The sequence below is a fragment of the Somniosus microcephalus genome, chromosome 22, assembly GCF_052327205.1.
Source record: "Somniosus microcephalus isolate GS21.2 chromosome 22, FLI_Smic_1.0, whole genome shotgun sequence".
NCBI lineage: Eukaryota > Metazoa > Chordata > Chondrichthyes > Squaliformes > Somniosidae > Somniosus > Somniosus microcephalus.
The window spans coordinates 19,407,594-19,551,772 of NC_141008.1; the positions used below are offsets into that span (position 1 = coordinate 19,407,594).

Genomic DNA, 144,179 nt, shown 5'->3' on the forward strand with positions numbered 1-144,179 from the left:
TTTTTAATGTTGAAGTGTGGGATTCCCGACAGCTCCAAACCACGCCAAGTTAGAGGAGGCGGGACGTCGGGTTGAAGGACTTGGAGAGGTCGAGATGTCGGTGTTCAGGTGAGTGATGTGTGCATACACAATATATATTAATGATCTGGATGAGGGAATTGGATGTAATATCTCCACATTTGCAGACGACACAAAGCTGGGTGGGAGGGTAAGCTGTGAGGAGGATGTCATGAAACTCCAGTACGATTTGGACAGGTTGGGTGATTGGGCAGAAACATGGCAAATGCACTATAATGTGGATAAATGTGAGGTTATCCACTTTGGTGGCAAAAACAGGAAGGCAGATTATTATTTGAATGGCAATAGATTGAGAGAAGGGGAAGTGCAAAGAGACCTGGGTGTTATTGTGCACCAGTCGCTGAAGGTAAGCATGCAGGTGCAGCAGGCGGTTAAGAAGGCAAATGGTATGTTGGCCTTCGTAGCAAGAGGGTTCGAGTACAGGAACAAGGATGTCTTGCTACAGTTGTACAGGGCCTTGGTGAGACCGCACCTTGAGTATAGTGTGCAGTTTTGGTCGCCTTACCTGAGGAAGGACGTTCTTGCCATGGAGGGAGTGCAGCGAAGATTCACCAGGCTGATACCTGGGATGGCAGGAATGACGTATGAGGAGAGATTGTGTCGATTGGGCTTATACTCACTGGAGTTTAGAAGATTGAGAGGGGATCTCATCGAAACCTTTAAAATTCTGTCAGGTCTGGACAGACTAGATGCAGGAAGGATGTTTCTGATGGCCGGGGAGTCCAGAACCAGGGGTCATAGTCTAAGGATAAGGGGTAAGCCATTTAGGACTGAAATGAGGAGGAATTTCTTCACCCAGAGAGTGGTGAACCTGTGGAATTCTCTGCCACAGAGGGCGGTGGAGGCCAGTTCATTAAATATATTCAAGAAAGAGTTGGATATATTTCTTGAGGCTAAAGGGATCAAGGGATATGGGGAGAAGGCAGGGACAGGGTACTGAAATTGGATGATCAGCCATGATCTCATTGAATGGCGGAGCAGGCTCAAAGGGCCGAATGGCCTACTCCTGCTCCTATCTTCTATGTTTCTATGTAAATATGTTTGGTGTGTCTAAAGTGATTAAAGAAGTGTGATGTAATAAAAAGACTCACACATCAAGGAACTTTAAAGTAAGCTTTAAGCAACTTATAATTAAACTATATACAAGAGCGGTCTTCACCATGCCTCTAGGTGAAGCCCTTTTACAATACTGAGCAGTTCAGTATTTATACTAGTCCAAACACAGGAAGTGACGTATGCACAGGAAGTGACGTATGCACAGAGTTCACAGTTCACAGTTCACAGGAAGTGATTTGCACATAACTTCCCGGAAGTTATTATTATTATCACATTCTTCCCTCCTGCGAGATTGGAAGGCTGTGGTCTTCCTTTTGTTCCGCAGCCGCCGAACGAGGAAGAGTCGCACCCATTTGGGTTCCCGTCGTAGAGGGTCGCTGGTCCGCTTACACGCTGTTGGCCATTGGTCAGAGTCTGTGTGGCCTGGATTACCCTGTGAAGGGTCGGGGAGATCATGGCTTCGTGTACGAGTCCCAATAGGTGCAGAGTCGGTCTGTCTCTGTTCAGAGGGAGGTGCAGAGCTGGTCTGTGGCGGATCAGTACTTTGGTGCGCGGTACTGGGAGGGTCGCAACTTTGAGTACGGGGTTCTACCGGTACCAAGCTAGTTGGTGTCAGATCAGGATCCTGGAGAGGGGTACCTGGTAGGTTCCAAGAGGCTCCTGGTAAAATACCATCACTCGATGCCCCACTAGGTCCTGGTGGGCAGGGTGCCAGATCCCGTAATGATACGGTAGATTCTCGGCTGTCGGGATATCGTATGTATGCATAGGTGGGGTTGGCATCGGTTAGTTCGACCTCGTCTACGTGAGGGTCATTTTTAGATGTCCGAACGTATCTTCGGAGTAGTACAGGTCCAGGAGTAGTTAGCCATGACGGGAGGGATGTCCCATAAGATGAGCGACGCTGGAATCCAAAGAACCGCTCATGAGGTGTAGTATTTGTGGCTGTAGAAAGAAGGGACCGTATAGAGTGCAATGCATCCGGAAGCACTGTTTCCCATTGCTGGTTTGGTAGGCCCCGAGATCTTAAAGCAAGATGTACGGAATTCCAGATGATACCGTTATACCTCTCTACCTGCCCATTTCCGATGGGATGATATGGCGTCGTTTTGCTTGTAGCAATTCCCCGTTCTGAGAGGTAGTCCTTGAGTTCCCTTGACATAAAGGATGGACCCCGATCCGAGTGAATGTAAGCCGGCATGCCACAGAGAGAAAATACCTGCTCAAGGCAGCAGATTACTGTGGACACCAGCATATTGGAGCAGGGGAAGGCAAACGGAAAACGTGAATATTCATCAATCATGGTGAGCAAATATGTGTTCCGAGTTGAAGAGGGCACTGGGCCCTTAAAATCGATGCTAAGTCGTTGCATCGGTTGGGTTGCGTGTATGAGCATACCATCTGAGGGGCGGAAGAACTGAGGTTTTAATTCTGCACAAAGCCGGCATTCTGAGCACATTTTCTTTACATCTCCAGTAGAAAAAGGGAGATTCCGTGATCGTACGAAATGTAGCATGCGCGTAACGCCAGGATGACACAATCCATTATGGACATCTATGAGATTAGAGGACGACATAGTGGAGCAGAATGCTCGTGTGAGGGTATCCGGGGCCACATTCTCCTTGCTAGGTCGATAGTGAATGGTGTAACCAAAAGAGGCCAGTTCCATCCTCCAAAGCTGTATTTTATTATTCTTAATTTTGGTTCGTTTTCGATTATCGAGCATGAAGGCGACTGATCGCTGGTCCATGATTAATGTAAAGTGCTGGCGAGCTAGGAAATGGTTCCACTTCCGTACCGCCTCTATGATGGCTGTGGCTTCCTTCTCAACCGGAGGATAATGTAGCTCGGCACCTTGTAAGGTCCTGGACATAAATGCTACAGGACAACCTTCCTGATTTAGAGTAGCCGAGATCGCCACCTCCGAGGCATCACATTCGACTATGAAAGGGAGAGTCTCATCGATGGAGTGAAGAGCCGCTTTCTCCAACTGTTTTTTGAGAAGGTTAAAGGCTGCAACAGCTGCTGTTTCCAATGGAAATCATCTAGCATGCAGCAAGGGTTGGATTTTGTCTGAAAAATGAGGAATCCATTTAGCGTAGTATGCAAACAGACTGAGAGCCCGACGTAAAGAAGCCGGATTCTTAGGTGACGGGAGCTCTTGGAGCGGGCGAAGTCTTTCTGGGTCTGGCTTAATGATACCATTGCCTACGCAGTAGCCAAGGATGTTGATGGTCGGTTGCGACTCAACAGATTTAGATTCATTCAAAGTTAAGTTATGGTGATGGAGAGCATCCCAAAATTTTTGGAGGTTGCCGTCGTGTTCCTGTTGATCGTGACCTGCAATAGTAATGTTATCAAGATAGGGAAAAGCGTCCCTTAAGTTTTCCTGCTTAACCAGGCCATCCATTGCCCGTTGGAAGACAGCCACTCCATTAGTAACCCCGAATGGAAGGCGACGAAATTGGTACAGCCGTCCATTAGCCTCAAAGGCCGTGTACTGCTTATCTGAGACCTTCAAGGGTACCTGATGATAGGCACTTTTCAAATCGTAAGTTGAGAACACTTTGTATTCGGCCAGTTTATTAACCATATCATCAATGCGTGGCAATGGGTAGGCGTCCAAGTCAGTATATTGATTGATGGTTTGCGAATAATCAATGCATAGTCGTTGTTTGTGAGGTTTGAGGGTTCTTGACGATGACGATTTGAGCCCGCCAGGGCGACGAACATGGTTCGATGATATCCTCTGCTAAAAGTCGAGAGATTTCAGCCTCAATAAAAGATTGGTCTTCCTGACTAAAGCGCCGTGATTTCGTTATTATTGGTTTGCATCGAGGAGGAATACTGGCAAATAATGAGGGTTCATCAAGTGAAGCTGCTGATAATGCACAAAACGGTAATTTAGACAGTATATTAGAAATAGTAAGTCCAGGTTTGGATCCGCCGAACTCAATGGTGAGTTTCTTATGCTGTTTTTGAAAATCCAGCCCTAAGATGAGATCACTACATAAGTCCTTGAGCACCGAAAGTCGGGTGGAGGGATACATACGACCATTAAGTGTCATATCAATAATACAAAAGCCGGAGATTCTGGTATTAAGTGATGACTGAGCCATCGCAATTGCCTGGTCCGATGGGAAGATATGTAGTTTCAATTTCGCAACAATCTGTTCTCTAATGAAACTATCAGTACTTCCTGAGTCAATTAAGGCATCTAAGGTATGCCCATTAATTGAAACGTTTGTAGCTGCGTGAAACAGGTTCTGTGGGCAAGCAGCTGTAATTGATGTGGTTGCACAGAGAGTGGCTGAAACTCTAGGTGTGCTTCTTTGGGAGAGAGCTCGAGAAGAAGCTTGATAGGTCCTAGCCGGAGCATCTTGATAGGCCCTAATTGGGGCAGTTCGGTAGGCCTTAGCTGGATAGGCCCTCGTAGAGGCTCTTGGTTGGCAAACTTTTGCAAAGTGTCCCTTTTTATCGCAATGACTGCAGATCGCATTGCGAGCAGGGCAGAATTTCCTAGGGTGAAAAGAATCTCCACAAAAGAAGCATTCCTTCCTAGATTGCCAAGAGGCTGCTAAAGTGGGGTCATCCTCCTCTTCTTCATCAGAATTATCATCAGGATTAGATTCCTCCATGATAGAGTTCACCTGAGGCCACTTGAATCGTCTGGTTGCAGTTACAGCAGCAGATCGCGATCTGGGCAGCTGATAGAGGTCTGCATTTTTCTTTGCCAAATCCAGAGAACAAGCCAGGTCAAAAGCCTTTTGTAGCTCAAGTGTTTTACTTTCTAGCAGACGCTGGCGTATAAATGGAGAGGCAATCCCGCAGATGAAAGCATCACGAATCATTTCTTCGCGGTACAGCTCAGCCGAGGATGCCTGAAAGTTACAATCTACGCTGAGCCTGCGAAGTTCCTGGAGGAATTCGTTAATCGATTCCCCTGGCCCTTGTCGGGCTGTGGCCAGTAGATGTCTAGCATAGACCTCATTTGCGGTCTTGGCATATAGTTTTTTAAGTGCCCGGATCACCTCATCGTAATTATCCCATTCATCAACATATTCAAACACTGTTGGGGTCACATAGTTGATAAGTATCCTCAGTTTAGTAGGAGCATCCGCTTTACATTCATCAAGAAAATTCTCAAAAGTACGGTACCAATGCTTCCATACCCTGCCAGCTGCTGGTGCGTTTGGGTCCAAGTCCAGACGAGTAGGTTTAAGGATGTTTTCCATGATGGGTGGTTCCCTGGATCCTTAACTCCGAGTTTGTCCGAAGGTCTAGTATTTGTGAGTGTAAATACTAAGTTGCTTAAATTGATGTAATAAAAAGACTCACACATCAAGGAACTTTAAAGTAAGCTTTAAGCAACTTATAATTAAACTATATACAAGAGCGGTCTTCACCATGCCTCTAGGTGAAGCCCTTTTACAATTCTGAGCAGTTCAGTATTTATACTAGTCCAAACACAGGAAGTGACGTATGCACAGGAAGTGACGTATGCACAGAGTTCACAGTTCACAGGAAGTGATGTGCACATAACTTCCCGGAAGTTATTATTATTATCACAAAGTGTAAATGACCTTTTCTTACCTTTTCAGCCTTCCTTCCTTTAGGTCCCGGGAGTCCCTCATATCACCGGCACAGAAAGCAGAATGGCTGTGAACTGTCAAAAGTGACAGCCTGCAGCTTTCTGTGCAGTAGAGATTTCTAACTGAGTCTGTGGAGAAGGACTCGGGTTAGAAGTAAGACTGTCAGTGTTTGACAGCTTCAAACAGCTGTGAAACACTGATATTTCATCTGTCAAAACCTCTTGACAGATGAAATTTCAGTCTGCGACGTCACCTGTTGCCGGGTGGCCCTTAATTGGCCTGCTGAGCCCACTGGGTGGGCTCAACAAGATCAATCAAGTTAAAATCGCGTGGATTGGCCACATCTCGATGGAGGCGGGACTACAACCCTGAAAGTTGTAGTCCCGCCTCCTACCCGACTCCTGAGTTAAATTCCTGCCCAAAACAAAAGGAAACTTATAAAACTAAATCATAATACTGTTGTCTGTGCCTATTAGACACGCCATTCCTTGGAGTGCCCACCAGTTGCAGAAGGGCAATTCGGTGTATGTGACGCACTTAGGGATGTTTCTTCAAATATGCGATAAGGTATATAAACACAAGTTCTTTGTTTCTAACTAAATTCATAATATTATACTAAAATATGAATATGACACTTATTCAATGGGCACAACCAATATCTTGCAGAAGAGTGAATAAATACCATTTGTGAAGTCATCTCCCATTGAACATTTTACATAGCAATGATGTCACAATTCAGAATAGTCAGGCAGCAATTTTGAATTAAAAAAAGAAGCAAAGCCATTCAAAAATCTACAGATCTACTTTGTTCTCATTCAAAATTAAAATGTTACCAACCTTTATAATTTAAATTACTAACCTTATCTGTGGTATAAAGTCAATGAGGAGCTGTGGGATCTGAACTGGACCTGACTTTGAGAACTTTTTTCACCCAGAGGGTGGTGGGTGGGGGTGTGGAACTCACTGCCTGAAAGGGTGGTAGGAGAAACCCTCATCGCATTTTAAAAGTATTTGGTATGCACTTGAAGTGCCGTAACCTACAAGACCACTGACCAAGAGTTGGAAAGTGGGATTAGGCTGGATAGCTCTTTTTCGGCTGGCACAGACACGATGGACTGAATGGCCTCCTTCTGTGTCATAAATATCTATGATTCTACGACTTACTTTGGTATTAGTTTTGTCATAATTTGGAACTTATTGTTTGTGCCCCTATAAAAGGGAGGCACTTATGGTTTAAGGGTTTAAGTGTTCCCGGTTTGATGATTTAATCATCATTTTGATTAAACCAAAAGAGTAGACCTGTCTTAGGATGAGGATACAAATTGTATCCCTAGTTCCTTCATCATGTATCTATCATCTTTAGCCAAAACTTCCCAACTCGCAAACATATAAAAAATATGTATACATATACTGTTGCATTACAAGGAAATGAAATGTTTTCAGGATTGTAGGTGAAGGGCCAAGGCCCCAGGGTGGGACAGCAGCAAGGTAGAAAATAGTCCAACACCGCCTTCAGTGTGCCAGTGCAGCCTTCGGTCGCCTGAGGAAGAGAGTGTTTGAAGACCAGGACCTCAAACCCGGCACTAAGCTCATGGTCTGCAGGGCAGCAGTGATACCTGCCCTGCTGTATGCCTCAGAGACATGGACCATGTACAGCAGGCACCTCAAAGCACTGGAGAGGTAACACCAACGCTGCCTCCGCAAGATCCTGCAAATCCATTGGCAGGATAGGCGCACCAACGTCAGTGTTCTTGCTCAGGCCAACATCCCCAGCATCGAAGCTTTGACCACGCTCAATCAGCTCCGATGGACGGGTCACATTGTCCGCATGCCCGATACGAGACTCCCAAAATAAGCGCTCTATTCAGAGCTCCGGCACAGCAAGAGAGCCCCAGGTGGGCAGAGGAAACGCTTCAAGGCCACCCTCAAAGCCTCCTTGAAAAAGTGTAACATCCCCACCGACATCTGGGAATCCCTGGCCCAAGACCGCACAAAGTGGAGGAGAAGCATCCGGGAAGGCACCGAACACCTCGAGTCTCTTCGCCGGGAGCAAGCGGAAGCCAAGCGCAGGCAGCGAAAGGAGTGCACGTCAACCCAAGCACCCCACCCACTGTCTGCCCCACCTGTGACAGAGACTGTAGGTCCTGCATTGGACTCATCAGTCACCTGAGAACTCATTTTTAATGTGGAAGCAAGTCATCCTCGGTTCCGAGGGACTGCCTAAGAAGAAGAGGAGGAGAAAATAGCAAGAAAAGAAAATATACATTAGAAAGTGATAACATTGTATTGATAAAAGAGAAATGAAAGAAGTGCAATGAACTGATGCAGTGGAAAGAGGAACAATATTTGAAAACTTGCGGTGGGGGGAAGTGAAGTTGCTGGTTGCCATGGCGACGGGCTGTGCAGTGGTCGGGCGCGCAGGCACTTTGCGGCTGGTGCGTCACTTTGGGGCCGTGAAACGGGAAGAAAGTTTCAGCCTGACTGCAGCTGCTCGCCGAGAAATTCGCGGCAAAGCGCGCCAGCTTGGCCGGAGGGAGTGAGAGAGAAGCCGCGGTCCCCCTGCTTGCACCGAAGTCTGAGGGACTAGGCTCCTGCCGACGGCCAGTTCCGCCGCTCCCGCCCGGGGCCCCGCCATGGCGGTGAGGAGGGACCAGCCGGCCCCCAACCAACAGAACAGCCCGCCGCCCAGCCTGGTGCAGTTGGTGAAGTCGATGATCCCTATCCTGCCCTGTGCCACCGTCTCCACCGCCCTGCTCGGGTGGATCATCTTCTACCTCAGTTGCAGGTACAAGGTGCTGGACCCACACACCTTCACACTCGGCAACTTCCAGAGCCGCTTTCAAGGTAAGGGAGAAGGTCCTGGGCACCAGGGTAAGTGAGATACTAGGGGAAGGTCCTGGGCACCAGGGTAAGTGAGATACTAGGGGAAGGTCCTGGGCACCAGGGTAAGTGAGATACTAGGGGAAGGTCCTGGGCACCAGGGTAAGTGAGATACTAGGGGAAGGTCCTGGGCACCAGGGTAAGTGAGATACTAGGGGAAGGTCCTGGGCACCAGGGTAAGTGAGATACTAGGGGAAGGTCCTGGGCACCAGGGTAAGTGAGATACTAGGGGAAGGTCCTGGGCACCAGGGTAAGTGAGATACTAGGGGAAGGTCCTGGGCACCAGGGTAAGTGAGATACTAGGGGAAGGCCCTGGGCACCAGGGTAAGTGAGATACTAGGGGAAGGTCCTGGGCACCAGGGTAAGTGAGATACTAGGGGAAGGTCCTGGGCACCAGGGTAAGTGAGATACTAGGGGAAGGCCCTGGGCACCAGGGTAAGTGAGATACTAGGGGAAGGCCCTGGGCACCAGGGTAAGTGAGATACTAGGGGAAGGCCCTGGGCACCAGGGTAAGTGAGATACTAGGGGAAGGCCCTGGGCACCAGGGTAAGTGAAATACTAGGGGAAGGCCCTGGGCACCAGGGTAAGTGAGATACTAGGGGAAGGCCCTGGGCACCAGGGTAAGTGAGATACTAGGGGAAGGCCCTGGGCACCAGGGTAAGTGAGATACTAGGGGAAGGTCCTGGGCACCAGGGTAAGTGAGATACTAGGGGAAGGCCCTGGGCACCAGGGTAAGTGAGATACTAGGGGAAGGCCCTGGGCACCAGGGTAAGTGAGATACTAGGGGAAGGCCCTGGGCACCAGGGTAAGTGAGATACTAGGGGAAGGCCCTGGGCACCAGGGTAAGTGAGATACTAGGGGAAGGCCCTGGGCACCAGGGTAAGTGAGATACTAGGGGAAGGCCCTGGGCACCAGGGTAAGTGAGATACTAGGGGAAGGCCCTGGGCACCAGGGTAAGTGAGACACTAAGGTAAGGGGAGAGGTCCTGGGCACCAGGATAAGTGAGATACTAAGGTAAGGGGAGAGGTCCTGGGCACCAGGGTAAGTGAGATACTAAGGTAAGGGGAGAGGTCCTGGGCACCAGGGTAAGTGAGATACTAAGGTAAGGGGAGAGGTCCTGGGCACCAGGGTAAGTGAGACACTAAGGTAAGGGGAGAGGTCCTGGGCACCAGGGTAAGTGAGACACTAAGGTAAGGGGAGAGGTCCTGGGCACCAGGGTAAGTGAGACACTAAGGTAAGGGGAGAGGTCCTGGGCACCAGGGTAAGTGAGACACTAAGGTAAGGGGAGAGGTCCTGGGCACCAGGGTAAGTGAGACACTAAGGTAAGGGGAGAGGTCCTGGGCACCAGGGTAAGTGAGATACTAAGGTAAGGGGAGAGGTCCTGGGCACCAGGGTAAGTGAGATACTAAGGTAAGGGGAGAGGTCCTGGGCACCAGGGTAAGTGAGATACTAAGGTAAGGGGAGAGGTCCTGGGCACCAGGGTAAGTGAGATACTAAGGTAAGGGGAGAGGTCCTGGGCACCAGGGTAAGTGAGATACTAAGGTAAGGGGAGAGGTCCTGGGCACCAGGGTAAGTGAGATACTAAGGTAAGGGGAGAGGTCCTGGGCACCAGGGTAAGTGAGATACTAAGGTAAGGGGAGAGGTCCTGGGCACCAGGGTAAGTGAGATACTAAGGTAAGGGGAGAGGTCCTGGGCACCAGGGTAAGTGAGATACTAAGGTAAGGGGAGAGGTCCTGGGCACCAGGGTAAGTGAGATACTAAGGTAAGGGGAGAGGTCCTGGGCACCAGGGTAAGTGAGATACTAAGGTAAGGGGAGAGGTCCTGGGCACCAGGGTAAGTGAGATACTAAGGTAAGGGGAGAGGTCCTGGGCACCAGGGTAAGTGAGATACTAAGGTAAGGGGAGAGGTCCTGGGCACCAGGGTAAGTGAGAATACCAAGGTAAGGGGAGGTCCTGGGAATCAGGATAGTGAGATACTAAGGTAAGGGGAGAGGTCCTAGACAGAAGGCTAGTGAGACCAAGGTAAAGGGAGGTCCTGGGAACCAGGATATTTAGCCTCTCTTATTCCAGCCACTTGAACTGTGTAAAATACCCAGCAGTGCAATGACACATCTTACCTTCCAAACCTCAGGGAGCATTTGGATGATGGATGTAGGTCTGTCTATGGGAGTGGGGGGTATGTTACATTAGAATTACATAGAAATTGCATTAGAATTACAACATGGTAACAGACTATTCAGTCTACCCAGTCTGTGTTGGTGTAGTCTAATCCCAATGTGCCTGCTCAGTTTCCATATCCTTTCCTACATTACAACAGTGACTACTCTTCAAAATTACTTAATTGGCTTTAAAGCGCTTTGGGATGTCCTGAGGTTGTGAAAAGCACTTTATAAATGTGCATTGTTTTCTTTATTCCTTCAACCTATCTCATTTATTCTTAAATATTGTGGTCTCTGCTTCAATTGCATTCTAATGCACTGTAGAAAGTATGTTACAGCTTCACTGATTTCAGTTGATGAATTAATCCCTTTTTCACCTTGATGGAGTGCTGAAATGTGTGTTTCCAGGCATTGTGGGTGCTCCTTAACATAAGTGACCCACTCCCTGGAGAACTGACTTGAATGCAAATGTGGGCCATGCAATCTACTGTCAGGAGGTTGAGAGTTCAAGCCCCACTCCAGAGACTGAGACATAGAAGCTGTGCTGGCATTTCGGTGTACTACTGAGGGAATGCTACACTTTTTGAGGAGCCTTTCGACTGAGGTGTTAAATCGAGGCCCTGTCTGCCCTTTCAGGAGGATATAAAAGCTTCTATGGCACTACATACTGAAGAACAGGGGCGTTCTCCTGGTGTGTTGGCTAAAATTTATCCCTCAACCAACATCGCCAAAAAATAGTTTAACTAGACATTTATCTCATTGCTGTCTGTGGGCCCTTGCTGGGTGCAAATTGACAGTCACAATTGCCTACAAAACAATAGCGACTACACTTCAAAAGTACTTCATTGGCTCTGAAGTGCTTTAGGAAATCCTGAGGTTGTGAAAGGCGTTATATAAATGCAACTTTCTTTTACATTACTACTCCTTTTGGCCCACTAAATGTGCCAACCTGGTTCGGTGTGCTTACAAAATGGGTAATGATGCATGGTTTTATTTTGTTGATGTTTCCCAGGCCTGCTGCATGTGCCAGAATGTCTGCACGAATAGACATTGCAGAACAGTGACACCCCATGCATGTACTCCTGGCTGGATATTCATCAACTGGTCTGTTATAATTTGATCTCTCTCTCTCATTTCCCTCTCTTTTCCTTCCTTCCATATTTGCTGCACAATGCAGGTTTTTGTAGGCAGACCCGCACTTCCTGTAATCAGAAACTTCTACCCTTGTACAGGCTGTGTACAGGAGGAACATGCCACAGGATTAATGATTATCATTTTGCTGAAGGTTTTGCACTGGAGGTTGACTGGGATGCCTAAAAAGGAAAGAGAAGACTTGCATTTATATAGCATCTTTCACAACCTCAAGATGACCCAAAGTGCTTTACAGCCATTGAAGTACTTTTGAAGTATAGTTGCTGTTGTAATGTAAGAAACGCGGCAGTCAATTTTCGCACAGCAAGGCCGCACAAACAGCAATGAGATACTGACCAGGAAATCTGTTTATGATGTTGGTTGAGGGATAAATATTGGCCAAGACACCAGGGAGAAAGAACTCCTGCTATTCTTCGAAATAGTGCCATGGGATCTTTTCCGTCCACCTGAGAGAGCAGATGGGGCCTGGGTTTAATCCTTCGACAGTGCAGCACTCCCTCAGTACTGTGCTGGATTGTCAGCGTGCTACCACTGAACTATGGCTAACATGCTGTGCAGTCTCCTCTGAAAGGTAGAAAACACTATGCAGTCATTTGAGGCTGGTAGTCAGACTCCTTTGCAAGATTTATAATTGCATTGAAGCTAAAGTGCAATAATCAGCAGTACAAATACTAATTTATACATTATAGTCTTTCTTGGAAATTAAAAATGCCTGCATTCTTGCAATCTTTACCAGACACTTAACAGCCTTTGGAGATCGGAATATGGGTGCCTCTGCCCCCACAACATTTTGGCTCCCCACTGCTATGTGGAAATTGAGAGGAATTAATGAAATGGGGAAAAACTCCACCCATTCCCATTCCTTTGAGACTTCAAGGAAGAAAGAACGTGCATCTATATAGTGCTTTTCACAACCTCTGATTGCCCCATAGCGCTTTATAGTCAATTAAATACTTTTGAACAGTTATATCTAACTGTTGTTTGTAGGTCACACAAACAGCAATGAATTAAATGACCAATTAATGTTTTGGTGGTGCAGAATGATGGCCAACACACCAAGAGAAATCCCCATCTCCTTGTTGAATACTGTCATGGGATCTTTTACACCCACCTGGGCAGGCAAGACCTCTAAAGTGTCAGCTCTCTGACAATGCAGTGCTCTCACTCCTGCATTGAAGTAGCAAGCTAGACTATGTGCTCAAGTCCTGGTGTAGGGATTGAACCCATGATCGTCTGTATGCATCATTGCACTGCTGAGTGACTGATTTGGTGTATATCCCCTGATGTGGCTTTGAATGATCTGGAGGCATAAAAGTAAAGGACTGGGGTCACCTTCACCACCACTTTAGGAAGGACGTGAAGACTTTGGAGAGGGTACAGAAGAGATTTACTAGAATGGTTCCAGGTATGAGGGAGTTATACGTGGATAAACTCTGTTCTCCTTGGAGCAGAGAAGGCTGAAGGAGATTTGATTGAGATGTTTAAAATCCTGAAGGGTTTAGATAGAGTAAATAAAGAGAAACTGTTTCTAATGGCTGAAGGGTCGATAATGAGAGGCACAGAGTTAAGGTGATTGGCAAAAGGACCAGAGGCAAAATGAGGAAAAACGGCGGGGGAGTCCAGAACCAGGGGTCACAGTCTAAGGAGAAGGGGTAAGCCATTTAGGACAGAGATGAGGAGGAATTTCTTCACCCAGAGAGTGGTGAACCTGTGGAATTCTCTACCACAGAAGGCCGTTGTGGCCAATTCATGAAATATATTCAAGAAGGAGTTAGATATATTTCTTAAAGCTAAAGGGATCAAGGGATATGGGGAGAAAGCAGGGACAGGGTACTGAATTTGGATGATCAGCCATGATCTCATTAAATGGCGGAGCAGGCTCGAGGGGCAGAATGGCCTACTCCTGCTCCTATCTTCTCTGTTTCTACGTTTACACAACGAGTGGTTAGGATTTGGAATGCACTGTCTTGTAGGGTGGTGGATACAGATTCAATAGTAGCCTTCAAAAGGGAATTGGATAAATACTTGAAAGAGAAAAAATTGCAGAGATATGGGGCAAGAGTGGGGGAGTGGGACTAACTGGGTTGTTCTTCGAAAGAGCAGGCAATGACTCGATGGGCCGAATGGCCTCCTGTGCCGTACTATTCTATAACTGGCAGAGCTGTCCCTGACTTTGATCTTGTCTGAAAGTTAGGCTGGAGGATGAGACTGCCTCCCTTGTAAAGTGGAGCCAGTAAAGGCAGATTTCATTTTGGATATATCTAGGTAGTTATTCTATTGGGCAATTGCAGCCCACCTCTGGCCTCAATGCATCTGCCTCCCATTCCTCATCAGATCCTCCCCTTGCTCCAAAACAAGCATGGAGAGGAATTTTCATGGTCTGAATGTTGGTAGAAGCAACAAAAACTGCAGCTCCCAGAATCTAGATATGCGAGATGCAAGCAAACAAGACACACAATATAGGCCCAGGCATAACAAAAGTAGGGAAAATGATTGCAGAAAGCACAATCTTAAGAAACAAAACTGCAACAAAAGAACACTCCAACACACATTTAAGATCACAAGCTCTCAAGCCAGAACGTTCCTTCCTAGCATTGCCCATGTTATGTGGGCTTAGTCATACCGCTCATTCCCAGCAAGACATTTGAGAAATTAAGGAAAGTTCTAAAAGTTTGAGATCCTTAGTGAAGTTCTTTCATGTTTTGTGAGAACACTGGAATTTGACCAGTTGGATAATAGCTTTTAGCACACATCGAACAAGAAATGAGCAAAATGTCGTCTTGTTTTATTTCCTGGCCTTTGTTTGCCCATTCTGCACCTGCACCACTACCTAGCCATGCAGACTAGAAAATTGACTTTTTTTTACGTGCGCACCCAAAAGTATCACCTTAAACCTGAAATTCCACTTTGCTGCAAGACTGGATAAGAACAGTGTGTAACTGAAGGCCAGTTGCCTTGCCTTGCATTTTATAAATATGTTCTACAAATTATTAATTCTTTCATGTCACTTAGCATTGGCCATTAAGCAGCTCACTAGTGAAAGCAGCACTACATACCAGCAGAAAATACCAATACTAGTCAAGGATGTGGTTATAAAGAAGCCATTCAAGGATACTTTGTGAGGGACATACTAGAACTGGCTTTATAGGAGAGGACATCAACTGATGCTAATCCTCTGCAAAATCCTAAACTGCTTCCAATACTGGGATAGATCCAAGTTTCTTCCTCCTTGCTCTCCCGAGGGTGTAGAATCCTGTGGGTATAGTTCCATAAGCTCCGACAGGCCCCTAGCATCTCATCCAAGTGGCCATTCTTCACGTGACCCGAAGCAGCTCTTTGACCATGTGGCTATTGCAGACAAACCCCAATTCTGCCCTCGCCTGATGTCCACGTGACAGCGGGTCAAACTGGACTCTGCCGTGTGTTTATTAACCTGGATGGCAGCAAGAATCGTCAGGCTGGTGACGTTGATCTGTCTACCACCTGGGGATTGAGCTGGGATAATAAATAAGGCCAGAACGGTATGATTTGCTTTCGTGCCCTAGTAATGGAACATCTGGGTACGTGTTTTATTTTTTCTTTCCAGAAATTTGGGAGAGGAAAAATAATACAGGCACTGCTTTTCTGTTCTGATGGCGGATGTTATGTTGCATTTTTGTTAATTCTATGGTTTGTGGCAATTAAAGTTCCATTTAACAGTGACACTTGCATTTTGCAGATTTCTTGCACCTTTTCTTTTGCCTCTTGGGAGGACTTGAGTTGGATGTGTGACTTGTATATAGGGGGATCCTACTAACAGAGTGCTACACTGTCCCTTGTGTGATGGGATACTTTAGTGGACCGGGCTGAACATCCTGTTCTTGTGTGTTCTGTACTAGGTTCCTTGGTCATAAGTGTCCTACTTTGGAATACTGATGCTTTGTGTAAGTGTTCTGTTAGTCAGCTTGGTTTTAAACACAATCCAGAGTGCCGCCATTGTTTCCTTCAGGCAGCTCGATGGTTCAGTGGGTAAATTCGCCACTTGATGTGGTACTGAGCCACACCGCTCCTGAAGTTATAAATTCAATCCCGGGCCTGTGGTGCGATTTCAGTCAGGACGGTGATGGATGTACGACAGTTGACCTCAGTGCCCTGAGGGTAGGAAGAGGATAATCCATTATGGTTTCAGTTCCTGATAGCTATCCAGTGCCCTCTGCTGAAAAACAGGTGTGTGTGCGAGTGATGGAGAACTGGAATAGGCTCAGCCGTCATGCTTCCATAGTTGAATAGCCCGCCAATGCACCCAAATTAAAGGTGCCCACTTGCATGAGATGCAGTTTGGAGTCACCGTTATCTAGGAATGGAGGGGGTTAATTGTTCCCTTCAGCATCAGTCACTGTTGTATAAACTATATTCTTATGCATGTACCACTAACATATGTTTTTTTTAACTACAGTGTACAAGTTGCTTAGTTATGTGTTCATCCATAAAAGTATGAGTGCACTGGTGTGCAACGTTCTTATGCTGTGGTATTTCGGTGGTGCTATGGAGAAGGACATCGGAACAGTAAAGTACGCGTACCTCACACTCCTGTTTGCTGTTCTTTCTGGAATCATCTATACTTTGATCAGCTCGATATTTTTCGAACTGCAAAAACTAAAAGAAATTCAGGGATTTACGATAGTCGTGTTTGCTTATGTGGGGATGACCGTAATCTTGTCCCCTTTGAAGAACATTGTGTTTATAACAACTATCAAAATGGCCTATCTCCCACTCATTTTACTCGTCCTTGCACTTTTTATACCGGAATCATCGGTCTTCGGCAACATTTGTGGAATCGGAGCAGGAATTGCTTGTATCCTTCATTTCCCCCCCCCCCCCAAAACATTGCTAAATAAATCTTTAAAAATTGTGCTAATTTTGAATTTAGCCAAAATCTATCCCTCTAGCTGTTTGAACGTCTAGCCATAACCTGCTTTGCATAGCTGCCATCAAAATCTTAGCTGTCATGTGTACACAGCATAAAACTGCACTCCAATCTGATTTTGATGAATCAAGATTAATGGGTACCTGAGCTAGAGAAAGATTTCTTCAGCCAAGAGCGCAACGTTTGAGCCATTTATAACCCATCATAAGACAGTAAGAAACTGTGTGTGTGATGCAGTAAGATTTAGCCCGTGCTGTACCTGATGCACTCAGTGTTGTCATTGTATATGGAATCGGAAAATGTTCCATGTTATTTACATACCAACTCGAGTTTACCTGAATGCTCCTTCCACATTTGGACTTGTTTTTCTAATACCTCTGAGACTCTTGGATAGGAGATAAACTTTGTCATCTCTTGGGCAATCCTTCTTGCTTCTAGCCTCCAACTGCTCTTTCAACCTGTATCATAAGAACATAAGAAATAGGAGCAGGAGTAGGCCATTCGGCCCCTCAAGCCTGCTCTGCCATTCAATAAGATCATGACTGATCTTCTACCTCAACTCCACCTTCCTGCTTTCTGGTGTCTTGATTTTTAAAAAATATTTTCACTTTAATTCATGTTACTGAATTTCCCTCTCTTCCTTCTAAACTGTAAATAAGCTGATCTACAGAGTCTTCCTGCTCCCTAGATCCTCACTGTGACAAAATCAAGACTCGTCGTACGATTTCTTACTCGGATTCATTCTTTGCCAGGACTTTAGTGAAATTCCATGTGTCGTTAGTCTTCCTCTTGCAATTTTCAGGCTTTTATAATCCAAGTTTGACACCATCTAATCAGTGCTTGCTTGATCATCTGTTATTATTTTCAGCCTTGGCGATGTTCTTCACTTTGGGCCTTTCACCTTAGATTTCTCTAAAAATGGTTAACTATATGATCTGAGTCATTATATCTAATGAGAACAGAGAACAATTGTATTTGTCCTTAATGATGCCCCCTGTGCTAGATGCTTATGGCCGGGAGTACTTTCCTTATCTGGATCTGCATGAGCTGACTGCTGCTTCTCTGGAGAGGTATTTTCCATTCAACCGTCTGAAGCATATACCAGGGATCACATTTTATGCAGCTTTATGGGAGGTGCGAAATATCGAGGTGACCAACAGGTAAGCACGCTGTTCCAAAATCATTTCATTTACTTATTAAAAATCCAAGTTTCTTCCTCCTTGTTGCCCCGAGGGTGTGGACTCCTCCGGGTACAGTTCCACAAGCTTCGACACGCCTCCAGTACCTCGCCAAGTGATCGTTCTACATGTGACCCTAAGCAGTGAGTGTCGGCTCTTCGACCGAATGGCTAATGTAGGCAAACCCAATTCTGTCCTCGCCTGATGTTCACATGCACGCAGTAGGGGGTGGCTACACAGCGATCAGGCGTGGCAATGTTGGCGAATTTTCCCCCCCAGCCATGAGCCAATTGTAGCACTGCTGCCTTTGCTGCTATCAGATGATGCAGCACAAACCAGCAGTTGAATCGTGGCCTTTCTGCTCTGTATGGTTCAGTACCGCACCATGTGGTTGATGTACTGGTACAGGCATTAGAGGAGCGTGTTTTATATGGTTTTTTTAAAGTTTTAAATGGGGAGTTATACTTCACACTATAGCTGGCTTTTTATTGGTTATAAAAAATACTTATTTCCTTTAAAAGATATCTCTTCATACAGTGTTAAATGTTATACTAATTTAAAGTTTATTTTTGTGTTCACATTTAAAATGTTCTTCATTTTGCTGTCAAATGCTGCAATTACATGACCTTCTAATACTCACTGTCTCCTACTCTCCAGTAGCCTCCCACTCTCCAGTAGCCTCCCACATGAGCTGTAAAATGATGTGACAAAAGGGATATTGCGATCTTCCTCTGCCTTTTGCGGCAGAGCTGTAAATTACTGAGGAATTGTTTCTGGGACGATGCCACAGTCCCTCCTCGGGAGTGCATGCAGACATGGTGACAAAACTTGACTTGCAAACATTGCCTTAGAGGGTAGGATTTAGAGCAATGTCATTATGCAGTGGGCAAAAAAGGTCTGAGATCAAGGTCTGTGTATATTCTGCAAATGTGTTTATACAGTTGGAAATGTTACTAAATGGAGCATTGCAGCATTAAGTTCTGTATAAATATCCAAAATAACTGATTAGGCTACGTTCCACAGGGAGTCTCATCAGTATCACCTTTTTTAATTTAAAAAAAAAAAAAGCTGTTGCAAAAAGTTATGATTTAACACATTTTTACTTCTAATTTTTTTGTTATGTTAACTATTTTTTGTTTAAGGTATGAATTCTGTTGACATCATGGGGTAGCTGATCCACACAATGTGTGGGAGCTGAATTAACCACATCAGGCATCTAATTATCCCAAGTGTTTGTACAGTGTTCTCAACCTGTCAACTTCATATTCTGGTGAAGCCAACTTAAATCCACATCATTTTTATTGGCTAAGAATTTGCACTCATTCACAGAATCACAGAAACCCCACAGTGCAGATAGAGGCCATTTCGGCCCATCGAGCCTGCACCGACGCATATCCCACCCGATCCCTGTAACCCCTACACCAACACATATCCCACCCTATCCCCGTAACCCCACGTATTTAATCCCCCTAACACTAAGGGTCAATTTATCATAGCCAATCAACCTAACCCGCACATCTTTGGACTGATATGGTTTGTGCATTTCAGATATGGTTTGTGCATTTAACTGATTTTTATTTGACTGGAATATTTGTGTTGCTCCTGTATAGTTGATCTTTTTCCCTCCTAATCTCTCTCTTTGTAGTGTATTAAATGATTATCATGTTTTATGGTGTTGGAGAAAAAATAACAGTGCTGGTAAGTGAAGTATGAATTGGCTGTACAAAGCCAGCTATTATCGCATTCCACAACATGCCCCAACTCCTATTGAAAACCAGAGTTCTGAATATTGAAAATGCTGGTGAGCGGACTGGGTTATTCAATGTACAGGAAACTTTGTGCTATCCGGCACCGACGGGACCGAGCTGTTGCCGTCCCATCAAAACTGCTGGACAAACCAGCGCTAATGTTGAAACATACGGAGATTTTGAGCTCCGTATCTGGCAACAAACCCTGTTGCTTTAACAGCTTCTAAACAGTCGGCCGTACCTTGCAAGCATCTCTGTAGCTTAGCAACAGCTTCAGCGAGACCTTGCAGAGCCTGACTGGTGAAAAAAAAGCAACGAAAAGAAAAAACAACTAATGAAACGGCTCCTGATTTTTGCCGGTGGCTCGAGCATTCTGGACAGTTAACCTCCTGGATAAACCAAAGTTTCCTGTAACACCAACTGGTTACTGTACGTTTAACAACATACTCCACTTACCAGATGCCATAGCACCGAATTCCCGGAGAAATGGTAAACAGAAGATTACAAATTACATCTTCAAATTCTCATTCAAGTCAAACATTCTTTGCTACAGTCTGTATTCTGATAGGGGAGGTATTACAGAGGACGCTTTTACACTGGCACTGAGCCTGCTCCCTGAGTTTAGACTAAATCTAACTCCCTTTATCCTGGTTATAGACCCACTAGTTGGAACCAGTTCTATGTACCCATTGTAGAACCAGTTTTATTTCTGTGTGGATCTTAAGATTCTGTCGCAGGTATAATGGAGGCAGATTTAGTGGTGTAAACTTGAGGCAACTCCCAGATGTCAGTCTCTCGGGATGCCAACTAAAATGTGCCAGTGTAAATGTGACTAGAATGTAGCTGGCTGCACAGCCAGAGCATTACCCTAAAGGTGTTTAAATGGGAAATCTGTTGCCATTAGTCAGGTGAGACAGTTAAGTGTTAAGCGGCGCATATAAATATGACGTCTATAATAGAAGGTGTTGGAAATGGAAGAAAGGTCTCTAGTTCAGTACGAGTTGTAGTTCTGATGAGACAGATTAGAGGGCGTTTTATGCACATTTTAACTGTGCAAATTTTTACGTGTTTGTTTGATGCAGGCATTGAATACCCATCTCTATTATCACTCACCTTGAGAACAAAATTCATTAAAAAAAAAAAAATTTAAATCAGAATATGATGGTCTATAAAAGTTACTAGCAAAATGTCCCAATTTCTAGCTTTCTGCCTCAACTGAAATTAGTGGTTATAACACCAATTATATTTAAGAATTACTGTGGGGCCCTCCTTCCATTGAGGAACAAAATGATTTTTTTTCCAAATGCTTAGTTTTTTCAAACTCTGCCTAACAGAAATATTTTGTTTCCAGGTGGTTTGCCAGGTGGGAGTGACTGTTGCATAAGTTCAGGGAGAGGATTTCCCATTAATGAATTTGCTGTCCTTTTGTCTTGGAATCGGATGCACTTTAGATAGCTGTGAACCATGTCAAATTTATGCAGGCCAGATGTTAATCAGTGAAGCAAGGTGATGAGAACCGTCTGTACAACATTCTCTCTAAGAAGGAAAATTAAAGAGTTAGAAAATCTCTATAGTTTTGTTATTTTTAGGCTCTTTTTATAAAAAAAAAAAAAAAGTTATTTTTTTCCCCACCTCCCCATACTGTGCACCTTGCCCAGGAGAGTGGGCTTTGCAGCCTGTTCCCTCTATGCCTCTGTCAATGTTGCCCTATAACTGACCTTTTTAAGCTGTACAAGAACAACCAGTAACTACAGGAAACTCACGATTTACCGGCACCTAAATAACCGGAAATCTCTGTTAACCGGCAAAATTCAGGAGTAGGTTCAGGTAACTTTTACTTCATATTAGTGGCCGTTCCTGGATCTGTGGCTGTGTAACCGAGATTCCTGCACCTGTTGCTAAGCAACAGGGACGCCTGGATCTTGTGGCCGGGGTTCCTGCACATGTTGCTAAGCAACAGGGAAGCCTGGATTTGTTGCTGTGTACGGAGCTCTCGTACCTTTTAACTATACCACTCTGTAATCCGGACTTTTTGATAAACCGGCACCACGCCGGTCCCGTCGGTGCTGGATAATAAAGAGTTTCCTGTAATAGTTAACTTTTTTTCCCCTTCCTTATATTGTTTAAGGTCCCAAGTTTCCATTCAACACCCATTCCATCCTTCCTTGTTTTTTAATCTCCTGCTAGTTCTCATTTGCCCTATTGTTTTCACTCTCTCTGCCCTCCCTTTCCCGCTTCTCTTTTCTCCCTTTCTGCTGCCCCTGGAAGAAATCAAGAATTCACTTTATAGGAACTGACTGTGTAAACTCACACTGGTACAACAGACTGTGCCACCAGGCAGCTCAATTGCAATTTTAGCAATGCATTATAGTTAACCAACCTCTCTTTATAGGGAGGAATCAAAGTTCCATCTGGAGTGGGGCATGCTTTGTAGGGATAGGCGTTCCAAAGAAATTTTAGTTAAGAAAGTCGTATCAAATTGAGCTCAAATATCAACATCTGCTGAACAATATAATTTTATAAGGGGAAAAATGGTTCCTGCTGAGTGGAGCAGTTAATGGGTTTCTTCCTGGGTGATGTTAGACCTCCATCATGTGACACCATAGAGTGGTAGAATTGAGATTGATGAGTTTTTTGATCGCCGTGGTATTCTGTGGAAGCACCAAACTCAGCCCAGCCGTAAGCCCACCGGGAGGGAAAGTCTGAGAACCTGGCACATCGGGCTGCTCTCGTGCACCTTCTAGCAGCTAGTAATAGAACAACATTGACAGAGGGCTGAGGGTAGGTCTCCATTCTGTCCTCTTGGTGTGGTAGGGTGCGATGTTGAGGGAGAGGAGAGAAAAACTATATTAAATGGGCTGTCAAGCGATTAAAAAAATAAAAAAATAATTGTGATTAATTTTTAAAAATCTGCTGATCTTGGTTTTATTGCATATTTAATTGATACAATTACTGCATCTCTCATTCAAGTTACTTTTATTCCTTTTGCTATTATTATTCAAAAAACAACCAAAGGACAATCCCTGTTCCTAATTCTTGATTCACGATTCATATTGTTGACCACCCTTTTATAGTTTCAATATTTACAATAAATTTTACATTGAGATCTGTATTTATACTGTCAATTAGTCAGTTAGCTTTTGTGATTTAACTGATTAATTTTTAACACTTGTTAGTTGCAGAAGCTATGTGGAGAGAACTGTTTTATTCATAATCTTTTAATGTAAAATCAAACCCTTCATCTAGGCTGAGCAACCCCAAATTAATTCAGAATTGTACAATGTTGGCAAATGAAAACACTATCTACCTCTTGCAGTATTGTCTCTTGCACTATCACTGCTCAGCAATAGACATTTATGCTCTCCAATCCAGTTATCTTGAATTTACAAAAAAAGACTCGACACCAGCTTCTGTGAAAAGCCCTTAATTCAAAAGGGGTTGATATGAATTGCACCCTTTATTCTAGGATGGTTGCAGCATACAGGAAACTTTGTGCTATCCGACACCGACGGGACCGAGCTGTTGCCGTCCCATCAAAACTGCCGGACAAACCAGCGCTAATGTTGAAACATATGGAGCTTTTGCTCCGTATCTGGCAACAAACCCTGTGCTTCTAAACAGTCGGCCGTACCTTGCAAGCGTCTCTGTAGCTTAGCAACAGCTTCAGCGAGACCTTGCAGAGCCTGACTGGTGGGAGAAAAAAAAGCAACGAAAAGAAAAAAAACCTAACGAAACGGCTCCTGATTTTTGCCGGTGGCTCGAGCATTCCGGACCGTTAACCTCTGGATAAACCAAAGTTTCCTGTACTTTGGAACCTAATAATTGTTTCTTCTATGCTTATCATACTATTGCTTTTGCAAGAAATGAATCCAACCTAAAAACTTTTTGCCTTGACGTGTTATTTTACAATATTGGCATCCTTTTTTTTTTTAAAAGGTTAGATTGAACCAAAGAACAAGAATACAGTTACCATTATTAATCAATCTAACACACAAGCAGGGTATTCATCAGTCTAACACACAAGCAGGGTATTCAAGTGGGAGATTGAGATTTTTAGCATTAAATAGTTATTAGTGGGTCAAATACTTGTGGGTCAAAGTCTTGTGTCGAAGAGAACCCATGCAGTTTCCAATCTCGGCTATGCTACTGGGGGAGGTGCCACTCAGAGGCCAGAAGGCTCCCTCGAAGGAGAAAAGAAACAAAGGGAAAACATTTAGGGCACACTGACAAAAACATATTGTGCTGTTGAATGCAAGATAATAGTTTTAGTACAGTACAAGCGCTGTCTAATTTAATGCAAGGGATTTGTCTGAAAGTCATGTTAAGGTCAGCGTATTTTGGGCTTTGCCTTTTCCAGATCTAATGTTTTCTGCTGATTGGCTGCTTTATTGCAATCTCTGTCTTGCTCTTTCACGTCCAGGTGCTTTCTTTTGTTCTTTCTCCAGTGGCTCTATTGATAAACACTCAGGAAATGAATCATTTAAGCAGCTGTCAAATTGTGGTTTTTCTTTTTAAAAATTATAAATGCATTGGTGCAATGTGACTTAAGATTGTATTGATTAAAATACCAAATTCTCACAAAGTATTTGTAATCTAAAATAATAGAAAGATTTTACAGCACCATTAAAGTTGCTCTATTCAAAACCTCAATTAATATAAAGTTATTTACAGCTTGATAGAATTATCAACTTAAGAGAAAGTTTCAACATCAACCATTTATTAAAGATCAGTTAAGGAATATGGATCAGTATAATGTTTTGTTTTGCTCATTGTCCAGTTAAGTGAGAACTGCTGCAATTCTGGAGAAGAGAAGCTGCCTTAGAATGACTAATCAACCCAACTGTGGGAATAAAGGTTCTAAATTGGGGGAAGGCTGATTTTAATATGATAAGGCCGGATCTGGCCAAAGTGGATTGGGATAAGCTACTTGTAGGAAAATCCACATCAGAGCAGTGGAAGTCTTTCAGAAAGGAAATCGAGAGAGTACAACACCAACATGTTCCCGTAAAGGTCAAGGGTGGGACCAACAAGCCCAGGGAACCCTGGATGTCAAGGGATATACAAGAATGGATTAGGGGAAAAAAAGGGAGGCTTTTGGCAGATACAAAGGACTAAAAACAGTGGAAGCCCTAGAGGAGTATAGAATGTGCAGGGGGGTACTTAAAAAAAGAAATTAGAAGAGCGAAGAGGGGGCATGAAAAAACACTGGCGGGCAAAATAAAGGAAAATCCCAAGGTGTTCTATAAGTATATTAAGGGCAAGAGGATAACCAGGGAAAGAGTAGGGCCCATTAGGGACCAAAGTGGCAATCTGTGTGTAGAGCCGGAAGATGTGGGTGAGGTTTTAAATGAATATTTTGCATCTGTGTTCACTATGGAGAAGGACGATGTAGGCATAGAAATCAGGCAGGGGGATTGTGATGTACTTGAATAAATTCGTATTGAGAGGGAGGAGGTACTAGCCTTTTTAGCGGGCTTAAAAGTGGATAAATCCCCAGGCCAGATGAGATGTATCCCAGGCTGCTGTGTGAGGCAAGGGAGGAGATTGCAGGGGCTCTGACACACATTTCCAGAACACCTCTGGCCACAGGGGAGGTGCCAGAGGACTGGAGAACAGCTAATGTACCATTGTTCAAGAAGGGTAGTAGGGATAAATCGGGGAGTTACAGGCCAGTGAGCCTAACGTCTGGTAGGGAAATTATTGGAAAAAATTCTGAGGGACAGAATTAGTCTCCACTTGGAGAAGCAAGGATTAATCAAGGACAGTCAGCATGGCTTTGTCGGGGAGATCATGTCTAACCAATTCGATTGAATTTTTTGAGGGGGTGACTAGGTGTGTGGATGAGGGTAGTGCAGTTGATGTAGTCGACATGGACTTCAGTAAGGCTTTTGACAAAGTCCCACATGGGAGACTGGTCAAGAAGGTAAGAGCCCATGATATCCAGGGCAATTTGGCACATTGGCTCCAACATTGGCTTAGTGGCAGGAGGCAGAGGGTGATGGTCGAAGGTTGTTTTTGTGACTGGAAGCCTGTGTCCTGTGGTGTGCCGCAGGGATCGGTGCTGGGTTCTTTGCTGTTTGTAGTGTACATTAATGAATTAGATATGAATGTAGGAGGTATGATCAGTAAGTTCGCAGATGACACGAAAATTGGTGGAGTGGTAAATAGCGAGGAGGGAAGCCTCAGGCTACAGGACGATATAGACGGGTTGGTCAGATGGGCAGAACAGTGGCAAATGGAAATTAACCCTGAAAAGTATGAGGTGATGCATTTTGGGAGAACTAACAAGGCAAGGGAATACACAATGAATGGTAGGATCCTAGGGAAGACAGAGGATCAGATGGACCTTGGTGTGTGTGTACATAGATCCCTGAAGGCAGCAGGACAGGTAGATAAGGTGGTTAAAAAGGCATATGGGATACTTGCCTTCATTAGCTGAGGCATAGAATATAAGAGCAGGGAGGTTATGATGGAGCTGTACAAAACGCTAGTTAGGCCACAGCTGGAATACTGTGTGCAGTTCTGGTCGCCACACTATAGGAGGGATGTGATTGCATTGGAGAGGGTGCAGAGGAGATTCACCAGGATGTACCTGGGCTGGAGTGCTTCAGCTATGAAGAGAGACTGGACAGGCTGGGGTTGTTTTCCTTAGAGCACAGAAGGCTGAGGGGGGACCTGATTGAGGTGTACAAAATTATGAGGGGCATAGATAGGGTAGATAGGAACTTTTCCCCTTTAGTAGAGGGGTCAATAACCAGGTGGCATAGTTTCAAGGTAAGGGGCAGGAGGTTTAGAAGGAATTTGAGGGAAAACATTTTCACCCAGAGGGTGGTTGGAATCTGGAACTCACTGTCTGAAAGGGTGGTGGAGGCAGGAACCCTCACAACATTCAAGAAGCATTTAGATAAGCACTTGAAATGCCATAGCATACAAGGCTATGGACCAAGTGCTAGAAAATGGGATTAGAATAGATAGGGCTTGATAGAAACATAGAAGATAGGAGCAGGAGTAGGCCATTCTGCCCCTCGAGCCTGCTCCGCCATTTAATGAGATAATGGCTGATCATCCAAATTCAGTACCCTGTCCCTGCCTTCTCCCCGTATCCCTTGATCCCTTTAGCCTTAAGAAATATATCTAACTCCTTCTTGAATATATTTAATGAATTGGCCTCAACTGCCTTCTGTGGTAGACAATTTCACAGGTTCACCACTCTCTGGGTGAAGAAATTCCTCCTCATCTCAGTCCTAAATGGCTTACTCCTTATCCGTAGACTGTGACCCCTGGTTCTGGACTCACCTGCCATCGGGAACATCCTTCCTGCATCTAGTCTGCCTAGTCCTGTTAGAATTTTATAACTTTCAATGAGATCCCCTCTCATTCTTCGAGCGAATATAAGTCTAATCGACCCAATCTCTCTTCTTACGTCATTCCTGCCACCCCAGGTATCAGTCTGGTGAATCTTTGCTGCACTCCCTCCGTGGCAAGAACATCCTTCTTCAGATAAGACGACCAAAACTGCACACAATACTCAAGGTGTGGTCTCACCAAGGCCCTGTACAACTGCAGCAAGACATTCTTGCTCCTGTACTCTAATCCTCTCGCTATGAAGGCCAACATACCATTTGCCTTCTTAACCGCCTGCTGCACCTGCATGCTTACCTTCAGCGACTGGTGCACAAGGACACCCAGGTCTTGTTGCACTTTCCTTTTTCCCAATCTATTGCCGTTCAAATAATCTGCCTTCCTGTTTTTGCCACCAAAGTGGATAACCTCGCATTTATCCACATTATACTGCACCTGCAATGCATCTGCCCAATCACCCAACCTGTCCAAATCATACTGGAGTTTCTCTGAATCCTCCTCACAGCACACTCGCCCACCCAGCTTTGTGTCATCTGTAAGCTTGGAGATATTACATCTAGTTCCCTCGTCTAGATCATTAATATATATTGTGAATAGCTGGGTCGTAGCACCGATCCCTGCGGTACCCCACTAGTCACTGCCTGCCACTTGGAAAAAGACCCATTTATTCCAACTCTTTGCTTCCTGTCTGCCAACCAGATCTCTATCCAAGTCAGTACCTTACCCCCAATCCCATGTGCTTTAACTTTGCACGCTAATCTCTTATGCGGGACCTTATCGAAAGCCTTCTGAAAGTCGAAATACACCACATCCACTGGCTCTCCCTTATCTATTCTACCAGTTACATCCGCAAAAAAAATTCCAGTAGATTAGTCAAGCGTGATTTACCTTTTGTAAATCCATGTTGACTTTGTCTGATCCTGTGACTGTTTTCCAAGTGCTCTGCTATTACATCTTTTATAATGGACTCTAGCATTTTCCCCACTACCGATGTCAGGCTTACCAGTCTAATTCCCCGTTTTCTCTTTACCACCTTTTTTAAATAGTTGGGTTACATTAGCTACCCTCCTATCCATGGGAACTGTTCCAGAGTCTATAGAATTTTGGAAGATGCCCAGCAATGCATCTACTATTTCTAGGGCCACTTCCTTAATTACCCTAGGATGTAGATTATCAGGCTCTGGGGATTTATCGGCCTACAATCCCATCAATTTCCCTAACACCATTTCCCTACAAATACTGATTTCATTCAGTTCCTCCCTCTCATTAGACCCTATGCTCCCTGACATCTCTGGGAGGTTATTTGTGTCCTCGTTTGTGAAGACAGAACCAAAGTATGTATTTAACTGGTCTGCCATTTCTTTGTTCCCCATTATAAATTCCCCTGATTCTGACTGCAAGGGACCTACACTTGACTTCACCAATCTTTTTCTCTTCACATATCTATAGAAGCTTTTACACTCAGTTTTTTTATGTTCCCTGCAAGCTTACTCTCATCATCTATTTTCCCCCTCTTAATTAATCCCTTTGCCCTCCTTTGCTGAATCCTAAACTGCTCCCAATCCTCAGGTTTGCTGCTTTTTCTGGCCAATTTATATGTCCTCTCCTTGGATCTTATGCTATCCCTAATTTCTTTTGTTAGCCACGGTTGAGCCACCTTTTTTGTTTTATTTTTATGCCAGAGAGGGATGAACAAATTCTGTAGTTCATCCATACGATCTTTAAATGTTTGCCATTGCCTATCCACCGTCAACCCTTTAAGTAATGTTCCCCAATCCAGCCTAGCCAACTCGCGCCTCAGACCATCGTAGTTTCCTTTATTTAAATTCAGGACCCTAGTCTCTGAGTCAGCTACTTCACTCTCCATCTTAATGAAGAATTCGATCATATTATGATCGCTCCTCCCCAAGGGGCCTCTCACATCAGGATTGCTAATTAATCCTTTCTCATTACATAATACCCTGTCTAAGATGGCCTGATCTCTAGTTGGTTCCTCGACATATTGGTCCAGGAAACCATCCCGTATACACTCTAGTAATTCCTCCTCCACAGTATTGTTACTAATTTGGTTAGCCCAATCTATATGTAGATTAAAGTCACCCATGATAACTGTTGTGCCCTTGCATGCGTCTCTACTTTCCCATTTAATGCCATCCCCAACCTCAGCATTACTGTTTGTGGGTCTGTATACAACTCCCGCTAACGTTTTCTGCCCCTCGGTATTTCTCAGCTCTACAGATTCCACATCATCAGAGCTAATATCCTTCCTTACTATTGTATTAATCTTCTCTCTAACCAGCAATGCTACCCCACCTCCTTTTCCTTTTTGCCTGTCCTTCCTGAATATTGAATACCCCTGGATGTTGAATTCCCAGCCTTGGTCCCCCTGGAGCCATGTCTCCGTGATCCCAATTATATCATATCCGTTTACATTTATTTGCGCAGCTAATTCATCCACCTTATTACGAATGCTCCTCGCATTAAGACACAAAGCCTTCAGGCTTGTTTTTTTAACACTCTTAGTCCTTTTAGAATTATTATTTACTGTGGCCCTGTTTGATTTACTCCCTTGATTTCTCTGCCTTCCACTTTTGCTTTTCTCCTTCCTGTCTTTTGCTTCTATCTTTGCTTCCCTTTCCTCTGTCTCCCTGCACAGGTTCCCAACCCCCTGCCATTTTAGTTGATGGCTGGCAGGGACACGATGGGCTGAAGGGCCTCTTTCTGTGCTGTATAAATCTATGACTCTGACTATGTGAAGGCGATGGAATTCATCTATCTATTTGACTCCAAATTATTCCTGGATTTAATACTTTGTGCTGTAATGGTAATTCAGGTTCCTAACAGTCTGACTCAGCAATTTAAAATATTAAACAAAGAAAAAAACAAGGAAATACCCAGCAGGCCAGGCAGCATCTGTGGAGAGAGAAACAGAGTTAATGTTTCAGGTCGATGACCCTTTGTCAGAACTCAATGTAGTGTCCCGTTGGTGAGAATGCCTCATGGCCCAGTGGACCATTCAAATTGCAGTAAAGACATTGGCCAGTCAGCCAACTCTGCTTGTGCTCCTGCTCCAGCTGGAGCTATTCACTCTAATCCATTCCCGTATCATTTTATATTCTTTCTTTTCCAAATACTTATCCAATTTTTAGTGATGTTAGAATCTGCTTCAATAGCCACTTGTGAAACTTTCCAAGTTCTAATAATTGTGGGGATGGGGGGGAAACTTTTCTACAGTCTCTGCCTCTTATCCAACCAGTGCAAACAATCCTTCGTTATTTAATATCCCAAAATGTTTCATAATTTTGAAAACTACTGTTAGGTTCCCAATAACCCTCTCTGTTAAGGTTTTTTAAAAAAGCCCCAATGTTCCAAGTCTTTCTTCATATCTATGGCCTCTAATTCTTGGCATCATTCTAGAGTCTGCTTTGTAGCCTTGCCATGGCTTTAATATCCTCCTTATAACGGGGTGCCACGAACTGCACAGTGATCCAGCAGTGGTTTAACCAGTTTCATGTACAAATTCAATGGCAATCCCTGTTATTCAATGTTCTTATGTATAAAGTCCAGAATCTTATTTCCCTTTTATATGGTCTTTTCTACCTGCACTCTCGCCCTTTAAAGATCTATATATCTACACCCCTAGATCCTGATCTCCCTCACCTATTCAGGGTATATTTCCTTTCACTGTGTTTGTTTTCCCAAATCTGCTACTTCACATTTCTCTGCATTGAGGTCTACCTTCTGCCAATCTGCTTACTTATCTAACCTGCCTGTTGTCTTGCATTCTTCCTCACAGTTTGTCATGCCCTCTAATTTGGTATCGTCAGCATACTTCTAGCTCATTCCTCATTTGCCTGTGTCCAAATCATTACATAAATGGAAAACAAAGGGCACAGCGCAGACCCCTGGGGCAGCCCATATCCTGCCAATCTGAAAACTTGCATTTACTCCATTTTGCTTTCTATCCCTTGGTCATCTCTCTATCCATACAGTTCCATTCCCTTTAATTCCATGTGCTTTAACTTTTTCAAAGTACTTTATGTAGCAGCTCATAAAATGACTTATTAAAATCCATATATATGACATCCATTGTGTTCCCTTTATCTATACACCTAAAAAAAAAATCAATTACTAGTTGAGCAAGACCTGCCCTTTACAAATCCAGACTGACTGTCCCCAATTAGCATTAGCCTAGGACTTTCTAAGTGTTCAGTAACCTTATCCCTTATTATGGGCTCTAGAAATTTACCCAAAACAAAGGTACAACTAACTAGCGTATGATTTTTTTGGGGTTAATTATGAGTTGGCTGCCTCTGCTGTCTCCGTCCCAACCTCCTTCAATATTCTGGTGCACATACCATCTGGGCCTGGTGACTTTTCTGCTTTTTGTCCCATTGACTTTTAATGCACTGTCCCTTTGAATCCAGTAGCGACTCTTTCACATCCTCCTCCAGGTACTTCTACGCTCGCATTTTCACCTTTGCTTTAAAAAAAAAAATTGTTCTTGATATGTGGGTAACGTTAACAAGGCTAGCATTTGTTGTCCATCGCTAGTTGCCTGAGAAGGTGCTGGTGCTGAGAAGGTGCTGAGAAGGCCTTCTCCTTGAACTGCAATCCTTGCAAATTCTGCCATACATTTTGTTGACTGACTATAAACCGATTAACACCCCATGGGTTTCCTGTGTGGTGAAATCACGTGACACACGGAGAACAATAATCGCACAGTGACTGCTGTAACTGTGAGTTATATAATGGTACAGGTAAATACTCTCCAAAAGTTTTCTGATTCACTCCCCCAGTTTATCAATCTAGCAGTTGCAGCCACAGTCAGCAGTGTCTGTTCTGGGTAGTGAAAGTACTGCACTGTGAAAATCGGACATGTTTAAAACTGACATTTCTGATGTTTGGACTTCTAATTAAAAATACTTTAACAGAGGTTTGAAAAAATATTGGTATTTGACATAAAAACTGAAGAAATATTGCAACATATGCACAGTTGAATTACCGAGCATCCTTGTCTGCTACAAGATGCAGTACACAGTTATATTTTACTTTGTTTGCTAATGTTTGTGGAAATTAATTATTTAATAAAAACACTTCCCAAAATATCTTCAGAAATGCTTTATTATAAATAGAATTCGGTACTGGTGTTAGAAGATTTAAACCTGTTGCATTAAGTGGCAAGACACTGCAGGGATGAGTTGTTATACCATGGTATGTAGTCTAGCATTGAACATAAATGCTACAGAGGACTGAAAATCAGACTAGGAAGGAGAAAATGCAGGCACCATTTGCACAGTTGTGAGCATTTTGGAGACTAAAACAAACTTGATTTATATTTGAATGTGATTTTTTTTTTAATGTTACAAAAAAGCAACAAAATCCTGAATTTTGGAACACAGAAGTTTCCTGGAGAATTCCCTGATTTAAGCTGCGTTTTTATTTTCGCCTACTGTATTTTCGCCCTTTCCCGGTCCTAGCCGAGAGGTCAGGCTCCCAGGCCGGCCACCTTTGGTACAAAAAATGTAGCTGTTAGGAGGCGTGCAACAGTTTAGGGATAACTGCCCCTGACAAACACATTGGAGTGTGTCAGGTGTGGCAACAGCCAGACACTGAGAGGTTTGTTCAGGTCACCCATTGGTCAGTCAGATAGTCCAGTGCCAGCTGGAGTGGTATTTGGGTGGAGCACATTAGTATACAAGTGATAAGTTGGTATATAAAGTTTAAAAAGAGCAAATAGACAATCGTTCCTGGTTCGAGGAGCTGCTGGGTGAATTTGTTCTGTTTGAAAGCCGTTCTGTTGCTTGTGGTTTACAAAATCCAGGAAACTATGCCCTCTAAAGGGCAAATGTGTCCCATTCGTGCTTGTCTCGCTTTTTAATAAAGGAACTGAATGCTGGGGTTAAAAATAATTGTGAATAGCATCTGATTGTCAATCTTTGAATATTCTTATCTTTACAGTTTGGAGCTCAAATATTAGACATTGATATCTTGCTATGGGTGAAAAGTGAATTCTCAAGTCTTAATTCTAAATTATACAGATGCAAACACAACTTAAAATTAATTAAATCAAATTTACTAGTAAGATTACACTACAGAATATTTGCAAACAAAAGTAAAATAACCCAAGGCACACATTGAATGTAGTGAGTAGGAGCAGGTTAATAATTCTGGACAAGGATTTCAAGCAACCAACAATGTTCCACAGTAAATTTATTTCCGCTGTTTTTGACAGCTAAATTAACTCCACTTTTTCTAATCTGCCATAAGTGCCTCATCTGTTTTAGTGATCTTGTATCAATCAGATCGGAGCTAAAAATAGAGAATTACAAGACTAGTTCATTTTCCCAGGCTCTGACTCCTTACTATTAATCCCATAGAGAAATTGTTCATTCAGTACCTTGTGTAGGACTTCCTCACTAATTATTTAGGATTGGCATTTAAAAAAAAAAAATAGAATTAGGCAAAATTATCAAGGGAGTGATTTGGTATTGTAATGGAAAAGTTCCTGAAATACTAACTTCTTAAAAAAAAAAAAATATTCAGGAGGGTGACATTGTATACTATAGTTTTTTTTTGGAGTGTTTTGGCTAGCAGTCTGGCTGGAATTAATTTTCGAAGATGTTTGGTGTTTGTCATTGCAGTGTTCCATTGGCCTGTAACGTTCTCTGCTCTAACACTGAAAATGGTGTGGAGGCGTAGGCTATGCTTCCCTGGTGGGAGAAATCAAGAACAAGGGGACATCATCTTAAAATTACAGCTAGGCCATTTAGGAGGCAAAGCAAGAATCACTTTTCTACACACAGGGTAGTAGAAATCTGGAATTCTCTGCTCCCCCAAAAAGGCTGTGGATGTTTGGAGCTTCCAAGACTGATCGATAGATTTTTGTTGGGTATGTGTATCCAGGGATTATGGATCTAAAGCCAACAAATGGAGCCATGGTATAGATCAGCCATGATCTAATTGAATGGCAGAGCAGGCTCGAGGGGCTGAATGGCCTACTCCCATTCCTGTGTTCCCCAATTCCCCACTGCCCAGCGGCATATTGACCAGGAAAATCACAGGTTTGATTCTTGGTCTCTGCTGTGTTAGCTGATCTCAGCCTGGGTAGCGGTCTCACGGCTACAATTGGCCTCAGCACCCCCTGGGCGAGAGAGGGGAAAATAATCTAGACAGGATTTCCACTCCTGATTGTTAATCCATCACCCCCCTACTGGAAAATGAGACATTGACCCGGAATTTGCAGTCGGCGGCAAAGCGGCGCCCACAAAGATCGCGTGATCTCTCTGGCGACAACCTTGGGTTTCTTGACATTAAATTAATTGTAGTGCTGTCAAAGGGTATCCCCAGCTCAGAGCAGCAGTGATGTCATCAAGCTGTCTAAGCAGCTAATCAATGTTCTCAAACCAGGAAATAAAAAGCACTGATTCAATTAAGGTAGAAGCTGAAAATCCTAAACAAACTTTTTATAATTAAATTTTTTTAAGTTATTTTAAAAATCGTCATTTTTCTCATGAGAAATTTGACATTCCATAAATATAAAATTTGTCTTTCATTGCCAGAATGGTGGTTGAGTAGTGAATATGCTATTAAAACCCCAGTTACACTTATTCCAACAATGTTCAACTTTTAATGGGATGTTTAACAGCATAATTAGATCGGAAAAGCTTAAGTTTTCATCGGTTCAACTGATTGCCGACTATGGGGAGTTCCACAGCACAGCATGTGGCGGAACAGGGAATGACTGACCGCAACTTCAGGATTTCTGCGTTTATCTGCGCACGCGCTAAATCCTGAAGTTAGTGTCCATTTCAGAGGGGTAATGACCGCGGACGCTGACCGTTCGCCATCATTACCATCACAAAATCCGGGTCGTCGGATGAAACAGACCGATGAACATTTCTAGTCTAGGCTCACCTATGAAGAATGGCCACTCGGGTGAGGTTATAAGAAGTCCTGTCCAACTGTACTCCAGCAGGAGTCAGTGAATTCAATAAAATGGGGCGAAGATTGACATAATATCTGTTAATACAATAAAACAAAGCACGTTCTCAGCATCTACCAACTCTCTGGCTCAACAGCAACTTCCTCACCAAAATCTCTTCCATTCTCCCCTCACTTAGCCTATGCACTGAGTGACGACTCATCCTTAGTGACTTCACACTGCATCCAAAGTCCCTGTGTCCCTTCTTCACCCTGCACACTGCATGCACACCATACCCACCCATCTGACATCACATGAGATCTTGCCACCTCTGAGGTCTTCATCAGCAAGGCTATCTTTTTTTTTAAATTGTTCACAGGATATGGGCACCACTAGCAAGGCTGCACTTCATGCCCATCCCAAGTTGCCACAAGTAGGTGGTGGGTTGCTGCCTTGAGCTGCTGTAGTCCTTGTGACCCCCACAATGGTGGTAGGTAGGGAATTCCAGGGCTTTGACCCAATAATCATGAAGGAATGATGAGATACTCCCAAGTCAGACTGGTGTGTGACTTAGAGGTGATGGCAATCACTGCCTCCTCTCCCTCACTATCCACATCTACCTCACGACCCCTGTCCTCCCAACTTTCAATCACCGTACCATCACTATTTCTGTCATCCTGCTCACAGCTGCTTTGCTTCATCTTTCATTACTTGTATCTGCGTTAGATCACTCAAGGTCTCCCTTTTCCTGCTAATGTAGGATCCATCTCTGTGACCCCAAATCTGAGAGCCAGGGGCTTAAGGACCCATAATCATGACTATACCTCAAAAAGTAATTCATTGGATGTGAAATGCTTTGGGGTATCTAAGATACAATAAATATAAGTTCATTCTTTCACGTGGCCTGGTTGTCCACTGCCAGATTGGAGCTTGACCACTCGAGTATTATGCCAAAGTCCTTTACTACTCCAGGATTATCCATGAAGTTCAGGGCAACTACAAACTCACCACCACACACTGCCTCTTTCATCCTCATCTCCTGATGTCAGGTGCAAAGTGTATGTGGATTTCTTTGTCTTCAAAATTGACATTTACCTCAACATCCTGTTGAACACCATGGAGCCCCTGTAGGCCTCCCTTGACCCCAGAATACTCCAGCTTCTCCCTTGCCTTGCCCCCACTTCCCCTATTTTCGATGAGACTCCTCATCTGTTCTTCTAACAGGTGCCGACCGCTCAACTTCTCTTTAGCGCAGTGCTTGCAGACATCACCAACTGCTTCTCCCTGGTATGGTCTCCTGCTTTCAAAACTGCTTCATCGTAGCTTCTTCAAAACGCTCACTCCCAACCCCTCCGCAACCTCTTCCAATTAGCGCATCCGTCTCAATTTTCAATACATTGATTTCAAAATGCTTGTCTTGTCTACAAATCTCTCAATGGCCATGTGTCACCCGATCTCCTCCATGTACCCCATCCCTTTAACATAGCTGGCACCCTCTGCTCTTTGATTGAGACTACCGTGCGCCGCCAAGCTTCTGCTCTGCCATCAATAGCCGAGCCTTCAGCTGTCTCTCTACTACATTTAAAAAATAAAAAAAAATTCTCTCCAGACTTCTCTGCTTTGCTTCATCTCTCCTCAGCTTCAAAATGAATGATGCTGCAAATCTGAAACAAAGCCAGAAAACACTGGAGACTGTCAACAGGTCAGGCAGCATCTGTTGAACACAAATCAGTTATCGTTTTGGGTATAAAGGTATAATTTATATCTGAAGCATCAAATGATTTGTGTTCTCTCGACAGATGCTGCACGACCCGCTGACTGTCTCCAGCATTTTTATTTTCGTTCTTCCTCAAAACCTACCCCATTTGACCTTTCTTTCAATCACTCCTCCCCCAACCTCTGTTGCAGCTCAGTATCTGAGTTTCCCCTCTTGTGAAATGCTTGGGATGATTTGCTACACCAAATGTGTTTTTGACGGGTGAGTTGCAGCACTGTGGGTGGCAGTTAAACCTATTCAGCAACATAAGAAACACCAAGTGTCGAGCTTTTCCCGTTGGCTGAAATAAACAACACAACCATACTGATTCGCTTTTGAAAGCTGGAATTTCAGTCAGTCACGCTGCCGAGTTCATTTTTCTTTTTCAGAGTACAGGAAACTTTGGTTTATCCGGAGGTTGTATGTCCGGAAACCTCGATCTACCGGCAGAAATCAGGAGCTGTTTTGTTAGGTTTTTTTTCTTCTCGTGGCTTTTTTTCAAGTCAGGCTCTGCAAAGTCTCTCTGAAGCTGTTGCTAAGCTACAGAGACGCTTCCAAGGTACGGCTAACTGTTTAGAAGCTGTTGCTAAGCAACAGTGTTGCCAGATACAGAGCTGCAAATCTCCGTATGCTTCAACATTAACTTTGTATGTCCAGCAGTTTTGATAGATCGGCAACAGCTCAGTCCCGTCGGTGCCGGATATCTCAGTTTCCTGTAGTTCTTCCTACATTACAACAGTGACTAAATACTTCATTGGTTTTAAAGCACTTTGTGACGTCCTTTGGGAGGTTGTGAAAGGCACTATATAAATGCAAGTTCTTTCTGATGCAGCTTAATGTATAGCTGTATAAATAAGAGTAAGATGAGCGGAAAAAAACACGTAATCCTCTCTGACATTAAACTTACCCATATAATTCCACATTCCTACACTACCATTTCTTTCCCGAGCCCTACTTGTGCCTTTGGGCTTCCCCTTCCTGCAGCTTCCAATTTATTTCCTTTACAGATTGGGCCAATTGCATGAGTGGGCTAAGGCCCTTACACTCTGCCTATCTTTCAGAGCTTATGCCTAGTCACATTTTGCTGGTTGCCTCCCCACATTCCCCAATCTGCTTCTTCTCTCCCAGCTGCCCAGTGTCAAATTAGAAACATAGAAGATAGGAGCAGGAGTGGGCCATTCGGCCCCTCGAGCCTGCTCCGCCATTCAAATGATCATCCAAATTCAGTACCCAGTCCCTGCTTTCTCCCCATACCCCTTGATCCCTTTAGCCTTGAGAAATATATCCAACTCCTTCTTGAATATAGTTAATGAATTGGCCTCTACTGCCTTCTGTGGTAGAGAATTCCACAGGTTCACCACTCTCTGGGTGAAGAAATTCCTCCTCAATGGCCTACCCCTTATCCTTAGACTGTGACCCCTGGTTCTGGACTCCCTGACCATCGGGAACATCCTTCCAGCATCTAGTCTGTCTAGTCCTGTTAGAATTTTATAAGTTTCGATGAGATCCCTTCTCATTCTTCTAAACTCCAGCGAGTACAAGCCCAATCGATCCAACCTCTCCTCATACGTCATTCCTGCCATCCCAGGTATCAGCCTGGTGAATGTTCGCTGAACTCCTTCCATGGCAAGAACATCCTTCCTCAGATAAGGTGACCAAAACTGCATACAGTACTCAAGATGTGGCCTCACCAAGGCCCTGTACAACTGCAGCAAGAGATCCTTGCTCCTGTACTCAAACCCTCTCGCTACGAAGGCCAACATACCATTTGCCTTCTTAACCGCCTGCTGCACCTGCATGCTTACCTTCAGCGACTGGTGCACAAGGACACCCAGGTCTCGTTGCACTTCCCCTTCTCCCAATCTATTGCCATTCAGATAATCTGCCTTCCTGTTTTTGACACCAAAGTGGATAACCTCACATTTATCCACGTTATCTTACATCTGCCATGCTTCTGCCCAATCTGTCCAAATCATCCTGGAGTTTCTCGGCATCCTCCTCACAGCACACACGCCCACCCAGCTTTGTGTTGTCTGCAAACTTGGAGATATTACATCTAGTTCCCTCGTCCAGATCATTAATATATATTGTGAATAGCTGGGGTCCAAGGACCGATCCCTGCGGTACCCCACTAGTCACTGCCTGCCACCAATTGCTGCTCTCCTGCTCGCCCGAACGAGATGAAACCCTCTGCTCCCCTGAACCCACCCTCTCCCGCCCCGCCACTGGTTGCAGCTCTTGCTTGGCTCCTCTCCAGTTCATCCTTTTCATATTTTCCTCTTTGTTTGCTACACCTTCTGTTCTCAACAACCCGCTGGCCAGCTTCATGGCTGGCACTATATCTAAGCTAGCAGAAATGAGTGGGAGATATTGTAAAGGTTATTTCCACGACGAGCCACTTTGTTACTTCAAAGATGTAAAATTTTATTATGGAACTGTCAGGATCTGCTAAATATTGGGAGATAAGTTAATACCAGTTAATTATATTGCCCTAGCAGAGTTCCCATAGGAATTATTCAGTCTACCTACACTTTCCTCCGCCTTACATATTCATACTAATTTCATCTGAAAAGTTTAGTGAGTGCCAGATTACAATAACAGTAATCAGAAACATTATTGGATGTTGTGGGTCATAAATTATAACGCTCCTATCATTTTATGTCTACTGTCTCTTAAGTAACACCAGGGGGGGAACCACTAGTGTATACTAAATATTAAGGAACGATTCTGTTGGATGGATCCTGGATTTGTGCCCCTCAGTTTCTCATATGAGAAGCTACTAATCTCCGTGCATGCTGTGGTACGATGGGGGCCAAATGAAGTTCAGCCACTTTTTTAGTGGGAGGGAGAATTGAAGAACTAGTCACTGAGTTTGTGTGCACCATCTTGTGGGTTAGCTTGTGAGCAGGAAGCCTGGTCTCTTAAACGGGGGTGTTTGTTCTGTTGGGAGAACATCAAAAGGAAAGAGGAGTTTCATTTTATATGTAGGTAGATGTAGATATATACATATAGAGAGAATTAGAGGTCTCGTGCCATTGCACACAGGAAGGTTGAGACTCTTAAGTAGTCTTCAGGTTGAGGGATAATTGTGCAGTCATAATTCATTCCCCATTGTGAAACCATACACTCTGTCCTTATTTTTATATTTCCATTATAAATTCCCATGTCCACATTTATGATGGAAACTTCCTATAAAAATGTGTCTCTCTGTAATTACACCCTCCTGCCAATAGTGGTGCTGCTCCTCCTCCACTGGTGGGAGGGTGCAATTACAGCGTGACCTGTTTACATGGGCAGTTTCTGTTAAGTCTGTCTGTTATAGTGATAATTACTACACAGACTACAAGAGTAAATTCAACAGGTCTTTACTGGTTGGAGGTAGGGACTATACTGAATACAATATTACTACACAGTGCCACCACCAGTATTACGTATACAGCAGCCAGAGAAAGTAGTACATCTCTTAAGGTGGAACAGGCTTAAGTTCTCTTAAGGTGGAACAGGTTACATACACCACAATCCTCCCTTTTTAGCTTAACAGTCATATCCCCATTTAACATAACATAACATATATAACTTCAGGTATAACAGTTCAAAGGTTCAGTCTCTCAGGAGGCTTTCTGATGCGGCTTGGATAACGCCTCTCAGTAGTCTCTGATTCTTGTTGTTGAGGTGCCTCCTCTATTTGGTTTCCAATGTATTGGGTGTCATCATCATCAAGTACATTCCCTGCCGAGGTAGATGCTTCAGGTTCATTAACGTCTTCCACAGTTGTCTCTGTCACAACCATGGGTTCGACCCTTGCTCTCGACTCTACCAGTTGATCCGCATGACACCTTATCACATTATGACCAATATCTACTGTGTACATCAGAGGTCCTTGTCTGGCCCGAATTGTTCCGGACTGCCATTTTTCGTTTCCATAGCCCCTTGCCAACACTGGTTGTCCTACGTCGAAAGTTCGAGTGGTCTTGTTGTTAATATGCCGAAACTGTTTGTTTTCCACTTCCCTCCGCACATTTGGTTTTAACAAGTCCAACTTGGACCGCAACCTCCTGTTATAAAACATCATGGCAGGACTTTGGTTAGTCACTGCATGATCGGCGTTTCGATAGGACATCAGGAACTTGTCGACCTTGTGTTGCAGCGGAATCTGATCATCGTTCATGGCCTTAATTGCCTTTTTGAATGTCTGAACAAATCTTTCAGCCAACCCGTTTGTCGCCGGATGATATGGGGCAGAGGTATAATGTTTTACTCCATTCTTCTTTAAGAATTGTCGGAATTCTTCCGATACAAACTGTGGTCCGTTGTCCGAACAGATCTGTTCTGGCAATCCGTTCCTTGCGAATATTGTTCTTAACACCGCAATTGTCTTTTCTGAAGTAGTGGTATTCATCTTGATGACTTCTGGCCATTTGGAATGTGCGTCCACCGCGATTAGGAACATGGAGTCCATGAATGGACCAGCAAAGTCAATGTGTACGCGTTGCCATGGGGCTGAAGGCCATTCCCATGGGTGTAGCGGTGCTATCGGAGGTGCATTTTGCACTTTTTGGCACCTAGCGCAGCTTTTCATTAACTCCTCAATCTGTTGGTCAATACCCGGCCACCATACATAAGCCCTAGCAAGACTTTTCATTTTAACTCCCCCCAGATGACCTTCATGCAGTTCGTTTAAAACTCTTTCCCTTAGCTTGGGAGGAATAATCACTCTTGTCCCGTACATCAAGGTACCATGGCAGACGGACAGCTGGTCTCGCCTTGCCGAAAATGCCGGTAACAGAGGATCACCCCGTGTTGGCCATCCTTTCACTGTCACCTCGTAGACTCTGGACAGTGTCGGGTCGTTCCTGGTTTCTCTTTCAATACTTGCATTGGTGACTGGTAAACACTCGATGATGGTCGAATGAAATAACTCAACAGGGTCAACTTTCGTCGTGTCTTCTTCTTCAGGTAGTGGCAGGCGCGACAGCCCATCAGCATTGCCATGCTGTTTCGTACCTTTGAATTCTATTTGATATTGATGTGCCCCTAGGAAAAGAGACCATCTCTGGAGACGCTGCGCTGTCATCACCGAAACACCCTTCTTAGGGTTAAAAATGGATACCAACGGTTGATGGTCTGTCAGAAGTGTGAATTTTTGGCCCTGCAGGTAATGATTAAACTTCTTCACTCCCCATACAAGGCTAAGAGCCTCCCTATCGATCTGCGCATAGTTGCGCTCAGCAGAGGTCAATGATCTGGATGCAAACGCGACTGGCCTTTCCGTGCCATTTGGCAACTTGTGTGAGAGTACTGCCCCAATACCATATGGAGAAGCATCACAAGCCAACCGAATAGGCAGTGTTGGGTTGAAGTGAGCCAACACTTCCTCTGAGGTGATCAATTCTTTGCTTTTGCAAAATGCCTTCTTACAGTTTTCGCCCCATTCCCATGGTACCCCTTTCTGTAAAAGAGCGTTTAACGGGTGCAGTACCGTGGATAGATTTGGCAGAAATTTATGGTAATAGTTAATTAATCCTAGAAACGACCTCAACTGAGAGACATTCTCTGGAGCGGGAGCCTTTACAACTGCCTCAATCTTGTCAGGAGACTTATGAAGCCCCTCCCGGTCAATGACATGGCCACAGTACGAGATCCGCTTCTGGAAGAACTCACATTTCTGCCGATTTACTCTAAGTCCATACTCTTTCAGTCTGTTGAGCACCAGTTCCAAGTTTGTGAGATGTTGTTCATCACCATCGATCAGAATATCGTCCAGGTAACATTGTGTGCCTGGAATTCCCTGTAATACCTGCTCCATGGCCCTCTGCCAAATTGCTGGAGCCGATGCCACTCCAAAAACCAGCCTATTGTACCGGTACAACCCTCGATGCGTGTTGATCGTGAGGTATTGGCGTGACTCTTCCTCAACCTCCATCTGCAAGTACGCCTGCGCCAGGTCTATCTTGGTGAAGTGTTTCCCGCCAGACAATGAAGCGAAAATATCCTCAATCCGTGGAAGCGGATACTGCACCGTGTGAAGCACCGGATTAACGGTGATTTTGAAATCTCCACAGATGCGAACCTTCCCTGGATCTCCTGGCTTGTTGCTCGCAGGACGTTTCATAACGGGAACAATGGGCGTAGCCCACTCACTCCAATCTACCTTAGACAGTACACCTGAACGTTCTAGTGCTTCCAGTTCCGCTTCAACAGTAGGTCGTATTGCATAGGGTACCGGTCTGGCTTTAAAAAATTTTGGTTGTGCATGTTCATCAATCTTGATGTTTGCCGTAATTCCTCTCAGTGTTCCCAGTCCCTGCTGGAACACCTCTTTAGCATCATCCAATATTCTGGACAATCGTTTAGGTTTGACATCTGTTTCCACGGAATCTACCGTTAGTGCCTTCAAGGAGTGCCAGTCCATATTCATTTTCCTAATCCACTCCCGTCCTAGTAGTGGTGGACCTCCTTCAGGTAGCACATATAAGTCCATTACTTGGCTTTCTTCGCCCTTGTGGACCACTTCTACCTCTATTTTTCCGATGGGGTACACTCTTTGCCCAGTGTATGTTTTCAATATAATCTCCGTATCCTGTAGGGGAATATGTTGGAATAACCTTCTGTAATCTTTCTTATTCATGACCGTCAATGCCGATCCAGTGTCCAATTCCATTTTTACTTGGACTCCTGCTATCTGAAGAGTGACCCAAATTGTCTGGAGATCTGCATCCTTACCAACGTTGTGTACTCTTAAGCTATCCAGTTCATTACTGCTAGCGTCTGAATCTGACTTCTGTTCGGTCAAACTGTTCTTTGTCACCTTGTGTACCTTTGCGTATTTTCCTTGCGGTGACTTTTTGTTGCTGGTCTTCTTTCCTGACCGGCATACTTTAGCTATGTGGCCAAGCCTGCCACACGTTCTGCATTCTTGGTTTTTAAACCAACACTGGTTCTGATCGTGCGTTGTCTTTCCACAACGATAACATTTGACAGAACTCAAACCCAATTTGTTTGTACCGAGTTCCGGTGACCGTAGCTGCATTACTGCCGTGCCTCTCGCTGCGGCTTCGTGTGCTGCTGCCATAGTGACTGTCTTCTCAAGCGTCAGCTCATTCTCCTCGAGCAGTCGCTTTTGTGTATCCTGTTTAAATAAACCACACACAAATTTATCTCGTAGCGCCTCTGTCAGTCCCGTTCCAAACTGACAATATTTTGCTAGCTTACGTAATTCCATCAAATATTCAGCATTGCTTTCATTCTGCAGCTGCCTTCTGTCGTAAAATTTAAATCGTTCCGCTAGCATCAGCGGCGTGGGGTTTAGATGATTTTTCAGGACAGTAACAATCTCATCGAACGTCTTATCCGCCGGTTCATCTGGTGATAACAGGTGTTTCAATTGCCCGTATGTCTTCGCACCCATTAAATTTAATAATGTTAGTGCTTTATCTGCATCAGGAATTTTATTTGCCTTACAATAATTTTGTATGCGTTCTACATACATGGCCCAATCTTCGATGTCACTATCAAAGGTATTAATGTTCCCATGTTTAGGCATCGTTACAATTTATTGTATTTTTATGTTATCCAAGATGGCAGCTTCCCGCTCTTGTCGTCGTCCTCCGCCCACAAAATGGCGGTTTTCCCGCGCTTGGCGGTCTTCAACCGTCCCCCGACGCTGTCTCTGCTTCACCGCGGCTCTCGCGCCTTCAGTTTCCCCAGACGCTGCGCCTTTTAGCCCGAATGCAGCCCTTATCTCCGGTCGCGATCGATGTCCCCGCGCTGCGCCTCTCGCTCGAAAGCGGCCCGGCCCTTATCTCCGGTCGCGATCGATCTCACCGCCCTTATTCCTCCGTCTTCCCAGCCCCGTCTGTACAGCCAACGCGGTTGACTTTCTGTCGCGTCGCTGCCCGGCTTACCCACCACCGAGGTAGAAAGAAGAAAGCTGACAGTCGCTGATGGAGGCTTCGAGGTCAGGATGTCTTCTGCACTCTGGTTTCTCGATGCCTGCCGCTCGACGTGTCTTCCAGTAGGGTGATGAGGGTGGAAACCTCTCTTCGACGTCCTGCTTGTGGACGAAGCTGCCGTGGAAATAACTGCCGCAGGGTAAGAATCGGACTCGTCGCCACTGTTAAGTCTGTGTGTTATAGTGATAATTACTACACAGACTACAAGAGTAAATTCAACAGGTCTTTACTGGTTGGAGGTAGGGACTATACTGAATACAATATTACTACACAGTGCTTATATACCGGTGTGGTCACCACCGGTATTACGTATACAGCAGCCAGAGAAAGTAGTACATCTCTTAAGGTGGAACAGGCTTAAGTTCTCTTAAGGTGGAACAGGTTACATACACCACAGTTTCCATTACGAATGAGAATTTATAATGGGGGGGAGGGAAATGAACAGGAAGTGCATGCAGATGTAAGATGTTTAATGTGTTGGAGAAACACACACATACACATCTATAAGGTTTCTAAATCTACACTTCGAGTTATACAAGTGGATCTGTCACGTAAAGCATTTGCCAAACAACTTAAGTACCCACATTTTGTAACATCTGCAAACCATTTATTTTTAGATTCTAAAATTGAATATCATGACATTAATACATTCCATGCGAAACACTATGCTAACTTTGTATATTTTTTAATTGTTTGACTGTCTCCTGCTTAAGATGAGGAAATCCCTATAGCCCTAGGGAGAAAGCAGCCTGCTGGAGAGCTGCCATTTTGGGTCTCCAAGTTGGAACAGATCTAGCTGAGAGGCATAAGCAACCAGTCTGTTTTCGGCTGGTGCGTGTATATTTCGCAGGGATCAGCATCCTTGGTGGTCTTGGAAGCCATTCACAATGCTACAATGTATGTAGGTTCAATTTCAGTGAAGGAATCCAAACTAGTACTGTAGCTTTAAATTCTATTTTAAAAACAAAACCCTCCCTTTCTCACTAAGGTATGGTTTCATGGGCACCTGGCAATACTGCACCCAAGTGGGCATCACTGATGCTGTTGAATTGATATTGAGTGTTGGTAGGCTATTCAGCTGCAGCAGCATCAGAGGCTATTAAGCGAAGCAAAAGAGGAAATAGCAGAGGCCCTGACCATCCTTTTTCAATCCTCTCTGGCTTCAGGCGTGGTGCCGGAGAACTGCTAATGTGGTGCCCTTGTTTAAAAAGGGAGAAAAGGATAACCGAGTAATTACAGGCTAGTCAGCCTAATCTCAGTGGCGGGAAAATTATTGGAAAGAATTCTGAAGGACAGGATAAATCTTCATTTAGAAAGACATGGATAAATCAAGGATAGCCAGCACGGATTTGTTAAGGGAAGGTTGTGTCTGACAAACTTGATTGTATTTTTTGAGGAGGTAACAAGGGGGGTAGATAAGGGTAGTGTGTTTGATGTAGTGTATATGGACTTTAGCAAGGCTTTTGACAAGGTTCCACATGGCAGACTGGTCACGAAGTTAAAAGCCCATGGGCTCCAGGGCAAAGTGTCAAGTTGGATTCAAAACTGGCTCGGAGGCAGGAAGCAGAGGGTAATGGTTGATGGGTGTTTTTGTGACTGGAAGGCTGTTTCCAGTGGGGTTCCACAAAGCTCAGTACTAGGTCCCTTGCTTTTTGTGGTATATATCAATGATCTAGACTTGAATATAGGGGGTATGATTAAGAAGTTTGCAGATGATACTAAAATCGGCTGTGTGGTTGATACTGAAGAAGGAAGCTGTAGACTGCAGGAAGATATCAATAAATTGGTCAGGTGGGCAGAACAGTAGCAAATGGAATTCAATCCAGAGAAGTGTGAGGTAATGCATTTGGGGAGGGCTAACAAGAAAAGGGAATACACATTAAATGGTAGGACACTCAGTAGTGTAGAGGAATAAAGGGACCTTGGAGTGCATGTCCGGAGATCCATAAAGGTAGCAGGCCAGGTAGATAAGGTGGTTAAGAAGGCATATGGAATGCTTGCCTTTATTAGCTGTGGCATAGAATACAAGAGCAGGGGGGGTTATGCTTCAACTGTATAAAACTAGTTAGGCCTCAGCTAGACTACTGTGTGCAGTCCTGGTCACCACGTTACAGGAAAGATGTGATTGCACTAGAGAAGCTACAGAGGAGATTTACAAGGATGTTGCTGGGAGTAGAGAATCTTAGCTATGAGAAAAGACTGGATAGGCTGGGTTTGTTTTCCTTGGAACAGAGGAGGCTGAGGGGAGACCTTATTGAGGTGTATAAAATTATGAGGGGCAAAGATAAAGTGGATGCAGAGGACCTATTTCCCTTAGCAGAGGGGTCAAAAACCAGGGGGCACAGATTTAAAGTAATTGGTGGAAGGTTTAGAGGGGATTTGAGGGAAAATTTCTTCACCCAGAGGGTTGTGGGGGTCTGGAACTCACTGCCTGAAAGGGTGGTAGAGGCAGGAACCCTAACCACATTTTAAAAAGTACTTGGATGTGCACTTGGGATGCTCTAACCTGCAGGGCTACGGACCAAGAGCTGGGAAGTGGGATTAGGCTGGATAGCTCTTTGTTGGCCGGCGCGGACACGATGGGCCGAAATGGCCTCCTTCCGTGCTGTAACTTTCTATGATTCTATGAGAGCGGGATCCACTCGTGTCCCCACTTGACATCCAAGTGGCTGCAATTTCAGCCGGGGTGGGAACTTTGCCAATGTTGCATGTTTGTTTATTCTAAGTCCATTCTTTGTGGTGAATGCCTTGTACATTTTTGAAATAATTTACAATTTGTTTGGCTATTCTCGATCTCTTGATTGAGCTACTGCTCTGGGCTGAGCTTCTTCTCTTCCTTTTCACGCTCATAAACTGGCCTTTTAAAATATTTCCATTGTGCTTCCATTGTTTTATTTTCAAGTGCCACCTCCCATGTAGAGAGATATTCCCTAGTACCTTTTTAACCCAAGCCCAAGTTCATTCTTCTAAAATCTTGTAGATCTGTATTGTTCTTGGCTTTAAACTTAATTGCCACATCAAATCCAGCTATAAAAATTGAAGCTAAGTAGAAGCAGACCTCTCCAAACCTAAATCAACAAAAAGTAAAATGGAAATAATAATGAAAAGGACACCAGGCAAACGTTAAGCTCCTGGCAAACCTTTTGTGAATGTGGTCATTGGTAATTAGTGTTTTGCCTGAAAGTAATGGTCCAATGCACAGGTTTGTACTGAGAGAAAAAATATTGCATCCAAAGTATAAGCAGACCAGGCATGCTGTTGGCATGGTACTGGTGTGTATCTTATTTTTTTCTTCTTTGCACACTGTTCATGATATCAACTTTCTGCCCAATTATCAGAAGAAACATTTGCAGGCCCTTCTTGCGGGCAGACATGTCACCGGTGTCTATGCTGTCAGTCTTCACAGAATCACAGAAACCCCACAGTGCAGATAGAGGCCATTTCGGCCCATCGAGCCTGCACCGACACATATCCCAACCGATCCCCGTAACCCCTACACCAACACATATCCCACCCTATCCCCGTAATCCCACGTATTTAATCCCCCTAACACTAAGGGTCAATTTATCATAGCCAATCAACCTAACCCGCACATCTTTGGACTGTGGGAGGAAACCGGAGCACCCGGAGGAAACCCACGCAAACACGGGGAGAATGTGCAAACTCCACACAGACAGTCACCTGAGGCCGGATTCGAACCCGGGTCCCTGGTGCTGTGAGGCAACAGTGCTAACCACTATGCCACCGTGCTTCTGCAAGATGGGAAAAGTTGGAGACAGTTCATATACTCTGCAGAGCAATTTCCAGTTCATTACTGTAAATGTTTGCAGGGCAGAGCGGTAAGTGCAGGTCAGTCAGGGTAATTGTGCAGTTGTTGCCCTATGATTATGAGCAACATTTGGAGGGCGCGCGTGTGTTTAAACGACGGGGAACTTTCAAATGTTTGGTGGTATAGTGAGCAATGCTCCCTCTAAGCTGCGTGGCCACACAGATCTCTACCAGTCTCGCGTAGCCCGGGACCGGCTTTTTCAATATTAAATTTTGCGCAAGCGCGAAACTGCGAATGGGCTGCGCACCCAAAATAAAATTAGGGGTAACATTGATAGTGAGATGCTGTTTATTATCCAAACTGCTGAGGAAATGATGCTGTTTGGATAACCGTATAAATCAGACAATTATTAATTCAGCTGTATTAAATTATATTAATTCAGCACACAAACTGGCATGCACTGTGAATACTCATATACGTGGTTTGTGGTTTAGATAACTGGGCACTTTAAACAAGTGATGTTTGGATAAAGAGGTCCCCACTATCATGTGAAACAGTCCTACTGGATTCTAAGTAAATCTATTTGGATTAAAAAAATAAATAAAAATATATATTTATGTCCAGCGGTGATGAAATGAAACAGGATAAAACAGAAGTTGAAAATATAATGGTTTATCAGTGGGGGAAACTAGTACAAGCCTCACTTAACTTGATTCTACTTAAGCTAAAACACTAGCTTATGTACAAAATCAGTAAGACAACACATGTGGTCAAAAGATCACATGAAAAGAAGTGTGAAGAACAAGTATATTGGGTCCATCAAGCCTGCCTCGTCTGGACATCATTGACCTACCCCCTAACTCTTCTGGGAGATGTTCAAAAAAAATAAAAACCTGCAGCCCATTCAGGACAAACATTGGGAAATTCCTCTCTGACTTCCCAAGGCAATCGAACAAGGCTTCAGAAGACTGCGGTACCTATAATTCTTAATAATTGCAATTAACTACTTGCCCCTATGTTGGAGATTTCCTTTTCATTCAGGAACTTTTTAAGCGCCTCTTAAAGAACTGCAGCAAATTCATACCGACTGCATGTGTCACAGTCTATTCCAGAGAGTGGTGACTCTGTGAAAAGAAATACTTCTTGGCATATACCCTAACTTTGCCAATGGATTTTATATTCATGCCTTCTAGTCCTAGCAGCCCTATCCATCTCAAATAAGTTATCCAGCTGGATGAAGTCCAATCCTTCCATCACTTAAACACCTCAATCATATCCTTTCTAAGCCTGTTTTTCTTAAATATTTAACTGAAGGAGTTATATTCATAACTAAGAGCCCTTGCATCAGGTATCATTCTAGTCGCATTCTATTGGACCTCCTTCAGAACCTCAATATCCTTTACCCACATGCAGGACACCGTGGTCCAAGTGCAGACAAACCAAATCCTTACAAGGCCTAATTATAGTGCTTCTGTCACTGCTGCTTCAGACTTGCCTGGGGAGCTGGGAGTTGGCTGACATGCAAACTCACTGTGAAAGAATTAGCCATATAACCTATTCAGAAAAATAAACTATCTTATGAAAGAATTCTGGGCTTATTAAGACATGACAAACTGGGTTTGGAAATTTAGAAACCTAACGATGAAATAGCTGTGAAAGCATTCTGGCTATTGAGATAAGATAGTTGTTGGCCCTGAATAAATAACCTTATTGAAACAGAAGGTGAAGGGCTCTGACAGGCCGACCTTTTGGGGGGAAAAAAAACAATGGTTCACCCTGGATAAGGTGTTCTAATTTAAACTTCGTAAAGATAGCACATAAGATAAGGAACATCTGCCCTCGTAAAGATGACAAAGTAAGGAACACCTGCCATCACACCATTTTTATATGGTAAACTTGGAACACCTAGAGATGAGACAAGATTCTGGCTGAGGTGGCAGTAAGAGTTGTAGAGGTCGGCAAAAAAATGACTAGGGATAATTAACTTGCATCAGCAGAAAACCTTAAAGGAGATACCACTGGAAAAGGGTATAAATATTGAACTCTCAAATGAGATAGTAGACTCGCTTTAATCGGGCAAAGTGATTCTCTGCTTCAGAGGCAGTTCCGTAGTCTACCATTCTTTGTACCTCGGGGATCAAAGGTATTTGATATTGATGGATATCCTGTATAGAGAATTTACGAACTGTAATATTGTAGCGAAGTTGAGATTTAAAAGTAAGATTCTCTTAATAAGATAGCATTTTTTTTCTTTTTAGAACGGTTAATGTTGCAATTGACTGATTCACCAACTGTAAATTGCATGTCGGTTCTTTAATAATAAATTTATATATTTTAGAATTGTCTCAAGACTTCTGTATCAAAAACTTGTGAACTCAATCTCTGTACACTCTTTGGTGAGGAGTTGCAGAATTCTGAGGGAGTTTTCCGGACCCTCATAATATCCGGGACGTTACAGTCTAGCTAAACTTATTAAAAGCGCTATCTGGAGGACGGTAACATTCTCGGGTTGTTCCTTTCCTTTAGGGAGAGATAGCCCGGACCTTTAGACCCAATTAAGTCTTTAGGATTCGGCTACCTCACACTTTAGTTGAAAGTGAACGTCTAAGAAATACGCCTGATCTGGGGTAGCCCTAAAGGGGCTAGGACTTGTAATAATCCCTTCACCAAAAGCAGCAGCTCTGTTGTCAAATGGACGGCAAAGACTCCAGGCCTTTCCCGAACCAGAATAAAGACTTTGGCTAAGACACAGCTGTTAATCAAACCTCTTACTTCAGGAAGATTTGCAAGATGTTAATTACATCAGCTTTTTGCCCCAGTCACTCTGAATTATCTATGATTGCAGGAACCTAACACTTTAACTAGACCATATCAGGGACACTACTGGACAGAATGACACTCAATTTGTTTTTTTATATTCATTCATGGGATGTGGGCATCGCCGGCAAGGCCAGCATTTATGCCCATCCTTAATTGCCCTTGAGAAGGTGGTGGTGAGCTGCCTTCTTGAACCATAGCACACCCTGTGGTGAAAGTACTCCCACAGTGCTGTTAGGGAGGGAGTTCCAGGATTTTGACCCAGCGACGATGAAGGATCGGCGGTATACTTCCAAGTCAGGATGGTGTGTGACTTGGAGGTGGTGGTGTTCCCATGCGCCTTGTCCTTCTAGGTGGTAGAGGTCGCGGGTTTGGGAGGTGCTGCCGAAGAAGCCTTGATGAGTTGTTGCAGTGCATCTTGTAGACAGTACACACTGCAGCCACGGTACGCCAGTGGTGGAGGAAGTGAATGTTTAAGGTGGTGGATGGGGTGCCAATCAAGTGGGCTGCTTTGTCTTGGATGGTGTCGAGCTTCTTGTGTGTTGTTGGAGTTGTACTCATCCAGGCAAGTGGAGAGTATTCCATCACACTCCTGACTTGTGCCTTGTAGATGCTGGAAAGGCTTTGGGGGGTCGTGAGGTGAGACACTCGCCGCAGAATACCTAGCCTCTCACCTGCTCTTGTTGCCACAGTATTTATGTGGCTGGTCCAGTTAAGTTTCTGGTCAATGGTGACCCCCCAGTATATTGATGGTGGTGAATTTGGCAATGGTAATGTCATTGAATGTCAAGGGGCGGTGGTTAGATGCTCGCTTGTTGGAGATAGTCATTGCCTGGCACTTGTGTGGCGCGAATGTTACCTGCCACTTAGCCCAAGCCTGAATGTTGTCCAGGTCTTGCTGCATGTGGGCATGGACTGCTTCATTATCTGAGGAGTTGCAAATGGCACTGAACACTGCAGTCATCAGCGAATATCCCCACTTCTGACCTTGTGATGGAGGGAAGGTCATTGATGAAGTAGCTGAAGATGGTTGGGACTAGGACACTGCCCTGAAGAACTCCGGCAGCAATGTCTTGGGGTTGTGATGATTGACCTCCAACCACCACAACCATCTTCCTTTGTGCTAGGTATGACTCTAGCCAGTGGAGAGTTTTCCCCCCGATTCCCATTGACTTCAGTTTTACTAGGGCTCCTTGATGCCACACTCGGTCAAATGCTGCCTTAATGTCAAGGGCAGTCACTCTCACCTCACCTCTGGAATTTAGCTCTTTTGTCCATGTTTGGACCAAGGCTGTAATGAGGCGTGGAACCCAAACTGAGCATCAGTGAGCAGGTTATTGGTGAGTAAGTACTGCTTGATAGCACTGTCGATGACACCTTCCATCACTTTGCTGATGATTGAGAGTAGACTGATGGGGCGGTAATTGGCTGGATCGGATTTGTCCTGCTTTTTGTGGACAGGACATACCTGGGCAGTTTTCCACATTGTTGGATAGATGCCAGTGTTATTGCTGTACTGGAACAGCTTGGCGAGAGGCACGGTGAGTTCTGGAGCACAAGCACTCAGCAGGCATTAGCATATTAAATCACCTTTTTTTTGACAGGAGCAAACGACAGATGCAGATTAATGTCTTTATTATTATTTTAGGTGTCAGCTGTAGCTCAGTGGTAGCACACTCGCCACTGAGTCAGGAAGTTGTGGGTTCAAGTTCCACTCCAGAGATTTGTACTCCAGTGTCATACTGAGGGAGTGCTGCACTGTCGGTGGTGCCGTCTTTCAGATGAGAAGTTAAACTGAGGCCCAATCTGCCCCCTCAGGTGGACGAATAGCAGAATTGATAGCAAGCTGACTATAAAATAGAAAACCTAGAGTAGGGGTTAAAAATATGTGCTCAGGCTGGCAGAAGGTGGGAAGTGGTGTTCCACAAGGATCGATGCTGGGACCATCATTTCACCATTGTTCACCATTTACATAAATGATTTGGACTCGAATCAGAATTACAATTTCAAAATTTGCCGATGACACCAAATTGGGGGTTATAGTTAATACAGAGGAGGACTGTGACAAAATGTAAAAAGAATTAATAAACTTACAGAATGGGTGTGTAATTGGTAAATTAACTTCAGTATAGACAACTGTGAGGAGGTACGTTTCGGTAGGAAGGAAAAGGAGGCCACACACTCCTTGGAAAATAAGTGTCTGGGGTAGAGGAGCAGAGGGATATGGAGGTGCAAATACAGAAATCACTAAATAATGATGCTATGAGGCCATAAAAAAGCAGACAGGGCACTGGGGTTCATTTCTAGAGGGATAGAATTGAAAAGCAGAGAAGTTATGTTAAACTTGTATCAAACCTTGGTCAGACAACACTTCGAGTACTGTGTACAGTTCTGGTCTCCATATAAAAAGGGTATAGAGGCCCTGGAGACGGTACAAAAAAAATAGCTAGGATGTTACTAGAACTGAGAGGTTATACCTATCGGGAAGGATTGAAGAGGCTGCGGGTCTTTGCTCTAGAAACGAGAAGACTGAGGGGTGACCCGACAGAGGTCTTTAAGATTATGAAAGGGTTTGATAGGTTAGACGTATAGATGTTTCCACTGCAGGGGAGACCAGAACTAGGGGCCATAAATATAAGCTAGTCACTAATCAATCCAAAAGGGGATTCAGGAGAAACTTCTTTGCCCAGAGAGTGGTGAGAATGTGGAACTCGCTATGACCAGGAGTAGTTGAGGCGAATAGCACGGATGCATTTAACGGGGAGCTAGATAAAACCTGAAGGGAAAAAGAATAGAAGGATATGTTGGTGGGGTTAGATGAAGAGAGTGGGAGGAGGCTTGTGTGGAGCATAAACAGCATCATGGACCTGTTGGGCTGAATGGCCTTTTCTGTGCTGTAAATACTATGTAAAAGAACCCATGACACTATTTCGAAGAAGAGCAGGGGAGTTCTCCCCAGTGTCGTGGCCAATATTTATCCCTCAAACATGATTAAAGCAGATGATCTGGTCATTATTGCATTGCTATTTGTGGGACCTTGATGTGCACAAATTGGTTGCTACGTTTCCTACCTTGCAATAGTGACTACACTTTAAAAGTACTTAATTTGCTATAAGGTGCTTTGGGACGTCCTGCGGTCATTAGAGGTGCTATATAAATGCAAGTTCTTTCTTTTCATTGTCATACCAGACATAATATACGATCCTTGAGGCATTGATGGATCAACAGCAACTTGCATTTATATAACATCGAAAATGACCGAAGATGCTTTACGGGGATGGGGGTTGGAGTAGACGAGGGAAATGAGGTGTGACCAGAGGATTGGTTGAAAATGGTTTGGAAAAAGCTTTAAAAGGTGAGGAGAGGATGAGCTAACAGCAGCTACCATTAACTCTAAATATTCTCAACAACATGAAAGAATTCAAGAAATAATACATTATAGGCAAAAAATTATTCATTTTTGTCACGCACAGATCATGAAATTAACCTGGTGAAAGGAAAGTTGGTTTAGATATCAAGTAGAACCTGTTTACTGAAAGGGTCATAGCATACTGGGCAGGGTCGTACAGCAAGACATTAGGAGGTAGTTTTGGCTTTGGGCAAAGTGTAAAACGAGCGCTATCGGACCAGTTGTCTGTTCTAGATATCTCCCGGTTTTCAATTCTGTTATGGCAATGAATATCAGCAGAGATGGATAAAGGGTGGCAGAGCCAATATTGACCGCTTTACACTGTCACCCAAAGTCAAAATGCCCCCTAGGAATGTACAAATACAGTTGGCTGCAAGGACAGAAGAGTTAGGACAAATGGCCTTTTTTAAAATCCTTGTCTTGTGTTCAAAAGTATAACGTCCTCTAACCAACACTGCAAGAGTCAATGTTTGCAATGCAGTGTCTGTAAATTTTTTGTTCAAACTATTCACAGATAGGTCAAAGGCAGAGGAGTGGAAAGATGAAGTGAAACATAAATAACAAATGTAGTGTAGTTTCCTCTCCATCTGGTTCTCATTTTTTTGATTAAGGCTAATTTTTCTCATACTGCCATAGAATGGAAGCAGGTTTTTCTATTCCCATTCCACCATGGTTTCTTCCTTTGCTCCAGATAATGTAGCTTTCTATAATAAAGGCACTCTATAAATGCAGATTGGCGTTACTACCTATTGCTGAGTTCATACCTGCAGGGTCTCAATTTTTGAGTTTTTGAAAGTATACAGTACCTTCCACGACCTCAGGACGTCCCAATTGAACATAATTGAAGTACTTTTGAAGTGGTTACTGTTGTCATGTAGGAAGATACTCTCTTGGATTCTGTGTCACTCTAGTAAGGACCAAGTGCTCCCTGTGACCTGCCGTCCACCTTTAACTGCCTAATAGCTAATTGAATAATAGCAACACCCAGAGATCGTAAGAGAACCCTTTCTCTGTTCTCTGGCTACTGAAATATTGCACATACTGCCTCGTGCATTCTTTCTTTACAGAAGATGGACAGAAAAGCACTCTGTCAAGATGAGGTTCAACTTCAAGCCAAGAACTGTTTATTTTACACAAAATGAGTGAAAAGCTTAAGTTTTCAAAGTAAGGACCATCGATTTCCCTATGTCCCTCCAGTTATGAAAAATAACAAAGATGCAGCTTGCTAACTGTACAAACATAGGCTCACTTCTCTATCACTGAGACATGGTTGAGGGAGGGGCAGGACTGGCAGCTCAATATTCCAGGGTATAGAATCTTCAGGCGAGACAGAAGGGGGTGTAAAAGAGGAGGGGGTGTTGCAATATTAATCAAGGAGTCAATTACTGCTGTAAGGAGGGATGATATCTTAGCAGGTTCCTCTAATGAGGCCATATGGGTAGAACTAAAAAACAAAAAGGGGGCAAGCACTTTGCTGGGAGTGTACTATAGGCCCCCAAACAGTCAGTGGGAGATGGAGGAACAGATATGTAGGCAAATCTCAGAAGTGTAGAAATAATAGGGTAATAATAGTAGGGGATTTCAACTTCCCCAATATTAACTGGGATAGTCAGTGTGTGAAAGGCTTAGAGGGTGCGGAATTCTTAAAGTGCATCCAGGAGAGCTTTTTGAGCCAGCATGTAGAAAGTCCTACAAGAGAGGGGGCGTAACTGGACCTGATTCTAGGGAATGTAGCGGGGCAAGTGGTAGAAGTGTCAGTAGGAGAGCATTTTGGTGACCGTGACCATAATTCGGTGAGATTTAAGGTAGTCATGGAAAAGGACAAAGATGGACCGGAAATAAAGGTTCTAAATTGGGGGAAGGCTGATTTTAATATGATAAGGCAGTATCTGGCCAAAGTGGACTGGGATCAGCTACTTGTAGGAAAATCCATGTCAGAGCAATGGAAGTCTTTCAGAAAGGAAATAGAGAGAGTACAACGCCAACATGTTCCCGTAAAGGTCAAAGGTGGGACCAACAAGCCCAGGGAACCCTGGATGTCAAGGGATATAGAAGAATGGATTAGGAAAAAAAGGGAGGCTTTTGGCAGATACAAAGGACTAAAAACAGTGGAAGCCCTAGAGGAGTATAGAATGTGCAGGGGAGTACTTAAAAAAAAAAAAAAAAAAAAAAGAAATTAGGAGAGCAAAGAGGGGGCATGAAAAAACACTGGCAGGCAAAATAAAGGAAAATCCCAAGGTGTTTTATAAGTATATTAAGGACGAGGATAACCAGGGAAAGAGTAGAGCCCATTAGGGACCAAGTGGCAATCTGTGTAGAGCCGGAAGATGTGGGTGAGGTTTTAAACGAATATTTTGCACCAGTGTTCACGATGGAGAAGGGTGATGTAGGCATAGAAATCAGGCAGGGGGATTGTGATATACTTGAACAAATTCGTATTGAGAGGGAGGAGGTACTAGCGGTTTTAGCGGGCTTACAAGTGGATAAATCCCCAGGCCCTGACGGGATGTATCCCAGGCTGCTGTGTGAGGTAAGGGAGGAGATTGCAGGGGCTCTGACACACATTTCAGAACCTCTCTGGCCACAGGGGAGGTGCCAGAGGACTGGAGAACAGCTAACGTAGTACCATTGTTCAAGAAGGGTAGTAGGGATAAACCAGGGAATTACAGGCCAGTGAGCCTAACCTTAGTGGTAGGGAAATTATTGGAAAAAATTCTGAGGGACAGAAGTGGTTTCCACTTGGAGAGGCAGGGATAGTCAGTATGGCTTTGTCAGGGGGAGATCATGTCTGACCAATTTAATTGAATTTTTCGAGGGGGTGACTAGGTGTGTGGATGAGGGTAGTGCAGTTGATGTAGTCTACATGGACTTCAGTAAGGCTTTTGACAGAGTCCCACATTGGAGACTGGTCAAGAAGGTAAGAGCCCGTGGTATCCAGGGCAGTTTGGCACATTGGATCCAAAATTGGCTTAGTGGCAGGAGGCAGAGGGTGATGGTCGAAGGTTGTTTTTGTGACTGGAAGCCTGTGTCCAGTGGTGTACTGCAGGGATCGGTGCTGGGTCCTTTGCTGTTTGTAGTGTACATTAATGATTTAGATATGAATGTAGGAGGTATGATCAGTAAGTTCGCAGATGACACGAAAATTGGTGGAGTGGTAAATAGCGAGGACGGAAGCCTCAGGCTACAGGACGATATAGACGGGATGGTTAGATGGGTAGTACAGTGGCAAAAGGAATTTAACCCTGAAAAGTGTGAGGTGATGCATTTTGGGAGGACAAACTAGGCAAGGGAATACACAATGAATGGTAGGATCTTAGGAAGGACAGAGGATCAGAGGAACCTTGGTGTGCATGTACATAGATCCCTGAAGGCAGCAGGACAGGTAGATAAGGGGGTTAAAAAGGCATATGGGATACTTGCCTTCATTAGCCGAGGCATAGAATATAAGAGCAGGGAGGTTATGATGGAGCTGTACAAAACGTTAGTTAGGCCACAGCTGGAATACTGTGTGCAGTTCTGGTCGCCACACTATAGGAGGGATGTGATTGCATTGGAGAGGGTGCAGAGGAGATTCACCAGGATGTCACCTGGGCTGGAGTGCTTCAGCTATGAAGAGAGACTGGACGGGCTGGGGTTGTTTTCCTTAGAGCAGAGAAGGCTGAGGGGGGACCTGATTGAGGTGTACAAAATTATGAGGGGCATAGATAGGGTAGATAGAAAGGAACTTTTCCCCTTAGTAGAGGGGTCAATAACCAGGGGGTATAGTTTCAAGGTAAGGGGCAGGAGGTTTAGAAGGAATTTGAGGGAAAACATTTTCACCCAGAGGGTGGTTGGAATCTGGAACTCACTGTCTGAAAGGGTGGTAGAGGCAGGAACCCTCACAGCATTCAAGAAGCATTTAGATGAGCAGTTGAAACGCCATAGCATACAAGTGCTGGAAAATGGGATTAGAGTAGACGGGGCTTGATGGTTGGCGTGGACATGATGGGCCGAAGGGCCTCTTTCTGTGCTGTATGACTATGACTCTCTAGCTACTTTAAAAATGCAGACTTTTAAAATGCAGAACAGTTGCTGCTGTTACATGCTAACCTTACACCTCGCTCTATGTCTGAGAAAGAAGGAGAAAGATACTTCTCTGTCAGTTTGTGAGGTGGTAGTTTGGGCCACTGACCTGAGAAGTTCAACACATAAATGTTATAAATGATAAATGTATTATATTTTGGTAGGAAGAATAGGGAGGTCACTCATCACTTGGAGGGTGCGAGTCTAGGTGGGGCAGAGGAACAAAGGGATGTAGGAGTACAAATACACAAATCACTAAAAGTTGCGTCACAGGTTAATAAGGCCATAAAAAAAAAAAAAACCAAGCACTAGGGTTTATTTCTAGAGGGATGGAATTGAAAACTAGGGAAGTTATGCTAAACCTGCATCGAACCTTGGTTATACCACACTTAGAGTACGGCGTGCAGTTCTGGTCGCCATATTATACAAACGATATAGAGGCACTGGAGAAGGTGCAGAGAAGATTTACAAGGATGATACCAGTAATGCGAGGGTATACATATCAGGAAAGGATGAACAGGCTGGGTCTCTCTTGAAAAAAGAAGGCCGAGGGGGTGACCTGATAGAGGTCTTTAAAATTATGAAAGGTTTTGATCGAGTGAATACAGAGAGAATGTTTCCACTTGTGGGGAAGAGCATAACTAGAGGCCATCAATATAAGATAGTCACCAAGAAATCCAATAGGGAATTCAGAAGAAACTTCTTTACCCAAAGAGTGGTGAGAATGTGGAACTCGCTACCACAGGGAGTGGTTGAAGTGAATAGTATAGATGCATTTAAGGGGAGGCTGGACAAGCATATGAGGGAGAAGGGAATAGAGGATTATGCTGATAGATTTAGATGAGGAAAGACAGGAGGAGGCTCGTGTGAAGTGTAAACGCCGGCATGGACTGGTTGGGCCGAACGGCCTGTTTCTGTGCCGTATATCCCATGTAATCAAAGTTACTGCCCTTTGGTGTGCGAGCACAAGGCTCCCGAGCAGCGGTCTTTACCACGCCTTCCATGGGGCAAATGGAATGGAAGACACCGCGACCCTCGGGTGTGACAAAGGAGACATCTTCTCACAATGACATGAAAAGCTTCATATTGTACATCACAACCTTCTACCAATTCAGACTCCAAATCACTGGCCTAAGGTTTAGAAAGAAATGCAGTGTGCTGCCTTAGGAGTTAATCCTTTATAAGTTGAATCTAGCAATTAAAAAAGAGACTTGCATTTATATAGTGCCTTTCATGACCTCAGGACATCCCAAAGCGCTTTACAGACCACTTTTAAAGTGTAGTAGTCACTGTTGTAATGTAATTATAGAATTTTTTTTTTTAATCCAACTCTGGCACAACAGCAAAATCCAAATGGCTCTGAACATCAATTTTGTACCATTGGGTCTTTGTTTTGATTTTGATTGATAGTTTCCAAATGTGATGTTGTCACAGACCAGCTGGTAGTCTCTGGACACAGGGTAGAACAATGTTTGTTTAATGACGAGGCCATGAGTCCCATAATCCAAACTGAATGAGGTTCACGTGAAAATGAGCCACAACTTTGGTTTTTGATTGACCATCCTGATATTTTGACATACTCAAAACTGGACTGTCTAGTTGCGAAGTCAGACCAGTTACCAAGCTACAAGTGACCTATTTCCACATAAGAGTTCCTCTATGTGGCTTTTGTGCATTGGTCCAGCAGACTAATGCCACCTGCCCACTTCAGCAGAGCATGTTTTGATAACCAAATAGTTCTCTTAAATGAGATGGCCGTATGAGAATACTTTTCTAAAATTCACAGAACCTCTTTCAACAGGATACATATGTTTGCCATGACTGTGATGATTTATTAGACATATAGTGCTTTCAACAACATGATGTGGAACCTTTAGATTGTTTATTTTTGTTAAATGGGTTGCAGAGGGTAGGACTTGTTCTGTATTTACTTTACTTAATTATTATAATTATATTTCAGATGAAAAATGTGAGCTTCTTGTAATAAAGCATGGTATTGCCCAGAACAAGGAGTTCCACACATGTTGATTTGATTATAAAATGCCCTTTTGTGGTTCAGTGGCACTGTAAAGGAGCAAATTGTAGAAAATCTGCATATCATCTTGTTTCTGACTTTAAATGTATTAGACAATAACAAAAATAACTTGGATTTATATAATGCCTTTACTATAGGAAAATGTTCCAAGGCACTTCAGAGAAAAAATAAGAAAAGAAAGACTTGCATTTATATAGCGCCTTTCATGACCACCGGCTGTCTCAAAGTGCTTTACAGCCAATGAAGTACTTTGTGAAGTGTAGTCACTGTTGTAATGTGGGAAACACGGCAGCCAATTTGCACACAGTAAGCTCCCACAAACAGCAATGTGATAATGACCAGATAATCTGTTTTTGTTATGTTGATTGAGGGATAAATATTGGCCAGGGCAGGGGATAACGCCCCTGCTCGTCTTCGACATAGTGCCATGGGATCCTGAGAGAGCAGACGGGGCCTCGGTTTAACGTCTCATCCGAAAGACAACACCTCTGACTGTGCAGCACTCCCTGGAGCGTAATCGGACAAAAATTGCCACTGAGTCAAACTATTAGGACGGGTGATTAAAAGTTTAAGCAAAGAGGTAGGTTTTAAGGAACATCTTGGAAGCGGAGAGGCTTGGGGAGGAAATTCCAGAGATTAGGGCCTAGACAGCTGAAGGCATAGCTGCCAATGGTGGGACAAATGGAGGGGGGAAATGTAGATCAGGCCAGAGTTAGAGGAACATCGAGTTCTTGGAGGATTGTAGGGCTGGAGGAGGTTACAGAGATAGGGAAGGGCGAAGCCATGAAGAAACTTGAACACGAAGGTCAGAATTTTAAAATCTAGATGTTAGTGGACTGAGAGCCAAGGTAGGTCAGCGAGCACAGGATAATGGGTAAACAGGACTTGGTGCGAGTTTGATAATGGGCAGCAGAGTTTTGGAGGAGCTCAAGTTTATAGATGATGGAAGATGGGCAGCCAGGAGAGCAGTGGAATAGTAGAGTCTGAAGGTAACAAAAGCATGGCTGAGGTTTTCAGCAGCAGATGAGCTGAGGCCGTAGAAATGGGTGATGATATGGAGGCAGAAGTAGGTGATTTCTGTGATGGAGTGGGTATGGGATCGGAAGCTCAGCTTGGAGTCAAATCGGACACCAAGATTGGGAACAGTCTGGTTCAGCCTGTGACAGTAACCAGAGAGGGGGATAGAATCGGTGGTGACAGAACTGATTTTGTGGTGCGGGCTAATGACTGGCTTTGGTCTTCCTAATGTTTAATTGGAGGAATTTACAGCTTATCCAGTACTGGTATTGGACAAGCAGTCTGATGATAAAAGGCAGTGGAGGGGTTAAGTGGTGGTGGTGGTGAGGTAGAGCTGGGAGTCTTCAGTGGAATCATGTCTTTAGATTATGTCACGGAGGGGCAACATGTAGATAAGAAATAAAGGGGGGTGCCAGGGATAGATCCTTGGGGGGACTTCAGAGGTAATCGTTTGAGGATGGGAAGAGAAGCCATTGCAGGAGATTCTCTGGCTACGACTGGCTAGGTAACAGTGGAACCAGGTGAGTGCAGCCCCACTCAGCTGGATAACAGAGGAGAGGCGTTGGAGAAGGATGGTGTGGTCAACCATGTCAAAGGCTACAGAGAGGTCGAAAGGATGTGGAAGGGTAGTGAACACAGTCACAGAGGATGTCATTTGTAGCTTTGATTAGGGCCATTTCAGTGCTGTGGCAGGGTTAGAAACCTGATTGGAGAGGTTCAAACAAGTTGTGTGAAAGATGGGCACGGATTTATGAGGTGACAACACCTTCAAGGACTTTGGAGAGGAAAGGAATGTTGGAGATGGGGTGGTAGTTTGCAAGGACAGCGGGTTTAAGGGTGGCTTTTTTGAAGAGGGGCTTGATGGCAGATTTGAAAGAGAGGGGAGCAGAATCTGAGGAGAAGGAAGCATTTACAATATCAGCTAGCATGGAGGTCAGGAAGGGAAGGTGGGTGGTCATCAGTTTAGTGGGAATAGGGCTGAGAGAGCAGCGGTGGCCAAGATGAGCCTGGCGATGGCATGAGGGGAGATAGGAGAGAAAGTTGCAGGTTCAGGGCATACTATGATGGTTTTTGAGCTAGTTGGGTTAAAAATGGAAACTGCCTGTCCTCCAAAGAACGCCAGCTTAGAATGGGGTAAAGCCGTCTGAGAAAGCAGGCCAGATTGTTTGCTCTGATAATTAATCAAAAAGGGCAGGCTGTGTATGAAGGAAGAGGTTGGTGTATTTTTGTGGCATAAGCATTTCCTGAATAAGATGGTAGCTAAGTGTTATTGGTAACCATCTCTGACCATTTTGACTCTCTTCTGATTGACAGTTCTGTCTCCAGATACAGCTTAGATTTAAATATGACAGCTGCTGGCAATGGCTTTAGTTCAGCCATATGATTCAACCATTTAGCTCCATATTGCAGTGTTGAGCTGGAACTCTATGGTATTGAGGCAATGTATGCTGTATAATCTCAGTTAAAGAACTAATAAGACAACTCTTAGGATATTGAAATAGTTGGTAATGCTGGAGAGGGAACAGATGAGTGTACTTGTGAAAGTTAATTAAAATATTACTATTTAATCTATTGATTTATCTAACTTCTGTATAATCTTACCTGAAATAAATAAATCTGAATTGTTTTAGTTTAGCCTGAACCACCACTCTGGTGCTTTAATGGCAACTCCATTGATGGCACATTCAAAAGGGCATGGGTTCAAGCCCCACTTCAAGACTTGAGTGCATAATCTGGGCTGACAACTCTGTGCGATATTGAAGGCGTGCTGCATTGTTGGAGCTATCTTTCCAATGAGAGGGGTTTGCCTGTGTGCGTCAAGATCCCACAGCCCTATTAGAAATAGCAGGATGTCCTCTTGGTGGACTGGCCATCATTCCTCAATCAACACCAACAAAGGCAAATTAACTGGTCATTCATCTAATTTGCTGTTTGAGGGCAATTAGCTGCCACTTTTGCCTACACAAGAACAGTGAATGCACTTGAGGGAAATAATTCACAAAGCACTTGGATGTTGTGAGGATGTGATAAGATGCTACACAAATCAAGTTCTTTCTCCTTTCTAATTTGGGGTAGATGGTGGTACCGTGTCTTATTTCCAGTACATACTCCAATGGTATATGGATTCATTCACCCTGCACCTCATTATTCCAGACATTTCATGCATAAGATCAAGTTTGGTTCATAGAAATTGCAGGCTTGCTTATAGAAGCTAGCCTTTAGAAATTAGAGCTGGGCCATTCATGGGTATAGTTACTTTCTTCACGGAAAGGGTAGTGGAAATCTATTCCTCCCAACAAGCTGTTGAGGCTAGGTCAATAGAAAATTTTAAAACCAAGAGTGATAGATTTTTGTTAGGCAAGGGTATTAACAGATATGGAACCAAGAAGGGTAAATGGAGTTAAGATACAGATCAGCCATGATCTAATTGAATGGCAGAACAGGCTCAAGGGCTGAATGGCCTCCTCCTGTTTCTATATTCATAGAAGCTGACTTTTGCAGAGAACACAAAACAAGGAGTATTGGGGAACAAAAAAGCAAAATACTGCAGTGCCGGAAACGCTCGGCAGGTCAGGCAGAGTTTGTGGGGAGAGAAACAGGGTTAACGTTTCAGGTCGATGATCTTTCATTGGTGTTCTCATTCCACAGATACCTTGCTGAATATTTCCAGCATTTTCTGTTTTTATTATGAGGAATATTGGAAAGTGGCCTGACTTATAATGTGCACATCAGCCACCTTCTGTCATCATGTGTTAGCCAAACAATCGTGGAAAGTAGACTCATTCTGTAGCTACTTCCTTCTTCCAGAATTCACTCCACTTTTTAAAAATAATACTCTTTTCACTACTTTCATTGTTTAACATTTTTAAAATTCATGTTTGGCAGATATATTTTCCTCTGCAGATGGACCCCTATTTATTCAGCCTGTCAGACTTATCTCCTTGATTTATTGAGTTGGTAATTTAGTTGAGGGGTCTGTGGCACACTTTCCTGTGTTATTTCACATCATCGACTGTGTATTACCATTAATTAATTTTCTGCAATCACTTCATGGTCATTACTCCTTCAGTGTAACACAGGAGTGTGCTGTTCAGCCAAGCACTGCCAGGGAAACATTGGAGAGTCAAAGTTAAATAAAATCCTTTCATGAATACTCGCTGTATTTATTAAAAAACGAATGAACAATTCCTTGGAGTGACTTCAAGACCATAACCTCCTCTCCAGATTCAGCAGACTTTCCTAAACTCACTTGACCATCACCCTTGTGGTTGAGATCCTGTCGGACTAGAGCTCTGATAGCATTGTCCATCTTAACCACTCGATTAGATTATTGTCTTGTTATCACTTCTTGGTATTCATTGCTCTTTATGTAAACTATCTGACTCCTTCAATTATGTCATTGCCTTGTAATCACTAATAGATTTGAAGATGCAGTGCGATCCTGTAATATGCCAATTTATTGGATGTATACAATACCTGAAACGCAGCAGTTTATTAGGTGGACAAAAACATCAATTCATTCTTTCTCTTCTGCATTGCTTTTCCCGTGGTTTACTTCGCATTTTCTGTAACATCTTAAAAATATTCCACTTTCCTCCAATTTTGCTACCTTTTTTAAGAATGTCTTCCGAATCAGCCCCCTTTAGTTCTCTCCTCAGCCCCTCAAAATCTATCTTCTAAAAAAGTTGAGATTCTCTGCTGTATTCCCTCACCTCCATTCCAAACCTGGCTATAAATTCAACCACAGTAGGGCCGCTGCATCTGATTTTCTGCCTTCCTATAGCCTCTTCCAGCCGTCCCCTTTTTAAACCTCCGGTGCAGTTGGAGTGCATTCTGCTGATGCTAGGCATTCAGGCTCCAACTAACACCTTCAGCAAGAGGAGAAACTCCGTTTAATAAACTCTACACTGGGGCATCATTTTATTTTTAATTCAGAAGATTTAAAATTCTGTTTATATGAAAAAGTGAAACTTAGGTAATTAAATATATTACGGTTCTGACTGACTTATTTTAATAACATCCATAAAAATAAAGTGTTCTTCTGAAATTTGTAGACAAATTTGTCTGCATACTATATTTTTTTGGATTTTTTTGCTTTTTATTTTTCTGTCATCTCCTTTGCTCCTGAAGGTGTTGACTTCTTGCATGGGGTCGTTCCACAGACACTGGGCAACCTTGGGTACCTTGTCCAACTTCCATGTATGAACCTGGTCAGTGAGTGTCAGCAAGCGACTCAACCATTTACGAACATATGATATGATGGGTAGGGAAAGACCAGCTGGTTCATCAAGACCGTCCCACACTCCTGGTGGCTGGAGCATCAAGACTGGACACTTCCTACCCCCCAGTCACCATGTCTTCTCCTGGGAGTGGCGAAAAAACGCAGGGCCAATAAGGGAACAAAAAACAAGAAAATTCCTCTCCAACCCCCTCAGGCGATCAAAACTAGTCCAGGAGATCGTATTGTCATTGGGCTGTATATTCTGATCCCTACGGGTGGGTACGGGCTGTGTACCCACCCGTAGGGACATCGGAAATGCCAGTTTCAGGCATGCCAAGCGCACGCGCTGAAAACCGGCATTTCCCATTTGTCAAGAATGCTCTTGACAGATCGAACGCCTGCCCTAGAGAAGGGCCTCTGCGGGGGGAAGAGTTCTGCTTTCTGCAGAACCTCCGCCCGCAGAAAACCCTTAGAAATCTTAATGCTGGTAAAAGCGTAAGGCCTGCTTTTACCAGCATAAGAGTTGGAAAAAAAAAGTTTAAAAAAAATGTTTTTCACTCATTTATCATTTAAAAATACTTTTTTTTTAAAGTACGTTTATTTTTAGCCCTGTAAGAAACGTTTTTTTCAAAACATTAAATTTTTGTTTCAAATATTTGATTTATTGTAATTTCAACTCATTTTAAAAATGTGATTTAAAAAAAATATTATTGAATGTTTTACAATGTTTTTGGGGTGATCCCCATTCATATATTTGACAGGTCTATCTGTCAAGTGTATGAAGGGAGATTCCCTTCTCCTATTGGCTCCCCATGGCCCACGTGATCCCAGGGACTCTTGCGAACCGCATGCGCCTCTGGGGTACGTGGGCCCTGCACATTTTGACTGTGGAGGGGCCCAGGATCGGAAGTGCCCGGACCTCGGGAGCCCTCAGGTAAGTCCGTAGATTTTTTCCAGATCAGCGGCCTCCACGCAGGAAGGCTCCGACCGGAAAATACGGGCCCATGTGTTTAACTGTTAATCCACTTCTGTCTGATGCGATCTCTGCTCCAGCCAAGAACCGGTCCCGCTCCCTTTTGAAGGCAGAGAGTCCGCACCCACCACACCAGCCGGCAACCCATTCTAGATTCATAATCTCATTTGACATCTATAGGCTCGCTTCCACCTGGGGTCACTGGTAATTGAGCAGTGAATGTATCTGGAACATTCCTGGTTTTCAATGCCTCATCTATGAACTTTCTTAATCAACTGAACCTTTGGGTAAATCGCCCAAGTTAATTTTTTTACGGCTGAACACTTGTTTTTCAACTGAATTCTCAACAGTTTACATTCTCACGTGTATATGTTATGAATGAATTTGTTGTACATTTTGATTGCATGTTGCTTGTGGAAGGAATGCATTGTGGCATTCAGGTTTTGTGGCATGGTTGTGTCTGTCCTGAGATGATTAAGGGTTGGAGCATCTTGTTGTTGGTTATTGGAGTGTAGTTGGGCCAAGGAGATGCCTGCTGGTTGTCATGTTGATTTGGGTGGTGGTTGTCATTGCCTGCCCATCTGGGTGGGTCATCATTGCTCGTCTGGATTCTTCTGCGAGGAGGTGTGGAGGATACTGATCAAACCTCCAGGAATGGACCAGTGACTGCTTGGTATTTCTCCACTTCGAGGCGGATGTCAAACATCAATCAGACTGTGTTTCGACCGTGTTTGTTGTAGGGATGGCTGCACTCCAGCATGGAGGAGAGGGGAGTGAGGAGGGGGCTGAGGAAGTACCACCTTATAGCTAATAACAAGAGCTCTGCTAACCTGCCGGTGGTTATACCTCTCGACCAAGTAGGCTAGCGGTCCCTGGATTGGAAGATCTGTCAGTCCTTGTGATTTGTTGCCTGTCGTGGCTGATGTGGGGACTGATACTTGGGAGAGTGCCCTTCTGACTGCAGCTCCTCCAGCACAGGGTTAATGTTAGTCGTTTTATTTCAGGAAGTCATAATTGGGTTTTACTGCGTAAGACCTTGCTGATGGCAAAGTTTTAATGCGAATTGCAGAATGACAGCTTTATAATCTGGAAAGTGTCTGAAGGATTTAATTTGGATGTATTCACTATTTAGACAATGGTTATGTGTTTTTACTTGATGTGATGTCTGTCTGTTTATCATAAGCCTTACACTGCTCCAGCAATTTATATCAGTGTTTATACAACACAAAAGTGTTGAATATACATGCCTCTATATATTTTCACTTGGGTATGTTTTGCCAAGAGTCCTTGCACATCTATCCATATATGGGATACTTGGTGGAATTGGAATGTAAAGTGTTTCATCAGGAATTAGTTTCCTGTAAGTGAGAAATGTGTTTTTGTAACTTGCTGGCATTGATCCTGAATGTTGTGATTCACATTGTTTTCAACAACTTCACACTATAAAATTTAACATGATGTTGGCTTGCATATATGGGGACAATAATTATTGGATGGAAATGTATATGACAGTTCAACATTGGGATAATTTTTTCTCTTTATTTTAGGTACAATCCTAAACCAGGGACCTATCCCACTCAAGCCTATTACTCTCCTCCATCCACTGACTCCCAGTACCACCATTATTCAGGGATTGCAAAAGAGCAGTTACAGTGGTATGGACCTAAGCATCAACAGAGACCTAGTTATGGTCTTGAATTTGCTCCTGGACTTGAACATGATGTTGGGCAGACATCTGGACACGGACACAGCCATGATCTCGGGCAGACATCTGGACACGGACACAGCCATGATCTTGAACGCACATCTGGACATGGGCACAGCCATGATCTTGCATATAATCCTGGACACAGACATATTTGTGATCATGAACATGATTATCAATATGCTGGACAGGTGCAGTTTAATTCTCCTGGGCTCCAACAGAGCCCTGCCCCTACAAAAGACTTTGAAGGTTCCTGTTCTGTGGTCATGAACTAGGTTTTACCTTCTGGCCCTTTGCTAGCATAGGCTGCTGCACAACATAGAGGTGTCATGCCATCATCATAGATGACACCACACAATGCCAAAGATGCTTTTTTTTTTATTACCAATTATCAGATAATAGAATGGGACAGTAGAAAAGTGCATGTTGATTAATAGTGAGTTGTATAATTGGCATCAAGTTCAAGGTAGGAAATATTTGAAAACCAACAACTATGTATGTACCAAATATTGGTATTAAAAATGTTGTCATATGTCCATTAGTTTGCATTTAATGTTTTTTTTAACACCCAATTATTGTTTCTTGTTTGTACTACAATCATCACTTTTACCACAGATGGCATTGATTGGAAAATTGTTTTCTGGTTGCAAGGTATGATCAAATTTTAGATCGTGTCTTAATGCTGGCACAGTACCCATTGCAATCCCGTCTGGCAATATCTATGGGTCAGCATTAGTACAGCAAGGTTAATGGGGCAATTGTAGGGTATGAGATGGCTCATTTCATTCAATTAATGTGCTAATTAAAAATTAGCAATCAATGGTTGAAGTAGTGTGAAGGACATACCTCCAACATACCTGGTCTTGATCAAGTCCCCGGGCTGCTGCATACTTGAACCTGACGTGTGCTGTTAGGGAATGATTTTGTGAGTTTTGTCTGTTAACTGGACAGGCCACTAGATGTACAAAAGTAAGAGTAAGGGACGAGAGGAAAAGAAAAGGTGGCCTGCCGTGTACTTTACAGAATGACGTAGAAAGCAGGTGTGGAGAGCCCTGTGTAGACTCGAAGGGTTAATTACAGTCCTAGCCCTTTTGGGCTATTCCAGATCAGGCGTATTCCCTAGACGTTCACTCTCAACTTAAGTTAGAGATAGCCGAATTCCATAAGACGCTTAAATGGGTCTAAAGGTTCAGACTGTCTCTCCCTAAAGGAAAGGAACGACTAAAGATGTTACCGTCCTCCGGATAGTACTTTTAATAAGTTGAACTAGACTGTAACCTTCCGGATATTATAAGGGTCTGGAATATCCCCCAGATTTCTGCAACTCCTTACAAAAGAGTGTACAGAATTTGTGGGTTCGCGAGTCTATACAGATTCACTCTGAGACAATTCTAAAAATATATAATAACAACAGAAAATGCTGGAAAAACTCAGCAGGCCAGGCAACATCCGTGGAGAGAAAATAGAGTCAACGTTTCGGGTCAAAACCTTTGTCGAGATATATAGTTTTATTTAGGAGCCGGCATTCAGTTAACATCTGTTGAATTAGTCGCAACATTAACAATTCAAACTACAATTAGCTTATATTTCCTATTTCTCAGAGATCCTTATTCTCAAATCTTTACTTCGTTATATTTCTTATTTTACTTATTTCTAAATCCAGAACATTTCTTATTTCTTATTTCTAAATCCAGAACCTCCACCAAAAATCAATCACTTTGATATACCCGAGACTCATAGTTAAAAACTTACAGTGATGCCTCTGGAAAGTTGAGAAACGCCCTGCCCGTTCAGCGTGTTCTGACGTTCTGTTAAAAAGGTCGTATTTTTATACCTTTTTGGCTTTGGTTTCTTCTTTGATGTTCTCTGCTGATGTCAGCTAATTGTCTTTATTGATCCCTTTGTTTGAATGCTTTCTATGTTACTATCAATTCAACTATGCATAATTATTTCTCTACTTTTAGGTGTTCCAAAAACCATGACAGCTATGGTTTTTGTTTGATGTCATTCTTACCAAAGATTCTTCGTTCATTTCTTAATATTGGCTTAACTGCTTTTTTGCAGACATTTTGACTCTGTTCTGCTTCAAGTTTAATACAAACATAATGCAATTGCTTGGTGTCATCTATTGAAGTTATATCTTCAAAGTCTTGTTGGTATGGTTTTTACTATATGTAAATCAAAACCACTTTAACTGTGTGTTTACTTGTTTTCTAGCTATCTCAATTGGTTGCATATTTAATCTTATGGTTCCTGTTTTCCAAGTTTAACATAAAACTATTTGACCAGCAGGTTTCTTTACTTCATGTCATGTTTTCAAAGGCACATGCCTCTTTTAATGTTTGTAGTTCTGTTTTATCTTGTTAGTTTTTCACACTTAAATTGGGTCTTCCCAATGTGTTCGTTGCAAACCATAGACCTTTCAGAACCACCAATGGTTTGCTTTAATCTTTCATTGTTTTAGAATATTTAACTAATTCCCATTTCAAAGCTTGTTTACAACTTTGTTATCAGCTGATCTTTTCTCAGAAGCCTGTATTTCTGTTTACAGCCTTTCTGCTGAGACTTGTGTCTTTTAAACCCAGTATGTCTTTCATTAATAATAGTAGAAATCTGTTCATGGTATCGTGTATTTCTCTGAATCGTGGCTATTCCTTCACAGACCTGTTTCACCCTTGGTCAAGCTTGATTTTAGCCAGGCCGTTTGTGGAAGGTAGAAAATGAGAGGACATTATAGAAACATAGAAAAATAGGAGCAGGAGTCGGCCATTCGGCCCTTCGAGCCTGCCCCACCATTCAATATGACCATGGCTGATCCTCTATCTCAATACCATATTCCCGCGCTCTCCCTATACCCCTTGATGCCTTTTGTGTCTAGAAATCTATCTATCTCCTTCTTAAACATATTCAGTGACTTGGCCTCCGCAGCCTTCTTATCCGGGGCTACTGTTGACACACCTGGTTATAGATGAGCATTGGCAGAGCCTGCGAACATGTCACTTGTCTTCCCCCATCTCAGATAGAGAATGATTGTGTGGATGGCTAAGGGGAGAGAGAACTGGGGGATCAATGTCATTTTGAAAAAGGGAATCCGAATACAATTTGTTTAAAACAAAACTCTGGCAACCACTTTCGCCGTCTACGAGACCAGGTCACAAAGTAAAGGCAATTATGGTCCTACTTCCACTTCCACTTATGTTTCTCATTTGCCAGTTTGTTATTTGAATTTTTGTGGATCCTGAGGCTGGAAAAGGTGCTGATGTCTCATTGGCGGATGAATCTGAAATTAGAACACCGAGATCTGTTTGTAAAAGGAACGTGGGATATCTGGAACTGAATCGCAACATGCACATTATATGCAACGCCTGAGGTTCCATGGTACAGGCCTGTGTAGGTCATGAAGATAAAGGCCTAGAAATTTGGGTGGTTGCGCCACCTGTTACCGCCATGAAATGGCGAAAACACGGCGGCCGGGGCTCTTCCCCCAGCTGGTGGTGGGCCCCGCTGCGGCCGCCATTTTCAGAAGGTCGGCAGCGCTGCCGTTGCCTGGTATTGGCAAGAGAAACTTAACTGGACCAGCCACATAAATACTGTGGCAACAAGAGCAAGCCAGAGGCTGGGTATTCTGTGGCGAGTGTCTCACCTCCTGACTCCCCAAAGCCTTTCCGCCATCTACAAGACACAAGTCAGGAGTGTGATGGAATACTCTCCACTTGTCTGGATGAGTGCAGCTTCAACAACACTCAAGAAGCTTGACACCATCCAAGACAAAGCAGCCTGCTTGATTGGCACCCCATCCACCACCTTAAACATTCACTCCCTGCACCACCGGAGTACTGTGGCTGCAGTGTGTACCATCTACAAGATGCCGCAACTCACCAAGGCTTTTTTGGCAGGACCTCCCAAACCCGCGACCTCTTCCACCTAGAAGGACAATGGCAGCAGGCGCATGGGAACACCACCACCTCCAAATTCCCCTCTAAATCACACACCATCCTGACTTCGAAATATATCACCATTCCTTCATCGTTGCTGGGTCAAAATCCTGGAACTCCCTCCCTAACAGCACCATGGGAGTACCTTCACCACAATGATTGCAACGGTTCACGAAGGCGGCTCACCACCACCTTCTCAAGGGGCAATTAGGGATGGGCAATAAATGCTGGCCTTGCCAGCGACGCCCACATCCCAGGAACGAATATTTAAAAAATTGAGTTGGAGCGTGATGCCAATTGACGTGCAACGCTGAGTTGACGCCAGCTCGTCCATTTTGGAGTTCTCCACTCGCATTGCCACCTATGCTAAATCACACCAGTGAGTGCTGCCACTAAAAGGTCTTTCTGTGGCATTAACGGCCATGGGGATTCTGGCAGGACATATCAAGATGGATGCCGAAACTTCAAATGCCTCCTTTGCCAAGGTTCTTCTATTAAACTTTCATTTTTTGCCCATCAGTGGGGGGGTGGGAGGGAAAGGGGTATTGCATTTTCTGGCAGCTTTCTGGGAGGCCTACCGTGTTCGTGGGTCAGTAAATAATTTCACCCCTCAACAAAAACACACCCATTTCCTGTCAATACGTGACTCAACAACTGAACCTAAACAGTAGTTGTTCGTAAAAAGACATAACACTTGCAGTGAAAGTCACATCCACTTCCATTGATGCAGCTCTTGCTAATTAAATGTTATCCCATTTACAGGAAACTTTCTGGTATCCGGCACTGACGGGACCGAGCTGGTGCCGTTAGATCAAAACTGCCGTATAAACCAGCGCTAATGTTAAAACATAGAGCTTTTCAGCTCCGTGTGAATCAACAAACCCTGTTGCTTAGCAACAGCTTCAAAACAGTCGGCTGCAGCTGCAAGCGTCTCTAGCTGAAGCTGTTGCTTAGCTACAGACCTTGCAGAGCCTGACTGGGGAAAAAAAAAGCAACGAGAAGTAAAAAAACTTATAGAAAATGGCTCCTGAATTTTGCCGGTAGATAGAGCTTTCCGGACTTTTAACCTCCGGTTAAACGAAAGTTTCCTGTATTGATACAGGTCAATAGAATAATTCCATCCGCCTAAACTGAAAACCAAACATGATCGCAATACATTCGTGACCTGTGGTGGTGGGTTCAGACTATTGTTCGACAAGTCTCGCAGTTGGATTTCCGATGGATAGGCCCAGATAATCAACGGGCCCCGTTAGCCACAGTAGAATAACTAAACCTAATGATGAGACTCTACCGCACCTGTTCCCAGATTAGATGCTTATCAAGTATTTTTCAGAAACCCTTTGTCTTCAGTCCCCGCCACAAACTCCGTTCCCTAGCCACCGACTCCATCCCTCTCCCTGGCAACTGTCTGAGGCTGAACCAGACCGTTCGCAACCTTAGTGTCATATTTAACCCCGAGATGGGCTGTCGACCACATATCCACTCTATCACCCAGACCGCCTACTTCCACCTCCGTAACATCACCCGACTCCACCCCTTCCTCTGCTCATCTGCTGCTGAAACCCTGAAGCCTTTGTTACCTCTGGACTCGACTATTCCAATACTCTTCCACCCTACATAAACTTAAGCTCATCCAAAACTCTACTGTCCATAGCCCAACTCGCACCAAGTCCCGTTCACCCATCATCCCTGTGCTCGCTGACCTACATTGGCTACCGGTCCGGCAACACCTCAAATTTTAAAATTCTCATCCTTGTTTTCAAATCCCCTGCTCTTCTTCGAAATAGTGCCATGGGATCTTTTATGTCCAGCTGAGAGGACAGACAGGGCTTTGGTTTAACGTCTAGTATCAGGCAGTTTTAATCTGTACTTCCCAATATCGAATGTGGAGCGGCAAATGCTGCAATTAAAAAGGGTAGGGGCACTGGTGTAAAGGAGGTGAAATAGTTTAAAGGCAATCAAAGAAGAGGCAAGATGTTGGGGGTAGGAGGATGGAAAAGAGGATGAAATGCAAGTAAAGTATTCTAGTCAGAGAATAATAACCTGCTATCCACCAAAACCGTGTTGGGGGAAGAGATGGAGGGGAGATGTTTATCTCTGTATCCAGGAATACTGCTGAGGAGTCTGATTTTGGTGCCCTCCGTAAGTAGCATGTGGGTCTGAAATTTTCAATTTGGCACAAAAATAAGAGTTATCACGAGGATTGTCATATTTCTCAGTAATCTATTTTAGTTGCACCTTTTGCAGGTAAAATTCATTGGTGTCTTGGCCAACATTAATCTAGAAAAAAAAAACGATGATCTGGTCATTATCACATTGCTGGCTGTGGGAGCTTGCTGGGCACAAATTGGCCGCTGCCTTTCCTACATTACAACAGTGACTGCACCAGAAAAATTCAGGGCCAATAAGGGAAACAAAACTCTGGAAAATTCCTCTCCGACCCCCTCATGCGATCGAAACCAGTCCAGGAGATCACATTGTCCATGTGTCCGCTAACTGTTAATCCACTTACCCTCTATATGATGCAATCCCTGCCCCAGCCAAGAACCAGTCCGGCTCCCTCGTCAAGGCTTGACCATTGCTCTGTTAGCTGAGCCCAGCTAGGATAGCGGTAGGCCACTACAATTGGGCTCAGCACCCTGAGCTAATGTGGGGTGGGGTGGGGTGGGGGTGGTGAATCAGTAGGGCTTCTGCTCCTGATTGCTATCCAGTGATCTCTGCTGGAAAGTGTGTATGTGTGTTGATAGCGGGTGGACAGAACCTGGCCCCGCTGTGCTGTGCCTCACAGTTGGAAAGCTTGTCGGCACTCAGTGTCTAGGCTCAAAGTTGAAGAAAGGTGAGGTACCAACATGTGGCCAGCAGTCACGGCTTTCAGGAGAAGAAATATTAGAAAGGAAAATTGGGGGGAAAATATACTGGTTTATGATGAACACAACAGTCATCACCAGTTTTCACAACTAAATGTGGGGGCAGGGTTTTCATGAGTAAAGAAATAATGTATTTCTTATTTCTGTAGGAAATGACTTTGTACCCACAATATCTTCATTGGGCTGAGTTCCAAGGTGAGGAGAGTTGGGGCGGGGGGGGGGGTGGTGTGTGGGTGCATGTTTTGAGATGATGAGACAAGTACAGATGCTTCCCTGAAGGTGGGAGAAAGCCAGAGACCTGAACAGCCAAGAGGCATTCTTATACATTTAGTGCAGCTCATTGTATAACAATACAGGCAGAATCCTGGGAATCGGTTGCCGAGCAACCCTATCGGCCAGACATGTGTAGATGTGGAACAAAGACCACTGATCGTTCTCCTATCGTTTTCTCAGGCTGAGCTGAGAGATTCTGTCATCCCATCAGATTCATGGGACCAAGTACTGTGCCCATCACAGTTAAGCTGTATCTAAGCAATTAGAGATGGAGATTTTGTTTAAATTATTCGCAATATTGTTCCTTTTTATTGAAAGCACTGACTCAAGCGGACCTTCGATTCCACAGGTGCTCGCAGCCCTCCAAGTGATGCTCCCCCCAGGAACAACTAAATGCAGGGATTATGCTTTAACCTTTTCAGATTAATTTTCTGATTTTTGTTTGCCCTGTAGTTGAAATTCAACCCAATGGTCTCTGGCACCTTCCACCCTTATGCTTGTGTGCTCCATGTTTTGGCCCATGAGCACTGACATGGGGCTTGAACTAATATTAGAAATATTCGATGCAGGAAGATGGCCGGATTTCCAATCTTCACAGCCTCAGGAAAATGCTGCAGGGGTTTCTCACGACTCAGCCCAACCATCTTCAGCTGCATCATCGACGTCTGTCCCTCCATCAGAAAGTCAGGAATGGGGCTTGTTCGCTAATGATTCCAGTATTCTGCTTCTGTGTTCAGTGTCTCGCCACCTTCTACAAAGCAAGTGGGTGATGGAAGGCTCACCACTTGTCTGGATGAGTGTAGCCACAATAATACTCGAGAAGCTCGACATAATCCTGGACAAATTAGGTCGCTTGACTTGCAACCTTGGCACTGGACTCAATATCCACTCCCTGCACTAGTAGTACACTGTGGGTGAAGTACGGACTATCTACAGGATGCATTGTAGCAACTCATCAGCAGCTCCAAGCTCCATGACCTCTACCACCAAGAATGACAAGCAACAATAGCGTGGGACTACCATCATCCCCAAGTCATACACCCTCCTAACTTGGATGTATATTGTTATTCCTCCATTGAGGTAGATCTTGCCTTTGTATGATAGAGGAAAGTGAGTCGGCAGCCCATTTTACATCTCTCCTGATATTTATTTCCATTGAAGGCAGTGGGAGCAATGGAAAACGTGCTGCTGATTCGCTATCGGACGTTTTACACTATCGCACAAAGTCACTGTCACGATCAGTATCGTGGAATTCTCTACCCAACATTATCATGGAAGCATCATCACTGTGTCAGAGGAAGGAGGGATGGGCAGAGGAAGGAGGGATGGGCAGAGGAAGGAGGGATGGGCAGAGGAAGGACGGATGGGCAGAGGAAGAAGGGATGGGCAGAGGAAGGAGGGATGGGCAGAGGAAGAAGGAATGGGCAGAGGAAGGAGGGATGGGCAGAGGAAGGAGGGATGGGCTTCGCCAATGTCACCCACACCCTGAGACCAAATTTAAAAAATCCAAACTTGGTGTGTCTGATGACAAACAAATTAACACTAAATAAAATGGGCTGCACAGACTATGTGCAATTACAATTAAGTTCATCTGTGGTTTGACTAGGTTTGGAATCATATAACCTGAGAGAGTTTATATGCAGTTATTAACATTTTATTGAAGCCAAAGGCCACAATCACTAACCTTTCAGACTAAAATCAAACTTTTATTTTCAACGCAGAATCCCTCCCATTTCAGTCTCTGCTTTGTTTTGTGAAACCTCTTATTTTTAATAAAATTAATTCATTTTCCGCTACTTCTCGCTGCTTCTGTTACTGCATCTGAACATTCAAAAACCCATCTCCAGCAAGTGTTCATGAACGACATTAATCAGCAAAGGGACTCACAATGAGCTTGCACTGTAATGGGACCATAAAACTGCAATCGCCGGGAAATAATGTCCTTTAACAACAACTTGTATGTATATAGCACCTTTAATGTAGTAAAATGTCCCAAGGTGCTTCACAGGAGCTTTACCAAACAAAATTTAACATACTTATAAATCTATGTTTAATGTATATTTTCATTTATGACAGATTTTATGTATATGTGCTACACAATGTAAAACCAAACATTAAAAAATTGAGGATTAACAGTAATTCTCCCAGACTAAAAAAGTATTAGTCAAAAGAAGAAATTCAGTTAATTCTACTGGGGCTTTGAAAAATCTGTCGTAATTTAAGCAAGTGTAAAATGAATAAAGTATTAAGAGGCAAGGGTGAAGAACGAGTTTGTGAAGAGATTTGTGATAGTAGACTTTACCCATACTGCTGTTAGGAGGGTAGGACAGGCTATGTAAATCTAGCGATTGGAACTTTTTAAGTTGCTCTATAAGTTCGCCTTAGAGCAGAGATGGTTAAGAGGGGATTTAATAGAGGTATTCCAAATTATGAAGGGTTTTGACAGAGTAAATAAGGAGAAACTGTTTCCACTGGCAGGAGGGTCAGTAACTAGAGGGCACAGTCCAAAGCACCGCTCTCAAAGGCGACAGTGGGAAGGTCTGTGATTTTAGATAGCAACGTGCTCTGTTGGGAAATTGTTCTGGGTGATGGTGACCTGAGGTGGTTACAGTGACACGAGCTATGAGTCAACACAGGTGTGACGTGCCTCTGTGGGCTTGGTGCCCCTGAGTCAATGCCACACCTGCCTCGGTGCTGTCAAAAGACTCCCAAATGCCTCTTGTTATTATGCAAGGCTGAAACTTGTTTTAGGTAGAACATTGCTGGTGGTTTCGTTTTGAAATATGTTTGCCTTGTGTGACAGGCACCTTCTAATAGGCACCTGAGTCACTAGGTGTTGGGTGGGAGATTGCTTCTAGGCTTCTAAGCCGGAGAGAACATGTTGCAATAAGACTCAGATTAGCAGCTCTTGCACTGACAAGTACGTAGGAGTGTTTGGGTATGCAAAGCAAATACTTTGTGTGGAATTATTTCAGCACCCTCTGCCCTGCCTCTCCAGACCATGCTGACTCATGCTGGGCTACAGTGCAAATTATCTGTAGCCAGGAAATAACTTTCGAATGTCATCATATTCGTCACCTGGCACTTGGTCTCTTGGACCTACGTCACATCTGCTGTCTCGCCCTGTCTCCAATACTGCACTGCCTATATTGCACTCATTTGCTGGGCTCCAGTCACTCGTAAGTGGCCGTTCTTCCTGTCTGGCCTTACGGTTGGCAGAACAGGATTTACGCCCACATGACTTCTCCATCGTTGTCCTTGGCACAGTTCCCAGGTTCAGCCTCAGTAGTATGTTTCAGGATGTTTCTTAGCTGCCCACAGCATTGGAGCAGGGAGGAGGTGTCTGTCTGGAGCAGGGAGGGAGGGACCGTCTGTCTGGAGCAGGGAGGGGCCGTCTGGAGCAGGGAAGGACCATCTGTCTGGAGCAGGGAGGGACCGTCTGTCTGGAGCAGGGAGGGGCCATCTGTCTGGAGCAGGGAGGGGCCATCTGTCTGGAGCAGGGAGGGGCGGCTGTCTGGAGCATGGAGGGGCCATCTGTCTGGAGCAGGGAGGGGCTGCCTGTCTGGAGCAGGGAGGGACCGTCTGTCTGGAGCAGGGAGGGGCCGTCTGACTGGAGCAGGGAGGGACCGTCTGTCTGGAGCAGGGAGGGACTGTCTGTCTGGAGCAGGGAGGGACCGCTGTCTGGAGCAGGGAGGGACCGTCTGTCTGGAGCAGGGAGGGGCCGTCTGACTGGAGCAGGGAGGGACCGTCTGTCTGGAGCAGGGAGGGACTGTCTGTCTGGAGCAGGGAGGGACCGCTGTCTGGAGCAGGGAGGGACCGTCTGTCTGGAGCAGGGAGGGGCCGTCTGACTGGAGCAGGGAGGGGCGACTGTCTGGAGCATGGAGGGGGCATCTGTCTGGAGCAGGGAGGGGCCGTCTGTCTGGTGCAGGGAGGGGCGGCTGCCTGGAGCAGGGAGGGGCCATCTGTCTGGAGCAGGGAGGGGCGGCTGCCTGGAGCAGGGAGGGGCCATCTGTCTGCAGCAGGGAGGGGCGGCTGCCTGGAGCAGGGAGGGGCCATCTGTCTGCAGCAGGGAGGGGCGGCTGCCTGGAGCAGGGAGGGGCCATCTGTCTGCAGCAGGGAGGGGCGGCTGCCTGGAGCAGGGAGGGGCCATCTGTCTGCAGCAGGGAGGGGCGGCTGCCTGGAGCAGGGAGGGGCCATCTGTCTGCAGCAGGGAGGGGCGGCTGCCTCGATCAGGGAGGGGCCGTCTGTCTGGAGCAGGGAGGGGCCGTCTGTCTGGAGCAGGGAGGGACGGTCTGTCTGGAGCAGGGAGGGACGGTCTGTCTGGAGCAGGGAGGGACCGTCTGTCTGGAGTAGGGAGGGACCATCTGTCTGGAGCAGGGAGGGGCGTCTGGCTTTCTCCCAGTCAGTGTTGCCAGAAACGTCCCTTTCATAATTTTTTACAAAAAAATTTGCGGGCATTTTTTGTCTTGGATGACGTGTACTGTAGGCAAATTTGCTGACAATACAAAGATATGTGGGAAAGCAAGTTGTGAGGAGGACACAGAGGGCTGGATTTTACTCACCGAGATGAGTTGGGGGCGGGACTGATGCCTTCCGGGTTCTAGTCCCGCCCCCAGTGACATCTTACGCACAGACGCTATTTTCCCCTGCTTGGCCTTGTCAAGCCCGCCCTGCGGGCTTGCCGGCCAATTAAGGGAAAGCCGGTGTCAGATGACGTCAGTTGATGACGCTTCATCTGCCGGCTTTCTTAAAGTGACATGAACCTTTTATTTTTGACAGATGATCTGTCAGTCTTTGACAGCATTGAGGTGCTGTAAAACACTGACAATCACTGTACAAAGGTGAGCCCTTGCACCCAGGCTCTCCAATGACCCTCTCCTTAGGAGGAAACAGATGGCAGCTGCAGGTGAGGGTACAGAAGTGATCTGTCACTTCTCCCATTGAGGTGAGGCCACACAAACACTTCAAAGCTTGTCACCTACAGCAAAATCTAAACACATTAAAAATGACTTTCCCAACATTTCCTTACCTCTGATACTCACTAGTGTCCCATTGCTTCCTTCACACCACTTCTGCAGCTGCCATCAGTACACCAACAGTACAACAGACCCACAGCATGCCTCACTTACCCTGGCGGGGTTCCCTGACATCAGGAAGCCTGCAGCAGAAGTCTAAAAATAGGAAAAAGCCTCTTAACTGCCTGTTAATTACCTGTTAACAGGCAGTTAAGTAGCTATAATCCTCTTCCCGCCGCTAGGAGTCGGGTCCCTGCGCAAATCAGGGACCGAATTCCTGGGAAGATTGGTTGGAGGCAGGATGGGAGCGGGTTTGGGACCCGCTCCCATTCTTTTTGACTTTCCCAGCAGTCCCACCTCCAAACCCGCCTCCTCAGGGCTGGTAAAATCCAGCCCAAAGGGTCTGCAAAGGGATTTAGATAGGTTAAGTGAGTGGGCAAAAATTTGGCAGATGGAGTATAATGTGTGAAAATGTGAGGTTATCCACTCAGAGGAAGAATAGAAAAGCAAAGTGTTTGAATTGATTGCTTGCTGATCAATCCCACTCAGAGGAAGGAGGGGGAGGCAGATTTATATTTTAACGGGCCTTGTGCTGGTCCTGAGCAACGCTGGGTACCAGTAACATGCCGGCATTATCTACATCCAGCATTGTCATGCTGATAACGACAGGAATTTGAGTGGGTGTTTTCGATGTCCATTGTCACTTCCGGGGAGGAAGCCTGGAAGTAGTGGGGAGCTTGTGGGTGTACCGCCCCAGATCCACCACTAGGGGGCAGAAAATCTTCCTTTGGGTGTCAGTAAGCTATTTGACCATGGGGAGCATCACAGTAGAGCCCATTCCTACTTTCACCTGATGTCTCGACAGGTACAGTTACAGCAGGCAATGGTGAACAGCAGCAAGGTGTAGGAGTACTGGCTAATTCACACCACACCCCCCCCAAATTCTGAGATGCTGAGACAAATTGTAGCAGCAAGCTGAAATTGTCTGAATCAGCACAGACCCAAGCTTGAACTTGGGTTCCTTGTGGCCTGTATGATCCAGTTACTCCCTCCATGAACTCACTGAGCCAGCGGAGACTCCTAAAAGCACTGTCGCAGTTCCACAGGTGCCAGCTGCCCTCTAGTTTCGCGCACAGGTGGTTATTTTCCGTAGACAGTGTGTTAGTTAGTTACTCAACCATGATGGGCCTCACAGCTTGTCAAACCTGTCCTCACTCCACATTCCAGCAAGGGGTTACCGGAGCGTGATCAGGAGCGAATTCCTTGTCGTTGAAGTTGCTCGTAATGCCACTAATAAGGCTTGAGCCCTTCGGTGGGCGATAATATAATTCCCAGTGGCACTCAGATTAGCAGCCAAAAAGCCACCAATCAGCGCAGGGCCTTTAGGCACCTAATCACCCCTAATAATTGTGATGAAAGTAGCTGTGGACAGTGAAAGAACAGGAGAAATTAAATGTGGTGCAGGACCCACACTGGGAAATGGTGTTGGATAGACTTTGCGAGTCCAACAACAACAACTTGCATTTATATAGCGTCTTTAACACAATAAAATGTCCCAAAGCACTTCACAGGAGTCATAGAGTCATCACGGCACAGAAGGAGGCCATTCAGCCCATCGAGTCCGCGCGTTATTAAACAAAATTTGACACCGAGCCACATATTATCACAGGTGACCAAACGCTTGGTCAAAGAGGTAGACTTTAGAGTCCACACTGGTGTCTGTGGCAAGCGGCATCGGAAAATGTCCTTGCGGGCACCAAACCTCAGGAAGGGTATTTTGGCCTCGGAGGGTCACAGTGCAGATTCACCAGAATCACGGAAACAGGGGGCTGAAAGGGTTAAATTATGAGTACAGGGTGCATAAATTTGGCTTGTAGTCCCTTGAGTTTAGAAGATTGAGGGGGCGACCTGATCGAGGTGTTTAAAATAATAGAAATACTCGATAGGATAGATAAAGAGAAACTATTTCCTCTAGTTGAGGAATCCAGAATAAGAGGGTCATAATCTTAATATTAGAGCTAGGCCGTTTAGGAGTGAAATCAGGAAGCATTTTTTCAATGGAAATCTGGAATTATCTCCCTCAAATGGCTGTGGATGTTGGGTCAACAGAAATTTTCGACGCTGAGATCGATAGATTTTTGTTGGGTAAGGGTATCAAGGGATCTGGAGCAAAGGCGAGTAGATGGAGTCAAGATACAGATCAGCCAGGATCTAATTGGATGGCGGAACAGGCTCGGGGGGGTTGAATGACCACCTCCTGTTCCTATCTATGTTCCTCAATGAAATGTTGGCTTGCCAGCGGCATAAACTTGGGTTTGTGTGTCACTCACTCACAGTGCCCGGCAGGAGGCGGCAACGCTGTTTCCGAATCCAGGAGATACACCAAGGAGTTGCAGGAGAGACTTGGTGACGTCGAGGAAGCTGTTCCCCCTGCACTGCACAGCCTCAGATCCTGTTCAGTCGGTGGGATTAGAAGAGTTCTGTTGCTGTGGCCACGGATAACAAAGACGGTCCCTTAGCGTAAATAAAATGAATGGGAATCTCAGGGCTAGTTTTTGTCCCCCATCCCCTGGGTGCTGGGCAGATGGAGTGCACTCTGTCTGACGTGACCTAAACTCTGAAAGGCCAGCAGCAGTGGCAATGACCACCAGTTACGTAGTCTGCTGCCCATAAACAGGGCCTCCATTGCGTATGTCCAGAAATTCTAGTTGCCTCAAATTTTCTGTTCATTTCAAGAACTTATTGATGTAAAAAGAACACCGAGCACTTGGATTGAGTATAAAGCAAGGCTTTAATCAACTGTTTCAAAACCATGAGATTCTAGTTACATCACTAGTTCCTGGTTACAGAAACATCCTGAACAAGCTGGGCCCACGCCCGTGTATTTATACTCCTTGGACGGCGCCACCAGCTGGCCGCCCAGTGTTATTTCATGAGTCATTTCTTCATGAATGATAAGATTCATGACACTTATCATTCAATTTTAATCAATCTTCTGACAGGGAAAGTGCACTGTGTGGTGCTGAGCCCTACAGACCAGCAGGGCTGAGCTTTGGTTCCTGGTTTATGCCGAGTCGGTTGAACTCAGTGGGGCGCTACGATCAGTGGTTAGGGAGGGGCAAAAATCAACAAGGGTTCCCGCTCCGGATTACGATCTGGGTAACACTCGCTTGTGAATGTAAAGTGAGGACTGAATCCAGCTTGGCAGTGATGGCCAACATGGTGGAATAGCCTGCCTACAATGAGTGTTTACGCTCCCACATAAAGAATGACCGCTTGATGAGAGATTTGAATCCGTTGATTTTAGTGGGCGCCCTAATGAGTCCTGCTCTCCCTGACACTGCCTCTGTCCACAGACCGACAGCCAGCAGTGAGCCCTCAGGTTAGATTTCATCCTTACTATTAACACTGGGAAGAGCAATTGCTCTCTCTGCTTGCCCCAAGCCAATTCCTATGGGTTTGGTGGTGGGACCGGTTTTAAATTGATATCTGAACACCCGGCCTGGACTTATTTGAAGAGTGAAAGAAAGAAAGACTTGCATTTCTATAGCGCCTTTCACGACCTCAGGACGTCCCAAAGCGCTTTACACAGAATGAAGTACTTTTTTGAGAGTAGTCACTATTGTAAGGTGGGAAACACGGCAGCCAACTTTTGACAGCAAGACCCATAAACAGCAATGTGATAATGATCAGGTATTCTGTTTTATTGATGTAAATTGAGGGATAAATATTGTCCAGGACACCGGGGAGAACACATCAACTCTCCTTCAAATAATACCATGGGATCATATACATCCACCTGAAATGGCAGACGGGGGCCTCAGTTTAATGTCTCATCTGAAAGACGGCACCTCTGACAGTGCAGCACTCCCTCAGTACTGCACTGGACTGTCAGCCTAGATTTTTTACTCATGTCTCTGGAGTGGGACTTGAAGCCACATCATTCTGATTCAGGCGAGAGTGCTCCCAACTGAGCCACAGCTGACGCCTTGAGTGAGCAGTGCAGACAGTGAGTGTTGCTGGCAGGTCCTCCTGCAGGAAGTGAAAGAGCCGTCTGTTGCCTGTGCAAACTCTGCTTCCAGTAGTTTAGGGGTGTAGAACGAGGGGCCGTAGATACAAGATTAAACGTAAAAGATTTAGAGCAGAGAGCAGCAGAAACCTCTTCACACACAGAGTTGTGAGGCTGTGGATTTCATTTCTAGAGTCAGTGGTTGAGGTAGAAACTATGCCAACATTCAAGATTAGATTGGAGAGGTGGATGAAGGAAAAGGGACTGGAGGGATATGGGAATAGGGCGGGAATCTGGGATGAGGGCTTTCTGCCCGGGTGGAGAGTTGGCTGGGCCGAATGGCCTGTTTCCCTATTATGACTTTGATGAACTTCCATGTGTGAATTTCTAATCTTTGTCCTAGTCCCAAAGTTAAGGAACTGATCTAAAGAATCTTTCTTTGCGGGGAGATGGCTCAGATAGTTCTAGATCCCATCGCCGGCCTCTGCTCTTTAACACCCCTCCTTAAAACTCATTGGTTTGACCAAGCGTTTGGTCACCTCTCCTCATTAATCCTTCTAGGGCTCAGCATCTATTTTTTGATCATGCAGCGAGCTCAGGGATAATTTTCAGTGTTAAAGGTGCAATATAAATCCAAGCTGCTGTTGAGGAAACAGATGAAGTGACTTGTGTCCATAATTTATTATTTTCAGTTACATCAGCAATAGAATTGAAGAATGTGCTTCCACACACAGACTTGCTGCATACTCCTCTGCACATTTCAAACATTTCTCATTACTAATTATAAAGCCACCCATAACTTTATTATTAATTCATCTTTCAAAGAATTGGGGGGCATGAAACCTTCATTAACTAAAGATTAAATGTCCCTCTGAACATAAAGGAACCTCAATAAGTATTTAATGGTTAAATATCCAAGCTGTGGGATGCCATAGGTCAGGATTTAATAATGTAAGCAGATTATATATTGCAGCCTGCGTCTTGAGAGAACAAAATGAATACTGAGAAGGCCTGTCGTTCCATGAGCTGACTGTACTGAGTACCCTGGACCTGTGCTCCCTCTCTGGAGTACCGTGGAGTTGCGCTCCCTCCCTGAAGTACCGTGGAGTTGTGCTCCCTCTCTTCTACACTCCTTCATGCCCCCCGAGCTCCTCTCTTCACTGTTGCCTCGCACTCCACCAATCCACGTGCTGTCCGCTGCTTCACGGCACAAGCTGCTTTGGTATAAGTGATATACCTTAAATAGCTACAGAGACTGGTAGTTATAACTCAAACAGTTGGCTTTTAATAGCTTAGAACTGGACAGAACAGAACACACATGTTAGCCTTCTGACCAGCTTCTCAGAAGTGAACTAGGAGGCGGAGCCAGGGGCGAAGTAACAGATCAGGACAATCAATGGCACAGCAGAGTGGTATACAGTACATCAGCATTCCTGGCCAACCAAGAAAATAGCAGGGTTACAATAGATTACAATAGGAAACTATACACAGGTAGAATAAGGTATATACTTATAAGACTTATTTCACCACAATAAGTTTCTGTGTTATTGTTTTAAAGTCGCTGCTTGGGGGTTGAGGATCTGTATCTATCTATATATTGGGCTACAGAAATCAGTTCTTAAACAGACAGAGGTAAAACCAAAGAGACAAGTCTGTGCTGCAAAGTTAGTCAGCCTGGTGGAAGAGGGAGGGGCAGCAACAATCAACCCTGATCATAGAATCATAGAATGGTTCCAGCACAGAAGGAGGCCATTCGGCCCGTCGAGCCCGTGTCGACTCTCTGCAAGAGCACTTCAGCTAGTCCCACTCACCTGCCTTTTCCCCGTAATTCTTTTTCCTTCAGGTACTTATCCAACTCCCTTTTGAAAGCCATGATTGAATCTGCCTCCACCACCCTTTCAGGCAGTGCATTCCAGATCATAACCACTCGCTGCATAAAAAAGTTTTTCCCCATGTCGCCTTTGGTTCTTTTGCTAATCACCTTAAATCTGTGTCCTCTGCTTCTCGACCCCTCTGCCAATGGGAACAGTTTCTCTCTATCTACTCTGTCCAGACCCATCATGGCATCTCTATCAAATCTCCTCTCAACATTCTCTGCTCCAAGGAGAACAACACCAGCTTCCCTAGTCTATCCATGTAACTGAAGTCCCTCATCCCTGGAACCATTCTCGTAAATCTTTTCTGCACCCTCTCGGAGGCCTTCACATCCTTTCTAAAGTGCAGTGTCCAGAATTGGACTCAATACTCCAGTTAAGGCCGAACCAGTGTTTTTAATAGTTCATCATAACTTACTTGCTTTTGTACTCTTTGCCACTATTTATGAAGCCCAGGATCCTGTAAGCTTTTTTAACCACTTTCTCACCCTGCCCTGCCACCTTCAACGATTTGTGCGCCCAGGTCTCTCTGTTCATATACCCCATTTTGATTTATATTTCCTCTCCTCGTTCTTCCTACCAAAATGTATCACTTCGCACTTTTCTGCGTTAAATTTCATCTGCCACGTGTCCGCCCATTTCACTAGCCTGTCTATGTGTTCTTGAAGTCTATCACTATCCTCCTTACTTTTCACTACACTGGTTTTGTGTCATCTGCAGATTTTGAAATTGTGCCCTGTACACCCAAGTCCAAGTCATTAATATATATCAAGAAAAGCAGTGGCCCTAGTACCGACCCCCGGGGAACACCACTGTATAGCTTCCTCCAATCCGAGAAACACACATTCACCACTACTCTCTGTTTCCTGTCATTTAGCCAATTTTGTATCCATGCTGCCACTGTCCCTTTTTAAAAATTCATTCATGGGATGTGGGCATCGCTGGCAATACCAGCATTTATTGCCCATCCCTAATTGTCCTTGAGATGGTGGTGGTGAGTCGCCTTCTTGAACCGCTGCAGTCCATGTGGTGAAGGTACTCCCACAGTGCTGTTAGGGAGGGAGTTCCAGGATTTTGACCCAGCAACGATGAAGGATCGGCGATATACTTCTAAGTCAGGATGGTGTGTGACTTGGAGGGGAACTTGGAGATGGTGGTGTTCCCATGCACCTGCTGCCCTTGTCCTTCTAGGTGGAAGAGGTCACGGGTTTGGGAGGTGCTGCTGAAGAAGCCTTGGCGAGTTGCTGCAGTGCATCTTGTAGATGGTACACACTGCAGCCACGGTCCGCCAGTGGTGGAGGGAGTGAATGTTTAAGGTAGTAGATGGGGTACCAATCAAGTGGACTGATTTGTCCTGGATGGTGTCGCGCTTCTCGGAGGAAAAATTCAGTATCGCCCCATTTGGGGCGCCATTATCGGCCGTGCGCAAAGTTTAGTGGCTGGCGCTAATTATCTCCTCCGACGGCAAACTTGGCCTTTATCGCCCCTGGAGCTGATGGGAGTGCTAAATCAGGCGCTTCACACCTGTCTTAAGACGCAAAGGCCAAGGAGCGAGGCGCTACCTCAGAGCGCTGGCGAAGCTCATGTGATGTCAGTCAGCAATGGAATACAGACACACTGGCACCGTCCAATTCTTAAAGGGGAGTTCTGATGAATGGTCATCGACCTGAAACGTTAACTCTGTTTCTCTCTTCACAGATGCTGCTTGACCTGCTGTGTTTCTCCTGCATTTTCTGTTTTTATCTTAAAGGGGAGGGTTGATCTTGCTCTCCATTCACATCCTGCTCATTGCAGCCTTGAATCTCAGCCTGGAGAGACCTGTACATCAAATCTGCTGGAAAGAACAATGGAGAGACCCAGGGAAAGAGCTCAGAGTGCAGCCCCCATAGTCTCTTCTAAATCGATACAAGGGCAAATCAAAATCATCCTGCAAAGTGCTGCTCAGTACCCAAAACTCTTCACACAGCGTTGAATCTCTCCAGAAGTCTCTCTCTCTCTCTCTCTCAGAATGCGTGGTGCAAAAATGTCACCAACAAAAAAAGGCAGGAAGTTGTCGCCTTTAAATAGCGCTCCCCCAGTCCCTTCCTGACTGCAAAACACTCCCCTCAACCTGTCGTTGATAGCGGCAGGCGGTAAGGCAGGGGGCGCCACTCAATATCCGGTCCGGGGCGCTACCGGGGCGTTGCGCACTCGACTGACGTCACAATCTGCCGGCGCAGGAGATCGTGGCGGTAGTGTTTAGTGCCGCCACAAAATGTCTAGTTAATTTCGCGAGCGGCGCAAACATCGCCGCGCCCGAACGCTAGTTGCTTTGTGCCCCATTCGCGCCCTCTTAAGGCGCTAATGGGAGGCGCAGACAACTGAATTTCTCCCCCCTTGAGTGTTGTTGGAGCTGCACTCATCCAGGCAAGTGGAGAGTATTCCTTCACACTCCTTACTTGTGCCTTGTAAATGGTGGGCTTCAACTTTGCTGGCTAGCCTATTATGTGGCACTTTATCAAATGCCTTTTGGAAGTTCATGTACAACACGTCAACTGCATTGCCCTCATCAACCCTCTCTGTTACCTCATCAAAAAAACTCGATCAAGTTAGTTAAACACAATTTGCTTTTAACAAATCTGTACTGGTTTTCCTTAATTAATCCACACTTGTCCAAGTGACTGCTAATTTTGTCCCTGATTATCATTTCTAAAAGCTTCCCCACTACCGAGGTTAAACTAACTGGCCTGTAGTTGCTGGGTTTATCCTTACATCTTTTTTTGAACAAGGGTGTAACATTTGCAATTCTCCAGTCCTCTGGCACCACCCCCATATCTAAGGAGGATTGGAAGATTATGGCCAGTACCTCCGCAATTTCCACCTTTACTTCCCTCAGCATCCTAGGATGCATCCCATCCAGTCCTGGTGATTTATCTACTTTAAGTTCAGACAGCCTTTCTAGTACCTCCACTTTATCAATTCAGTATCTCCACTACCTCCTCGTTCACTATGACTTTGGCAGCATTTTCTTCCTTGGTGAAGACAGATGCAAAGTATTCATTTAGTACCTCAGCCATGCCCTCTGCCTCCATGCGTAGGTTTTTGTTTTGGTCCCTAATCGGCCCCACCCCTCGTCTTACTATCCGTTTACTATTTTTATGCCTATAGAAGACTTTTGAATTCCCTTTTATGTTAGCTGCCAATCTATTCTCATACCCTCTCTTTGGCCCTCTTATTTTCTTTTTCACTTCCCCTCTGAATTTTCTATATTCAGCCTGATTCTCACTTGTATTCTCAACCTGGCATCTGTCATATGTGCTCTTTTTTTGCTTTATCTTACTCTCTATCTCTTTCGTCATTCTGGGAGCTCTGAGTTTAGTTGCCCTACCTTTCCCCCTCGTGGGAATGTATCTTGAGTGTACCCGAACCATCTCCTCTTTGAAGGCAGCCATTGTTGGATTACAGTTTTGCCTGCCAGTCTTTGATTCCAATTTACCCGGGCCAGGTCCATTCTCAATCCACTGAAATTGGCCTTCCTCCAATTAAGTACTTTTACTCTAGATTGCTCCCTGTCCTTTTCCATAGCTAATCTAAACCTTCTGATACTATGATCACTGTTCCCTAAATGTTCCCCTACTGACACTTGCTCCAATTGACCCACCTCATTCCCCACAACCAGATCCAGCAATGCCTCCTTCCTCGTTGGGCCAGAAACATACTGATCAAGAAAGTTCTCCTGAACACACTTCAGAAATTCTTCCCCCTCTCTGCCCTTTACACTATTACTATCCCAGTGTATATTAGGATAATTGAAGTCATTCTGGGAGCTCTGAGCTCCATAGTTCTTGCGCCTCTCTGTAATTTCTCTGCATATTTGCTCCTCTATATCCTTCTCACTATTTGGTGGTCTATAGAATATACCTAGTAGTGTAATGGCACCTCTATTATTTCTTAACACTAACCAAATGGATTCTGTCCTTGACTCCTCCAGGACATCCTCTCTCTCCAGCACTGTAACATTCTCCTTAATCAATACTGCCACCCCACCTCCTTTCTTTCCTTCCCTATCTTTCCTGAACACCTTATATCCAGGAATAATTAGTACCCAATCCTGCCCTTTTTTGAGCCAGGTCTCTGTTATTGTCACCACATCATATTCCCATGTGGCTATTTGCACCTGCAGCTCACCAACCTCATTTACCATGCTTCGTGTGTTTACATACATGCACAGTAAAGCTATCTTGGACCTTCTTATATTCTTTCTTAGTCTGACCCCACCTAATACCATACTGTTCCTTACTCTAGTGCTATCTGTCTCTCTCAATATCTTGTGCACTTTGTTTCTCCTTTCTAATGCTACATCCTGGTGCCCATCCCCCTGCCAAATTAGTTTAAACCCTCCCCAACAGCACCAGCCAACTCCCTCGCGAGGATACTGGTCCAGGCTCAGTTGAGGTGCAACTAGTCCGGTCTGTTCAGGTCCCACTTTCTCCAGAACTGGTCCCAATGTCCCAGGAATCTAAAGCCCTCCCTCCTGCACCATCTCTTCCAGCCACCCATTCATCTGCTCTATCCTCCTATTTCAATACTCACTAGCTCGTAGCACCGGGAGTAATCCAGAGATTACTACCTTTGAGGTCCTGCTTTTTAATCTCTTGCCTAGCTCCCTAAACTCTGCCTGCAGGACCTCATCCCTCTTTCTACCTATGTCGTTGATACCGATATGGACAATGACCCCTGGCTGTTCACCCTCCCCCTCAGAATGTTCAGCAGCCGCTCAGTGATATCCTTGACCCTGGCACCAGGGAGGCAACATACCATCCTGGAATCACGTCTGGCCGCAGAAATGCCTGTCTGTTCCCCTAACTATCGAATCCCCTACCACTATTGCTTTCCCGATCTTCCTCCTCCCCCTGAACAGCTGAGCCACTAGTGGTCCTGTGGACTTGGCTCTGGCTGTACTCCCCAGAGGAACCATCGCCCTCACCAGTATTCTGGTTAGAGAGTGAGATGCACTCAGGGGAATCCTGCCTGGTCCTCCTTGTCTGTCTGGCGGTCACCCATTCCCTCTCTGCCTGCACACTCTTACTCTGCGGGGTGACCACCTCCTGAAATGTGCTATCCACGTGGCTCTCAGTCTCATGGGTGCACCGCAGTGATGCCAGCTGCTGCAGCTCAAACTCTGAAACCCGGAGCTTGAGCTCCTCCAGCTGACGACACTTACTGCACATGTGGTTGTCCAGGACATGGGAAACGTCCTGGAGTTCCCACATGGCACAAGATGTACATTCCACGGGACTGAGGTGCCCTGCCTCTATTTAATAAACTATTAACTAACTTACAGAATTAAACTTAAGACTGAAAGAGTCTTAAAAGTTGGGCCTACCTTTATCTCCGGCCGCTTCTCTCACTCTCTTAGTTTAAGTCTTTATTCAAACGGCTATTTGTAATTGCATTAATTAGTTTATCTAGTTAAGTTAGAGGGAAAAAATGCTAATACCCACCAATCGCCTACCTGCTGTCCTTTGACACCACTCCTTGTTTTTTGCTGTTCTTTTGGAATTCTCCAGATTTATACAGCCTCCGGTGCTGCAGACTCCTTCCAGGTCCGCGCTGTCCTCGGGTCCCGCTCTCTTTAAGTACTGCCTCCTCTGATGGCAAAAAACTGTGTCAGTGCGCCTACTGCCACATGCCAACCTGACTTCCCAACGAGAAATGGAGCAAAGATTTCTGACGATGCTCCACGGAAAGGAAACACTTTACCCCACCTTAACATAAGAACATAAGAAATAGGAGCAGGAGTAGGCCAATCGGCCCCTCGAGCCTGCTCCGCCATTCAATAAGATCATGGCTGATCTGATCCTAACCGCCAATCCACTATCATAGAACCATCTCCTGAATCTAACAGAATTAGACACACGAAATAGGAGCAGGGTCAGGCTACACGGCCCCTGGGCCCGCTCCGCTACCCACAGGGCCATGACCGATCCGAACCTTGACTCATGTCCAAATTCCTGCCCGCTCCCCGTAACCCTTAATTCCCTTTACTTCTAGGAAACTGTCTATTTCTGTTTTAAATTTATGTAATGATGTAGCTTCTACAGCTTTTTGGGGCAGCATATTCCATGGACCTACCACCCTCTGAGTGAAGTAGTTCCTCCTCATCTCAGTTTTGAAAGAGCAGCCCCTTATTCTAAGACTATGCCCCCTAGTTCTAGTTTCACCCATCATCGGGAACATCCTCCTCGCATCCACCCGATCCAACCCCTTCACAATCTTATATGTTTCAATAAGATCGCCTCTCATTCTTCTGAACTCCAATGAGTAGAGTCCCAATCTACTCAACCTCTCCTCATATGTCCATCCCCTCATCCCCGGGATTAACCGAGTGAACCTTCTTTGTACTGACTCGAGAGCAAGTATGTCCTTTCTTAAGTATGAACACCAAAACTGTACGCAGTATTCCAGGTGCGGTCTCACCAATACCTTGTACAACTGATGCAATACCTCCCTATTTTTATATTCTATCCCCCTAGCAATGAAAGCCAACATTCCATTGGCCTTCTTAATCACTTGCTGCACCTGCATACTAACCTTTTGAGTTTCGTGCACCAGGACCCCCAGATCCCTTTGTACTTCAGTACTTTCCAGTTTCTTGCCATTAAGATAATAACTTGCTCTACGATTTTTCCTGCCAAAGTGCATAACCTCACACTTTCCAGTATTGTATTCCATCTGCCAAATCTCTGCCCACTTACTTAGCCTGTCTATGTCCCCTTGCAGGTTTTTTATGTCCTCCTCACTCATTACTTTCCCCCCCATCTTAGTATCATCTGCAAACTTTGATATGTTACACTCGGTCCCCTCCTCCAAATCGTTAATATAGATTGTAAAGAGTTGGGGACCCAGCACTGACCCCTGTGGAACACCACTAGTTACTGATTGCCAGTCTGAGAATGAACCATTTATCCCAACTCTCTGCCTTCTGTTAGATAGCCAATCCTCTATCCATGCCAGAATATTACCCCCAATCTCGTGATTTTTTATCTTAAGCAATAATCTTTTGTGTGGCACCTTGTCAAATGCCTTTTGGAAGTCTAAATACACTACGTCCACTGGTTCCCCTTTATCCACCCTATATGTTACTTCCTCAAAGAACTCCAGCAAACTTGTCAAACATGACTTCCCCTTCATAAAACCTTCCAAATGTACAACTTAATGAAGAAGGAAAATACTGCTGCATTGTTTCGCTACCTTCACGTGTGAGCCTTGACAGCGTTGGCAGGTTATTGAAGCAGAAATGGGCAACACAACCATCTCAATCCTGTCATCACCAGACAAGCACTCTCAGTCACTGGAGGTCATTGGGTGTCAAACACGAGCAGGAACTGGAATCTAATCGAGGGGTTCAGATGGTTTATATCTAGAATAATAGACAGATAGGATTGAGTTACAGGCAAATCAGCAAAGCTTAAGGTTGCCAACACATGACTTTCTGCCTCTAACCGCCTCACCCAGTCAAACAGCCATTTTTCCACATCTCCAATGTTTTTATGACTAATAACCAAAAGTGTTCAAAGAAAATGAAATAAAACACAGAATCTTTTTACTGCCCCTATGAGGGTTCTCCCGGGTTGCTCGCTGCAGTGTCCGGGAGATTCATCTTTCATTCCTGGAGACTCCAGGGCAATCCTGGGGGGTTGGCAACCCCAGCGAAACTTGGATGGGTTCGACATTTTCCTCAAATACTGCTGATTGTTTTTAAAAGTAAATTGAGAAGCAAAGAACAATCAGAGCAGTTTGTCGGTGATGATCGTGTGACTTTTATCACCCAGAGGCACAGGAGCTGATTTGTGCTTTTTTGTTTTTAAATTTTCTCTGAGCTGTTTGTCTTCACCTCCTCCAGAATAAACACAGCCTCCTCATTGTGATGACATCCTTCTCTGCGGCCGGAGCTGGTAAAGTGCACATTGTGTGGTTGAGTGCTGACAGATTTATGGCTGCGCACGGGGAGATTTCACGCTCTTTCAGCACCATAAACCACTCAGACTATTCGTAGCCTCAGCCGCACTTCCCTCTTCCTTAAAGCCACCAGTCCTGTCGGATCTTCGTAACAGAGCCTCACTTTTGTCTCGCTGATGTTTTTATGCCATATTGTACAATCATTCACATTGATTCTTTAGTGTGACCTCTTCTAGCCCGACAACCCTCCGAGAACTCTTCATTCCTCCAATTCTGGCCTATTGCGCATCCCCCCACTTCCTTCACTCCTCCATCGGTGGCCGTGCCTTCAGCTGCCTAGGCCCTAAGCTCTGGAGTTATCTCCCTAAACCTCTCCGCCTCTCTAGCTCTTTCTCCTCTTTTAAGACGCTCATTAAAACCTCTTTGACCAAGCTTTTGGTCACCTGGCCTAATATCCCCTTATGTGGCTCAATGTCAAACTTTGCCTGATAACGCTCCTGTAAAGCGCCTTGGGAGGTTTTGCTGCATTAAATGCGCTGTACTGTTGTTGTTATTGAACTGGTGCCTGGGTTCTAAATATGTCTCACTTATACTGCGGGGTAGATCCTGAAACCACAGTAACAATGGAACACAAGATTGGTGTATAGGCAGTTGCCTCTAAGTCTCATTATAGACTTTCTCACCATTAGCTGTGGAACTTGGCTGCTGTCTGGGGTATGGGGGTGGCCATTAATCCCACTAATGTTAACATTGCTCCGTTGGCTTATACAGCCGACCCACAGTAAAATGTGTGAGCCATTGACAAGTGGGGTTGGTGGCCAGCGCTTATTTCAATTTCAATTTTTTTTTATTTGTCACATAACCAAATACAACAAGTGAAATCCAGTCAGTGAAATGCTTTTTTCTTAACGAGCCGAGCGCACCAAGCAGCAAAGGACACTTAGCTGCCTGGTACGCACGGAGCCCGGAAGGACGGCAGCCATCTTCATCGGCGCCATCACAATAGGGTCCGCTCTCGCCTCGCTCCGCCTTTCCCGCACTCCTGCCCGACAATCTTCAGCCGCCGTGGTACCGACGTCCTGGGGCCTGCTTCTCCCTGGCTCTCCTTCCACCCGGTCTGACCTCCGAGCCTCCTGCGGTGTGTGACATTCCAGGGCCTGCTTTTCCCGCCCTCGGTCCACTGGCCGCCTCCCCTCCTACCAGTTCGACCTCCGAGCCTCCCGCCGAGGAGCTGCCGGCCGCCGTGCTACAGCGGGTCGTCGTGGCCTCCATCGCTGCTTCTGCTGCCTCCCCGCCGACTCGCTGAACTCATCAGCGCTGATGCACAGCGTCTGTAGCGGGAGTGGGCCGACCGACTCAGGGAGAGCGCTTACCCTGCGACCGCCATGGACGCCATCTTGTGTTATCTTTAGTTTCTGATGTTTTATCTCCGTTGATAGGTAAATCACCTCATGAGCCCTCTACCCACTGGTAGCTAAGCTTTTTTGCAGCATGGCTTTTCATTGACGGATGATGCTCACTTTCTCCAGTTGTTGGCCGGCCCCTTTAAGCAGCTGTAGTGAATGAAGTGCAGCGGCTGCACACGACGTCCCTCCCACACGATGGCAGGCTCTCCCTTCTGGAAGCCATACGCGAACCCGGGAGCCCCCCCCACCGAATGATTATTTAGCCCCCATCCAAGAGAATAGGTGCAATCATGGCAGGGACCTGCCCAGCGGCTGGAAGTCATGCCCCCATCCCACTTTCTGATGGGAAACTGAAGCTCAAATCAACTCCCTGAACTCCGCGGCCGAACTGCGATTTGCATCCTTCACGTACAACATCAAAGGTGGAAAGTCCATCAAGGGCCTAACCTGACTGTTTCATCCAAAAGTCCTATTGCTTATCAGACTCTGCAAGAAATACATTCCTTTGTGGACTGATTCTAGTTTTATTGCTTTAAGTATGGTTCTGATTCAGTATCTTGCTGTATCATTTGGCTTCTGTGTAATATTTGTCCTGTAAATATAGAATCATGGAATCTTACAGCACAGAAGGAGGCCATTCGGCCCATTGTGCCTATGCCAGCTCTTTGAAAGAGCTCTCCAACTAGTCCCTCTCCCCACACTTTCCCCATAGCCCTGCCTTTCCTTTTCAAGCAGATATCCAATTTCCCTTTGTAATATCTCCAACAGTTTTAGCCTGTGTGCAGTGGTCTATTGGCAAGACATTTTCTACCTTTCAGAAGACACAGGAGAATATGGTGGGCATCCTACGTGATCTTCAGTGACCAATTATTCTGTGACTTGGGATTCATCGTTAACCCTGAGCAGGCTAACCCACAAGGGAGCAAGTTTTGCTTCATATGAGACTCAGTTTGCTCACATAGAAACATAGAAAAATAGGAGGAGTAAGCCATTCGGCCCTTCGAGCCTGCTCCGCCATTCAGTATGATCATGGCTGATCCTCCATCTCAATACCATATTCCCGCTCTCTCCCCATACCCCTTGATGCCTTTTGTGTCTCACAGAAACTGAACCATAAAAACAGCCCAAATTGCAGGAGCTGAATGCTTGACATGGGAAAGTGTTCCACTCCCCAGTGCTAGCAATTCTCAGCTTGATGGGTACAAAATAAACCTGCTGTAGTCTCACCTTGTTAGCTTCCTGCGAAATTCTGCTAACAAACTATTGCGATGCATTATTTGAACATTTTAAAAGAAAGAACATGCATTTATATAGCGCCTTTCGTGACCTCAGGATGTCCCAAAGCAATTCACAGCCCAAAGGAAACAGTTCTAAAGTGTAGCCACTGTTGTAGTGTAGGGAAATGCTGCTGCCAAGTTGTGCACAGCAAGCTCCCACAAACAGCAATGAAATATATGACCAGATCATCTGTTTTGAGGTTTAAATGTTGGTCAGACCACCGGGAGAACTGCCTCTCTCTCCTTTAAATAGTGCTGTGGGATCTTTTACATCCACTTGAGAGGGCAGGTGGGGCCCTCGGTCTAACATCTCATCCAAAAGACGGCACCTTCGACAGTGCAGCCCTCCCTCAGTGCTGCACTGGAGTGCCAGCCTAGATTATATGCACATTCATGCCTCTGCAGCGAGAATTGAACTCCATGACCTTCTGACTTGGGGCGGGAGTGCTACCAACTGAGCCACTGGCTGATCCCATGTAGTTGATATAAAGGTTAAAGTGAAGAGTAGACACAGTCAGTGAGCCAGTGACGTCATTACCTCAGTGATTCACTATTCACTAGAGACGATTCACGCGGTTAATTCCTGAGGTGAAGGGGTTGTCTTATGAGGAAAGGTTGAGCAGGCTGGGCCGATACTCATTGGAATTTAGAAGAATGAGAGGTGATCTCATTGAAACATATAAGATACTGAGGGGGCTCGACAAGGTAGATGCAGAGAGGATGTTTCCCCTCGTGGGGAAATCTAGAACTCAGGGACACAGTTTTAGAATAAAGGGTCGCCCTTTTAGAACTGAGATGAGGAGGAATTTCTTCTCTCAGAGGGTCGTAAATCTGTGGAATTCTCTGCCCCAGAGAGCTGTGGAGGCTGGGTCATTAAATACATTTAAGGGGGAGATAGATAAATTTGTGCAAGATAAGGGAGTGAAGGGTTATGGGGAGCGGGCGGGGAAGTGGCTTTGAGCCCAAGATCTGCCACGATCTCATTGAATGGCGGAGCAGGCTCGAGGGGCCAAGTGGCCTATTCCTGCTCCTATATCCTGTGTTCTTATGTTCTTATTGCATGGTTTGCACATTGCTCTGTTTACAAGCCTGGTGAAATGGCTTTTATTAGAACAAGGATACCCCTCAAAGTGTTGAGGTCAGTTTGTCCAAGCGCTCATTGTGTTATTATTCACTCTCTGATGGATGGGGTCTGGGCCGACTGAATGCAAGGAAGTGTAACTTTCCATGGGTAACTTGGAGCCGACTGACGAGGGGTAGTGTTTATGTGTTTAAGGATGATCTTTCACCACATGAACACTTGTCCTCTCAGTCAGGTGCTAATCTAAATGTAAAACAACAAGCTTTTCCAAGTAGCCAGTCAAACCCATAAATAGCTTTACAAGGAAAATCACACCCAGTCGCTGTGCGATTTTCTTATTTTCAGGAGCCCATTAGTTTTAAAGGGAGTTGTTTTGGAGACTTTTTGGGAAAACAGTCGAGCCACTCGGCAGGCGATAGTCTACCCTGACACCGGAGCAGTAAACTCTGCAATTCCTGCTACCTCTGTTAAGGAAGAAGAAAGACTTGCACTTAAACAGCTCAGGACGTCCCAAAGCTCTTCACAGCCAATTAAATATTTTTGAAGTGGAGTCACTGCTGTAATGTAGGAAACGCGGCAGCCAAATTACGCACAGCAAGATCCCACAAACAGCAATGTGATAACGGCCAGATATTCTGTTTTAGTGATGTTGGTTGAGGGATAAATATTGACTGGGGATAACTCCCCTGCTCTTCTTCCAAATAGTGCCGTGGGGTCTTCTATGTCCGCCCGAGATGGTAAACAGGGCCTCGGTTTAACGTTTCATCTGAAAGGTGGCACCTCCTATAGTGCAGCACTCCCTCAGTATGGCACTGGGAGTATCAGCCTAGGTTTTGTGCTAGTGTGGGACATGAACCCACAACCTCCTGGATGCAGGCTTTGTAATCCAAGTGCACAGTGAACTCAGGTATTGAGACGCGGGGGTGAATGCGTGCTGCATGCTGGATGGAAGGTCGTGAGGGGACACTGACCTCCTTGCTTACCCTATGCTGACACATGTCAGCCGTGGCTCAGTGGGTAGCATTCTTGCCTCTGAGTCAAGAAGGTTCTGGGTTCAAGTCCCACTCCAGAGACTTGAGCACAAAAATCGAGGGAGTGCTGCACTGTTGGAGGTGCGTCTTTCAGATGAGATTTGAAACCAAGGAACAGTCTTCTCTCTCAGGTGGACATAAAAGATCCCATGGCACTATTTTGAAGAAGAGCAGGGGAGTTATCCCCAGTGTCCTCAATCAAAATCACCAAAAACAGATTATCTGGTCATTCTCACATTGCTGTTTGTGGGAGCTTGCTGTGCGCCTACGTTATGACAGTGACTACACTTCAAAAGAACTTCATTGGCTGTAAAGCACTTTGGGGTGTCCTGAGGTCGTGAAAGGCACTATAGAAATGCAAGTTTTTCTTTTCTTTCTTTACAACTCTGTACTTAAGAGACCGGGGGCAGTCTCCTTGGCTTTGAATCAACACAAGGACTGTGACGGTGCACTCTCACATCAGCACGGAATAAGATTAATAGTAACGTGACTTTCACCCTCACACTGTTCCCCAATCTCAGGTGGAGACCACAAGCGGAGGTTTAGAGAGGGAGTGCTGCACCCAATTCACAATTCACAATTCAAATCGCTTTATTGGCATGATAAGTTACATCTTATGTTGCCAAAGCATCAAAATACATTTATGGTTTAGCACATAAACACAGTTCTATTCATACAGTGTATAAACAGGTATACCCCTGAGTGTATAAATATACATTCGCATTGTTTATATATATTCTTTTCTTAGTTTACTGGTTGTCCCTCTGTTCATGGCAAGCTGTAACATAGTGTGCCGCCAGTGTTACACAGCTTCTCTCCTCTCCCAGTAGGAATGGGAGTTTTTGGTTGTCATTCAGATTTCTGAAATCAGGGCATATTTGTGAGAATTTTTGGTAGAAATTCTCCCTGATGCCCTGATATTTTCCGCAGGCTGTGAGGAAGTGCATCTCTGTCTCCACTACTCCCTGACTGCAGTGAGAGCATATCCTGTCTTCTCTTGGCAGCCTGGTCTGCCTGTGTCTGCCTTTTTCGATCGCTAGGCTATGTTTGCTAAGTCTGTACCTTGTCAAGGTTCTTCTCAGTCCCCTCGTGGCTGGTTACAAAGTCACGTTGGTGAGAGTCCGGGAGGGCTGCCTGCCCACAGGCTCCGCTGGGCAAAGGTGCTTGGGGCAAGGAGTCCAACAAAAAGGAAAAAGGAAGAAAGTCTAAAGCACCTTAAACCTTCTCCCTCGAAATACATGAAATCAAAAATCCAATGGTCTACCAGTAGGCACTCTTTGGACAGCTAGAATACAGTATAATAATAGCGCGAATGAGCCAGGCAGGGAGCATACCTCTACACGATACGGAATCCAAGATTTGCAGGAAATCATTGTTGTAGATTTAATGTGGTAAAAAAGGTACCAGGGATGAGGTATGTGGAGAGTGTAGTTTTGATAGAGCAGATAGGGAGAAACTGTTTCCACTGGCGGGTGGGCCAGTAACCAGAGGACACAGATTGAAGACCAGAGGGGAGAGGAGGAGGCATTTTTTTACGGTGTGAGTTGTTATGATCTGGAATGTGCTGCCTGAAAGGGCGGTGGAAGCAGATTCAATAGTAACTTTCAAAAGGGAATTGGATAAATACTTGAAAAAGAAAAATTTGCAGGTCTATGGGGAATGAGCAGGGGGAGAGTGGGACTAGTTGGATAGCTCCTTCAAAGAACCGGCACAGACACAATGGGCTGAATGGCCTCCTTCTGTGCTGTAAGATTCTATGATTCTATGGAACCAGTGAGTTTTTGCAAGCTGTGCAATAAATGTAGTCCACAGAAGGTTCATTAGATACAGTCAGTGGTGAGTATGATCTGATTATTTTTCCACACTGTACAATGTACTGAGGGGTGATTGTCTGTCTCCCTGAACAGTTTGCCAGTGACTGTGTTAAACTGATTAATCAAGGCCCATGTTTCGCTAATTAATTGAAAAGCAGTGAGGGGATTAGATCCTCAGCTTCATTGAAACTGGCAGCCGTTGCCAGTGCTCTGTATTGAACATGGATCTGTCATTTTCAATTTGCTTTAAAATAGTATTGATTCAAAATATAATGACACATGTTGGAAAACTTAAGTCAATCTCCTGCAGACTGCCCTTAATTAAAAGGCAGCTATCTATCTCTGTCTCATAAGCCCAGAGCCAGAAGGGTAGAGCCCCCTGAAGATGAAGTCATTCACAAGACCCCCACGGGCTCCCAGCAGTTAAACAGCTGTGCAGACTGGAGCCCACTTGTAGCGAACCCTTTGCTCAAGGGGATTATTCATGAATGAATTTTTGACAGTCGGAAATGTGAACCAAGAACCTCTATTGAAAAAAACAACACCTGGCCACTGGATTACTTAAGCCCGGCCACACACTTCCATTTTTTAAATTCTCAGGATCTGGGCATCACTGGCAAGGCCGGCCGTTCTGAGAAACTGGTGGTGGGCCTTCTTCTTGAACTGCTAGCAACAGTTTGATACAACTGAGTAGCTTGCTAGGCCCAGTTAAGAGTCAAGCACGCTGCCATGGGACTGGAACCACATAAAGGCCAGACTGGGTGCGGACGTCAAGTTTCCTTCCCTAAAGGACATTAGTGAATCAGTTGGGTGTCAGCCAGTGGCTCAGTGGGTAGCACCCTCACCTCTAAGTCATGAAAGGTTGCGAGGTTCAAATCCCACTCCAAAGACTTGAGCATAAAAACCTAGGCTGACACTCCAGTGCAGTACTGAGGAAGTGCTGCATTGTTGGAGGTGCTGTCTTTTGGATGGGGTGTTAAATTAAGGCCCTGTCTGCTCTCTGAAGTGGACATAAAATATCCCATGGCATTATTTTGAAGAAGAGCAAGGGAGTTATCCCCAGTGTCCTGGCCAATATTTATCCCTCAATCAACATCACTAAAACTGATTATCTGGTCATTATCACATTGCTGTTTGTGGGAGATTGCTGTGTGCAAATTGGTTGCCGAGTTTCCTACATTACAACAGTGACTCCACTCCATAAAAAGTACTTCATTGGCTGTAAAGTGCTTTGGGACATCCAGTGGTCGTGAAAGGCGCTATAGAAATGCAAGTCTTTCTTTTTACGAAAATCTGATAACTTCAGCAAAAGCTTCACCATCTTTTTAAAACTGAATTCAAACAGCAATGGTGGGATTTGTATCTACATGCTACAGAATTATCTATCCAGGCCTTTGGATTACTAGCCCAGTAACAGAGCCACTGCACTACAGTACAGCTGCACTTTGTGTTTTTTTTTAAGGTGCTCACCCCAGAGAGTGACCTTCATGCTTCTTCTATCAGTCAGAAAACAGCGTGAATCAATCAGTGTGATTTAGCCACATTAGATTTTGTACCTTGCACATCTCCTATTCTATGCGCTGTCTGCTGCTGAATAACTTCAATTACAAAGTGCCATCCTGGCTCAGTTGATAGCACTTTCACCTCTAACTCAGATGGTTGAATCAGAAGATTCAGGCCCTGCTACAGAGTGAGGCACATAATCTAGGCTGACACTTCAGTGCAGTGCTGAGGGAGTGCTGCATTGCCAGAGGTGCCGTCTTTCAGATGAGGTGTTAAACCGAGACCGTTATCCGTCTATTCAGGTGGATGTCACTCCCAGGAATTGTGCTGACAGAGAAATTTCCTTGGGTTGCTCTAAGTGCCAGCATGGTTGGACTCTGGCCTTTGAGTCAGCACGGCTGTGGGTTCAAGTCCCTTCTAGAGACTTGGGTACATGATTCAGGTTGACACTTCAGTGCTGCACTGCCAGATGTGCTGTCTTTCAGATGCAATGTTAAACCAAGGCCTGGTCTGCCCTCTCAGGTGGACATAAAAGGTCCCATGGCACTATTTGAAGTAAGAGCAGGGGGAGTTCTCCCTGGTGTCCTGGCCAATACGTATCCCTCAATCAACATCACTAAAACAGGTCATCTAGTCATTGTCTCATTGGCTGCCACATTACAACAATGACTACACTTCAAAAATACTTTGTTGGTTGTGAATCACTTTAGGACGTCCTTTATTTCTTGAAATTTCCTGTGCATTCATGTTTCATGATTCCTACAGTAATGTGTGTGAAAAGCAGGTGTTGCATTGAACTTGACAGTGTAATCTTTTAACCTACATTGTAAATATAGGGGCAGACTTCACAGTCAGAAAAAGCATCGTTATAATATGGGAATTGATTGAAATATCAAATCAATGCTTGTGGGTATGCAATAATAGAACTATAACATTTTTTATCGGGGCTTGGCATGAATGAACAGTAAGTGTAGAACAGGTTGACTGGCAACATTCTATGGTATGGACTCTTGGCCCAAATACCAGGTTTATGTGTACTGTTGGATAGTGTGACCTTTCATTTTGGGCTGCAGCCCTTTAAGAGCTGCATGCTCCTGCGATTTCACACACCCCTTCCCAATGCAGTCAATCAGCCTGTGCAATGCAAAGCTTATTTAAATTAGATGCATGAGCTGGGCTTGTGACATGAGCAATCCCAGCTCCCCGCTCTGTTAGCACGTTTATCGGTCCACCCACAGCAATCTCACGTGGCCCTTCCACCAGGGTTGTGCAATTGGCCCATCGTATTTTCACAATACACATGTAATGGGAAAAAAATTACACGGCAAGTTGATTTTCAACCTGCCCTCCAAGCATAAAACTGGCATTTTGGATTGACTATCCATTATAGAAACTACCTAATGCTTATTTCCATTGAAATCAATAGCAGGCCAATCTACAAAGCCAGCTTTATGCCCAGGCAGCAAGTTGAAAATCTAATATAGTAAATTTATAACTGATTTAACTTTATTACCAAGCTTCAAAGTTATGTATCAGTACAGAAGAACTGAACACAGTTTCCACTGATGGATGAGACTAGAACTAGGGGGCATAATCTTAGAATAAGGGGCTGCCCTTTCAAAACTGAGATGAGGAGAAACTTCTTCACAGAAGTCACAGAAACCCCACAGTGCAGATAGAGGCCATTTCGGCCCATCGAGCCTGCACCGACACATATACCACCCGATCCCCATAACCCCTACACCAACACATATCCCACCCTATCCCCGTAACCCCACGTATTTAATCCCCCTAACACTAAGGGTCAATTTATCATAGCCAATCAACCTAACCTGCACATCTTTGGACTGTGGGAGGAAACCGGAGCACCCGGAGTAAACCCACGCAAACACGGGGAGAATGTGCAAACTCCACACAGACAGTCGCCCGAGGCCGGATTCGAACCCGGGTCCCTGGCGCTGTGAGGCAACAGTGCTAACCACTATGCCACCGTACTCAGAGGGTAGTAAATCTATGGAATTTGCTACCTCAGAGAGCTGTGGAAGCTGTGACATTAAATAAATTTAAAACGGAGATAGACAGTTTCCTAGCTGATAAGGGAATTAGGGGTTATGGGGAGCGGGCAGGGAAGTGGACGTGAGTCTAGGTTCGGATCAGCCATGATCCTATTGAATGGCGGAGCAGGCCCGAGGGGCCGTATGTCCTACTCCTGCTCCTACTTCTTATGTTCTTATGTTCTTATGTAGTCCCTATACCTTAGCAGACAGCACTGAGATGGTAATCAGGACAATGTCCCTTCTAGCTGTTGTCCAAGAACTATTTACAGAACCTTGACACCAGCCCTTGACTACCATTGTTTGCAACGCACTTTATTTTTGTATGCCAGGAATTCCTTGTGTCAAATGGGCTCTTTGAAGCGAATGAATTAGTAACTCATTGTTTTCAGCACATTTCCTGCAGGCCAGCAGTCTCTTGTGATCTCAGAATATCTCATTAGCTAAGCTTGTGCTTAAACTAATTGCAGCTTTCAACAGCAAGCTTTAAATATTGGATAGGAACCAACTTCATTTTAAACTGTAATGCAAAAGGAAAATAGTGCAGATGCTGGAAATCTGAAATAAAAACAGAAAATGCTGGAGATACTCAGCAGGTCAGGCAGCGTCTGTGAAGAGAGAAACCGAGTTAACGTTTCAGGTCGATGACCTTCCGTCAGAACTGGAAAAAAGCAGGAAATGGAACAGATTTTTAAGCAAGTGTAGGGGCTGGGAAATGGGGGAGGGGATGAAAGAACAAAAGAGAAGACCTGTGATAGGATGGAAGGCAGGAGAGGTTAAGAGATATTCAAGGCAAAGGGAGACAGGTTAAGAAACAAGGGATGGCTCTAGATGAAGTGTGAATTGCGCTGGCAGAATGGAAGACAGCTGCCATGTGGGAGAGAAGAAAAGACACAACTGTTAACAATTAGATGGAGGAAGTTGCTAAATGGAGATCACCCATTTTTCTAACATGTTGGTTACTTTGCTAATTTGGTTTTACTGGCCGCCGTGTGTAGCGGATAAATCGCGTTAAAACCAACGCGCCTGTTATAAACGGTGGGGACTGTATCGCAAACAGATGATGCCGTTCCTTCATAAAAAGTTCCTGGAAGTTTGTTAGGAGGCAGTTTGCGTGATCTTTTATGACGTTGGCTGCTTTCAAGCTCCACGCAAGTTGCAGGAAACCATTCCCTGGTAGCAGACACATGCGTGGGGCTGAGGGTGTGACCTGTAAAATTTTGCCACGGTTCTTTTAAAAACACAAGAAAATCAGCCTCCAGAGATTCAACATCTTGATTCGTCTCGAACCGACCGCTAGGAGCGCCTGGCCAAAGGACAATGGGGAAATGTTCTGTGAATATGGCATGGAGCTGCGCATAGCAAGAAATTGCAGGTGCTCTATGATGTGCCTCAATTATTCCGAGACTCGAAGTTAGCAGAACAAAAGTAAGGCTTTTATTAACTTAGAACATAACACGTAAACTAGAGAGATGTCTTCCTTCAGGAGGCTGATGCCTGACTGACTTAGATTACAAAGGAGCCCTGCACACAACCAGTTCCAGCACATTCCAATACATAATACATGAGGACTGGGGGAAGGGAAAAGACACAGAAAACAGGCAGTGATGAATGGAATATATTTCATCACATTCACCCCTTCTATAGATTTAGTCTGTTCGGGGGTTTGATAGTCCTCTGCGACCGACGTGGCTGTTGTGGTGCCGCGGGTGTCGGCTGGGTGTCCCCGGTAGCCTCCTGGGTCTCTGCCGGGGGTGCCGCCGGGGTTGTTGAAGGGGTAGTTGGTGGGGGTGCCGTTGGTCGATGTTCTTCCGGGGGTGATGGAAGAGTAGTGGGTGGGTAAGGGTTGCTGTGATCGTCGTCGCTGCTATTGCCGTGGTTGTTGTCGATGCCGGCCGGGGCGACGTCTTTTATGGACACGGTGTCCTCCCTTCCGTTGGCGTGCTGGACATATGCGTATTGGGGGTTGGCGTGGAGTAGGTGTACTGGCTCCACGAGAGGGTCCGTCTTGTGGCCCCTCACATGCCTTCGCACGAGTACCGGACCTGGGGTGGAGAGCCATGACGGCATGGATACGCCTGAGGTGGATTTCCGAGGAAAGACAAACATTCGTTCATGAGGCGTGGCATTAGTGGCCGTACACAATAGCGACCGTATCGAATGGAGCACATCCGAGAGGACTTCCTGCCAGCGGGAGATAGGGAGGCCCTTGGTCCTTAGAGCTAGAGTGACTGCTTTCCACACTGTCCCGTTCTCTCGCTCCACCTGGCCGTTACCCCGGGGGTTGTAGCTGGTGGTACAGCTCGTGGCGATCCCCTTGGACAGCATGTACTGGCGTAGCTCTTCACTCATGAAGGACGCCCCCCTATCCGTGTGGATATAGCTCGGCATACCGAACAGGCAGAACAGGCTGTTGAGGCATTTAATGACCGTGGCGCTGGTCATGTCTGGGCAGGGGAAGGCGAATGGGAAACGGGAGTATTCGTTCACAATGTTCAGGAAGTAAACATTGCGGTCGACGGACGGGAGGGGGCCCTTGAAATCTAAGCTGAGCCGCTCGAAGGGCCGTGTAGCTTTGATTAAGTGGGCTCTATCTGGGCGGTAGAACCGAGGCTTGCACTCAGCGCAAGTGCGGCAGTTCCTGGTCAGAGACCGAACTTCCTCAATCGAGTAGGGTAAGTTACGGGACTTTATGAAGTGGAACAGCCGCGTGACCCCTGGGTGGCAGAGGTCGTTGTGGAGGGTCTGTAGCCGATCCTCGGTGGCGCTGGCACACATCCCTCGTGAGAGGGCGTCAGGGGATTCGTTAAGGGCCCCTGGCCGGTAAATGATGTCGTACTCGAAAGTGGAGAGCTCGATCCGCCACCTAAGAATCTTATCATTTTTAATCTTCCCCCTCTGTTTATTGTTGAACATAAACGCTACCGATCGCTGGTCGGTAAGTAGGGTGAAGCGTTTGCCGGCTAGGTAGTGGCGCCAGTGGCGCACTGCCTCCACGATGGCTTGGGCCTCCTTTTCCACGGAGGAGTGTCTGATCTCGGGGCCTTGGAGGGTCCTCGAGAAGAAAGCTACGGGCCGCCCCGCCTGGTTGAGGGTGGCCGCCAAGGCGAAGTCGGACGCATCACTTTCCACTTGAAATGGAGTGTTCTCGTCCACTGCCTGTAGCGTGGCCCGCTCAATATCCTGCTTAATGCTTTTGAAGGCGGCGTGGGCCTCAGCAGAGAGCGGAAAAGAGGATGCTTTCAAGAGGGGGCGGGCTTTGTCGGAGTAGTTGGGGACCCATTGGGAATAGTAAGAAAATAACCCCAGGCACCTTTTCAGGGCTTTGGGAGTGTTGGGCAGGGGCAGCTCCCGTAGGGGGTGCAATCGGTCGGGGTCTGGTCCGATTTCCCCATTCTCCACCACGCTGCCCAGTATGCAGAGGCGCGTGGTGTTGAAAACGCACTTGTCCTCGTTATAGGTGAGGTTGAGTTTTTGTGCGGTTTTCAGGAACCTCTCGAGGTTCGAGTCGTGATCCTGCTGGTTGTGACCGCAGATGGTGACGTTGTCGAGGTAGGGGAAGGTTGCCTGCAAGTGGTGGTCATCGACCATGCGATCCATCTCCCTCTGAAAGACCGAGACCCCGTTCGTCACCCCAAAGGAGACTCTGAGGAATTGGTAGAGGCATCCGTTCGCCTCGAAGGCGGTGTACGGGCGGTCCTCTGGTCTGATAGGGAGCTGGTGGTACGCTGACTTGAGGTCGATGGTGGAGAACACCCGGTATTGGGCGATTTGGTTCACCATTTCTGATATGCGGGGTAGCGGGTAGGCGTCTAGTAGGGTGTACCTGTTGATCGTTTGACTATAGTCGATCACCATCCGTTTCTTCTCGCTACCCCTTACCACTACCACTTGGGCGCGCCACGGGCTGTTGCTGTGTTCAATAATGCGCTCTTTCAGGAGCCTGTCTACCTCGGTCGCGATAAACCACCTGTCCTCCCAGCTGTACCTCCTGCTTTTGGTCGCTATTGGCCGGCAGTTAGGGGTAAGGTTCGCGAATAGCGAAGGCGGCTTTACCTTCAGGGTAGCCAGACCGCACACTGTGAGGGGCGGCTGGGACCCACCGTACTTGAGCGTGATGCTTTGGTGGTTGCACTGGAAATCCAAACCCAAGATCACGCTCGCACATAGATTCTTCATGATTAATACTTTAAAATTATCATACACAGTTCCGTTAACGCACAATTGTACCGTGCAGTAACCCAGAATGGTCGATGTCTGGGTTTTATCGGCCATAGAGATGGTACCCTGAGCAGGGACCACCTTTAGGGAGAGTTGTTGTGCCAGTTCAGGGTGGATAAAACTCTCCGTGCTTCCACTGTCAATTAAGCATTTAACCCGGCACCCGTTTACCTCGATGTCCACCATTGATTTGGATAGCGGATGCGGCCTGGTCTGGTCCACTGTGACCGATGCCACTGTAGGGCCCTGATCGAGACAAGATGGCGTCCACGCTGTCTGCTCATAAGATGGCGGACCCCACGAGGTCGGGCAAGATGGCGTCCAAGATGGCCGCTCCCACGGCGTACACGCGGCGGTGGCGGGTTTTCCGGCGGTTGGTTTTCCGGCGGGGTTCCCTCTGCACACCTTCCCGAAGTGCCCCTTCTTACCGCACTTAAAGCAGGTGGTGCCTTTCGCCGGGCACAGGTTTCTGGTGTGCTTTGGCTGCCCGCAGAAGTAGCAGTTGGGTCCTTGACGCGTCGCGGCTGTCGTAGGGCTTCTGGGGGGAGAGCTGGGCCCCGCCGGTGTCGGGCTGCCGGGCGGGGAAGATGCCTTCCAAGATGGCAGCGCCCTCGGCGCACACGTGGCGGCGTGGGCGGCGCGGGCTGAAGAGTAGGCGTCCGAGTTTCTCTGGGCCATCTCCAGGGACCGCGCGGTGTCCGCAGCCTGTTTCAGGTCCAACTCCGTTTTTTTCCAGCAGTCTTTGCCGGATGTGAGTGGAGCTGAGGCCTGTGATAAAGGCATCGTGAACAAGCTCGTCGGTGTACACTGCGGCTTTTACATCTCGGCACTTACAGTCCTTGCCAAGCTTTTTCAGGATGCTTAGGAACTCCTCCACCGATTCCCCAGGTCGCTGTGCGCGAGTAGCGAGTAGATGCCTAGCATACACCTCATTCGTAGGCTGCTGGTAATGCGCCTTTAAGGTGTTGCAGGCGGCCAGGTACGTATCGGCGTCTTGGATGAGGGGGTAAACCCGGTGGCTTACCCAATTCCGTAGCATTCCGAGTCTCATCTTCGCAGTGTCCGTAGCGTCTTTGACGGCTGCGGAATTGTCCAGGAAGAATTCCATACAGTCAAACCAGTGTCCGAAGCGTGCTGATGCGTCCGGAGCATGTTGATCCAAATCCAAATGTTCGGGTTTCAGGAGTTGATCCATAGTGTTGAAAATTAAGTTAATAAAATTGATGTGCCTCAATTATTCCGAGACTCGAAGTTAGCAGAACAAAAGTAAGGCTTTTATTAACTTAGAACATAACACGTAAACTAGAGAGATGTCTTCCTTCAGGAGGCTGATGCCTGACTGACTTAGATTACAAAGGAGCCAGGTATGGGCGGAGCCCTGCACACAACCAATTCCAGCACATTCCAATACATAATACATGAGGACTGGGGGAAGGGAAAAGACACAGAAAGCAGGCAGTTACAAGACACAGAAAACAGGCAGTGATGAATGGAATATATTTCATCACACTCTACCCTTGATGTTCCATCCATAATGTAAGGTAATCCCTAGGCAGCGGTCCCCTAAATGCTCAGCTGGTGACTGAGAGCCACTGCCAACAGCACAAGCTGAAAAAATGGTTCCTCACTGAAGAATGAGATCTGAAATCCTTCAACTTTTTATCTGCATATGAAGACTTGCAATGGCTCTCTCTTGCTTCAAAGGATAAAAGACTCTTGCATGTTTAATACTTTATTGGATTTTGGCAGCTGCCTGGCTTGTAGCTATTTTAATTTGACTGCTGTCTGTGTGTGCTTGAAATACATATCACAGAAATCACAGAAACCTCACAGTACAGATAGAGGCCATTTCGGCCCATCGAGCCTGCACCGACACATATCCCACCCGATCCCCGTAACCCGTACACATATCCCACCCTATCCCCATAACCCCACGTATTTAATCCCCCTAACACTAAGGGTCAATTTTTTATCATAGCCAATCAACCTAACCCCGCACATCTTTGTCTCAGGTAGATACTTCAAAGGCAGATGGATCATCTGTGTCTAGGTGGACTGCTTAACGTGCGTTAGATGCAAAGTCCATGTAGGCATTAGAATGGGTCATAAACCAACAATTATATATATGCCTATCCATGGCTTTTGCAATTGTCTCATAAAGGACCGCGGACAGTGGCCCGAAAAAGTGGTCTATTGGGGGGCAAAAGCTGGAAAGGTTTGTCAGGAAATTCTGGTTCTGTGTGTCTTCAAAACCTATTTGTGATTGACAAATGTTATTTAATTATGAGCGATTACCCTTCTTTGTCACACGTTCAAAGCAAATGGAGGGAAATCATTCTGATGCTTTAGTTCCATTCTCCCTCTATCGCTATATGGATCTAGGTTAATGAAGGACACTGCGGGGGATCGTTCCATGCCAAACTTCATCTCTTAGTCATTGATCCAAACTAAGAGGGTTATTTCTGAGATCTATGAGTTTCCAGTTTTTTAATATTTTAAAACAGGGACTATGTAACAAGTGAAGTTCTGTAATCTAGTGAATTCTGCTGTGTTTTCTCAAGCTTCTTGTGTTTAATTTTACTTAACACACCTAATTTGCAGCCCAGGATGTATAATCTGTTAAAGTGCTATGTGCCTGTCAGACAGCGCAATCCAGAGTTTACGGTGGTAAACTATTATTTACAGAAATACCTCACTGATTTACAAGAATGATTCCAGGGATGAGGGACTTCAGTTACGTGGATAGACTGGAGAAACTGGGGTTGTTCTCCTTAGAGCAGAGGTTGAGAGGAGATTTGATCGAGGTGTTCAAAATCATGAGGGGTCTGGACAGGGTAGATAGAGAGAAACTGTTCCCATTGGTGGAAGGGTCGAGAACCAGAGGACACAGATTTAAGGTGATTGGCAGAAGAACCAAAGGCGACGTAAGAAAAAACTTTTTTACGCAGTGAGTGGTTGGATCTGGAATGCACTGCCTGAAAGGGTGGTGGTGGAGGCAGATTCAATCACAGCTTTCAAAAGGGAGTTGGATAAGTACCTGAAGGAAAGAAATTTGCAGGGCTACGGGGAAAGGGCGGGGGAGTGGGACTAGCTGAGGTGCTCTTGCAGAGAGCCGGCACGGGCTCGACGGGCCGAATGGCCTTCTTCTGTGCTGTAACCATTCTATGATTCTATTCAATAGCTCATTGTTCACCTGGTGGCCCATTATTCCAGATTACTTCAAGCAGAAGGTCATGTGCAAGTGGACTTTTAAATTGGACATGAGAAAGAGTATCTGGAATGAAGTGTCTGAATGAGCCTAGATAGAGTGGATAGGAAGAACCAATTTCCCTTAGCAGAGAGGTCAATAACCAGGGGCATAGATTTAAAGTAATTGGTAAAAGCATTAGAGGGTAGTTGAGAAAAAAAAATTTCACCCAGAGGGTGGTGAAGGTCTGGAACTCACTGCCTGAAAGTGGGGTAGAGGCAGAGACCCTCATCACATTTAAAAAGTACTTGGATATCCACTTGAAGTTCTGTTAACTACAGCGCTATGGACCAAGAGCTGGAAAGTGGGATTAGGCTGGATAGCTGGTTTTCAGCTGGCACAGACACGATGGGCCGAATGACCTCCTTCTGTGCCATACAGTTCATTGATTCTATGATTCTATGTGCCTGAATTATAAAGAGAGAGCTGTAAAGAATACCGAGGATTGTGAATCAACAGAGAGTCCAGAGTTTGCTACTGAAGTTCAGCAGGTAATGTTGAATCTATTAGATCTGGTAAATGTCCCTCAGTTAAAGGAAGAACACATTGAGGACAACCTTTGGGGAGACCAAACGCAGATTGGGTGACCGCTTTGCGGAACACCTCCGTTCAGTCCGTAAGGGTGACCCCAAGCTTCCGGTCGCCTGTCATTTCAATTCACCGCCCCATTCCCACTCAGACCTCACTGTACTCGGGCTCTTGCATTGTTCCACGGAAGCTCAGCGTAAGCTGGAGGAACAGCACCTCATCTTCCGATTAGGCACTTTACAGCCTTCCGGACTCAATATCGAGTTCAACAATTTCAGATCATAACCTCGGCCCCTATTATATTTTCATATTTTTTATCCACACTTTTGGTTTGTGCCTTTTCCTTTTTTTCTCTGTCCCACATGGCAGCTGTCTCTCACTCTGCCAGCGCATTTCACACTTCATCTAGAGCCATCCTTTGTCTCTTTACCTGTCCTATTACCATCTCGTCTCACCTTGAATATCTCTTAATGTCTCATCTTTCATCCCCTCCCCCATTTCCCAGCCCCCAAACTGCCTTTTAATCTGTTTCATTTCCTGCCTTTTTTTCTCAGTTCTGACGAAGGGTTTCAACCTGAAACGTTGACTCTATTTCTCTCTCCGCGGATGTTGCCTGGCCTGCTGAGTTTTTCCAGCGTCTTCTGTTGTTATTGAGGACAACCTTATTTACTGTTCATATCAGCTTTTATGATCAATGCTTGAATGGCAAAACAAGAGTATCTCTCTATGTTTGCTCTTGACACTACAGTCTGTGTGGCAGCTGCAGTTATTCTGCTGCTTAACTTGCAGCTCAAGTGCAGGAGTAGGTTTCAGACGTTACCTCTGCCCATAGCATTGACAAGCTGCATAGAAGACAAAGTAAGCCTCAGTTGTCTGTAAGCCTCTTTACGGGACTGGCGATAACAGCTCACTCGGTTATAGACACAACAAGGTGGATGCCTGTAGCCTCAGACACGGCGCAATGTGTGTTTTGAAAAGGCTAACTACCAACAAACAGAACAGTTGGATAATATAACTGAGGCGTTCCAGTCTAACAAGAGGTGATTGTGTTTATCACTGATTAAATGTTGTGTAGAGTTTTCCTCTAGTGATTGAGGGGTATTTCTGTCTCATTTTATCCCCTCCTCTTTCTGGATTCTCTGGTCCATTCATCTCCTGATGCTTAGAGGGTGAGCAACCCTCTCCAGTCTTGCAGTAAGTGCTTGAGGTGGATGAGAGTGGCCTAGTGATACCTCTCCTCCGATTCTCTCTCCTCACAGTGACATAGCTGAAATCGCCATGTCAGTAGAGGAGGGAATTCATGCCCATGTATGGCATCATGTGCTGGTACTTCTGGCCACTACATTGGCTGAGTTCCTTTTCATATTTCCTGCCCTTCCTTTTCTTTAGATTTTCCCATGGCCTGCGCCATTGACTATAGGGTGGGCAACATTTACATAGTGACTTCAACATGGAAGGACCTCTCAGAGGAAAAAAGGAGCAAGCATTGAGTCTTTAAAGGAGAATTAGGGGAGATGGCCAGAATCTTGATTGAAGAAATTTGTTCTGAGGCTTTTAAAGCTGTGACGAAAAGTTGGGGTTGAAATTAGTCTTGGGCAGTAGATCAAAATGGGCAATAGCGAATCAGCAGCAAATTTTACAACCTCCTCGATTTCCTTTTCCATTGGCTCGGGCAGGGTGTAAAACAGGGTGTCGATTTGCTATCACTCATTTTGTGCCACCATCCAAGATCAATTTCACCCCTTGAGAGAGGCAGAGAGGTTTGGGCTGGTGATTCTCTCCTGGGCTTCCACTGAAGCTCTGAAGGAGCAAATAGGTGGCCTCATGGGTGACTTGTTTTTCAACTTGTTTCTATCTTCATGTCTTGCTTACTTGAGAACACAGCTGAGACCAGGATCCCAGCATGGGGAGTAACACAGGCACAAACACATTTCAGAACACTCCATTGCACAGTGTACTAAGCCAAGGAACACTGCTTCCCCACTAAACTGAAACAGAGCACTTTATTCACACTTATTACTGCAGTCTTCAAAGGGTTAATACAGCCAGGATCTCTCCGGCAGCAGTTTAGTGAGCTGGAGTCATCTCACTACTCAGCCTTTCTTCCCCGGCAATTTAACCTCAGTGACAAGTTTCACAAAATGTTGCCGAAGGTGTTGTTTTCTCAAGGCAAATATTCTGAACACAGAATAGCAGCATTAATTGCGAACAGATGTATGAATTGTTGCCACGTTTCCAAACACCTGCAAATTTGGCTCCAGGTAAAATGAATGACTTGTCTCTCCGATGTGCGATATCGCTGCTCTTCTCAATCTCTGCATTCACCCTAGATAGCAGACTGGGCTCTGTGGTAGCACACTCTTGCTTCTGAGTCAGAAAGTTTGGGTTGAAGACCCACTCCCGTAAACGATCCCACGGCACAATTTTGAAGAAAAGCAGGGGAGTTCTCCCCCGTGGCCTGGCCAATATTTATTTCTCACCCAACACCAAAAAGCAGATTATCGGGTCATTATCACATTGCTGTTTGTGGGAGCTTGCTGTGCGCAAATTGGCTGCTGCGTTTCCTACACTACAACAGTGACTACACTTCAAAAGTACTTAATTGGCTGTAAAGTGTTTTGAGACGTCCTGAGGTCATGAAAGGCGCTATATAAATGCAAGTCTTTCTACTGCAAGTTGTTGCAGATTTTACTAACCTTCCTTTCATTGGAGAAAAGCGCATTGAGAGGGGCATGACTCAGGTCAGGTCAGGTCAGCAATATGGATGTAACCAGATTACTAACCTGGGCACCATATGTAGAACTAGGAGGCAATGATCAACCTTCAAGCAAAACTAGAGGTCGGAGGGTATTGTTCTAACGTTGCACACTCAGCAGGGAGGAGACCATATCAGAAATTCGAGTGACCACTGCTCATGATTTTCAATATAATTTCTTCATCCTAATTTCTGCTATGTCCTCATGAGACATTAAACCGAGGCCCCATCTACCCTCTCAGCTTGATGTGAAAGATCCCACAGCACAATTCAAAGAAGAGCTGGGGAGTTCTCCCCGGTGTCCTGGCCCATATTTATCACTCAACCAACATCACTAAAACAGATGATCTGGTCATTGTCACTTTGCTGTTCTCGTGTTTAACTTGGTAGTCCCAAGTTTCAGGAGCATGCTTCTGTCCATCAGACCACCTACTTATTAAAGAAAACTTTTCTTAGGATGAATATGTTCAAGGTGAGAGATGTTTAAGGTGGGGGAAGAATATTTTGCTTCTTTGCATCCAATGCCAGCCCTGAGTCCAAATTAGATGCAGAGTTAAGATCCTTCAACTCTTCTTCAATAATGGGGTTAAAGTCGCATGGCTAAGCTACCAGCTCGGAGCCTCCCTATTAGCAAGTGCGGGGCAAAATATCCGGACTCACTCCGACCTGGAAGCTCTACCCCGGGGGCAGAGACATGCAACTGCAGCTGTGTCAACTGTGGCTCAGTGGGTAGCACTCGCGCCTCTGAGTTAGAAGGTTGTGGGTTCAAGTCCCACCCCAGACTTGAGCACAAAATCTAGGCTGATGCTCCTGGTGCCAGTACCAAGGGAGTGCTGCACTGTTGGAGGTGCTGTCTTTCAGATGAGATGTTAAACCAAGGTCCTGTCCACCTGTCAGTTGGATCTAAATTTGGGTCTGCACGGGTGGGTACTCACCCAATGGAAGTGCCGGTTTCGTGCATGCACTCCATATGCGCGGGAAACCGGAACTTCCGTTCCCTTAAAGGAAGGGGGTTCAGAGGTCGAATGCGTACACCGGAGAGGCAGCGCGTATGCCTGGAACTTCCGTTTTTTTTCCAGGGTTCTCCGGGAGGGTAAGTCTCCAGGAGTTACACATGTAAAAAGCAGTTGCAAGGCCTGCTTTTAACAAGGTAAGTGGTGAATTAATTAAAATTAAAACATTTTTTCCACAGGTTTATTATTTTTAAATACTTTAAAGAAAGGTAAGTTTATTTTTAGCCCCGTTAGAAAATGTAATTAATTTTTTCAAAAATTTAAATTATTGTTTAAAATAGTTATTTTATGTAATTTATAGTTATTTTAAAAATGTGATTAAAAAAAAAATTATTTGAAGTTCCGGTGATGTTTTGGGGCTTATAGTATTTATATTTTTGACAACTCTTCCTGTCAATTTTATGAATGGAGCATTCCCTGCTCCGACTGGCTCCCCATGGCCCACGTGATCCCAGGGGACGCTTCGAACTAACTGCGCCCCTGGGATACGCAAGCACTGTGTGCCGGCAGTTGGAACAGGCCCAGGATCAGAATCCCACGCGGGCCCACAGCTCAATGGCCGGCGCGCTAGGTAAGTGCAGGTCGGGGGCTTGCACCCACGGGAAGCCCCCGACCCGAATTTCTGGGCCAATATATTTCCTGTGGCCTTCCTTAGATAGATGACCATTTTAGTACGATTGTGGACTAACGCACACAAGGAACTGGACTACTGAAACTTAATTCGCTTATAATCCTTACAGCAATTACACAGACAGCGAGAGGCGAAAATTTCTGCAGTTGATATGTACTCGGGTCTGAGAGGTGGAAGAGCAATTTTACATCCAGTATACCTGGTGGCACCCCCACCATCCTTACCTCAATGCATAAACATGTGCTATGCCCGTGACTGGCACCTTGAGAGTTAAAGTGTTGCCACTCACAATTTTGCCAGTGTATCAGTGCATTGAAGAACTAAAACGGACCTTGGTTAGCACTTTGGAAACCAAAAATGAACTTGGTCTGGTGTGACACCACGACCTGTGTTGTGTGGGTTGTATTTTCTACTCTCGCTCGCATCTGTGGGCACCATGGCAGATAGATTGATTGAGATTCCCGTTCTGGGGAGATCATGTGAATGTAGAGGGTGGTGTTTATCACTCAAGCAGCTGTGCTGAGCAACAGCTTTCCATTAGTGAACTGACAGCCAACTAGCCGTATCAAATCTGTTTTCCCAGGAAGTGTAATGTAGCTAACCCCTTTGCTATGTCAATACCTCATTTGCCACAGCATTTTATTTACTTACAGCGCACACACACAGTGCTGATTTGCCGAGGCTTCAAGCGCTTCAGCGAAGCAAAGCTTGCTCTGAATGCTCACTCTTACTTTCTTGAATTACCGTCCCTTCCATATCACCTTATAGACCATCTGCTCACTTAATCCACTTGCTCTAGTGCAACCTGGTCGTATTAACAGCATTTAGATATCGGGACCAGTTTGTATTTTGTTCCCGTGACATTAATTTGTGGCTGTTTTACCAAGGTGTCATGGGTGTGTTAGTCTAGCAATGCGTGGGTGGGCAGCTTGGATTGAGGAAAGTTTGGATCAAATTCTCTGTGAGAAGGTCAGAGACGTGTGGGGAGGCATTATGAGTTACCTCGTAGAGTTCAAGCCAAGGGTTACGGAGCTGGTCTCTGGTGAAGAAATAGTTTTGAGAAAGAAAGCAACTAAACATGTGTCAATAACAGATGGCCAGGGTGTTCCATAAGGCTGTAATGCACTAAATAGGATCAAAAGAGGTCAAAATGGAAGACAGCGAACCTTGCTCAGTTTATAATTGCCAGCTAAACCCTGAGATTAGGAGTGTAACATAGGATTGAGTCGCCAATCTTACTTTTTACAGTATGCACAGACTCTCCACTTTCTTGAGGGGGTATAACCTACTTCCTGTACCTCTCCCTAGTTTCCCTGCGGCCATGAAGAATCAGCCATGTTGTGTGGGACTGTAGGCCAGGCCAGGCCAGGTAGGGATGGCAGATTCCCTTCCCTGATGGAAGGACATTCGGCTTTTTACAATCCAGAAGTTATCATGGGCATTTATTTTTCTGCTGCCAGCCCATGATATTGAATTTAATTTCATAATTTTCCATGGTAAGATTTTAACTCACAACTTCTGGGTTGATAGCCCAGTACCTTAGCCACAAGGCTGCCATAGCTGCCCTTCCTTTTAAAGGCACAATCATTAGACCAAAGTGGATTGATGTTGTTAATTGTTGTCGGTGAAGAAAATTTTCAGATTGGCAGGTGCTTACATAGAAATTACAACATGGAAACAGGCCATTCGGCCCAACCAGTCCGTGTTGGTTTATCCTCTACATGAACGATTGTCCTAATTCCTTGTGCCAATGCTGCACCCATATCCCTTTATTCCCCTCTTCTTCAACCACCTAACTAACCTATTCTTTAACGTTGACTTGGGGGGGCGATATTAATCCTACCGCCCAGTGCAAAACTGGGCAGTTGGGCAGTTAAAATCGCCCAGGTTCCTTACCCACCCTGGAGCTAACAGGAGCTGAGGGTTACTGATTTTAACCTGCTCAGCTGAGCAGGCAGCAAGGACCGCGGCCAAAGCCAATATGGTCTGACATGATTTGGTCACCCCCGCCACAGAAACAATGGGATTTGCCGAATGATACAGCTTCCTAAACTAATTTTAAAATCACATTTACTCTGTCTATCCAAAGTCATGGCAAATACAATGCTGAGGTCATTACACAATGTCACAATGTGGTAGGAGCGCCTTCTTCCACTGTAGAGGGATCTTCCCCCCTAGGGTAGATGGGCTTTCCTTTCCTTTAATGAAAGACAAGGGGCAGGCTGCTCCCATTTAGTTATATTCCTCTGATTCAGTTATAGGATGCGGGGTGGGCGGGCGCGGTGGAGGGGGGGGGCGGCTGGGCTGGATGGGCGGGGGTAACCGTTCCTTTATTTATAGGGTAGAGGGCTTTTCCTACTCATGTGCAGGATAGAACAGTGACTGTTAGGGCACAGGAGAACCTTTTTCACTGAACAACAGTCCTCACTGTGTGGGAGAACTTTGCCAAAAGGATCAACGCTGTCTCTCATCTGCCCAGGCTCTGGAATTAAATGAGCGCAAAGCTTGGCCGTGGCAGGAAGATTGCCAAGGCAAGTTAAGCAGCATTTGCACACCCAGAATATATGAGCATGATGCGCATGTTTTCCCTTTAACCTGGTGCAACGTGACAGAAGCACAATCTTTTAGCTCTTTCCCACATCCTCAGTCCCACGTTGCTGGAGGACCAACTTCATAGCTGGTGTTAGCGGGTTAAAATATGAGGACAGGTTGCATAAACTTGGCTTGTATTCCCCTTGAGTATAGACGATTGAGGGGGCGAGCTGATCGAGGCGTTAGGGCAGATGCAGGGAAACCATTTCCTCTGGTGGGGGAATCAAGGGCGAGGGGACATAATCTTAAAATTAGAGCCGGGCCATTCAGGAGTGAATTAAGGAAGGACTTTTTCCACACAAAGGGTAGTAGAAATCTGGAACTCTCTCCCCAAAAGGTTGCGGATGCTGGGACAATTGGAGCTTTCAAGACTGAGATTGATAGATTTTTATTGGGTAAGGGTATCAAGTGATGTGGAGCAAAGGCGAGCTAATGGAGTTGAGGTACAGATCAGCCATGATCTAACTGAATGGCAGAGCAGGCCAGACAGGCTGATTGGCCTACTGCTGATCCTATATCTGAGCAAACAATGCATCCATCGCCTGTTATATGCAGATCTCCTCTGGCATGTCCAGGTAGCCGTGCCATGCTTTACAGACACTGCTCCTTTGTTAAGGGAAGGTGTTGACAGAGAGCTTCTGGTAGAAGACCTGTCTGCGTGCGCCTCCTCTGATCCTCGTCTTCATCCTTCAACGGGCTGAGTGAAAGATAGACACTCTGAGGAATTCCCATCTGTAGATTTTTCATTGTTGCAACTAAAATGAGATGGAAAATGCAGCTGAAAGAAACCCCACAAAGACACAAAAAATTCATTCAGAAAGTTCAAATCGAACAAAGTGAATGAAATCACAAAAAACTCCAATACACTTTTAAGATAACAGGTTCTCAAAGGCCCAGTTCACTTGGGCTCACAGAGCAGACGGGGCTTTCCCAGCAAGAAAGCGAAGGAATCCAGTTATTAGAATTCATTTGCATAATTAGAAGGGCCTGAATGAGTCTCTTGCACTTTTCATGCAAGAGCATCCTTAGGACCCAAGTCTTGCCAACTGAAATAGTGTTCTCCCTTCGAATCAGGCGAGAAACAGGCCTAAGAGCTGCTTGGCCGATTTTCAGACCTCTGCTTGCCCAACCGTTCCGCCATTCCGTCTGCTTATGGAAACCGCTGTCCAACTGTAAACACAAGATGTGTTGGGAAAAGGCTTGAATTATAATGCCCATCTCTTCAGCCATTTTTAGGTCATTTGGAGGCTTGTTCCTTTAGTATTTTCTCCTGGTTTTCTCACTATCCCTGGCTGAGGCATCTCGGTACGATCCCTTCGAGGGACAGTGGAGCCCGGCCTCCTCTCAAAACCTCCAGCAACAGCACAGCTGGGATCAGGAATCACCAATGAGCTGGCCCTTTTTGTTAAATGCTAAGTGTTCAACAAATGTAGAGATGGCCCATTTGCCTCTCTCCAGCTGCCTGCTTTGGGGTTGCATTCCTTTGTTAATTCTGGCATTGAGAAGGTCCCAGAAGGGCCTCCAGAGTCCTGGCCAGATGAATAAGGTTCTCAGTCACAGCTAATGCACCTACGAAGTGCCTTTGGAATCTGAAACATGGAACATTGCCAGTCAGTTGTGACACCTCCAGTGTTTGGAATGTTATCATTTGAAATCTTGGTGTCAGTTGATCCAGCTGTTACTAGTGATCTGACAGCAGCATTGACACAGTTAAAGGCTCCATGGACCAATGGCATAGAGTTCCCTCTTGACATTTCTGTGGTCTAATGGTCAGCTCCATTCACTGGGGTTGAGCACATTACCTGCTGAACTGTGCTTCCCTAAAAGACCTCGGGGTAGATCGCCGTTAACACCGCCTGGGCGGAGTACAGAGAGGAAAATTGGGTGGGGAGGATGTCCCGTCTGCTACAGAACCCTTCAATGGAAGGACACTCAGGCGGATTCAATAAGGGCCGTGCAATCATCCGGATCAGATTTCCAAATTTTCACTCCATCTAGGCGATGCTTAATGCCCAGGAGATTTAGACAAAAATCTACCCCCTCCTTCTGGGGACTCTTTTATTTGGCAGCCTCAGCTCTTGGCACCAGGGACGGCAATGCTTCGAGAGCTACATGCTAGTGGCCATGGCACATCTGCAGCCTGCTTGGGCTGGAGCGGGTACCATGCTCGCGGGCGCGGAACTCGTTCCGAGACATTTCAGCTTTAGAGAAATTGAAATTCCTGAGTCCACGTCAAGGGATGAGGATTAAGCAGAAGAGGCAATGAAACGGCAGCTGCCGGACGGGGGAAAAGTCATGCCTCGTCGAACTGTTCTGAGGCTGCTGCTGAAGTTCCGCCGCCGGGTATTGGAGAGCGGAGGGATGCAATTGTCGCAATAGCTGGGAACCAGTCCATCGAAGGTGGCAGCCCAAGCCTGATCACTATGTGGAAGGAGGTGTCACCGTGGCTGCGAGACATCCCTATCCCTTATAGTGTTGGAGGAGCTTTAATGACCTCAGCAAAGGTAAGTGGTCGCTTAGATAAGGTGCCCACGAGTGCAGCACTGGAAGACTATTTGACCACAACGTCACAGATGAGTCCAACAATCACACGTTACAGCAAAGGTTAACTAGTGATTAGAAGTGGAAACCTGTCCTGGGCCCAAGGGCTTTGAGGCCATCTCTAGCACTTCTCTTGCCTTCTCAGCTGAGCTCAGATAACACAACACAGACTGACAATCCTACTTGGGACCTCCCCCAAAACCATGACAATCAGCCCGGCTTTGATTTCATCTTGAGGACGCCCCTTAAAACCTACCTCTTTGACCAAGGATTTGGTTCCTGTCCTAATATCTCCTTATGCGGCTCCTCAGTGTCAAATTTTGTTTGATAATCACTCCTGTGAAGCACCTTGGGATGATTTACCATATCAAAGGCGCTATATAAATACAAGTTGTTGTTGTCATTGAATGAAATGAATGAAGTTAGTTTTTTTTTTAAATTACCCATTTCTAACCAGCATTGCTGGACAGTGCTCAGTAACATTTAACTATCCTTATTATGACATAATGATTAGGTCACTGTGAGAAGTGAGTTGCAGCTCAACTTGCAGAGAAAACAACAAGCCAGCAAAGGGGAAACAATAAAACCTGAGGGCAGGCAAACAGCTGTGTGAAAACCCGAAACAACCGAATGGCAGTCAACGTTTACTTTACATCTTCGACCAGCGACAACCTGAGTCGACACGATATGTTGGCCTGGGTCAACGGCTCTCTTCAGTTAAACTACACCAAGATCGAGCAGCTGTGTTCAGGTGCGGCCTACTGCCAGTTCATGGACATGCTCTTCCCCAGCTCCATCGCCCTGAAGAAAGTGAAGTTTCCGGCCAAGCTGGAGCACGAGTACATCCAGAACTTCAAGTTGCTGCAGGCGGCCTTCAAGAAGATGGACGTGGATAAAATCATCGCGGTGGACAAGCTGATGAAAGGAAAGTTCCAGGACAATTTCGAGTTCCTGCAGTGGTTCAGGAAGTTCTACGACGCCAACTATGACGGCAAGGCCTACGACCCGGTGACTGCCCGCCAGGGGCAAGAGGCCGGCCCGCCAGCCAGCCCTCACCAGGTCTTCAACAAGCCTAAGAAGACGCTCAGCACGCTGATTGCGGCCAGCGGCCCGAGCAGCGCCGCCCTGGACAAGAAGGCCCTCAGGTCGTCCTCGTCTAGTACCTACCTGCTGCGCTCCAAGGCAGCGGCGAAAGGCGGCAGCGGCGCGGCGGCTGCGCCAAGTGCAGCCCGTAAAACTGCACCGGAAAGGACCAGCATGGCGGGAAACGGCGACGCGCATGTGGCCGAGCTCGCCGAGCAGGTGAAAACCTTAAAGACCGACCTGGTGGAGCTGGAAAAAGAGAGGGACTTTTACTTTGGAAAGCTGAGAAACATTGAGGTGATTTGTCAGGAGAACCAGCAGGAGGACAATGTGGCGATTCAGCAGGTGGAGAAGGTGCTCTACTCGATCGATGATGGATTCACTCTACGGGAGGCTGTCAACGAGCAGCCAGAACCAGAGGAATATTAAAAAGGGCAAGCCCACTGGCCTCCATACTTATTTGCAAATCAACGGCTAGAGGGGGCAAGCCCCCTCATTTTCTGCTAAGTTAATAAAAAAAAAGTTTTGTGTGCCAAGTTGCTCGTGTTAGTTAAATTAAAGTGTACCTCCTTCCTCAATAGGTCAACCTTTTCACCTGCCGTCATTTCAGCTCCTGTTTAGCAAAGGTGAACATTTTTGCGTATTCATTCTTGGGATGTGGGCGTCACTGGCAAGGCCGGCAGTTATTGCCCGTTCGTGGCTGCCCTTGAGAAGCTGGTGGTGAGCCGCAGCCCGTGTGGTGAAGGTGCCCATGCAGTGCGGTGAGGGAGGGAGTTCCTGGATTTTGACCCAGTGATGATGAAGGAACGGCGATACGTGTCCAAGTCATCTGGGTCAGTTTGGGGGTCAAGTTTAACCGAACTCACCAGTCGGAAAACTGACGGAATTGAGTGCAGCGCTGGTTTTACAGCCCACCTGGCTTTACTCTGCATTGAAATCAATGGGTAGCAATACTGGGGGGCGTGGAGTAAATCCAGCTTTCCACCCGATCCCGTCGGTTCCCCGATTAGCGAGTTAGCTTAAAATAGCTCCCTTAATTTCCGGGCAGTACCCTTATACACGGGAGCTCCCTCCTTTCCCTAACAGAGTGACGCGACAGCATCTCCGTGCATTCTGTGTGTTGCTAGCGCTAAAAACAATCCTTGGAGCGATGTGAAGAGCCCCCCCCCCCCGCCCACCCCCGGGACTTTCTCCCGCACCGCCGCTGCAGTTTTGACGCAAAGCTCAGCGGAAAACCTCACTTACACATGTAAACCCATGGGGGGGGGGATTTTAACCCCCTTTGGCCCCGGGGAAAAATGGAGCAGGAGCGGAGTTAACATCGAGGCGTTGAAACCGTCGCCGCTCCCGCTCCGCTGCCATATTTCCCGGGGCCTTCCGCCGGGTGGCCAAAGTCCCTGCCTGAGCCTCGTGAATCGGGGTCCTTCCTGTGACCTACATTGACGTACTGTGACGCCCAAGACCGCACAAAGTGGAGGTGCCGAACACCTCGAGTCTCTTCGCGGGGAGCAAGCGGAAGCCAAGCGCAGGCAGCGCAAGGAGCGCACGTCAACCCAAGCACCCCACCCACCCGCCCCTTCAACCATCGTCTGCCCCACCTGTGACAGAGACTGTAGGTCCCGCATTGGGCTCATCAGTCACCTGAGAACTCATTTTTAATGTGGAAGCAAATCATCCTCGGTTCCAAGGGACTGCCTAAGAAGAAGACATTGAAGCCCAGTGCAATTTTAACTCCCGCCACCGGGTGCACTGTCGGTCCGCTCAGTCAATCTGGCAGGCAAGAGGAAGAGGCACAAAAAGGTGAGCACTAAAATGATGTTTGTGGGGCCAGGAGGTGCTGGAGCGCTCCTCCGGGATCCACAAGACTAACATGGACTGCTGCTGCCCCAGTTTCCCTCCTTCCCTGCGATCAAAGACCTCCTTCCCCCCCCCCGGTCTCCCCCAGACCGACCTTTCTGCCAACAGGGTCGGCCATCAGGCTGCCCGATATTGAGCCGCTTCCAGCCGGTGAGCTGAAGCGGGCCATCAGTCCGGGGCGTGCAGCATGTCAATGAGGCCAGTGTTATGTTCATTAATAACTAGTCGTTTTCATTATGAACAGCTAGCTTCTAGCTAGTCACTTTATTCATGCCATGTGGACTTCTACAGCATCCATCTTGACTACTGCCTTGTGGGTAGCCTACTCTTATATACATACAGCTCTACAGCTCCACCTAGTGTACCATTCTAGAATGACATGTTACTGATCATTACAGCCAGGATCTCAGATAATCGAGCGGGACCGAGCGGCTGATCACCCAGTAATTAAAATCCACCACCCTATGGTCTCAATAGAACAACAGAAACAACCTGCATTTATATAGCATCTTTATCATCGTAAAACATCGCAAGGTGCATCGCAAGAGGGTTGTCCGACAAAAATTGACAGCGAGCCACATGAGATATTGGGACAGGGCTTGATCAAGGAGATAGGATTTAAGGAGGGTCTTAAAGGAGGAGAGGGGGCGGAGAGGTTTAGGGAGGGAATTAATGGGTGAATGGTACTTGGTGTGATTTAGGACGCAGACAGAAGACTGTATCCGACAGACTTGATGTTTCATGCGTCCCTGAGATGCTCCCTGTGCTCAGGTAACTTGGGATTGAGTGCTGTTCTCTCCCCTTTCCTCGCCTGGTTAAGCACTTGTAATCCCAGCATGTCAGTGAAAACGCCACTCGGCAGCTTCCCTCAGTTGAACTGAGGATACCTCCCAGCACCCGACAGTCCAGCAGATGTAGGCAAAGGTATCGGGGAGCACTGTCCATGAAGGGGGCCAATGGAGCTGCTAATGAGAAGGTCTCTTCGATCAGAGCTTGACGAACAGCTACCACGACTGGCAAAGGTGTGTCACCCGCAGCATCCTCAGTCTCCACCATCCCCTTTAAACCATCTCCTTGAGGAGACCCTTCTGCCCCAGGTGCTCACTCCCCATTACTGTGCATGCAGTACCATGATGATAACTTGGCTGGACTGGGCTGAAGATGCCCCCTGATCTGTCCAGGCCTTGGGATTACTTCCTCCACTGCCTCCCCAGGCTTGCGGTGTGCTCATTGACAATCTCTCGTGGATTCAGGAGCCTCATTATTTTTTTACGTGGCTGCTGCAGAGGGACAAGCCAGGGCTACAGCAGGTCCCTGGTCTCCTAGGATCCAATCTTGCCATTTTGAGTGGGGGAACATAATTACATAGAGTTTACAGCACAGAAACAGGCCATTCAGCCCAACTCGTCCATGCTGGTGTTAATGCTCTACATGAGCCTCCTCCCTCCCTGCTTCATCGAACACTATCAACATATCCTTCTGTTCATTTCTCCCGCATTTTTCTAGCCTCCCCTTAAAGGCATCTCTGCTATTCGCCTCAACCACTCCCTGTGGTAGCGAGTTCCACATTCTCTGAGTAAAGGAGTTTCCCCTGAATTCTTTATTAGTGACTATTGTGGCAAAGCCATCAAGAGACTCTTGCAGTAACGTTTATAATTGTCTTTAACCAGAGTTGTTACCTTTAAGTGTTTGCTTTGTTCAAACAGCGCGGGATCGATAATCGCGATCTGACGCGATGACGTCATCACGCGGGTCACGTGACGTTCCCAACGGCGGGAAACGTCATGACGTCATGACGTCAGGGAGGTAGAGCATTGGAAGTCAGTCCTCGTGGAAAGTAATTGTGTACAGACCTGTTCAGAGTTTCTCCTGCGTGTTTCTTGTTTTGTTAAACTTTCAGTGAATTAAACTCAGTTGTTAACTACCAGTGAGTTTATAGTATTTTTGCTAGGAGTGCAGAGACTCCTACACTATCTTATATTTATGGCCCCCTAGTTTTGGACTTGCCCAAATACGGGCACAGCAGATTGCTTTAGCACTCCTGCTGGGGAAGTGATGAATTATCCTGTGCAAATGGTCACAGATGAGCTGGGCGTTGACTGTTGACCTTTGCTCTGACCCACAAGGGTCAAGCCCCTTGGGGAATCCAGCCAATTGGGCACAAAGCTGTGGTTCTCTGCTGCCGATGGCTCTTGCCCGTGGGGAAAAATGATGTAATCCTTGCCCTTGTGAACCATGCATCCGACACCCGCTTTATACATCTGCAGACTGCAGACAGACTGATGCTGCTGATGTCCTCCCCACTGCCGGCTTGGAAAGAACCAGATAGGAAAAGATTTCAGGGCTGAAGTGCCCTTGACAGCGACTGACTGTGCTACGCTGACCCTGGTGTCAGCACTCTCGCTTCAGGAGTCAGAAGGCTGACGCCAGAGACTTGAGCACAAAATCTAGGCTGACACTTTTGTACAGTACTGAGGGAGTGCTGGGCTGGACAGATATCCTCCTATCGTTTGGCACAGAGTTAGACATACGGAGAAGGACCCAATGTGCAGACAGAGAGGGAGGTGATTGGTGATTAGAGTGCATGCTGGGTAAATAGAACAATCATAAATATATAGAAAGACTTGCATTTATATAGCACCTTTCAGCACCTCAGGGCACCCCGAAGCACTTTGCAGCCAAAAAAGTACTTTTGAGGTGTAGTCACTGTTGTAATGTAGGAAACGCAGCACCAATTTGTGCACAGCAAGCTCCCACAAGTAGCAATGTGATAACGACCCGATAATCTGTTTTGCAGATGTTGATTGAGGGAGAAATATTGGCCAGGACACCAGGGGAGAACTCGAGGTGGACTCAACATCGAGTTCAACAATTTCAGATAATAATCCCTGCCCCCATTTTTCATGCTGTATGATTTTGCTATTCCCATTTGCAACATTTTCACAGCATGTTCTTTCCTCCCCTCCTAAACCTCCCCCCCCCTGTCTCTGCGCCTGCTTAATATCTGTTACATCTCCAGCTTTTTCCAGTTCTGATGAAGGGTCCCAGACCTGAAACGTTAACTCTGTTTCTCTCTCCACGGATGCTGCCTGGCCTGCGGAGCATTTCCAGCCTTTTCTGTTGTTATACCAGGGAGAACTCCCCTGCTCTTCTTCGAATAGTGCCGCGGGATCTTTTATGTCCACCCGAGACCTCGATTTAATGTCTCATCCGAAAGACGGCACCTCCAACGGTGATGCTTTTTAAAAGAAGGCGTACAGTGTTAGCCTGGTGGAGAGCAGCAGGCTGCACAATGTTAAATAGATACATTTTATCACGAATCCCACTGAGCTACACCTATTTTCCCTATAGCTTTCAAAAAAGGTGTTCCTTTGTAAGATTAGTGAGATTGTAAAATTAGTGCCATTTTGTAGTCGGCTGTGGGGCACTTTTGCCCTCCTGGTTTACACTGCTAGAAACAGGCGGCAGAGACAAAACTCTCATCCAGTTACTTCGGGCTACATTGGAGTTCAGGGAATGCTAACCATGGCGCTTCAGAAAGGGCTATATGTGACTTATTTATTGTTTAAGGCAATACTACCTGAGAGCATGTGCTCTGAGCTTGAACGTGCATGAAATGTGAGGCGAGATGAGCATTTTTGCCAAGCGCGAGCAATGATAATGTCGGGGTACTTAAGGGATTAAAAACTAGCTTCTCTCAGAAAAAACCTATCTCAATTTACTTTGATCAAATAGTTACGGAATTAGTTTGTCTGAGAATGGTGTTAGAGGGATGCGCTAAGCTGGTCAATTCAAATACAAACATCTTGTGGGATTGATTTGAACACATGTTTAACTGGCAGCTGCTTTTGAGATTAAGGGGCAGTTATTTAAATTTGTTTTGCCCCGGTCACTTTTTGGAAGATGTTTTTCGGCCTGTCTTGTTCAAGCTAAATCTTTACAATCACTAGTTAGGCCTCAGCTGGAGCCTTGTGCCCAATTCTGGGCACCGCACTTTAGGAAGGATGTCACGGCCTTGGAGAGGATGCAGAGGAGATTTACTGGAATGGTACCAGGGATGCTGGACTTCAGTTAGGTGGAGAGACTGGAGAAGCTGGAATTGTTCTCCTTAGAGCACAGAAGGTTAAGAGGAGATTTGATGGAGGCGTTCAAAATGATGAGGGTTTTTTTCTAGGGTAAGTAGGGAGAATCTGTTTCCACTGGCAGGAGTGTCAGTAACCAGAGGACACAGATTTAAGGTAATTGTCAAAAGAACCAGAGGGCGGACGAGGAGAATTATTTTTACACAACGAGTTGTTATTCAGTGGAATGCACTGCCTGAATAGGTGGTGGAAGCAGATTCACAAGGAAAATGGAAAGGAAAAATTTGCCGGCCTATGGGGAGAGAGCAGGGGAGTGGGACTGATTGGATAGCTCGTTCAAAGCAGGCCCGATGGGCCGAATGGCCTCCACCTGTCTATCCAAGATGGTTTTTCCAATTTAGAATCATCATAAAATCATACAGCATAGAAGTACCAGGAGCTACCTTGCTGGTATCCTGTCCCTCACCTAAGTTTCTCAATTCTGTGCCGTAACCGGGGCTCACTCTGAGCTGAGTAATACCAGAGAGCGGTGGTGGCTCTGAGTGTACCGAGAGGTTAGGCTACCACCTGCTGGGCATCTTGGAGAATTGCAGGAGGCTCTGTGCTGAGATTCTCTTTGTGTGGAGCTGCATAGTGGGGGTGAATTTCCTTGGGCCGCCTCGTTACGCATGCACAAGGGGTTTTCCGCCGAACCTCCACCAACATGGCGGAGCAGGAGAAGCCGCGAGAAAATTCACCCCCCATTTGCTTTAGAGTCGGGGCTTGGAAGCTGTATCCTGCTCATACCTTGAAACTAGACGGGCACCAATTATAGATGAACTGGCTGTTTTAGTAGAAATACCATAGGGAATAGAATAGGTTGTGTTGAATCAATGTAACTGTCGCCATATAAATCATTTAATTTAGGACAAGAGAAGATTCGAAGATTCAATGATGATTTTGTTTGATAACGCTCCTGTGAAGCGCCTTGGGACGTTTTTACTCTATTAAAGGCGCTATATAAATGCAAGGTGTTGCTGTTGTTGTCATTCGACTCACCAAAGCTCATTCTCTTGTATTCCAACTTTCCCTGCCTTGCAGTGGGGCTTTTAAAAGTGGGTCAGTCTATTGCACAGTATACTGGATTTGCTTTAGGGAGGAGGAGAGCCCCTTGCCAGAAGTGCCGTGTGGATGATCCATCTCGGCCTCCTCCTGAGGCCCCACCATCACAGAAGCCAGTCTTCAGCCAATTCGATTCTACAAGATGCACTACAGCAACTCGCCAAGGCTTCTTCGGCAGCACCTCCGAAACCCGCGACCTCTTCCGCCTAGAAGGACAAGGGCAGCAGGCGCATGGGAACACCACCACCTCCAAGTTCCCCTCCAAGTCACACACCATCCTGACTTAGAAATATATCACCGATCCTTCATCGTTGCTCGGTCAAAATCCTCAAACTCCCTCCCTGTCAGCACTGTGGGAGTACCATCACCACAAGGACTGTAGCGGTTCAAGAAGGCGGCTCACCGTCACCTTCTCAAAGGCAACTAGGGATGGGCAATAAATGCTGGCCTTGCCAGCGACGCCCACATCCCATGAACGAATAAAAAACCCCACATATATTGCTTTTTAACCTGGTGGGGTAGGCTTTAACTATTCAGCGGCTGCCCTCTTCAGACACCATCCGGGACGTTCGATCCGTTTTTGCGGCCAGCTCACCGGTTCAGCAGCTCCTGCCTGGCTCCCTTTCGGCTGGACCGTCGGGTGAAACTCCGCCCAGTTCTTTTCCAAAATGGCAAACGGGGTCCTGTGTGTGTCATGGTAGCAGGTGCCACCGGCCGAGTCAGGCAGCTCCACGGCCGCCCAGCGCTAGGCCCTTCTGAACACGGTGCCGGACGGATTAGCCGCCATTTTAGGGGCCCTGTTCCTGCCTAGCGCCACCAATGAAAATCTCCCAACCACATTCCGGGGTACGGTAGCGTTAGTTGTCATTTTACTGGACTAGTAATTGAGAGATCCTGAGTTCAATCCCACCATTGCCATTTGAATTCAGTTTAACAAATCTGGAAATAAAATCTGGAAATAAAAAGCTGGTACCGGTAAAAGTGACCATGAAGCAGTTGGGTCGTCGTAAAACCCCAACTGGTTTATTAAGGTAAGGAAATCTGCCGTCCTTACCCGGTCTGGCCTGTATGACTTAACTACACTCTGAAGTGATCTAGCAAGCCACTCAGTCGAGATGGGCAATAATTGCCAGTGACGCCCACATAAGAACATAAGCACATAAGAATTAAGAGCGGGAGGAGGCCATTCGGCCCCTCGAGCCTGCTCCGCCATTCAATAAGATCGTGGATGGTCTTCTACCTCAACTCCACCTTTCCGCACTATCCCCATATCCCTTGATTCCCTTAATATCCAAAAATCTATCGATCTCGGTCTTGAATATACTCAACGACTGAGCCTCCACAGCCCTCTGGGGTAGAGAATTCCAAAGATTCACAACCATTTGAGTGAAGAAATTCCTCCTCATCTCAGTCTTAAATGGCCAACCCTTTATTCTGAGGCTGTGACCCCTGGTTCTAGACTCCCCAGCCAGGGAAAACATTCTCCCTGCATCTACCCTGTCAAGCCCTGTAAGAATTTTATATGTTTCGATGAGATCCCCTCTCATTCTTCTAAACTCTAGTGAATATAGGCCTAGTCTCGTCAATCTCTCCTCATACGATAGTCCTGCCGTCCCATGAATCAGTCTGGTGAACCTTCGTTGCACTCCCTCTATGGCAAGTATATCCTTTCTTAGGTACGGAGACCAAAACTGTACACAGTACTCCAGGTGTGGTCTCACCTATATAATCCTGAGAATGAATAATGAAAAAAAATTCTGTAGTGGATATTATATATAAATAGAAATATTTTAAGATGCTTACACTACTTCCTGGCCGGGAGTGTGGAGGTTGGAGAATTGCAAGCTCCTCAACTTGTTCCCTTTCCGCCCTCTCTATGGTAAATCCCTGACCCGTTGCACTCTCTCACACTGCGTGTGCAAGAGCTTTATTACTCATTCAAATCTCAACAGAAAAAGAATTAAAGGGGCGGTTGGCAAAAAAAAAAATCCTCACACAGAGGGAGATTAGGATGTGGAAATCCCTGCCACTAAGAGTCATTAAAGCAGAGTCCATAAATTCTTTGAAAAGGTAATTAGATACTTGCTGAAAAAAAGGAGTATTAAAACTCAGTGGGTAGCACTCTCGCCTCTGAGTCACAAGGTTGTGGGTTCAAGCCTCAGGCCAGGGACTTCACACAGAATCACAGAAACCCCACAGTGCAGATAGAGGCCATTTCGGCCCATCGAGCCTGCACCGACACATATCCCACCCAATCCCCGTAACCCCTACACCAACACCAACACATATCCCACCCTATCCCTGTAACCCCACGTATTTAATCCCCCTAACACTAAGGGTCAATTTATCATAGCCAATCAACCTAACTCGCACATCTTTGGACTGTGGGAGGAAACCGGAGCACCCGGAGAAAACCCACGCAAACACAGGGAGAATGTGCAAACTCCACACAGACAGTCGCCCGAGGCCGGATTCGAACCCGGGTCTCTGGTGCTGTGAGGCAACAGTGCTAACCACTATGCCACCGTGCTAATTTATGTGGCCACTTGACCACATAAATTAGGTCGACTCACCAGTGTGGTACTGAGGGAGTGCTGCACTGTCGGAGGTGCCGTCTTTTGAATGAGATGTTAAACCGAGACCCCGTCTGCCCTCTCAGGTGGACGTAAAAGATCCCACGGCACTATTCAAAGAAGAGCAGGGGAGTTCGCCCCAGTGTCCTGACCGATATTTATTCCTCAACCAGCACCACTAATACAGAATATCTGGTCAGCACCACATCGCTGTCTGCGGGAGCTTGCTGTGCGCATATTGGTTGCTGTGTTTTCTACATTACAACAGTGACTGCACTTCAAAAGTACTTCATTGGCTGTAAAGCGCTTTGTGGAACATCCTGAGGTCATGAGATGCGCTTTAGAAATGCAAATGTTTCTTTCTTTGGAGTGAACAGGAGAGTACGATTAGAGCAGGCTGTTCATGTGGAGAAAGAGTCTATATCCGAAATACCATTTCGTGGTAGAGCCAGTGATTTCCCTCTGCTTACAGTGCATTAATCTCACCCATTTTCAATGTGCCAGGCTCTTGCATGTCGGGAAAAATCCCATCGAGCTGCACTGTTCATTTTTTTTCACTGGCACACACTTTGAAGCTCTGAGGATTGATGTCAAGGCTCCTACCTCACTGGCCCCAAAGGATGCAATGGATATCAGATAGCACCAGAAGCAAATTGGCTGCACCCCCATATCATTATCTCACCAACCGTAGACCCACATGCAGCTACCCGGCAGTGACAGAGAACTGCCTATGGTTCACTATGGAGCTAGTTAGAGATGTACCATTTGCCTTGGTGTCCCACAGCCAACATCTATCATAGAGATGGCACTTCAGGGCAACTAGATAAGTGCATGAGGGAGAATGGAATAGAAGGATATAAGAAAGAAATACTTGCATTTATATAGCACCTTTCACGACCTCAGGATGTCCCAAATCGCTTTACAGCCAATTAAGTACTTTTGAGTGTAGGCACTGTTATAATGTAGGAAACGCAATGGGGCAGTAATTCCTCCCCAAACACGTGAGTACGGAAGGGGTACTCACGCGTCTGGCCGGAGGAAATGCCGGTTTTCAGCATGCACAGCGCATGTGCTGAAAACCGGCATTTCCTCTCCTCTAACCCAAAAGGTGACGAGGCTAGCGCGTGCGCTGTAGGGGGCAGCGCGTGCGTCTTGGATTTCCTCGGTTTTGGGGGGTTTGCGCATGTCTAAAGGCCTCCGGTCTTTACGCTTGTAAAAAGCACACGTAAGTATTTATTTTTACAGGTAAGTGGTGTTTTAGTGTAATTTAGAATTTTTTTTCCCACAGGTTTATTATTTTAAAGAATCTACAATAAGGTAAGTTTAGTTTTAGACCCTTTTTATTAAAAATTTATTTTTTCAAAAAAAAAAATTATTGTTTAAATTAAAAAAAACTTATTTATACTTAATTTAATGATTGGGATGTTTTTTAAATTTTTATTTAAAGTTTAAATAGTGTTTTGGGCCCCCGTAGTTTTCATGAGTTTGACAGTTCTTACTCTCAAACTCATGAATGAACCTTCCCCTCCCCTGATTGGTTGTACAGTGCTCACCTGATCCCAGCCGGCACATCGCACTAACTACGCCGCTGGATCAGGTAAGCACTGCGCGCTGACATCTGAACCGGGCCTGTCACAGGAAATGCAAGCAGGCCTGGGCTTCAGATGTCGGCGCGCAGGGTGAATGCAGATCGGGGGCTTGCACGCGCGGCAAGCCCCCGACACCAAGTTCTGGGCCAATATGTAGTAAGGTGGGAGGAGGCTCGTGTGGAGCATAAACACTGGCAGAGACCAGTTGGGCTCGAATGGCCTCTTTCTGTGCTGTAAAATTCTATGTAATTAAGGCAACCACAGGCATCAACCTTTATTTCTCTGGCTTCTTCCCGGCTAGCTTAAAGGACATCAGCAGTTTTGATCAATTTGCTTTCCATGAACGTATCAATCAGGTGACTGATGCCTCATTCACTAGGGCCAACGCTTTTGCCTCCTTTGGCACTAAACAGCCACTGTAGCATTACAGGACCGCCTAACCTCTCCACACTGCAGAGTTTCTCAAAGTACAGGGGATCATTGGCGTCACCCGTCTGGCCACCTGAGCCTCCAGTCACAGAAAAGGAGTTCCAGCCCATCAGTGTGCAGCTGATGCAATGAACACCAGTGCAGGTCAATGTCCAGCTCCCAGATAGCAGTCACTATGCTTACAGTTCAGAACATCTGTGCTAGGCTTATTGAAAGATGAAGACAGAATAGAAGAACAATTCCTCAGAGGCCAAGGCTAACCTCTTCAAACCTTGCGACAGCCATGGACAGAAGCAAGGCGTAGATGCAGATGAGACCTATGCAGCAACCAGGCGTTGAAGCAGTGCTTCACAAGTCTCAGGAATCCAGAGGCATCTAATGGTGCAGCCCCACCAGGATCCCCAAGATCATCGTCACCTGCTAGTTGCAGATACAAAGAGGCCTAATCATTGAGGAGGAGGCCAACTCACAAACAAGGGCGGAGCAGGATGCAGACACTAACCAGGGGGGTGCTGCTGTAGAAACACTGGTGCAACTGAAACAGATCATCAGCCAAGACAGTAATGAAGAAAATAATGGCACGAAAGAGTGACAAATCCCCAGGACCAGGTGGTTTCCACCCCAGGGGTTTAAAGGAAGTAGGTGAGAACATTGCAGATGCCTTAACTATATTCTTCCAAATTTCTCTCAATTTAGGAACCATTCCTTTAGATTGGAAAATTGCACATGTCACTCCGCTATTTAAGAATGGTGAGAGAGGGAAGCCAGGGAATTATAGACCAGTTAGCCTAACATCTGTTGTCGGGAAATTACTCGATTCTACGATTAAGGATAGAGTGACCGAACACCTTGAACATTTTCAGCTGATCAGAGAGAGCCAGCATGAATTTGTAAAAGTTAGATCATGTCTGACAAACCCGATTGAATTTTTTGAAGAGGTAACTAAAGTAGGGGACAGGGGAATGTCTATGCATGTTATTTATATGGACTTCCAGAAGGTTTTTATTAAAGTCCCTCACTATGGGTGCTCCGGTTTCCTCCCACAGTCCAAAGATGTGCAGGTTAGGTTGATTGGCTATGATAAATTGACCCTTAGTGTTAGGGGGATTAAATACATGGGGTTATGGGGATAGGGTGGGATATGTGTTGGTGTAGGGGTTACGGGGATCGGGTGGGATATGTGTCGGTGCAGGCTCGATGGGCCGAAATGGCCTCTATCTGCACTGTGGGGTTTCTGTGATTCTGTGATTCTGTGATATGCTAGTGAGCTAAAGTTGAAGCTCATGAAATTGAGGGCAAATTATTGACCTGGTTAGGAAACTGGCTGAACTGCAGGAGACTGAGAGTAGGGATAATGGGCAGGTACTCTAATTGGCTGGATGTGACGAGTGGTGTCCCACAGGGATCTGTGTTGGGGCCTCAACTTCACTGTATTTATTAACGACTGAGATGATGGGATAAAGGAACCACATATCCAAGTTTGCCAATGAAACAAAGATAGGCGGCATTGTAAGCAGTGTAGAGAGAAGCATAAATTACAAAGAGATATTAATAGATTAAGTGAATGGGCAAAACTGTAGCAAATGGATTTCAATATAGGCAAATGTGAGGTCATCCACTTTGGACCTAAAAAGGATAGAACAGAGTACTTTCTAAATGGTGAAAAGCTAGAAACAGTTGAGGTCGAAAGAGACTTATTTCTATTAGCTCCTATTTCTCATCTACATGTTGCCCCTCGGCAACATTATCCGAAAACACAGCATCAGATTCCACATGTACGCTGACGACACCCAGCTCTACCTCACCACCACTTCTCTCAACCCCTCCACGGTCTCTAAATTGTCAGACTGCTTGTTCAACATCCAGTTCTGGATGAGCAGGAATTTTCACCAATTAAATATTGGGAAGACCGAAGCCATTGTTTTCGGTCCCCGCCACAAACTCCGTTCCCTAGCCACTGACTCCATCCCTCTCCCTAACATCTGTCTGAGGCTGAACCACACTGTTCGCAACCTTGGTGTCATATTTGACCCTGAAATGAGCTTCCGCCCACATATCTGCGGCATAACTAAGATCGCCTATTTCCACCTCTGTAACATCGCCCGTCTCTGCCTTTGCATCAGCTCATCCGCTGCTGAAACCCTCGTCCATGCCTTTGTTACCTCTAGACTTGACTATTCCAACTCATTCCTGGCTGACCTTCCATGTTCTACCCTACGTAAACTTGAGGTCAGCCAAAACTCGGCTGCCCGTGTCCTAACTCGCACCAAGTCCCGTTCACCCATCACCCCTGTGCTTGCTGACCTACATTGTCTCCCGGTTAAGCAACACTTTGATTTTCAAAATTCTCATCCTTGTTTTCAAATCCCTCCATGGCCTCGCCCCTCCCTATCTCTGTAATCTCCTTCAGCCCCACAACCCCCCCGAGATATTTGCGCTCCTCAAAATCTGCCCTCTTGAGCATCCCTGATTATAATTGCTCAACCATCGGTGGCCGTGCCTTCTGTTGCCTGGGCCCTAAGCTCTGGAATTCCCTCCCTAAACCTCTCCGCCTCGCTACCTCTCTTTCCTCCTTTAAGATGCTCCTTAAATCCTACTTCTTTGACCAAGCTTTTGGTCACCTGCCCTAATTTCTCCTTATGTGGCTCAGTGTCAAATTTTTTGTCTTTTAATACTCCTGTGAAGCGCCTTGGGACATTTTACTACGTTAAAGGAGCTATGTAAATACAAGTTGTTGTTGTTGTAGGATTCCAACTACATAGATCATTAAAATGTCATGAACAGGTACAGAAAATAATCAAAAAGGCTAACGGAATGCTGGCCTTTATATCTAAAGGACTAGAATACAAGGGGTAGAAGTTATGCTGTACTATACAAGGCCCTGGTTAGACCACACCTGGAGCACTGTGAGCAGTTCTGGGCACCACACCTGGAGTACTGTGAGCAGTTCTGGGCATCACACCTGGAGTACTGTGGGTAGTTCTGGGCACCACACCTGGAGTACTGTGAGCAGTTCTGGGCACCACACCTGGAGTACTGTGAGCAGTTCTGGGCACCACACCTGGAGCACTGTGAGCAGTTCTGGGCACCACACCTGGAGTACTGTGGGCAGTTCTGGGCACCACACCTGGAGTACTGTGAGCAGTTCTGGGCACCACACCTGGAGTACTGTGAGCAGTTCTGGGCACCACACCTGGAGCACTGTGAGCAGTTCTGGGCACCACACCTGGAGTACTGTGGGCAGTTCTGGGCACCACACCTGGAGTACTGTGAGCAGTTCTGGGCACCACACCTGGAGCACTGTGGGCAGTTCTGGGCACCACACCTGGAGTACTGTGGGCAGTTCTGGGCACCACACCTGGAGCACTGTGGGCAGTTCTGGGCACCACACCTGGAGTACTGTGGGCAGTTCTGGGCACCACACCTGGAGTACTGTGGGCAGTTCTGGGCACCACACCTGGAGTACTGAGAGCAGTTCTGGGCACCACACCTGGAGTACTGTGGGCAGTTCTGGGCACCACACCTGGAGTACTGTGGGCAGTTCTGGGCACCACACCAGGAGTACTGAGAGCAGTTCTGGGCACCACACCTGGAGTACTGTGGGCAGTTCTGGGCACCACACCTGGAGTACTGTGGGCAGTTCTGGGCACCACACCTGGAGTACTGTGGGCAGTTCTGGGCACCACACCTTAGGAAGGATATATTGGCCTTGGAGGGAGTGCAGCGTAGGTTTACCAGAATGATACCCGGACTTCAAGGGTTAAATTACGAGGCGAGATTACACAAATTAGGGTTGTATTTTCTACAATTTAGAAGATTAAGGGGTGATCTGATTGAAGTTTTCAGGATATTAAGGGGAACAGATAGGGTAGATAGAGAGAAGCTATTTCTGCCGGTTGGGGAGTCTCGGACTAGGGGACATAGTCTAAAAATTAGAGCCAGACCATTCAGGAGTGAAATTAGGAAACATTTCTACACACAAAGGGTGGTAGAAGTTTAGAATGCTCTTGCACAAATGGCAATTGATGCTAGATCAATTGTTAATTTTAAATCTGAGGTTGATAGATTTTTGTTAACCAAAGGTATTAAAGGATATGGGGCAAAGGCGGGTATATGGAGTTAGGTCACAGATGAGCCATGATATTGACAGGCTCGAGGGGCTGAATGGCCTCCTCCTGGTCCCATGTTCCTATCACCCATTTGCTTGTTTTGGGACATCAGAAGAAGCCAGCCAATGTGAAGAGGGTAATATCGATGGTGCTTCCATGGGCATCCTCTCTCCTCCTCAAATTCCAACTGTCTATGAGATGGATTGGCCGGATTAAGCCCTACCAAGCCATTGGTATGCTGGGGCTTTTACCTTTTATAACATTTCAATTACAAAAGCAAGAGTCAGGCTGTCAATTATTCTACCATCTGTCAGAGGAAGTACTGCTGTGGTGGAGGGAATCGAGAGGTGAGGGAGCAGGAGACAGGGAGGGTGTCAGAGAAAGGAAACCGGCAAAGAGATACACCGAGGGAATCAGAAACAGAAAGAGAGCAAGAGATGGGAGAGAGAGGAGATTGAGAGAAAGAAAGAAAGAGATATGCAGAGGGAGAGAGGGATTCAGAAAAAGAGGAGATAGAGGGAGTGAGAAAGAAGGAGACAGATAGAGAGGGGTTCAGGCAGAGACAGGGAGATCGATGGAGCGAAGGATTCAGAGAGACATGAGGGTAATTTTAACTGACGCCCATTTTATAGCAGAGCTGCTATCGCCACATCACCAAACATAAACTTGGCTTCCACAGAAAGAATACAGCTAAGATCAAGAGGCAGAGTGACCGAGAGAGAGGCAGAGTGACCGAGAGCGAGGCAGAGTGACCGAGAGCGAGGCAGAGTGACCGAGAGCGAGGCAGAGTGACCGAGAGCGAGGCAGAGTGACCGAGAGCGAGGCAGAGTGACCGAGCGAGAGAGGCAGAGTGACCGAGCGAGAGAGGCAGAGTGACCGAGCGAGAGAGGCAGAGTGACCGAGCGAGAGAGGCAGAGTGACCGAGCGAGAGAGGCAGAGTGACCGAGCGAGAGAGGCAGAGTGACCGAGCGAGAGAGGCAGAGTGACCGAGCGAGAGAGGCAGAGTGACCGAGCGAGAGAGGCAGAGTGACCGAGCGAGAGAGGCAGAGTGACCGAGCGAGAGAGGCAGAGTGACCGAGCGAGAGAGGCAGAGTGACCGAGCGAGAGAGGCAGAGTGACCGAGCGAGAGAGGCAGAGTGACCGAGCGAGAGAGGCAGAGTGACCGAGCGAGAGAGGCAGAGTGACCGAGCGAGAGAGGCAGAGTGACCGAGCGAGAGAGGCAGAGTGACCGAGCGAGAGAGGCAGAGTGACCGAGCGAGAGAGGCAGAGTGACCGAGCGAGAGAGGCAGAGTGACCGAGCGAGAGAGGCAGAGTGACCGAGCGAGAGAGGCAGAGTGACCGAGCGAGAGAGGCAGAGTGACCGAGAGAAACATAGAAGAAACATAGAAGATAGGAGCAGGAGTAGGCCATTCGGCCCCTCGAGCCTGCTCCGCCATTCAATGAGATCATGGCTGATCATCCAAATTCAGTACCCTGTTCCTGCCTTCTCTCCATATCCCTTGATCCCTTTAGCCTTATGAAATATATCTAACTCCTTCTTGAATATATTTAATGAATTGGCCTCGACTGCCTTCTTTGGTAGAGAATTCTACAGGTTCACCACTCTCTGGGTGAAGAAATTCCTCCTCATCGCTGTCCTAAATGGCTTACCCCTTAGTCTTAGACTGTGACCCCTGGTTCTGAGCTCTCCGACCATCGGGAACATCCTTCCTGCATCTAGTCTGTCTAGTCCTGTTAGAATTTTATACGTTTCGATGAGACCCCCTCATTCTTCTAAACTCCAGCGAGTATAAGCCCAATCAACTCAATCTCTCCTCATACATCATTCCTGCCATCCCAGGTATCAGCCTGGTGAATCTTCGCTGCACTCCTTCCATGGCAAGAACATCCTTCCTCAGCTAAGGCGACCAAAACTGCACACAATACTCAAGATGTGGTCTCACCAAGGCCCTGTACAACTGCAGCAAGACATCCTTGTTCCTGTACTCAAACCCTCTCGCTACGAAGGTCAACATACCATTTGCCTTCTTAACCGCCTGCTGCACCTGCATGCTTACCTTCAGCGACTGGTGCTCAAGGACGCCCAGGTCTCGTTGCACTTCCCCTTCTCCCAATCTATTGCCATTCAGATAATAATCTGCCTTCCTGTTTTTGACACCAAAGTGGATAACCTCGCATTTATCCACGTTATATTGCATCTGCCATGCTTCTGCCCAATCATCCAACCTGTCCAAATCATACTGGAGTTTCTCGGCATCCTCCTCACAGCACACACGCCCACCCAGCTTTGTGTCGTCTGCAAACTTGGAGATATTACATCTAGTACAGAGTGACAGAGAGGGACAGAGTAACAGAGAGAGACATAGTGACCGAGAGAGACAGAGTGAACGAGAGAGGCAGAGTGACCGAGAGAGAGGCAGAGTGACCGAGAGAGAGGCGGAGTGACCGAGAGAGGCAGAGTGACAGAGAGAGAGGCAGAGTAACCGAGAGAGGCAGAGTGACCGAGAGAGACAGAGTGAACGAGAGAGGCAGAGTGACCGAGAGAGAGGCAGAGTGACCGAGAGAGGCAGAGTGACCGAGAGCGAGGCAGAGTGACCGAGAGCGAGGCAGAGTGACCGAGAGCGAGGCAGAGTGACCGAGAGCGAGGCAGAGTGACCGAGAGCGAGGCAGAGTGACCGAGAGAGAGGCAGAGTGACCGAGAGAGGCAGAGTGACCGAGAGAGGCAGAGTGACCGAGAGAGGCAGAGTGGCCGAGAGAGAGGCAGAGTGACCGAGCGAGACAGAGTGACCGAGAGAGAGGCAGAGTGACCGAGAGAGAGGCAGAGTGACCGAGAGAGAGGCAGAGTGACCGAGAGAGAGGCAGAGTGACCGAGAGAGAGGCAGAGTGACCGAGAGAGACAGAGTGACCGAGAGAGAGGCAGAGTGACCGAGCGAGACAGGGAGACAGAGTGACCGAGAGAGGCAGAGTGACCGAGAGAGGCAGAGTGACCGAGAGAGGCAGAGTGACCGAGAGAGAGGCAGAGTGACCGAGAGAGAGGCAGAGTGACCGAGAGAGAGGCAGAGTGACCGAGAGAGAGGCAGAGTGACCGAGAGAGAGGCAGAGTGACCGAGAGAGAGGCAGAGTGACCGAGAGAGAGGCAGAGTGACCGAGAGAGAGGCAGAGTGACCGAGAGAGAGGCAGAGTGACCGAGAGAGAGGCAGAGTGACCGAGAGAGAGGCAGAGTGACCGAGAGAGAGGCAGAGTGACCGAGAGAGAGGCAGAGTGACCGAGAGAGAGGCAGAGTGACCGAGAGAGAGGCAGAGTGACCGAGAGAGAGGCAGAGTGACCGAGAGAGAGGCGGTGAAATTGAATAAGTCCCAAAAATGGGTGCGGGTGTTCAACGACGCTGTCAGGTCTTCTACCCGAAGGAGGACAAGAGTCCTTCAAGGCAGAACACCAGAAGTCTGTTGGAGGGGAATCGCTCAAACCTGTGACGAGTATTTTCCACAGGACCTGGATCCAGTGCTGCAAAAAGTTTAATGACCTCACACGAGTGTCAAGGTCAGTGAATGCATCTTCAGATGCCATATCCCACCATCTGTACCACGAGCCCCACGCACTGCTCAATGCACCACACCCCCATCACTCACCTACCAACAATCTCTAGCAATCACCACTCATACCTCATAATCATAGCTTCACTTCACCCTCACACACTTACCACTGTTGCAAGACACACACCCACATCTCACACCTTGCACACTCTGCAGCTTTTCAATCATAGCAGGCACATCCCCCAAACACATTGCACTATACTCACTGACACACTTCCTTTTCTCTTGCAGGCAAAGGTGGCTCACAACCACCAACAGCAGACGGGTGGCGGGGAAGCCCGCCTGTAGAGCCTGATGGAGCTGGAGGAAGCAGTACTAGACATCATTGGAGGGGCCGTCAGAGTCCGTGGCGAGCGGGGAAGGTGAAAGCATTGCTGATGATGACAGTATGCTCATACCTAATCCTCCTTCTCACATCCCACTTCCCCATCATCCCACAATTTCTTCTCACTAATAAGCTGCTGATGGTGTATGCATGGATATCTGGCTTTCCCCCCCTCCCCTCACCACAACCCGATCCTTGTGCATTTCTCCTTTCTGATCCCCAAGAACTCCAACCTGGCCAGGCAGTCCCCGAAGTGATGGAGGAGGACAGTGAAGAAGGAGAAGACACACCATTACTGCATCTGACACTCGCAGGCGCCAGCTCAGAAAATGGCACTGCTCGAACTTTAGAAGGTAGTATAGAGGCCGGATCTGTGAGTCACCAGGCCCGAGTGGTTTGCAGCCAGGCCAGGGGGAAAGGGTAGCCCAGGTGACAGCTCCCCGGAGGGCGGGTTCGTGCACGAGTTCTGCCGCACGGGACTCAGATGATGACCTGGATGGGGCAGCCTTCAGAAGCAGGGTGATGAGCATGCACACGGAGATGATAGGTGCAATGGCAAGCCTGCCAGAGAGCCTCTTGTCAGTATCGAGATGCTTGGAGGAGTCCGGCTCCAACATTGCACAGAGCTTTGCGCGGAGCTTGGAGCCCATGATTCCCAGGATGGAAATGATGGGAAACTACATGAGAGACCTTGTGGCCCTAACCATGATGCTGGGTGTGATGGGAGATGTCGCAGTTTCCATTGTAGCACAGGTAAAAGTGACCCAACGTCTCGGTGCTGCAGTAGAAGCTCAGACTGCAGACATTGTGGCTGGGTTTACGAGTGTGGAAAGAGGCGTGCAGGGTCTCGCAGCACTCCAGTCTGTCTACCAACGGATGGCTAGGATTGCTGAGGCGTCGCCCCGGGGATTGGCAGTGGCTCCGTGGAGCAGGAACCTGCTGTCCTCTCTCAGGGTGACAGCATTTGTCCTCCCACCACTCCCACACCGCCAGTGCCCTTGCTGTTGCCCATCAGCCAGCCCAGACTGCTGCCGTCCATGCCGAGGTGGTACAGTCTACAGTCGGGCCCTCTAGACCCA

The 144,179-nt window shown here is 46.0% G+C and overlaps 1 protein-coding gene and 1 pseudogene across 1 annotated transcript; both read left to right on the forward strand.

Annotated features, from left to right (window-relative positions):
* The first annotated feature begins 8,204 nt into the window (after positions 1 to 8,204).
* Positions 8,205 to 71,042, forward strand: rhbdd2 (rhomboid domain containing 2). The gene is made up of 4 exons (XM_085964246.1): positions 8,205 to 8,570; positions 16,352 to 16,750; positions 17,826 to 17,982; positions 68,594 to 71,042. The coding sequence occupies exons 1-4, from the start codon at positions 8,360 to 8,362 to the stop codon at positions 69,024 to 69,026; spliced, it is 1,200 nt and encodes a 399-aa protein (XP_085820372.1). The 5' UTR covers positions 8,205 to 8,359; the 3' UTR covers positions 69,027 to 71,042.
* Positions 71,043 to 121,537: 50,495 nt separating this feature from the next.
* On the forward strand, positions 121,538 to 123,974 carry LOC147102079 (microtubule-associated protein RP/EB family member 1 pseudogene; annotated as a pseudogene).
* Positions 123,975 to 144,179: the final 20,205 nt, after the last annotated feature.

What these genes read in the sequence shown, in the direction of transcription:
- rhbdd2 (XM_085964246.1), top strand. Translation starts at nt 8,360, where the DNA reads ATGGCGGTGAGGAGGGACCAGCCGGCCCCCAACCAACAGAACAGCCCG. An exon ending in CTTCCAGAGCCGCTTTCAAG is followed by an intron (nt 8,571 to 16,351) that starts GTAAGGGAGAAG and finishes TTTTAACTACAG; the next exon opens with TGTACAAGTTGCTTAGTTAT. An exon ending in AATCGGAGCAGGAATTGCTT is followed by an intron (nt 16,751 to 17,825) that starts GTATCCTTCATT and finishes CCCCTGTGCTAG; the next exon opens with ATGCTTATGGCCGGGAGTAC.